Consider the following 124520-nt stretch of genomic DNA (forward strand, 5'->3'; position numbering starts at 1 on the left):
TTATGAAGTAAAGTAAAAGTTTAGATTTTAGAAAAACAGACTTAAGTAAGAAAAAAAAAAAAAACCACCAAAAAAATTGTTTATCGGATCGGATCGGGTAACCATTAATTTTAAAACGATACCCACTAACCATAACCGATAACAAATTATCAGAATGGGTACCCAAACCGTTTAGGTTATCTGATCGAGTACCCTAATTTTCGAAACGGTTACAAAACGGGTTTTCGGGTAGTTTTGCTCAGCCCTAAATGATACTATTGAGCACCCAATGACACTACTAAATTTTGAATATATATTTTCGTGAATGACCCTTATGCCCCTCATTATGCATTTACTCACACCTCACTAACATTCCTTTAAAAGCCCTCATATATCTTCTACTTTTTCACTCAGTAGTAATTTTCATGCACAATATATTTTCTGGATGTTAATTTATTCATATTAGCAACTTGGCATTTGAACATATCATAATTAAACTGATTGATGGTTATCATATTTTGCTCCACATCATTTTATCATGAATGTACATAGATCATAGATGTGGTTGCTGATAGATGTTTATCAAGCTTTGGATTTGTTTGATAAATGTACTCCGTACTCCGTAATCCGTATCTCTTAGTAGTTGTGAAAAAAAAAAAACATAGATAAGCCTACCTTCCGTATTTTATATTTTGCTCATACGTAGAATTTTAGGAGAATGGTAAATTGTATTACCTTTCATTTTTATTAGTTGCAATTTTGAAATATTTTATATCTTACAAATAATACCCCTAAGTTGCAACTAAAATAAAATCGGAGGTAAAAATAGAATATGAAAGAAGTGAGGTTGGTGGAAGAATAAAATATGATATTGGGAGGAGAGAGAATCTAGAAATATTAAACTATACTTCTTCAGTTTTTTAAAAATTACAACACATATTTTTTCATGATATTTTTTCATTCGATTGTAAAAAAAAAGTGAAACAAGTAATAAAATAAGGAGAGAATACTATATTAAGTATATTGTTGATAATTTAAACAGTTGATCATGCTATCTGTCCTATTAAGATTGTTGCACTTAATCACTTTTTATGAAAGTATTTTGTTTTAAATAGGGTGGAATAAAGAGAGTATAAAATAAATCGATGTAGATTTGACAAATGCATAGAGAAATTTGTCTTGATCTTGATTATTCTATTGCTAACTACTAACCATTTTCTCGATCACGAGTCAAAAAAATTGACGGGGTGACTTGGTCGCAGTTGGTTCCTAAGCTTTGTAGAATTGTCTTTTGGCTTTTACCAAATGTCTATAGCTAATTAGACCATTATGAGAAAGTTACGTAGGATAATGATTGCACCATATAGGCTCTAACGGATTATATTTTGATTACACTCCCTTTATTCCTAAATGAATGGGTTAAACTTAGGGGTGTCAATTCGGGTAAACAGTGCGAGTTTGGGTTGGGTTTATCAGTTTCGGATTATAACGGGTCGGTTTATAAAGGGTTGAAATAATAAGTGGGTCGGTTTGGGTCGGTTTTGAAAATTATCGGGTCAATTCGGTTTGGTTTTTTTAATTGCAGTTTCTATTCGGATCGGGTTCTTATCGGGTCGGGTTCTAGTCGGTTCGGGTCATAATCAATTTGGGTTGAACCGGGTCGATTTGAAAACGGGTTTAACCGGTTTAAAGTGGGTTTCAGTTAAAAACAGTTCGGGTCTTAATCAGGGCGGGTCGTAATTGGTTCGGGTCATAATCAGTTTGGGGTAAATTGGGTCGGTTCGAAAATGGGTTTCGGTTCAAAACAGATCGGGTGAAATCGGGTTCAATCATTATCGTTTCAAGTTATAATCGATTTGGATTGAACTTGGTTGGTTTGAAAACGAGTTTACCTAATTTGAAGCTGGTTTAAGTTCAAATCATATCGGGTTAAAATTGAGTCGAGTCGAGTTAGTTAGATAACAGGTAGGAATGGGTCATGTTATAATCAAGTCAAATCATAAATAAGTTGGGTTTATCGAGTAGTGGGTTGAAACGGATCAGATCATAAACATATTGGGTTACAGGTTGTAAATGACTCAGTCATAACGGGTTACGGGTTTTAAACGGTTTGGTCTCAACGGGTTATGGTTCGTAAACGGTTCGGGTTGGAACGATTTAGGTTTATCGGATTTTTGCCGGGTTTAAACGGTTTTCGGTTTAAAATGGGTCGGGTTACTATCGAGTTTAGACGTAATCGGTTTGGGTTGCTTTCGGTTTCGAGTTGTAATGGTTTGGCTTGATAACGGGTCGAGCTAGTAACGGTGCGCACAAATTCGGTTCAGTTTAGTTTTGGGTTGGAAAAAATTGGGTCAGGTCAGTTTTCGGTTTCCAAAAAACGGGTTTTAAACAGTTCAGTTTCTTTTCGAATCGGTTCGAAACAGTCGGGTTTAACGGTTCGGTTTGGAAACTGACAACTCTAGTTAAACCTTAAAACTTTTGACCATAAATTTCCATTAATCAATAAGAGATAATATAATTAAGTGCGATCTTGTTCAATTTGTATTATTATACTATATATTTTATTATAATATTAACAAGTTTTTATAATTTTTTTCTCGTATAAATAAAATTATATACTTTTTGAGACGCGTTTTGAAAATCATAAAAAATTAAATGAAAAAAAAAAAAAGAAAAAATGGAAGGAGTAGCTGTTAAAAGCTTTAACCAACTATTCGTCGACTTCTTGCATTGAAAAAAAGTTGTAAAGCCAGAAGAGACAAAAATAATACAAAAGAGTAGACTGAAAAAATGGAGACGATAAAATAATTTCAGAAGATGAAAAATCTGGAAAGTGGTTATCAATAATGGACCCTTGAATTGAAGATAAGAAAGATATGTTTACAATGCATGTCTACTCGGAGTATTTTTATTTGTATTAAAACAATAACAAAAAGCTTGTCACAATTGGACCCCTTATCTGAAATTCTTAACTGCTTGTCACTTCCTCTTCCTATGCTTGTTTACTTGATGCGATTATTTTATCACGTTTGTCTAAAAATTATAAAATTTATATATTATAATAGTAATTATTTAGATGAATTAAAAAGATTCAACATAAATATATTTTTCGTTACATATTATTCACAAAAAAAAGGTCAAAATAAAGGTAGTAAATAGTGTAAAATTCAAAACGGGTCAAGTAAAAAAGAACGGAGGAAATATTATTTAGTGGAAACTTAACCATTGTTTCAACAAAAAGTCCCCATGCTTGATTGTTTGTTGTTGGCAGAGATGGTGGCCTTGGGTTGATCACTTCTTAACCTTAAGGTCATAAGTTCGGAGTCATTTAGGCAATCGAGCTTATAAAATGTTCAAGCTAATTTTAATTCATTTAATTAGGATGTAGTAGTGTTCATGTATAATTCATGATTGAATCATGTATTAATCAAGTCGAGTTTAAATACAAGCTTTTCTTGTTAATCAACTTTATACTTTTGACCTTTGAAAATCTCAAAATCAAGCATAATTATAATGTAAAGCATTTTATTTAATGATCAAACTAAATTAAAATAAAAATTATGAGTAATTTAATAAATGTTTCTCTACTTGTAGCATGAAATAGATAATCTATTTGATTTCTTAAATAATACACGGAGTAATAATTTTTTTGTTTAAGGAAATATTAATTTCTCAAAATGGGTATATATGTCGCACTATTTGTGAAACAATTTACAAACATATACATAGTAGTATTAAAGTAATGGATGAAAACCTCAAATTGCAATGTTTGGACAATACTATTACTTTTAGTAATTGCCTAGTTAGTATTGAGTGTAATGCATGGTGTTGTGAACTAGCCCTCAATTCGACATTCAACAACTCATCCTTCAACAATATACTCTGTAATAAACACTCTAACTTAAACGTCCCGTTATAACTAGTCAATCTCTTGTGGGATTCCATATCCAAGCCGGCATGTGCATGTCTAGCAAGGATAGATACCATCCAAAATCCGGCCCACAAATGGCAGGACCAAGCGCTTGCACGTATACACAATTGAAACTAAGCTTCGACGTTAAAGCAAAGATCTGGCACGTTTGACTTTGTTAGAGATTGCCTAAATGATCACTAGGACACTAGCATTGCGACTGACGCAATTAGTGAGGTCATAAGACTAACATAAAGACAAATTACTTTATTTGTACAAATGATACTTGTATTACTGCATTGTCTGTGTATATATAAAACATCAATAACTTCATCACATAAAAAAAAAAAAAAAAAAAAAAGTAAAAAGACCAAAATGACAATAAACAACACCCTTAAGAGTAAAGTAGCAGCGGTAATTGTACCACTACCCGCACAAGGCCATCTCAACCAACTTCTCCACCTCTCTCATCTCATTGCCGCCTACGGTATACCGGTCCATTATGCCGGCTCAGCCTCCCACAACCATCAAGTGAAGCTCCGACTCAATGGGTGGGACTCAGAAAGCTTAACAAAAATTCAATTCCATGATTTTGAACTCCCTCCTTATGATTCACCTCCTCCAAATGTCGACCCCTCGGTCCCTTTCCCACAACACTTCTTACCACTTTTCGAGGCTTCCAAGCATCTTCGTCAACCAGTTTCTGATCTCTTGCAACAACTCTCGGGAAAGTTTAACCGAGTAGTAGTCATTCATGACCTTCTTATGGCTTATGTTGTCCAAGATGTAAAGCTCATTCCAAATGGTGAAACATACAACTTTTTTCCTATATCCGCATTTACCAGTTTCATTAATTCATGGATAAGAATACCCGAGAAAGAGAAGCCATTTCAGTTGGATTCAAAAGATATTCTAGAAGGTATCCCCCCTGAAGATGGGTTCACTACACAAGATATGACAGAGTTTGCTTTCAATCAAGTGAAGTTTCTCGGGTTCGAGTCAGGTTGGATTTATAACACCTCGACAGTTATAGAAGGTAGATATGTTCAGCTGTTGGAAAGGTTATCTGCAACTAAATCACAAATAAATCACTTTGCTTTAGGTCCTTTTAACCCGGTAAATATTAAAAGTGAGAGCAGGAAAAATAGACACCAATGCCTTAATTGGTTAGACAAACAAGAGAAGGATTCAGTGATATACGTGTCTTTTGGGTCGCCAACATCATTTACAGATGACCAGATCATAGAGTTGGCAAATGGGTTGGAAAGATGCGGGGAGAAGTTTGTATGGGTGGTTAGAAGAGCGGATCCAAACGACGTTTTTGCAGAAGCTGATAGAGTAAAAAAGCCTCAACTTCATGTAGATTATGAAGAAAGAGTAAAAGATAGAGGAATAATAGTGAGAGATTGGGCACCACAGCTAGAAATCTTGGCTCATCCATCAGTTGGCGGGTTCATGAGTCATTGTGGATGGAATTCTTGTATGGAAAGTATAAGTATGGGTGTGCCAATTCTAGCCTGGCCTATGCATTCTGATCAACCAAAAAATGCGTTTTTGATTAGCAATGTGCTTAGAATTGTTGTGATGGTGAGAGATTGGGAACACCGCGGTGAGATTGTAAAATCAATTACGATAGAGAACGCAGTGAAGACATTAATGGCATCACAAGAAGGAAAAGAGATAAAGACGAGAGCTGCAAATGTAGGAGAAGCTATGAGAGGATCAGTTGCTGAAGGTGGTGCTTCTAGTTTAGAAAGGGATGCTTTCATTTCCCATATCTCTAGATAGTTCTACCTTGTAGTAACCTTGTTTCCATTGCACATTTTCTTTTTTCAATTCAATATTTGTCTTTTTTATTTATTTATTTTTATTTTTTTCCAGTATTGTTACATTTCAAATAAATGGTTTAAACAAATTGTGGGATGTTCCTGGATCTCACAACTAGCTATTCTATGTCTTGTTAAAAAAAAAAAAAAAAAACATGTGACATCTTTAATTATAAGGAATGGGACAATGAGACTATAATTCTGTAAACTTGGAAGGTGCTCAGTTGCTGGCTTGCTCCCGTCTTTCTTACCTTTCTTTTGAAGTTAGCACCCTTTTCTTTTTTTTTTACTTTCTTTATTCAATTATTCAATCTGGGCCAAAAATTAACAAAATAAATAAATTAATTTTTCTTTTTTTTTTAAAAAAAAAGACTTATAATAGTTACTAATTTGATGTGGTTGTCTTTTTTTTTTTTTTTTTTTGGACATAGAGACTCTAAAGAACAGTGATATAAACGAAATTTAATCTCAAGTTTTATTTATCACCTAAAAAAATAAAAAAAAAAAAACTAGTTAGCATTCTTTTAATATTGCAACAAGGTGAAATGCTCAAATTTTTCAAGAGAAAATACAAGTTTATCCCATTAATAAACAAAATATGTTTATCAAATGTCAAAAATATAAATCAATCAATCAACAAATTTTTATTAAAAATAGACCCGACAATAATTTAATTATTTACAATCATACCATGACAACTAGAAATGGATTCCACAATAGTTGATTTATTTACAAAAATGTCATGATGACTAGGCAAAATTATTAATTTATTTACAGTTTTGCCATTTAATTCACGAATTTTGCTTATCAAGGAGATAAACTGGAGATTTCTCTATATTTTTTTTAAAAAAAAGGGCAGAAAGGCAAAATTACCAAATTAATCCAAATTATTGCAAACATTAACAAAAGCAATATAAATAAACAAGGATATATTTGGAATTTGTAGCATAAAACATTTGATTTCTTTAAATGGTTATGATTCAAAATTTTTTAAATCTTCTAAAAACATACGAGTATAAGTTGCAGTATTAAAGTTACATGGGAAAAATAATCTAAAATAGTTCTATAGTTCAAGTAAAATAACTGCAATGTTCAATCCCATTGTTTTAAACAATTTGTATTGAGTGTAACCAAACTTAAGATGCATGGTGACATAGCCTTCTATCTGACATTCAACAACTCATCCTTCAACAATATACTCCGTACTAAACACACTAACTTAAACGTGCCATTACTATTCATCAGAAATAGCCAAGCAATCTCTTCCTCCCAATTATCAAGTCTATCAACTAGTGGTGTAAGACAAAAAATGGGGTTTCATATACAAGCTGGCAATGTCTAACAATGATATACTCCATCCGAATCCGGGCCACAAATGACAGTACTTGCACGTTTACGCAGTTGAAACTTCTACTTTAGAGCAAAATTCTGGCATGTTTAATTTTGTTAGAGATTTGTCTAAATGATCACTAGCATTGCAAATGACACATTTAGTGAGGTCATAAGACTAACATAAAAACGAATTACTTCCTTTGTAAAAAAGATGCTGGTAGACTGTATTGTCTAATATATATTTATATAACATCAATAACTTCATCACAAGAAAAAAAATTAGACCAAAATGACAATAAACCACACCCTTAAGAGTAAAGTAGCAGTGGTAATGGTACCACTACCTGCACAAGGCCACCTCAACCAACTTCTCCACCTTTCTCATCTCATTGCTGCCTATGGTATACCGGTCCATTATGCCGGTTCCGCCTCCCACAACCGTCAAGTGAAGGTCCGATGTAACGGGTGGGAATCAGAAAGCTTAACAAAAGTTCAGTTCCATGATTTTGAACTCCCTCCTTATGACTCACCTCCTCCAAATGTTGACATCTCAGTCCCTTTCCCCCAACATCTCCTACCCCTTTTTGAGGCTTCCAAGCATCTTCGTCAACTGGTATATGATCTCTTGCAGCAACTCTCGGGAAAGTTTAACCAAGTCATAGTCATTCATGACATTCTTATGGCTTATGTTGTCCAAGATGTAAAGCTCATTCCGAATGGTGAAACATATAACTTTATTCCTATCTCTGCGTTTTACAATTTCTTACATTCATGGAGAAGTATACCCGACAAAGAGAAGCCATTTCAGTTGGATTCAAAAGATATCCCAGAAGGTATCCCCCCTGAAGATGGGTGTTTTATACAAGATATGACAAGAGTTTGCTCTCAATCAATTGAAATTTCTCGGGTTTGAATCAGGGTGGATTTATAACACGTCAAGAATTATAGAAGGTGGATATGTTCAGCTATCGGAGAGGCTATCTACAACAAAATCACAAATAAATCACTTTGCCTTGGGACCTTTTAACCCGGTGAAAATCAAAAGTGAAAGCATGAAAAATAGACACCAATGCCTTCATTGGCTAGACAAACAAGAGAAGGATTCGGTGATATACGTGTCTTTTGGGCCGACAACATCTCTGACCGATGATCAGATCACAGAGTTGGCAAACGGATTGGAAAGATGCGGAGAGAAGTATATATGGGTGCTTAGAAGAGCGGATCCAAACGACATTTTGCAGAAGCTGATAAAGTAAAAAAGCCTCAACTTCATGCAGATTATGAAGAAAGAGTAAAAGATAGAGGAATAATAGTAAGAGATTGGGCACCACAGCCAGAAATCTTGGCTCATAAATCAGTTGGCGGGTTCATGAGTCATTGTGGATGGAATTCTTGTATGGAAAGTATAAGTATGGGTGTGCCAATTCTAACTTGGCCTATGCATTCTGATCAACCAAAGAATGTGTTTTTGATTAGCAATGTGCTTAGAATTGGTGTAATGGTGACAGATTGGGAACACCACGGTGAGATTGTAAAATCAATTACGATAGAGAATGCAGTGAAGACATTGATGGCATCACAAGAAGGAAAGGAGATAAAGACGAGCTGCAAAAGTAGGAGAAGCTATGAGAGGATCAGTTGTTGAAGGTGGTGCTTCCAATTCAGAAAGGGATGCTTTCATTTCCTATATCTCTAGATAGTTCTACCTTGTAGTAGCCTTGTTTCCATTGCACATTTTCTTTTTTCAATTCAGTATTGTCCTTTTTTTTTACAGTATTGTTAAATGGTTCAAACAAATTGTTGTAAGGATGTTCCTGGATCTCACAACTAGCTATTCTCTGTCTTGTAAGAAAAAAAATGAACATCTGACATTTTTAATTAATAAGGATGAGACTATTAATTCTACAAAAAGGAACCGTTTTGGAAAACATATACTACCTCCGTTTCTTATTAGAAAAAGTTTCAAAAATTAATACAATATTTGGCCCGTTCTTTTTTAATAATACAGCTTTTGGGTTATATACAGCCTTTAGAAAGTGTTCATTTAAAGACGCAAAAACTGATTGGAAACAAGTTACCATAACACGTGTCGTCATGTAATAGGTTACCATGACACGTATCGTCATAAAACGATGATAACCTGTAAAAGCAGGTTACCAATCGATTTTAGCCTGTTTAAAATAAACACCCCTAAAAGTTGTATTATTAATGTATAATCCAATGGTTATATTATTAAAAAAGAACGGGCTAAAAGTTGTATTCCCTTCGTCCCATAATATAATTCTTGTTTTCCTATTTTGAAGAACCAAAATATTGTTCCTATTTCTATTTATGAATAATATGTAAAGATTATTATATCCTCAATTTAATAACTTTATTCATTCTACTTCCTACATTACTCTTGAATTTTGCACATGCCTTGTACTTTTTTCAACTTTCTCTCTCTAATTTTTGTCTATTATTGTATTTTTCATTTTTATTAATGTATTTCATCCACTTTCTCCTCCTATTTCTTAAATATTGTGAAAAAACACAAACGAAAACTATATTATGGACGGAGAGAGTATTATGTTTTGCGATATTTCGTTCCGAAAATTTTATATCTCATAAATAATACCCTTTGGACACATATGAGGATATACTCGTAGTTTTGAAGACAATCCATGTGATAGAAAAAGAAGCATTTTCAAGTTTTCATCAAATAGAGACAATACCACATAAAATGGCAGGACAGTAAAGTAGGAATGATCGATAACCTCTCGAGGCTCTCGTGGTGTATAATTGGGGGCAAAAATATCTACTAGCTGACAAAGTTACAGGGTTATAAAACATGTCTAATCTTTTTCAACTGTAAAAATCATCATCCTTGCCTAGTCCTACGGGCAAGTCCCAAACCTCCCAATTTCATACCACCAGATGACATTAATCTATAAGAAACGCACAATATTACAGCGTAACATAGTTAACTCAAGTTCAGAAGGCTCTACAGAAAATATGATATATGATACTGCATATATCTTATCATTACTTCATAATTCACCACACTTACCAATTACCAATAGTGTTAATGTGTTATAAGCAGACCTATAATTTTTCAAGGTTCTACGAGTATATTCCTAGTCTTGTATTACTTTGTGTTCAACATGGTTTCTTCCATCTATCAAAACTTACTCGCTTTATATAGCTGATAAACTCTTATAATAATCTAATTCACGAAAGCTGTAACAAAGCCTAACAAGCAATTTTGACTTCTTACAACAATAAACAGGTCTTAAGCTGTACCTGAACACAATTGTGAAATTTTTGTAACAAGATACAGAAAACTTTCTGCAACACATACGAGCAAACTTGGCTACTGGATAAAAACCTATAAGGTGTGAAACAATTGAATGGTACGGAGTATGAGTTAGGATATACTGATATTTTACCTCTTTTCTGGCTGTATGGCAGTGTATGCGGTCTAGCCTTAGCATTCCTTACATCCACAATATTTTGTATTTTCGAGCCAATAACCTATAAGATTGTAAAGGACTATATCAGCAAAATTCTGTAAAAAAATTTACTATCTTAGAGGTCGAGGACTGTTAAGCATGTTGGTCTAGCATCAAACTTACTTGGGTATTCAATTTTAAGAAATCATAGGTGGTAGACATTGTTAGTCAACTAGTAGTGCTCATAAACTTAACATACATGGAGAGATCGCGATATGCTACCTTTGTATGTGCCTTCTTGTTCATCTTGGCATGTTAAAAAAAAAAAATGTAGAAGTCAGAGGCCTAAAATTAAAATGTGTTATACAAAAGCTGAATAATTATGCGAAAAAAATAGTTAAAAAAAAAAAAAAAAAAAAAACAAACAAAAGTGTACAGATTGTAAAAGATTTATGGTCAATATTATGGAGATAATTACGTAATTAGAAAAAGTGAGACACTAATCACAAAAGGGGTGTGAAAATCTTAGCACCTGTTAGTAATAGGAAAACATTTAAGTCCTTCTGGTTTGAATATACGTTTTCTCGTTCGTTTTTAATCACGATGAATTCTTGTTTGAGAAGCTATAGACTTATTGCAACATTAGTTTATTTTGAGCATAATCTATCTCTCTCCTTATCACATACTCCATAGTTGGGTTCAATTCTAACCTAGTTCATGACATAATAAAAACAAATAAAACATAGTTTTGGAAGGAGGAAACAGACAGATTTGAGCAAGCAGGCTTCACTTTATTTTTATTTTTTTTTTTGAAGAAAGCAGGCTTCACTTAGTAAAGATTAGAATTTTTTTTTTTTTTTTTTTTTTTTTTTTTTTTTTTTGAGGTCAGAGGAATATGATATCCCAATCACTTTTTTTTTTGTCCGGTATTTGGAGGTCAGACACTTTAAGAGTGAGGAGGGAAGGGTAAGGGATCTCCACCCTCAAAAACCAGGTACAATCTTTCCCACTAGACAAGCTTAAATTGGTAAATATTATTCTGATCTTTTTTTTTTAGAAAAGGTAAATATTATTCTATCTGAATAGTTCATATTAATATTGACTTGTCAAATATGCAATTTTCATAATTTTTTTAGTTACAAAAATAAAGATATTCAATGAAAATTAAACCTAAATAAGAAAATCTGATATAGTCTAATTTGATCTGAATTAATTTGATACAAACTTAAATAGTAGTTAAATTGATCATAGCCTATAAACACATTTGTAATTATCATAATTTATACTCTGAATCCAAAGTAGCAATAATACATAATAGTAGTTATAAATCAAAAGCAATACTCATCTTCGACAATATAAATCTACATACCTCCCTGCCAAGTTCCCACCCCAACTAACAATGGAAGGCCGGACTTGCTATAAAGAGTCCCAAGTAGCAGTTCTGATGGTGCCATTTCCGGCACAAGGCCACCTTAATCAACTCCTGCATTTCTCAAATCTCATTACTTCTTATGGATTACCTGTACACTATGCTGGATCCTCGGTCCACAATCGTCAAGCCAAACTCCGTCTTCATGGGTGGGACGCGGAAAGTTTGAGTAAAATACATTTCCATGACTTCAATCTCCCTCCTTACAGCTCCCTCCAAAACCAGACCCTACTGTCCATTTCCCCACACACCTTCTACCGCTTTTCGATGCTTCTGAGCATCTCCGTGAACCTATTTCCCTACTCCTACAGCAACTGTCAAGCAAGTTCAGGAGAGTGATCGTGATTCATGACTGCCTAATGGCTTCTGTGGTACAAGATGTGAAAGATATCCCAAATGCTGAACCTTATGCATTTATTCCCATCTCTGCATTTACATCTTTCTTCAATACTTGGGACAAACTGCCACAGAAACCTTTTACATTAGATTCAAATGTACCAAAAGGCATTCAGTCCACGGAAGGGGGTTTAACGCCCAGGGTTACAAGCTTTATAGTCAATCAACGAGATCATTTGGGGTTTGAGTCAGGAAGGCTTTACAACACATCAAGGGTGATAGAGGGTGAATATATTGAGCTACTAATGAAGCTGCCAAGAAAAGCTGATATGAAACACTTAGCAGTTGGACCTTTGAATCCAGTGGAAACAGAAAGCAAAAATGAGAAGCGTAGACATATATGCCTGGAATGGCTAGATGAACAAGAGAAAGATTCAGTGATATATATCTCTTTTGGATCTACAACCTCGATGACAGATGAACAGATCACAGAGTTGGCGTTGGGATTGGAAAGAAGCGGCCAAAAGTTTATATGGGTGCTTAGAAAGGCTGATACTAGAGACATTTTTACATTTGATGAGGTAAGCGAAAGAATGCCTCAGCTGCCTGAAGGGTATGAAGAAAGAATGAAACAAAATGGAATTGTGGTAAGAGACTGGGCACCCCAATTACAGATACTAGCACATCCATCTATAGGTGGGTTCATGAGTCACTGTGGGTGGAACTCATGCATGGAGAGCATCAGCATGGGAGTGCCAATGGCAGCACGGCCTATGCATTCCGACCAACCAAGGAATGCTGTTTTGGTGACAGAGGTTCTAAGAATGGGTACTCAAGTGAGGGATTGGGCACACCACGCTGAGCTGGTGACATCAACTACTGTAGAGAATACTTTAAGAAGATTGATGGCATCAGAAGAAGGGGAGGAGATGCGGAAAAGGGCAGCAGAGCTAGGTGAAGCTATTCGAGCATCAGTTATCAAAGGAGGCACTTCTAGCTTAGAAATGGATTCTTTCATTTCTCATGTAACCAGATAATAAAAATCTGTTAGTGTAATGCAGGGCCAAAATTATTAAACAAAGGAATAGAGATTGACTCGAGTCCAGAAGGCTCTTCAACAAAATTATGCTCTATCTTATCTTAATTACAGAAACTTACCATTTAAACATTACTGTTAGTGAATCTCTTGTTCAAAAAACTCACATGAATATGTGCTTCATAATAAGCAGGCACTAAGCTTGTCTATATCCTACTACTGTAATCTCTGTGTTCGGCATTGTAATTTCCTACTAAAACTTATAAGCATAATCATCTGCCTCTAGGCCTCTAGATCATGACTATACTCTAAGAATAATCAGAAAGCAAACTTGTATTAAGAGTTCTTACAAACAGAAGCAGATTGTAAAAAGAGTTTCACACTTCGAACTTACAAAATTAAACTTTTTTCAAAAACTAAACGAGAAGAATTTATAGATCAAAAAAAAATTAAAAAAATGGATTGCGAATACAAAAAATTCAAGTACACCCTACTAAAAAAAAAAAAAAAAAAAAAAAAAAAAAAAAAAAAACCATACTGCTTGACAAATTCCAACTTAGATGTACAAGAAGCAAAATGGCCCGCAGCTAATACCCCTTTGGTCATGTATGACTTACTTAACATGAATACAAAGATTAGCACATTTTAAAAATAGAAAACTTCAGTCTGCAAACGTAGAAAAACCACATATCAGCAGACAAAGTCACAAATAAAATGTTATAAAATCCAATCTTAACATGAATCTTACTGATAGGGGCCATGACGCAGCCACTGATGTAAGAATTGAGCCAACATAAGCTCCTCCTAAAATAACATTAAACAAATTTTGCTTTGTGTGTACGACAAGTAACCATAATTTAATAGAGTTTTTTTTCTATTTATCAAGAGTAGTATAAAAATCACAATTCTTCCTATATTCTACCCCAAAACTTGACCCCAAATGGAAGACCAAAATTGCAGTAAAATAGGCAACCAAGATGAAGTAAACCACCCTCAACTGGCTGTGGTGATGGTACCATTTCCAGCCCAAGGCCATTTGAACCAGCTCCTCCATCTCTCTCACCTCGTAACCTCCTACGGATTACCAGTTCATTATGCTGGATCTGCCAGCCACAACCACCAAGTGAAGCTCCGACTCCATGGTCGGGACTCTGAAACTTTAAGTAAGATCCACTTCCATGACTTCCAAATCCCTCTTCATAGTTCACCCCCTCCTAATCCCGACCCCTCTATCCTTTTCCCCACTAACCTTGAACCACTATTCGATGCTTCTACACATCTACGTCAACCCATTTCCCAACTCTTACAAGAACTCTCCACAAAGTTCAAGAAAATCATCATCATTTTTGATAGTCTAATGACTTCCGTGATCCAAGATGTAAAATTCATCCCGAATGCTGAATCCTATGTCTTCTTTCCTGTCTCTGCCTTTATCATGTTCCTAAATATCTGGGAAGGAATACCCGAAAAGCCTTTTCAGCTAGATTTTGATGTCCCAGAATGCATTCCCTCAAATGAAGGGTGCTTGACACCAAAGGTTTTTAATTTCATAGTCAGCCAACAGCAACTTTTGGGGTTTGAGGCAGGAATACTATACAACACATCAAGGCTGATAGAAGGTAGATTTGTTCAACTATTGGAGAGGCTGTCAATAAACCCTGAAACAAAGCACTTTTCTGTTGGACCGTTGAATCCAGTCGAAAAGGAAGGTGAAAATGATAGCCATATATGCCTACAATGGCTAAACAAACAAGAGGCAGGTTCAGTAATATATGTCTCTTTCGGATCAACAACCTCGATGACTGATGAGCAAATCACGGAGTTGGCAATAGGATTGGAAAGAAGCGGAAAAAAGTTTATATGGGTACTTAGAAGAGCTGATACAACTGACGTATTTTCCAGCAATGAAGTGAAAACTCCTTTGTTACCGGAAGGGTATGAAGAGAGACTGCAAAATAGGGGTATGGTGGTAAGAGACTGGGCACCTCAAATGCAAATTTTAGCACATCCATCAATAGGTGGTTTCATGAGTCACTGTGGGTGGAACTCATGCATGGAGAGCATCAGCATGGGTGTGCCAATGGCAGCTTGGCCCATGCATTCTGATCAACCCAGGAATGCCACTTTGGTGACAGAAATGCTAAAAATTGGTACACTGGTGAGGGATTGGGCTTACCATGCTGACCTAGTGACGTCAGCTACTATAGAGAATGCGTTGAGAAGATTGATGACATCAGATGAAGGAAAGGAGATGCGAAAAAGGGCTGCAGAACTGGGTGATGCTGTCCGAGCATCTGTTGCTGAGGGTGGTGCTTCTCGTGTAGAAATGGATTCTTTCATTAGTCATATCACCAGATGATGAATGCAGATTTCTCTCTTAAAAAGTGACCCTTTCACCAAGAATCTCAGTTGCTTTAAGTCCAGAAGGATCAACATTCAGTTGTGTAGTGTCTTATACTATTTTCACAAAGTCACGTATTCTGCATATCTATTTTCAAACTATTTGCATCAGTTTATCATAGTAAGCAAGCATTCTTAAGTTTTCCTATGGTTCTTATTCCAATCACAATTGTGCGCAACATTGGGAAATACTGTATGATTCACCATTAATGATACTAATCAACTATTTTCCTTTTCATGAGCACTATTATCCAATTTTCAGAGTTTATTTCCAATTACTGAATCCTAGAGTTTATTTCCCATTTCCAACTTTACACTTTTCTTGACTTTTGTAGCATAGTATACCATTCCTTGACAAATCCCAATTCCGTTTGAGCATGTAAAACTTTACAAGTTAGAACACACGTAAGTTTTAAGGAAGCACAATACTCTCCCCGACTCCCCGTACCTTAGTTTTAACCCCATAAAAATGAAGTTGCTCTTTTAATATTTTGTTGGAAAAAGCTGATGAGGGAAAATGGTAGGACCAAAAATAGTTGGTGTAAAAGTAAAGTGGTCCCATAATAATATGGGGTAATCTTCAATGGACAAACCAAAAAGGAAATTGGGCAAACATTTAGGGACATATGGAACATAAATTACTCCATAGTAAACATAAAGAGTATAAAATTTGATAAATAAATAAAAAGAAAAGGAAAATGAGAATATCAATTTTAATCGTGCTTATACGTTGCAAATAAAAAAAATTTAACTAAACCTAATTTTAACAGAACATACTTCTTGAAACAGGAACAGCTTAGACGTGCAGGAAGAAAAGTGGCCCGCAGCAAATGCCTTTTGATCATCTATGAATTACTATGATAACAAGCATAGAATACAAGGATTGACACTTTCTACAACGAAAAGAGAAGCATAAGACAGCTTCAACCTACAACCCTAGAGAACTCACATATCAGCAGACATTGTAGGGTTCCTTAATCCTACTAATCTAATATCCAATCCAAAAAAATTCAAACAATGCAGAAAAGGGAAGCAGAGCTAGGTGAAGCTATTCGAGCATCAATTATCAAAGGAGGCACAGATAATAAAAACTATGTCAGAGTAACACAGGACAAAAATAAAATGAGATTGATTTGAGTCCAATTTATGCTTTTTCTTATGCTAATTTCACAAATTCACCATTTACATATAACTGTTACTCTGTTAGTCCATACATAAATCCGTGGTTCATAATAACTTAATATGCAAGCGCCTAGCTTCTCTATGGTTCCTTAATCCTACTAATCTACTATTGTGATCTGCTTAGTGTTTGGCATTGTAATCTCCATGAACTAAACCTTATAGGCATAGTCACCTGCCTCTAGATCATGACTAGACTGAGAAAAATCAGAAAATATGTAAAAAGGCTCACACTAGGGGTCCATGGTAGTTGAGAATATGTCAGTCGAGCAACCTTAACGGCTTGACTTAAGAGTTCTTACAAACAGAAAGCAGGTTGTCATAATAGTTACAAACTTTCGAACTTGAAAATATAACTTTTTTAAAAAAACCAAACAAGAAGAAGAAATATTAAAAAAATAATAATAAAAATAAAATAAAATAAAAAATAAAAACTTAGTGTTTATATAAAAATTCAAGTAAACCCTATTTAAACGAAACTAACTACTTGAATAAGTCAAAAAAACTACAGCTTTAGACGTGCAAGAAGCAAAATGACCCTCAACTAATGCCCTTTGGTCACGTATGCATACTATGGCACTAAACATAAATACAGAGTACAAAGATTGACACTTACAAAAAAATAATGAGAAATGTACGACAACTTCAACCTGTAAACATGAAAAAAAAAAAACACACCAGCCTATAAATGTTATAAAATCCAATCATAAAATCCATCTTACTGCAAGGGGCCATGACAAAATCAGTGAGGTAAGAATTGAGGCAGCAGTAAGTTTTTTTTTTATTTTTCTTTTATTGACAATAGCTAAGAGGGAGCAACAAGTTGCCGCTAATTAATATTAAACAAAATTGAGCGTATGACAAGTAACCATAATTTAATAAAGGTTTTTTGTATCTATCATGAGTAGTATAAAATCATAATTCTTCCTATACTCACCCTCAAAACTTAACCCCAAATGGAAGACCAAAATTACAATAAAGTAGGCAAGCAAAATGAAGTACAACACCATCAAGTGGCTGTGGTGATGGTACCCTTTCCAGCCCAAGGCCATTTGAACCAGCTCCTCCATCTCTGTCATCTCATAACCTCCTATGGATTACCAGTTCATTATGCTGGATCTGCCAGCCACAACCACCAAGTTAAGCTCCGACTCCATGGTTGGGACTCTGAAACTTCAAATAAAATCCATTTCCATGACTTCCAAATCCCTCCTCATAGCTTGCCCCTACCCAATCCCAACCCCTCCACCTTTTTCCCTACAAACCTTGAACCACTATTTGATGCTTCTATGCATCTCCGTCAGCCCATTTCCCAACTCTTACAAGAACTCTCTACAAAGTTAAGGAGAATCATCGTCATTTTTGATAATCTAATGACTTCCGTGATCCAAGATGTAAGAGTCATCCCAAATGCTGAATCATATGCCTTCCTTCCCACCTCTGCCTTTACCAAGTTCTTTAATGTGTGGGAAATATTACCTAAAAAACCTTTTCACCTAGAATTTGATGTCCCAAAATGCATTCCTTCAAATGAAGGGTGCTTAACGACAAAGGTTATCAACTTCTTGGTCAAACAACATCAACTTTTGGGGTTTGAGGCTGGAACGCTTTGCAACACATCAAGGCTGATAGAAGGTAGATATGTCCAACTATTGGAGAACCTTTCAATAAACCCTGAGATGAAGTACTTTGCTGTTGGACCTTTGAATCCAGTGGAAATGGAAAGCAAAAATGATAGACATATATGCTTACAATGGCTTAACGAACAAGAGGCAAGTTCGGTGATATATGTCTCTTTTGGATCAACAAACTCAATGACTGATGAGCAAATCATGGAGTTGGCGCTGGGTTTGGAAAGAAGTGGACAAAAGTTCATATGGGTACTTAGAAGAGCCGATAAAGCTGATGTATATTCCAAAAGTGATTTGAGAAATCCTCTGCTACCAGAAGGGTATGAAGAGAGACTGGAAAATAAGGGAATGGTGGTAAGAGACTGGGCACCCCAACTGCAAATTCTAGCACATCCATCCATAGGTGGTTTCATGAGTCACTGCGGGTGGAACTCATGCATGGAGAGCATCAGCATGGGTGTGCCAATGGCAGCTTGGCCCATGCATTCCGATCAACCCAGGAATGCCACTTTGGTGACAGAAGTGCTAAGAATTGGTACACTGGTGAGGGATTGGGCTCACCGTGCTGACCTAGTGACGTCAGCTACTATAGAGAATGCATTGAGAAGATTGATGGCATCAGAGGACGGAAAGGAGATGCAAAAAAAGGCTGCAGAACTGGGTGATGCTGTCCGAACATCAGTTGCTGAAGGTGGTACCTCTTGTGTAGAAATAGATTCTTTCATTATGCACATCACAAGATGATGACCTGCGACCATTTCACGAGAATCTCAATTTGCTTTGAATCCAGAAGGCTCAATATCCCAAGTTGTGTAGTGCTATTTTGATATTTTCACACAGTTCATGTACTGTATTTTTGTCTGTATTCAACATTGTTAAATTCGTGTAATAAAATGCATGTTCAACACTGCTTCTAAACATGTAATGAAACAAAATTGTAGTCATCTTGTTCTAGATCACAAGATTCACAACAATACCAATGGAATTATCTCACTAAGAAAAGTTAACAAGAAATGAAATAGCTCAAGTAGAGGATACATCAAGTGAAATTGAATTCTCACAAACAGAAAGCAGTATTAGTTTAAATCAAAGTTCACTAGCTAGGAGGGATAAACGGTTTTCAATCAACTGAACTCTATTACTTCATAAGCAAGCTAACTGAAGTCTGATGATTCCACTTCATTGTCACAAAATTAACTAACCTTCAAATTAACTTATTTCAGAGAGATGAAAAATAGCAAAACGAAATGTTTCCTAATCTCTGCCTTAAAATTTATCGTTGCAGTCAAGTAAAAAGCTTTATAAGTTATGGCCTTAAAACATAAGTACAATAGAAATACAAGAATATATCTAAACAAAGGGGTATAAAAGATACGGGTTTTTAACATGTTTTTTGACATCCAAGCAACAAAAATAAGTATATTAAGATAACAAACAGATTAGAATATCACAAGCATATAAAAACACACAAAAAACTTCAAAATCGATTTTCAGAGTAGCCAGTAGGTGAAGTTATATTACTTCCAAAGGATTTTAATCTAATTTCAAACCTCAAGCACTTCCTTAAGTTCTTAAGATGTTAAATTGGTATAGAGTTACAGCTAGAGTTTAAATTCATTCGTCAAGAAGTAGGAACTGTAAACAAACTTATAAGAAAGAAGAAGCATACACAGTTTAGGGTTGTTAAACGCCCCGAAGTAGAGACGACCTCGTTGATACTTGGAATCTTCATTATCTTCCCCTCAATTACCAATGCTAAGACCTCAATATAGGTGTAGACACTCGACACTTCATTTTGAACCAAAATCGTAAACTATCCAACTTGACAATTGACACCTGTATGATCAAGTTTATCAAGTATCATGTTAACCTTCCAAGAGACAAGATTCACACTTAGGCTCAAAACACCTTGTGCTCTTAAGAATTACAGTTTAAAACCCTCACAAATATGAGAAAATTAGCTATAATCATTTTAATATGAGTACTTCAAATTAAAGCAAAAATAAACAAAGTCATGCCGAAAATGACAATTTTCTCTCATTTTTATAACCCTAAGTAAAAATAAAAAAAAAATCTCAACTTCTCAAGAACAATGCAATTATGATCAATTCACTACTCCGAGATGCAAACACTCGATTAAACAAGAAAATTGGTCAAAATACTGTGAATATGTGACAGATTTAGTGAAATCAAAGTTAAATTACTCAAATTGAAGACAATATAAATGATGAAAATCAAAATTTAGCGGAAATTCTTCAAATTGGAAAGATAAATAGCAATCGAAATTACCGAAATTTACAAGAATCCACTGAATTAAGCTAAGTGTAGATTGTAGAAGCAGATGTCTGAAATGCAGGTAGCACCGTAGCAGATATCGAAAGGTTAATTGTTGATGAATGATGATGAATACAGATTAACTACAACAGCTTCTTTCCCCTCAAAAACAAAAAACTACTCCGTACAAACGGCTTGTGTAGCATTGAAATGGTGAATTGGAATGGTGAGTATTGTTGCGCCAAAAGTAAACATGAATTGATTAGTTTAAATACTAGTACTTCAAAAACAAAGGAATGGGAAAAGTTTGAGTATATATATACGTAGGGGACTAGGGTGGACTTTGGGGTGGTCAAAACCTGATCCGTGTCGGAAAAATGGATCATTATAGATCGAGTTGAATCTCATTTTTGAGTCGAGAAATTTAATTTACTATGTATGGTGTATTTTTTTAAAATCCTTGGGTTTGGTCCAAAATTCTTTAGAAATTGAGCTTGGCAACTTTCCGTTAGATTAAGGGCTTCATCTTCAACGTTATCATTGTCGTTTGCTGCTATGATTTGTGAGTTAATTATAGCTGTCGGCAAATAAAACTTTGTTCTTGGTGATGTTGTCTCAATTTCTTACGCCGCAGTTAAGCTCTTATGATTGTTGTTGTTGAATAAATTCAGTACCCACTTCTGAGACTTGAAATTGTGTTTATGTAACATTTCTTATTGTGTGTTCTTTACTTGGTTGTTTGTGCTCGTACATTGCTATATGTTGATGTGTTTTTATGTGTTGATATTGCTAGTGTATTGTTGATCTTGAGGAATATATCATATTGCTTGTGTTGGGGTGACAATGAACAAAGTGATAGTGGAACTTGCTTGTGGTTTGTTTTGTCATTTGATTATTCTGCAAGAGGTGTATATTTACCTCACAAATAAACAAAATCTAAAACTAATCTAGTTGAGGTTTTGGATCGGTTTTCAATCTAGTCCTAGCACCACCAGTCTGACGAGTATTTTCATTCGTTCGCCTGTTCGAGTCTTAAAGATTAAACTTTTGAGTAGTCTAAGGGCCTGTTCTGATTGACTGAACTGAGCTAAACCTGAACTGAACTTATTGGAGCTAAACTGAACTAAACTGAATATTTTATAAGAGAAGGAAATTAAGATAAGAACTGAACTGAACTTATTGGAGCTGAACTAAACTGAACTGAAAATAAGTTGAAGAGAACAGGCCCTAATATTCTTTTTGTCCCAGAATAACTAACACAATCAAAATTAGCACACAGGCCGTACACTAGTTGTACTTTATTTTATATATAATTAAACATTAGTAAAAATTATTTAAAAAATAGATATGGAGTATTATAAAATTTATATTGATATCCATTTAACAATACATTTCATGACATATTATGTTTTTATTTAGTTTGTAAAAAATTATAGTCAAAGTAATATATGAATGGTGAAAAAAAGTCCAACGTATAACTAATATTGGGACGAAGGGAGTAGTTCTTTCCACTATTGGACAAGTGAATAACCTAATACTCGTATTCCACAATTCTGGGATGGAGGGAGTATAAAAATGTTTATTAAGTGGTAATTCTACAATTAAATCCAAACAGAGGGAGTATGATATACTACCTCCGTTGCAACACAATATTTTAGTCAAACACTCATACTTAGGTTAACAACCCATACTATGAGCAACTAAACTTTAATTGCTACTAATTAGGAGCTACTCTAAAAATTATCTGCTGTCCAAATACCAAAATCTATCCGCTTTCGCTATTTTTACCAAATAAAGCCTAAATCTAGAAATTAGTCAACCTGCAAAATTTCTTATATAGAATTATTGTTTCCCTAATGTTTATCAATAGTGTTTTACCATATCAATAATTTAATTTTCCACGCACACAATACTATTTTTAGTATTATTATATTTACTAATTCAATGTTATATTTGTTACTCCTTCATTCCTTCCTTTTATTAAGGCCATTTTTTGCATAGATTAATTTGAAGGATATTACAGTATTGTACACACTTCAAAATTCTATCTTCTAACCAACACTATATATTTATATAAAATATATGTAGTATTTATATCCCTAAATAAACCTAACAACCAATAATAGTTGAGATTAGACGCAAAATTTCCTTGCAATTACCACGACAATTGCAATCACGTAACAATAACTACAGATTTGGCCCCACAAAACCTTCACGCAATCTTCTCCACGTCAATTCTTTCTCTATTTCTTAATTTTTTTCCCCAATTTTCTTTAATTTTTAATTTCCTTCATATTTTTTATTATTGACTTTCACAAAAAAAGTTCCATTTTTCGGTCTCGAAATTAGTTCAATTTTGTTTTTATTATTATTTTTATTATCAATCTCTAAATTATTGTTATAATAGTTTTCAAAAAAAAAAATAAGCTCATTTCTGATTCTACTTCCCTTTCACTTGAAATTACCGTACAATTTTCCTGTTTTATTTTTTGATTTTATTATTCAGTGTTTGTTAGTTTATTTTGTTTTCATTTCCAAAAATTTGGGAATTTTATTTCTAGGGTTTATCTTTTTTTTTTTTTCTTGGTTTTGGGAATTCAATCGATTGATTTCTTGCGGAATTTAGCTATTTTACAAGTGAACGCAAGACGGGGAATCGAAGACCGGTGTATTGCTGTGTTTAAGCTGCAGATTTGGTGTGTATAATCATTTGATTTTGATTCTTTATGATTATTATGTCATTTGTAATTGAAATTAATTTAATTTGTTGGATTTGAGCTATAATTATTGCTGTGTTTTGATTTTAAGCTTATGATTATGTTACTTCAGTGAGTGATGATTAATTTTTGTGTTTTGGGATTGAATTCATTTTATATATAATTGAGATTGTTTGTTGTGTGCAATTTCATATTGAATTACACTATTGTTTTTTATTGCTTTAGCCATTGTCTGATTTACGTTTTCGACTACAGTACGAAATCTTTCTTTTTAGTTTGGATTCTGAATTTAGTAAGTGATGTTATGAGAACCTTTTCAGGTAAGGAGATACGGAGTATCCATTTTTAAGTGAAGATATTGTGTCGCTTTTGGCATGACCAACACCTACATTGTGAAAGAGCGATTTGTGCTACGATGATCGTGCTCTATTGTTATTTATTGCGGCATTGTCTACGACATTAGCCTTTGGTGAGTAGCAATGTTTTGCAGGGTCTTTTTTTAGTCGATTCTTGCTTATTATTTAAAATGTATTTTTGAAGTTGGTCTGCTATTGTGTGCATTGTCGTAGTGTTGTAGCAAGCAATGGAAATAAAATCCTTAAGCATTTTCTTTGTGCATTTCTTGATCTAAGCTGTGACAAAGTGGTTAGGTGGGAAATGTCCTATGTTTTTTGGTCTATTAACTTCCAGCATTGAAATCTAGTTGGAATAGTATGGTTTCCTGTTGTAATGGCAGAGCGAGAAGAGGATTTAGGAAACAAACTTCTGCTGTGTCTAATAAAATTGTATGTAGCATGCACAAAATGATCTTAGAATTGGTTTTATAGATGCCTATAATATACAGCTGAACATCTGACCATCTCCTAGAAAGAAAGGGCCTCTTTAAATATTTTATTTTTCTTTAATATAAAATGGGGTTAATGCCAAATTAGAGCAATGGAGGCAAATGTTGGAATCTAAAGGGTTTAAGCTAAGTTAGAGTAAGACCGAATATTTGGTATGCCGCTTTGGTACATAGAGGGAGACAAGTGATGATGTAGTGAGTTTGGACGAAAAGGATTTGTCCATGAGTGAGTGTTTTAAATATTGATCATCTAGAAAAATAGTGACATTGGTGACATTGATCAAGACATGACTCACGGGATTAAGTCGGGGTGTCTTAAATGGAGAGCGGCCACGGGAGTATTATGTGACCGAAGCATTCCTCTATAGTTGAAGGGGAAATTCTATAGAACTGGCATAGGACCAGTGTTGCTATATGGGCTTCTAAGAAAGAGCACATTAAAAAGATGAAGGTTACGAAAATGTGCATGTTAAGATAAATGTGCGGGAACACTCTAAGAGATAGAATTAGAAATGAAGTTATTTGCAAGAAAGTGGGTGTCGCAGGCATTGCAAACAAACTAAGGGAAAATTGCAAGGGTGCACCGGTATGAAGAGTGGGATCATGGAGAGGTCAAACGAGGTAGAGGGATACTGAAAATGACTTGGTTAGAAGGAATTAGGAAGAATAGGAAGTATATGAATTTGCATGAGAATGATGTATTTGATTGTAAGGAATGGTGGAGGAAGATCTTTGTGGATGAGTATACGGAATAATCATTTTTGGTTCATGTACCCGACCCCACTTATGGGATTAAGGCTTTGATTGATTCATTAATTGATTATTTAATAAAAAATGGTTCTTCCACCTCCCCAAATTGAATATATTTTTCCATTTTCTGCCTTCCCTTGGAATTATTATCTGACATATCTATCTATCCTACCTTTTAAGGAACGAACAAAGCTGCAGCAATTACTGTTGACAGAGAAGTTATCTTTATCAAACATGCCTTCCCTCCAACTTTTGCGACTAACAGAGCATGGCAGAGGCTTTCTTGCTTCGAGAAGGTACTGGGATTATCTTCTTTTCTCTTCCAATATGAAATTGAAAGTAGAAACTATCGATCATTTTTTCTCTATGTGTGGTACTACTAGTCTGCAGCTTAATCCAAGTGGGTACTTTTGGCTGTTATTTTGCTCATTTGAGTAGTTTGGCTGTAACCTGTTACAGAAGATTTTTCTTAGCTTTTAGGATTTAATTTTTCATGATCTTTGGATGTGCATTGGAGGTGTTTATTGCTTTGCAACTATGTTTTAGAATTAAGATGACTGATAATATACTTTCATGGCATAGACATAAGAATTGGAAATGCATATTAAAGCTGCTCACTCCATTTAGTTGTACCATATTGACTTATAATGTTGGCCTATGCAATTAGCCAATTTGCAACTTTGACCATTAAATAACTCTACATATCTGTAGGTACATACTATAGAAATTTGGTATTATGAAAAAACATATTGAGATGAATCCAACAAAAACCTACATGACTATGTTTTTCCTTATTTATAAATAACCAAAGATGGGGAATATTGCATAGTGTCTATATGATACAACTAATAAAATGGAGGGAGTAGCTTCATTTTTCATTTACTATTATGCATCCGAGATTCGAGAAAAACCTTTGTAATCTTATTGCCTTGACCATCTCTTTCTACTATTAATGTGTCGTACATGTTCAAATCTGCTCCGATATATTTGAATTGTAATTCTCTTGCAGGAAGTCTTTATTGCTGGCTACTGGTATCTTAGTAGCAGGTGGAACAGCTGCATATATGCATTCAAGATCGAGCCATAGGCGATCTGATTCTTCCGGTCATTGTAATGGGCCTGGTAGTGTGACAGAGGGTTCTGAAAATGACATTTCGAACCCAACTGCATATAAGGGAAAAATACAAAAGAAGAATCCATTAAGATCTCTTCAGATCTTAGCAGCGATTCTTCTGTCACATATGGGTAGAAGGGGTGCACGCGACCTTCTAGCATTGGTGTCTGTAGTGGTAAGCTTCTTCATCAATTTCTCAGACTGTTATTAATCAGGTGTTAATGAACCAAAGAAAACACAATTCTATTAAACAAGGCTCCTTTTGGTTGCAAATATGGAGAGGTTTATTCTGTTCGATACCTGCAGTTGCGCTATGGGTTTCCTTTTTGTGTTCTCATCAATCACTCAATACTCTCTGTTGTCATTGTGATTAATTTTATTTTTCTGTATATGTGCCTTGGCTAGTTGGCTGTTTAAATGGTGAGAGATTGTGAGTAGGGGTAACTTTGTGTAATCCTTCTTAGAGATGCAACGATAATCTACTTTGGATAAGAGATGAATCAATTTTGCCTTAGTTGGTTATAGAAGAAAATTTGGCACAGTATTCCACCTTAAAGAGTGAAATCTGTGAATGGCAAAGGGTGCAATTGAATAAAATACCAGCAAGCATCTGCTAATAGGAAGGTCTTGTGGTCTCTAGTTGTATCTAATTAAGAACCATTTTTTTATTCCAAAATTTTATGGTGTGTGGCTTACTTTTCTTTTTAATTGTTGCAACTATGAGTCTATGACTAGTAGATCTGAGAGCAGCTTTAAAAAAACTTGTAATTTTGTAAACCTCCTGTCTTTAACGTGAACATGAAAATTCCAATGTTTTTGAATGTACCTTAGATAAGATTAGTGTGAAAGAACCAAGTTGAGAAGTAGAGATTAAGGGATGGCTAGAGAAGCTTAAGTCCACGCGAACAATCCTTTTACTGACTTGCTTATAAGTACAAGTGAAAGTAGAATGCACAAAGCCTAAAATCTTGATTGGTAATTGACTTTGCTATTCTATGTTGGAGAAAGTGAGAAACCCATGTGGTATCCTTTTGGCCCAGGACATCCCCATGGTTTCGTTTTAGGCAATGTATTTTACAAGCTAATCATTAAGGAGCTAATTTAAATTTAGATTATATTTTGCACCCGATATCTACTGTATGTAATTTGTAGAAGTGTAGAACACTAGAACGTCAGTGTGAGGTGTGAAGGATCCTTGATTTCTCGGAGCCTATGCGTGTTTTTTTGGGTGTCCCTAGAAGATTGCTCCATTTCCTTAATGCACATGTAGTTTTTTTTCCCCTTTACTCTCTCATCAACAATATTTGGTCCCACTATTTTACCCATTTATAACCTCCAGTCTACCAAATTTAATAACCGTGTAACATGTACTTGGAGCATTCATTGACTAGAGGAAGTACTTTTGGGGGGGGGGGGGGGGGTATGTATACCTCGTTTCGTGTGTTGTAATATTGAGAATGAGGAGCTGTTCTTACACACACGTTGGATCACAAAGAGGTAGGTGCTGTTCACCTAAGTAACCTTTTGGTCAATTTGAAAAATTTTAAATGACCAAAATTTATCAAATGAGCAGAAAAATACCCTTTGGTGCACTAATTTTAGGTGTGCACGGGTAAGAATTTCAGAAAAATTAGAAATATTTGAAGTAATCACCCAAAAATTTTGTTGTAGTCTTGTAGATATATTGAGTAGGATGTATTAACGTCAAGTTGGATGATATTAGTTGCTTCTCTAAAGGAAGATGAGATTTGTTCCTCATTTTGTTTTGTCATTTTGAAAAAGCATTTTCTCATCTAATTAAGATGAGATGTGTTCCAAGAAGCAGGCAAGTAAATGGATACACTCCCTAGGAAGTGTAGAGAATCATTGTTATCAGTGGAATCATTTGGTCTAGAGAATGAGACTAGGGAAAATTATTGATATTTAAGAAAATGGTAGTAGAGGTAACATTTTCATTCTACTGTTATCTGAAATCTCTGCCAATATATTCTCGTTTACGAGTTTTGCCCTTAGCATCTTCAACTTTATTGCTGATCCATTGGACCTTTGATATTTGAGAAAATGGAAGTAGAGGCAACATTTTCATCTCTCTGCCAATATATTCTCTATACCCATATCATCTTGAACTATTACAGATCCATTAGACCTTCACCATTTGCAAATATTGTGTGAAGGTATTTATTAGGAACTGGTTGACAATATAAAGTCCATTGCAGTTTGGATCATTAACATGATCCATAACCGGGGGTCCAATACTCTGTTGCTGACTTCTTGTTTAATTACAAAAGACAACTTTATGATGCAATTACAGAGGTTACTCTCAGCAAATACTTTTGGGATTCCTTTGCTTTCTATCTGTTGTTGGTACATCATTTACAAAATAGGCCTCTTTAATACTGATAAACATTACATAATTTGTCAACTTTGATTTCTTTTGCAGGTGTTGCGGACTGCTGTAAGCAATAGACTGGCCAAAGTGCAAGGCTTTTTGTTTAGAGCAGCTTTTCTACGCCGTGTACCATCCTTTTTGAGATTAATAATTGAAAATGTTCTTTTGTGCTTTCTTCTATCAACCGTACATTCTACATCAAAGTACATAACAGGGACCTTAAGCTTACGGTTTAGAAAAATACTGACAAAGCTTATCCATACACATTATTTTGAGGTATGTTTTGTGTACAATACATGTACCATTTCCTACTATTATGTTATTATTCTTTTTGGCTACATTCTTCTATGCTAGTCCCATTTAGAATATTATATTTTAATAGAGACAAACTTTGACTATGACTGTTCATTGATATTTATAAGTAAAAACATACTCATGGAGGGTCTTAATGGATACTAAGATTTCTATCCGTGTGTAGTTTTGAATAATAATGTTCATAATTTATACATTCATAATTGACGATATTATTCTCAAGATATGCATCGAAAACCGTGAAAAAGTTCAAATGGGACAAACATTACGGAGTGGAGGAAATAGTTGGTAAATATTTGATTTTAGTTATTACTTTAAATCTATTTCTATACTTATATATTAAGGACACACGGGAGAAACATTTAGGCTTTTTTAATTATATATATAAATATATATAGGAAACTCTTGTGAGATTCCTCCTTTATGTGAGAACTCTTTCATATGTGTAAACACTCTCATGTTCTAAATTTGTACTCGTATGTTCTAAATTTTAAATCATGTGTTCTAAATCTTATATGAGTGAAATCAAATGTTTTTAATTATTACTTGCATGTTCTAAATCTTAAATTTTTTGTTCTAAATTTTAACTTTAAATTTTAAATTGTGTACTAAGATTTTTAATCATATGTTCTAAATTATTACTCGTATGTTCCAAACTTTTACTCACATGTTCTAAATTGTGTTCTAAGATTTTTAATCATATGTTCTAAATGTTACTCATATGTTCTAAATTTAAATTTGGTGTTCTTAATTTTAATTATGTTCAAAATCTTAAATTAGATGTTCTAAATTTTATTCAAAATTTCTAAATTTTAAATCAGGTTTTTTAAATTTTTAATCACATGTTATAAATCCAAAATCAGATGTTCTAAATTATTACTCGCATAGATGTTCTAAATTATTACTCACGTGTTCTAAATTTTAAATCATGTGTTCTAAAAAGTTAAATTATGTGTTCTGAATTTTTAATCATATGTTTAAAATTTTCACTATTATGTTCTAAATTTTTACTCACGTGTTCTAAATGTTATACTAGTTCTCATATAAGTATGTTTTCTCACATCACACACACACACATTTGATTTTACAGTTTAAACTTTTAACCTAAATTTAACCAAGGAAACTGCTGATGAATGTGAGTGAAGGAGAGAAAACACTCAGTTATTATACTCATCAATGTCAATTTCATATCCTCTTTTATTGCATCAACAATCAATTTTTCATCAAACTACATAATCATGTGTAATATGTTAAAACTCTTAAAAGTTCTCATAGTGATTATATATTGAGTGTTAGTATTGAATTAAAGACAAGATTGATTAGTAGTATTTCTGTTTTGACTCATTTGAAGCATTATCATATATTGCTGGCACTTATTTTTGCCCAAACTATTATTACACTCAGTCAACACTAGAAATCTAAATTCTTTGCATACTGGTATAATTCACTCCTCCATCCCACAAAGCCTTTCCCATTTTTGTGGGCACATAAATTTAGGAGAGCAAAGCCTTTCCCATTTTTTGTGGGCACATAAATTTAGGAGAGATGTGTATTTATGACCATTTATGAATGTGTGGGATAACGTAAAACAAATTATAGTTGGTGGACCAATCTGAATGGGAAAGTTTATTGGGACACACTTAAATGTAAAATAAAAGGAATGGCTTTGTAGGACTTGGAGAGTATATATATAGTGATGAACTGAGTAATTGAAAAACTAGTGCATTCGGGCCAGCTTTGGGCGGTCCATTTGGATCGACAGAACAGGATCCCTTAATTTTGGGGCCCAATTTTATCTATCTATTTATTTATTTATTTCCACTGGTTAATGCTAAAACCCAAACACAAGTAATAAGGAATGTCTTCTTCCTCGCATTCCCTGCACATTCCATGAGAAATTTAACAATTTATTAATCTCATTAAATTCTTTGACTTATCCTGATTTATTGATATATATCTTCATTCAAACCTTAAATATCTTCTCAATTATTTCTTCATTCAAACCTTAAATATCTTCTCAAGCAATCCACATAAATTAGAGTTTTTAATGGCCAAATTTTCATATATTTATATTTGTATCAAGATCACTAAATTACAATCTTTCACATCCCACAAATTTGTTTTAGTTCTTTACAAAAGGAGAGCTCTTGAATTTCTCTGGGACGATTTTTCAATTAAATTTCCATGTTATTATCTATTTTAATTTTAATATGTTTCTATTATAGATTGCTGCTGTGTTTTTTCAAATAATTTTGTGAGTTTATCAGTTATGCCTCTTAAAATCAAGAAATATGATTTTGGTTGGGAAAACAAAAATTGAAAAAAAAGAATGCTATCTATAATTTCATTGTAAAGTAAACACAAGTTTCTATTGAAAATAACGATGGTGGTGATATGGAGGATGTTGTAATTTCGAATAAAAAATATTCCTAGCTCGATGCTGACGTGATTTCACATTAGATAGTTATCCTTTAAAAAATTACAAGGGCCTCTGAATTCCCGGAGTCTTCCCTAAGTGCACTGCACAGGCCACAGGACTATAATTATTCAAGTAGAAAGTTTTCTGCGGCTGGGTTCTTTTACTGAACGAGCTCCTTTACCTCAACATAATCTGATGGGTACAATTGTAAACCCAAGGCTCTGAATATTTTTGGAGTGTTTGCTTGGCAATGCATAGCTGGTTCAAGTTCTAGCTAGAATATGAAAAGGAATTACTACATTGCTAAAATCAGTTATTGTTTCCTCTGTCTTCTCCTCTCTCTTCTCTTCTATTTTGTGCAAACTTGTATTTTTTTTTCCTTTGCTTTTTCTTTTGTTGGTGTATTGATTCTTCTTCTATCATTCAGAGCCTTTGGGTTGTTTTGGAACTGTCTTCATGTTCATCTGAGAAGAATTGGGTTTTTGGATCGTATCCACAGGCTTGAGCTAGACTTGCTTGTACTTTTTGTTGTGCTCTGTGTCGGGCTTCATTACTTGCAATGCTATTTGTGTTATAGCTGGACTTTATACTACTGTTGAGGATTTTCCCCCTGCTCAATCATTGATCCTTGTTTTTCTTGAAGCTAGAAAGTGACACTGCTTGACCAAACTGTTCTTTATACGTAGTACATGAAAATCGTGTGGATATTAAACTCACAGACATCTATCCTTTTCAGAATATGGCGTACTACAAAATATCCCATGTTGATGGTCGGGTAACTAATCCAGAACAAAGGATTGCTAGCGATGTTCCAAAGTTCTGTTCCGAATTAAGTGATCTTGTACAGGAGGATCTTATTGCAGTTACAGATGGGCTACTCTATACATGGCGCCTCTGTTCTTATGCCAGTCCAAAATATATCTTCTGGATCTTGGTATATCCAATCTAGTCATAGTTGTACATTTAAATTGAATTTTCTGGAGTTTTTAACTAAACTCCGCAGTCTGGAGATATTCATTTCTGATTAGGTCCCTTTGATGTGTTTCAGGCTTATGTACTGGGAGCAGGGACCATGATTAGAAACTTTTCTCCTGCATTTGGTAAGCTAATGTCTAAAGAACAACAACTGGAGGGGGAATATAGACAGCTCCATTCTCGATTGAGAACCCATTCAGAAAGCATAGCATTCTATGGGGGAGAAGCTAGAGAGGAATTTCATATTCAGCAAAAGTTTAAGACACTAGTAAAGCATATGGGTGTTGTTCTTCATGATCATTGGTGGTTTGGTATGATCCAGGATTTCTTGCTGAAGTATCTTGGTGCCACTGTAGCTGTTGTTTTAATAATTGAACCCTTTTTTTCTGGCAATTTGAGGCCTGATTCTTCCACGTTAGGACGAGCTGAAATGCTAAGCAATCTTAGATATCATACTAGTGTTATCATTTCACTTTTTCAATCATTGGGTACTCTGTCAATCAGCTCAAGGCGACTCAATCGTCTCAGGTACTTTTGGACTTGGTTTTTTTAATTAAAATTTGCAACTCTTCTGTCATCTTTTACTGTGCTCTTTTTTTATATTGCGTTTCCTCCTAGATTTTATGTTCTTTTGTTTGTAATGGTCATTCCGTTGGGAGTCCTCTATTTACAATATTAGATGTAGCTTTCTCAGTCATTTAGTTGTCCAGTAACCTATAGTTCTATATTTTTACCATGTTGAAGTATCCATCTTAAATTTTGAATGTGCTAAAGAACCCCTCATTTAAGGATCCAAGTAAGGAAAGAAAAGAAATAAAGAAGAATGTATATGTGCCATTCATCTTCCATCCCGTTGGTTGTGCAACGGATCTCTAGCTTGCATGGGAATTGCGTATTTTGTTATTGTTTTGAGATATATCTTTATCTATAGTACACACTATGCAAAAAGCGAGCATAACATTTGAGGACAAAGCTTGTAAGGATAAAGGAAAAGGTAGAGTTCCAATAAAAAAACATTACATCATTCATTGAATGAACACCCTGTGGTAACCGTAAGAGTAGCAAGCTCAAAGTTAGCACCAAAGGTAATCACTGAATGATTTACCCAAACTTCTTGCTGCAGAAGTTTGGGTCGGTAAAACAACACTTGCATGTTTTCCATGAGCAATATAACCTCTTAACACATGCACGATTTTGCACCATCTAATGCATGACATATTGGCCATTACGTATCAATTTCTCAGCTTACCGAACCAATGTATGCTTCCACAGTGCAAGTCCATGCTCCTGCATAGCTTATGTGTAGACTTAGAATGGCTTGTTGAGAAAACACTTATTTAGCTGTAAGCTTCCTCTATCATGTTGCTGGATCAATTGTATGCTCTTGATTGTGATCAAAGACGTGGATTATTCCTTGCTAATTTCAAGGGAAGACAATATATCTGCAATTTATTTTTCGTTCATTCATTATTTATTGGCTAAATTGCAGTGGTTATGCGGACCGAATTCATGAGTTAATTGCTGTATCTCGAGAGCTTGGTCTTCGTGATAGCTCCTCTTCACAGAGAAATGGAAATAGAAATTGTTTTAGTGAAGCCAAGTACATCGAATTTTCAGACGTGGAGGTGCTCGCTTTCTTGCTATTAGTTCCAATACAGATTTACTTGTGTTTTGATTTTTGGCTGTTACATAACTGTGTTAAATGCAGGTTGTTACCCCATCTAACAATAAGCTGGTGGAAAACTTGACGCTAAAAGTTGAACCAGGATCTAACCTTTTGATTACAGGTATGGTAGGAACTTAGATGCTTGAAATTTTTCGTTGGTTTTTTATTTGGGGCTGAATTTCCATTTCAGAAGTGATTGTTTTCGCATGTTGCTCTAGTTTATTTCTCATGTTTAGTTCCTTGTATTGTGAAACTATGATTGAACTCCGGCCCAGCAATGTGTCAATCTTCTCCATAGGCTGTAGTGTAACTGTGCAGAACCTTATGCAGTTCCCATTTTGTGCTGTGGATTGCTGCACTTCTATGACTTGTGGCGTTTATGAGCTTGTCTTTGAACTGACACCCATCTATTTGAATTTTTCATAGCTAATAGTTAGCTTGAAATCATAGACAACCCCTGGTACTCTAACCTAGAATGTTTGCTACCACACCCTTGTATGGATATGGGTATGTAAGCATATTTCACAGCCAACTACTGTTGGACACACATGTAAAGACAAGGCGGGGCTAAAGTAAAAATGAAGAGGCTTAGGAGAGTAGCCTACATGTAGTTGATCTACTTAAGGTCTTGGGGTGATGTGGTATGTATATGCGAGAAGGTAAAATTGAGATCTCCCCAAGACCTTTAGTAGAGTAAACTGCCTACATGTACGCAGATTACTCTCCTAAGCCAAGAATTGTATTTAAAGTTGGGAGAGGGAAAAAAAAAATTGTGAAAGTGACAATAAAAAAATATTAGTTGTGAGAGTAAAAGTGGTGGGTCCTATTTCCAAAAATATTAAGATGTGACTTGTGAGTAAATAAGAAAAAATCCAAAAAAAGAAAGCGAGTAAATTAAAAGATAACAAAGGGAGTATTGAATTGTTTTACCAGGAAAAGGGAAGGATGTTAAGTAAAATCTGTGTAGCCATTCCATGATTTTTTCATACATATGTAGTGGATTTACATTCTTGTAAGGATAGTGGAGATCTATGGTGTACTTCTGTATGTGATTTGAGGTTTTGCCTTTTGTTTTTCTTTGAAGGCCCAAATGGCAGCGGCAAAAGCTCCCTTTTCAGAGTTCTAGGTGGACTGTGGCCTCTAGTGTCCGGACATATTGCGAAGCCTGGAGTTGGATCTGACCTTAATAAAGAGATATTCTACGTGCCACAGCGACCATATACAGCTGTCGGTACTCTTCGGGATCAGTTGATTTATCCTCTTACTGCTGATCAAGAGGTTGAGCCGCTGACACGTAGTGGAATGATTGATCTGTTGAAAAACGTAGGTTACTTTTCTATTTGCGTCATAGTTTATATTTTTTATTTGCATTATAGTATATATCTGGAAGTTGTGTAGAGCAGCTGCTTTCTCTCTATAAAATCACTGACATTGACCACACAACTCTATTTTTTGTGGATTTTCTTTGTTCCTATTTCTAGGTTGACCTTGAATATCTCCTTGATCGCTATCCTCTGGACACAGAGGTCAATTGGGGTGAGGAGCTTTCTTTGGGGGAACAACAGCGACTAGGAATGGCAAGATTGTTCTATCATAAGCCCAAGTTTGCGATTCTAGATGAGTGCACCAGTGCTGTGACAATTGATATGGAAGAGCGTTTTTGTGCCAAGGTCCGGGCTATGGGAACTTCGTGTATCACAATATCCCATCGCCCTGCATTAGTTGCGTTTCATGATGTAGTGCTATCCTTGGATGGTGAAGGGGGATGGAGCGTTCACTACAAAAGGTAAGAATTTGACTTGGCATTCTGAAATTGTGAAGCATTTGTAAATTATTGATATGAGCTAATGAAACCGAAATTTGCTTTACTAAAAGGTATTTTTTAATTTACAGGGATGAAAATTTGGCAGATGATGAGAATGGTATGGATACTAGTGACCCTTTAGAGTCTAACCGCCAGAATGATGCAATGACTGTGCAACGAGCTTTTGCGACTAATAAGAAGGTTAAATTTATAAATCTTTTTCCATGTATATGTACAAAATGTTTCTCCTTAACACAATTCTGAAAAGCTTGGCACTGAAAATTTCATGTCCTTCCAGAGAGCATCAATTGCTAGATCAAACTCTGAATCATACATCTCAGAGGTATTGAAATCATCACGTACTTTGGACCGAGCTCCAACTTTGCCCCATGTACCACAACTCCAAATATCTCCAACAATTTTGCCATTGAGAATTGCAAACATGTTTAGGATATTGGTAAGTTATGGCTAAAGAATCCTTACATACAATGAATTTTGTTGCTGCAATTTGTGCCACAATTTACCAGCTTGGACTTTTCTGGTTGGCATCAAATATGATTGATAATGTTGATGTGAATTGTTTTCTTTTTCTCCATGATTGAAGATCTAGTTAACTTGGTGAGTGAACTTGCACTCAGTGTATGGGGGCTGTGGGGAGGAAAGCCTTACAGATAATGCCTGTTTAATACTGCTGTTAATATCACAAGGGTGCTATAATTGTGTCTGAACTTAAAAATTGTCATATGGTAAAATGTAAAGCCTGAACATTAATAAGCTTAATATGGAATAAGGCAAAGCTTTGAACATTGATAAGCTTCACCAGATTTTGGAAATGGAGGGAATTACATCTCAGCCTTGTTCTCTTCACCTGATTTTTGCTGTACTGAAATTTAAGTAATTTTGTTGAACTGAAATTATTTACTAAACTGAAATTATTTTTAATTGATTTAAACTTGGTTTTTATATTTGCTCTTTAGAGTTATTGATTTTTACTAATTCAAAATTATTTTACTAAACTGAAATTATATTTATTAAAGTGAATTTATTTTTATTGTACTGAAATTATTTATAATAAACATAATTATTATTACCGAATATTAATTGAGTAAGGTGAAGAGAAAAGGGCCATAAACGAAGATGTTTTATGAGCAATGGTTTTGTTTATTACTTGGCTACTTACGGCAATTATTTAATTGAAAGCATCAACTAGAACTTTAGAAAGTAATGGTGTACTTTGTTGATGTTGTGCTTATAAGGCAGCTTGTAAGAACTGTTGTGACCATGTTGGTCTATTGCTTGTGCTATATATTGTCCTTTGACCATTCTTTGTTATATGGTCTTATCTGCTAATTTTCTTTGTCATTTTGTATGCTATAGTTGTTTTAAGGGTGAACTATGTTCTTGAAAACAATTTTTTCTCAGATATCAGGTGCTTGTAAGTATGCTATAGTTGATCTAACATTATAACATAAAACACTAATGTTTAGTTTATACAGCCATAGCAGTTTCAGTTTTCCATGCTCCTTATTAACTCGTTAATATGCCTTTCCTGCAGAAAATAGATTCATGCTAGTCTCTTTTAGTTGTTGCTTGATTTCAAGGACAAAGTCCTGTGATAGCATTCTTCTTGATTATGTATGTAAAATAGCAAATTGAACACTTAGTCACTGTGTAGAAAGGTACAGCCATTGAACCACAGAAATGAGCTAAGGTGTAGAGTTTAATATTTGTCAATGCCTTTGCTTTTGCAGGTACCTACTGTTCTTGATAAGCAGGGAGCGCAGCTACTCGCAGTTGCATTCTTGGTTGTCTCAAGAACATGGGTCTCTGATCGTATTGCCTCTTTGAATGGTAACTGGCTTGTATAATTTTTTTTATTTATCCTATTCAATTATTTTTAGCCAAATTGTTACTAAATCGCATGTTTTCCCAGGGACAACTGTCAAATTTGTTTTGGAGCAGGACAAGGCAGCCTTTGTCCGTTTGATTGGGGTCAGCGTGCTACAAAGTGGTGCTTCTTCTTTCATTGCTCCATCTATAAGGTTATATTCCCTGGTATCACAAAAACTGGTACCACTTTAGCACAATTCAGGTTTTAAATTCCCTGCTTATTTTAGGTTGCATTATTAGCATTCTTGGATTTAGGAAATTTCATGACAAGTATCTGTAAGTTGCTTCAGGATTTTATGTTGTCACAAATTGAATCAGATCTAACTACCCATATTAAATCAAACAGTTGATATAGTTTCTTACAAGGATGACCCTATTACTATCTAATTTCATTGATGATTCATATGATACTAAGGAATGAAGTAGATTTGTGTAAAACTCAATTTAGGAGTCTTAACTAGAAATTTTTATGATCCTATCATGTAAGGGCATAATCCTATGAAGTATATCAAACACACCCTTACGGCATGCTTGGATTGGGGATAATAAGTTAAGGGGGTAAAAGTCAAACTAGAAAAAACGTAAGTGATTAAGGTATTGTTGTAGGAGATAAGGTGCTTACAAATGGAATAAGGTAGTTGTGACATGAGAAAATGAGAGAGACGGAGGAATCATTACCCTCATTATGAGGGTAATTGTTATCCACCCTCCCCCTAGTGTTACTACAACAATGAGGGTAATAGCTCCCTTTTCTTTACCTCTCATTACACCATCACTACATAATTTCCTTATACTCACACCATCACTCTCTCATTTTTCCTTGTATTCACATTCATTTTCTTAAGTTGACTGTTGTTACTTCTAGTAATACATAACTCTCAATCGAAGCATGCCCTTAGTGAAAGAAAAAGTACAGGATTAAAAGCATATTTTTTTTGTGGGATGCTCTGCATTAGTACAACTACAACAACAAAGCCTTTGTCCCAAAATGATTTGGGGTTGGCTAACATGAATCATCATAGCAAAAGGCTCAGCTGCTCGACAATTACCCATTGAATTTGTGCTCATAAACCAAAGAAGCTGTTAAATTTCTTTTAGCTGCAGATGGTTATGTAAATTGGCAATTATTGCTCATGTTTAGAACATCAAGATGAAAGTCAGTCACTGATGCTGTTGTGTTATTTGATATTATTGAAGCTTGAAGATTTTAGCATAAGAGACATGTTTCTGATCTGGACATTTTGTCTTAATTTAGGCACTTGAGAGCTAGGTTGGCACTTGGATGGAGGATTCGTTTGACTCAACATTTACTCAAGAATTACTTAAGGAAAAATGCTTTCTATAAGGTACGAGTTAGACCAACAATTTTCCAGGACAGATTAGACTATTACCAACTTGTTAGCCGCTTTGACTGTGTTCTGAGCATTTATTTTTTTCCCAAAAACACTTGTTACGTTATGCAGTAGTTATTAAAAACTCTAAATTTTCAGGTTTTCAACATGTCAAGCAAAAGCATAGACGCTGATCAAAGATTAACTCATGATCTAGAAAAGTTAACCTCCGATTTATCAGGGCTTGTCACTGGAATGGTGAAGCCCACTGTAGACATACTGTGGTAAGCACTGATATCAACTGGCAAGAGATGCAACTGGGGGCTTATGATTTAAATTCTAGATGCTATGTGTTCTCTTTCTGTGTATGATCCTTTCTCGATTTCATAATTTCTTTAAGGTTCACTTGGAGAATGAAGCTGTTAACTGGACGTAGAGGTGTTGCTTTCTTATATGCGTATATGTTGCTTGGACTTGGATTTCTGAGGAGTGTTACTCCGGATTTTGGTGACCTTGCAAGTCAAGAGCAACAACTTGAAGGAACTTTCAGGTTTTTTTATATTTAAAACTTTATTTATTATACATACATACATATAAATATATATATATATATATATTCACTATTGTCTGTCTATCTGGCATTATGTTGTGAACTTTGTTGTTTATTACTTTTCTATCTGTTTAGGTTTATGCATGAGAGGTTGCGCACACATGCAGAATCTGTTGCTTTTTTCGGAGGGGGTGCTCGAGAAAAGACGGTGAGTAACTTCAATTTTAGTTTTCTCTTGCTCATCCCAAAGGTAAAAAGGTAGAGGCTCCTCTCTTTGGCTGGGTACTTAAAATGGTATAACTATATCTTTTAATCTGACTTCAGAAATGATAATAGGCCTAATAGTTATGGTAAAATAATTGGCTATTAGTTTTTCTATTATTATCAAGCCCTGATTCTACCTTTTCCTTACATTTTTAAAGTTTACAGGTTAGTGAACTTTTCCTTTTGTTGGTTGTAGGAAAGCGGCACTAAATGGTCATTATCTATCTCTTCAACAGTATTTTAATCTATGCCTTATCTTTTAACTTATTGATTTTGCTAAGTGACCTTTCCAAAAGGAATTTAATCATTTTTCTACTTGCACATGTGTTGTGCACTAAGCTCTTTTGTGCAAGAGGTAGGGAAGAGAGAAATAAAATTAAGCCCTTATGTTGTTCAAAGTCCTAGTGTAGGTCACTTTTGAGTAGTGTATGAATTCTGGCACACTAACTTCTTGTCATTGGCTCATTGCCTGCCTTCATTTTGACAAATGTAGACTCTGGAAACTAACTAGTCGAGTTTTAAGTTCTCAATTTGCTTAACCCAAACCAAAATTGAATTGTACCCAAAACAAGATGTTCAATTCTGACTTGAATTTATATTTTAATTCAAATCAACCCACATAAATGGCGCGACTAGCATTAAGAATTAGATCTATATTTATCTGTGATGCAACACACCCCCCTCCCCCCCCCCCCCCCAGTGGGCAGTAATTAAACAGAGTATTTGTTAAGATTCAGTTGTGATTTAGGTATTAATCTAACTTGTGTGCTGTTTTGTTCACTGTGCAAAATTTTCAATTATGATATGGTTTTGATGAGAGCTATGCTGTGCCTTTGTTATGTTGATTCTTGTTGTGTTAGTAGTTGAGGAATTCTGATACTGGTTTTTGTAAATCTTGCTTATGTTTGCAGATGGTAGATTCAAAATTTGAAAAACTTCTGAACCACTCGTTAATTTTGATGAAGAAAAGATGGCTATATGGCATACTTGATGATTTTGTCACCAAGCAGCTCCCGCATAATGTCACATGGGGACTGAGCTTGTTATATGCCTTGGAACATAAGGGAGATCGCTCATTGACTTCCACACAAGGTGAGAACAAAATAACAAACATGCACACACGTGCCACTTAGTGTCCTTTAATATGTGTCTAATTGTTTTATTATTGGCAATTTTGCATGATAAAAATCATTGTAATAAATTAACCTAATGCTCTACCAGTAGTGATGTTAAAAAAATTCTTTATAATTGTCAGAGTTTGGCAAGCTGTAAGTAACTTGGATTGTCTTGCAACCCTGACTTTATGATAAATTTTCCTTCAGGTGATCTTGCACATGCTTTACGCTTCTTGGCATCTGTTGTCTCTCAAAGCTTTTTAGCTTTTGGTGACATACTTGAGCTGCATAAGAAATTCGTTGAGCTTTCTGGTGGTATCAATCGAATCATTGAGATGAATGAATTCTTAGATGCTGCTCAATCTGGTAAATAGAAGACATGGTTTTGTTTTTTCCTCTCCCCAATTATATATCATAGAGCATCGGAAAATCTATACATTTTGAATTTGTGAAAATGACATCGTTTATATATAATTATCCTGTGCTGCAATTCAGTTCTTATAACGCACATGAAACATGCCTTTATTGTGAACTTTTCTCATTCAGAAGCTCTGTAGCAATTAAGATGAATTCATGTACAGTCCTCAGAAATGAGATTCCAATTTTCTCATCTCTCTAAGAGGCACTAAAGCAATATATACGCTTTTATGTCTGATATACTGTAGAATTATGTGAATTGTCATAATCTAGATGGTCAAAAGAAAGAGTAGTAGTGGAAGAGAGTATGTTTTGACATAATTGCTTAGAATTTTAGGACTCTTTGATGTGTTTGTTGTCAAGGTATCCCATCAAGTCCCTTGAGGTTTGATTTATTTTATATGCATTCAATAGTTGAATTGAATTGAACACAAGTTTTGTATTAGAGTCTTAACTGCATTTCTTCTCTTCTGCTCTCTTTGTTCTGTGACTCAAAAACAGATTAATTATTTTGCCTTGAATATATAGCTGCTCTGTTGTCAATTATGATTCCCTCAGAAAGAAGAAAAAGCCTCCTTATGGAATTGTTTTGTTAAGGAAGATTATCTGATCAGTTAATATGCCCATGCAGAACACTTGACTCAAACTTCATTGGCATCTGAGGGAAATTTTGCTCTCTCTGAAGAAACCATTTCATTTACTGATGTTGACATAATCACACCGTCCCAGAAATTATTGACGAGGCGGCTGACGTGTGACATTGTACCTGGAAAAAGTCTTCTTGTTACTGGTAAGTTTATCAACCTATGTTCTTTCATCTTAACGCTCACTTGTTGATGTCTGACTATTAACCCTTTTTTAGGTCCGAATGGGAGTGGTAAAAGTTCAGTGTTCAGAGTCCTTCGTGGTATCTGGCCCATTGTTAGTGGAAGACTCGTAAAACCAAGCCAACTTTATGAAAAGGGAATTGAATCTGATTGTGGTATATTTGTTATTCCACAACGACCTTATACATGCCTAGGAACCCTGAGGGATCAGGTCATATATCCTCTTTCACGCGAGGAAGCAGAGATAAGAGGACTGCAGAGGGGTATGCACTTGTTTGACTGCTTTTCAACTTTTCGTTTCAAATCAACCTTGATACCGGATGTGACTGTTGATTCTGCATTTCTTGTTTGCCTTGGATATTTCGTTCTTCAGATTGCATATAATTTTAATCCCTTGTTACACTCTTTACCATTCTAATGTTTAGATCTATAGATTCTAATAAAATCCTATGCTTTAGGCACACATCTACAATTTGCTCAAGTTTTTTTTTTTTTTTTTTTTCGGCATCTCTTATGATGCATCATTTCTTCGGTAAAATTAGAAGTATTACGGATTCCAACATAGTTGTTACATCTCTGACCATTAGGAAAGGAGAATATGCTGTTTTGCTTGTTCAGGTTCCATAGAAGTCCCAATTTTAATGATATGTGTGGAAATTTATTGCTCTGAATCAGTGCTGGCTCCCCATTACCGTTACTCTAGTTGTGACTTGTAAGGGCAGGGCCCCTGTGACTGTAGCAAGCTATCCATGTTTTTTTTTTCGGGGTTTTTACCATGCAAATTAATAAAAGAATCCCTGTGTATCCACTGGCCAGGTATCTTATCAGGCTAGGTTAGTGAATGCTAATATTCACATCTAAATGTGGGCCCACCTTTATTTTTGCTGGGGTTACGGAGCAGTGTTTGAAAAGCGCGCCTAGGCGCCGGGCATTAGGGGTCTAGGAGCTTTTGTAATCTAGGAAAAGCGATTTTGATGAGGTGCAGGTGCACCCCCGAGGTGCATCGCATTGTTCATAAGACTTTTTTTATTGTTTATATATGCACCTCACTTCAATAAGGTGCACTGAGGCGCACCTTAGGCGCAGGGAATTCCGTAATGCCTTGGTGCACCTTGGGTTTTTTTATACATTGGTGGGGAGTGGGTGGGATGTGGAGCTAGAAAGCAACCCTCCCCCTCAAGTGATCCCTTGACTTGTCTGTGCCTTAGGATCTAGATTGGAAAGTTATGCTGTTAGTCCACTTCAACCTCAAAAATGTTGACTCAAAATGTAATCATTTGTTCATTTATTGTAAACTTGAAGAATAGAAACTGTTTGAACGCTTGGAATTAGGCACCTTATACAACGTCTAATAAATCAAATAAGTAGTGTATGATTCTCACATTCGATGATTGACATGCTGCAACATGCTTTAGAATGCTTCACGCAACGTTCCTATGTTGATTTCAGGTCATCACACTTGCACCTCCTCAGATGTATTGGATAAGCAGTTACAAGTCATACTAGAAAATGTTAAGCTGACTTATCTATTGGAAAGGGAAGGTGGTCTGGGTGCCACTCTAAATTGGGAAGATGTTCTCTCTCTTGGAGAGCAGCAGAGGTTAGGGATGGTGAGTTTTTCTTGCACACTGCTCAGAAAGTCAGAATATTAGTGCTTTATGTTTTTTGTCCCTTGTGGATATTGTATTCTACTGGTCTAATCTGTCATTTTTTTGTTCGGTGAATGGCTGAAGGCACGCTTATTCTTCCATAAGCCTAAATTTGCTATCCTTGATGAGTGCACCAAGTACGTAATCATGCATTAACTCCTTTTGTTTTCCATTTGCCCTATCCCCATCTTTGAACTAGAAAAATTATTTTCAAACCTCATTGTATATCCATCCACACTGTTGGTGGGCTAATTCACCTTATGACTGACAGTGCCACTAGCGTTGATGTGGAGGAGCACCTGTATACACTTGCTGCTAATCAAGGCATTACAGTTGTCACTTCATCACAGGTATATGGTTTTTCTTCCCATACCTTCTTGGTATTAATGTACATTTAAAGTTTTTTATCTACTTGACCAGTATCTATCATTCTATTGTACCAGTACTGCAGTTCCAAGTATTAATAAAACACTGTGCACCAGGTTTTAAGGAGGATTAAATTTTGTCAAATACTTTGTTGTTGCTAGGCCAAGTTTCTGTTCTTTGTAATGGAGTCAATGAGTTACAGATCAGCAATTGCCTTGAGTTATCTGCTGAAAGGCTGATTACAAATAGCTTCTTTGATTTAAATTAGGAGAGTACTATGTATTTTTGTGAAGTTTATAATACATTGTTATCTACTTTTATTCTTCGAATTCTATTTATAAGAGGGTAGCATTTACATCAGTTATATTTTAGAGAAAAACACAAGCCCCTCTTATTATCGAAGGGATATGGCCTGATTGATGGGGAAATGAATGAGAGCGCCATGATAATGGGAGCATTTGCATCAGTTTTATGTGTGAGAGGCGCAAGTCCCTCTTATCACCAATAAGATATGGCATCAGTTTTATGTATCCTTGATTTCGGAAACTTATGAACAACTAATTTCTAATAATCTCTTAAACTGTGAATTACCTGTGTGCATCCTTTAGCGAATGTACGGTGAGCCAATCATTTAAACTTTGGTACTAATTATTTTTTTTCTTCTTTCAGCGCCCTGCTTTGATTCCATTCCATGCATTGGAATTGCGACTGCTTGATGGGGAGGGCAGCTGGGAGCTTCGCAAAATTAAGCAATGACTGCCGATTTTTGCAAAGAAATGTGAGGTAAATGATATGCTATGTTTGATGCAGGTAGTTAATTTTATGTAGTGATATTAATGGTTGTAATTCAGATTTCAGGGTGTAGCAGTGTCCTGAGCATTATTTTGGCCCAAGAAAGAGCAAACCATTCCCTTAAAACATATGGGTAGAAATTGCTCATGGGCAATCAGAATTAATAAGACTGCACATATAGAAATGTAATTTATGTAATACATAGAATACTTCTGTACAGGCTATCAAGCAATCTAAGTTATGGCATCATTCTTATTGTACAACTTTGGTTTCTTAATCAATTTTGTTTCCCGTTCTTAATAATGCAATTAACAAGATACTCGATTACTACTGCTGTTCAGCGTATTCCAGGCGTCTGTCTTATGCTTTCTGCACTTCAGTTTCCTTGTTGCCATCAATTTCATGATTCAGAGTTTGTAAATTGTGCATGAACATTTCTTTCTGGTACCTACAGTTACGGAGGAGTCTCATACTCCTGGCAATTTGTAGCTCATTGATTTGAATGACCTACCTACGTAATTAATACAATAGTACATTAGCTGAGTAGCCACCATTTTATCAATATACTATAACATGGAATACAAAGCTCTACTTGACAGATTTATATAATTTATGTTTAAAGCAATTGCATTGACGCACCACAGGCTGAGCAAGACCTGACTTTTTATGGTATAGAATTAAGAATTTACCAAGTCACATGTTTAAATCATGAGTTTGTGGAGACTTTCATAGGATCTTCACTCTGCATGGGGCGTGTATTAACTATTTTTCGATTTTAAATTTGGCGAAACCTAGTCATGTAAATACAAGATGAAGGAAAATATGTTGAAGCAAGTATCAATGTTGGTTCTCCTGTCGTTTCTCCTGTAGTTGGTTAAAACCGGAAAGTCAAATCATGAAGAAAAATAAATTCAAAGTAATAAAAAACAGTATAGAAGATAAAAACAATTTAACAGCTAAACTATACAAGTGAGCTAACCCATGCCAGTCCACGCAGTTAGTCTATTCGTGCTTGTTCAAGCTCTCAGGAATCTTGCTAGGCTGATCGATAGCTTTGCAAAACTTGACACAGATATTGGCATACATAGATCTATCAATTTATTACAGATCGCAAAGGGCTGTTTTTCCTGTCTCACACAAATTATCATAGTTAACATTTAGCTATTAAGCTATCATTTTTAGTAAAGTACAATTCTACTAGGGCAGATGCTTCCTGCTAAGATCTTCCAGTCTCCCATGTATTGCAGTTAAGAGTACTGCCAAGTGCCAACCATGAAATTGACTAGTTTGTGCTATAAAATGGCTTCACTGTGATAAACGAAGTATAAAATTGTTATTCATGTTCAAACAAACATGAACTTAAACAACAATTCATAATTCATACTAATACCCCACCTTTCTCAACTCCAACAAACATTATCAGACTACAACAGTACCAGACAACAAATTGTTCACTAAAGTCTCAGCCTAGACAATACCATGATGCTTCCAGGTGCCCTATCACCGTCTAGTTTTGACTTCGAATGATTCCATGTAGGTAACCACCGGTCATTCCAAGTGAAAGAAGAGCAACAACTCCAGCAGGAAATACCTTCCTCGTTTTCTGAAAACGATAACCCATTGATCCAAGCAACATTGTAGAGACCCCAAGCCCAAGTGATGAGGCAAAAGCTGGATTATTTGGGAGTTCTGTGTAAACATAGTACAGTAAAGCAGATGATGCTCCACCAGCACCAAGGGACATAAGGCTAGCTCTCTTCATATAACCCATAACCCCGCCTACTCCAACTAGGGCAGCATAGCCCAGAGTGAGTTTCTGGGATGTTGACAAGTCCATTATCTTCCTTCGTTAATAATAGAGCAATCTGCAATGACCAAGTGGCACAAGTAAATTGATCAGTTCTCCCATGTCAACCTTTGATGATAGGAAAAGGGCTTAAGTTGAGACTTTGTTGTGTTGGAACTATTCGGAGAAATTGTGAACATCATAAAAACACTAACTGAAGCATAGATTTTCTGAGGCTATTTATCACATGATTTTATGTCATAATTAGCATATTATGGCAAAGTGCAACTCTAAGCATGATCACAAAATTACTACGTGTATGATCACAAAAGAGAAAGCAACTCTAAGCATGGACAAAAGTTTGAAGATAGGGACTGCCGAAGCACAGCTAAACTCAAAGGCCAACCCAAAAATGAAATTTAAAAAAAAAAAAAAAAAAAAAAAAAAAAAAAAGAAAAGAAAAGGGTATTGAGTAACAGAAACTATCTCCACTCTTTTCACTCTCTATTTTGTTTTATTTTATTTTTTATAGTCTTCAATCCTCCGTGACACTACATAATTCCATATCCTTGACATCATCATCTGAACAACCTCAATGGTTGAGTCTCAGCAAAATAGGCAATATGCCACTACATAAAGTCTATATATTTGGAAATTGATCTTCAAATTAAGAACCCCGTAAAAATATTAAAATAATACGGAGTAACAAAATAATAGAGTATTACTGTATTAGAATAGAATATCGTTGTTTAAGGCTCACTTTATTTTATTTTTTTATCCTTTTTTTTATTATTTTTCCTTTTAATACGGTAAGATACGGGGTACCCCACCCTATCACAGGAAAGGGGGAATGAGGATCGAACCCCCAACCACTTGGGGGGAGATGGAGAGACTAACCATCCCTCCATTTCCTATGTCCTCTTAAAGCTCACTTTATATGGAGACTATGTCAATCAAAGTTGTGAAAACCTCAAACATGGAACAATATTGGATTCCCTCCAATGGTGAGTCTAATCTGAATGGAGTCTTTTATCCTGAGAACCTCTTTGAGACTACCATTTAAGGTAGTAACATTTTCATTGTACCTGTGAATCAGCCCAGAGACCATAGCACAAAGCCAAAGGGAATTCAGGAAATCAATAATTTGTAAAACGGATTGATATTGATTCATATTGGACAAGGATTAATGATGAGAGGGAGGGTAATCAATAAATAGATGGAAGTTGGCCTACAACTCTAGAGTTGGATATGGATGCTAATTTAAAAGGAGAGTTGTTGTAAATTACTTTTATCTTAAGGATAGGTATGTCTTCCCCTCCTGGATCATGATCCGCATATCACCTCTTAAGAAAGTTCAAATATGCATTAAAAATTGCCACCCATTATCCAAGTAGTTGACTTTGTTTAATACTGATAGGATTAACATAACAAAGTTGAAAGATATCCATTTTTCCTTTGTCTCTTAGGGCAATTAGAACATGGAAGCAATGAATAAGGTTAAAAGGAGATATAATAAAGAGATGGAAACAAAGTAGAGATGCAGGTTGAGGGAGGAGAAAGTGTTGGGAAATTATTACCTTCCGATTGAAGGTAATAGTTCACCACCAATTCCCCCCCCCCCCCCCCCCCAACTCCACTCTTCCCTCCCCTAGTATCAACCCTCAAATGAGGATAATGATTCCACATCCCTCCTTCCACCTCTAACTACCACTACATCAACCAATGATTCTTGGACGCCATCACTCTCTAATTTATGTGCCCCATTCTAAACAAGACCTTACTTTGACCTTTCAATATGAAAATTGTCATTGACTCCCAATTTCGAAAATCTCAGATTAGCCCTCACCTACAAGGCTACAAGTCCTACAACTATAAGTACATTGAACATCAATATGATCTAGGTTCATGTTTCCACACCCAACTCAACTAAAAGTTGGAAATGGTATTAATCTGGGATAAGGGGCTAGGAATATTAGGTTTTTGACAATAAGATCATGATTCAAGCTAAAAGTAAATATTTTTGTGAGAAATTTTGATCTTTTATTCTTTTGGCCTAACCCATAAGGGAAAGTGTAATTTCCAAACACCAAATCCCCAAGATTTAGCACCCTCAATGATAATTAATTACAGATATCTTACAATTCCACTATAATTAGAACTAAATTAACCCCAATGCAAAATAGGGAAATTTTAATTTCAAATTTGCAAGGCCATAATTTTAGTGCCACGACTTTTTCAGAAAGCATACAACAATAAATTCTAATCTAGCAACTAATTGCTTGACGATAAACAAAGATTAAACAAAACGATTCAAACCCAGAAATCCAAATGTTTCAATATTCTGGCATCATTGAAGATATTAAGCAAATTTAATGCAAATTAAATGAAAAAAATGACAAAAACCCAGTTCACCAAATCAGAAAAGGTCAAATTAAATAAGGGAAATCTAAATACGTAGTATCAAATTTGAAAAGGAAAAAAAGAAGGGAGAAATACTTACTTGCTGAAATGGCGTTCGGTAGAGTTGCTGTATTAGTCTATGTAGTGAAAGTGACGAAGGAAAAATTCAAGTTTGCACTTTTTGTGTTTTCGAGGAGAATCTAGTTTCTTGCATTTGCAAATCAAAGTGGCAATTTGGTAATTAATTATTTTTATTTATAAAAATCCCAAAACTATAGCTGAACTATGTAATTTTTTTTTTTTCCAATATTAATTTTAAGTAGGTTTCATCCCAAAAACACATCATAATATCTTAATTTATATAGTGTTATACTCTTTCATATCTCATTTGCATGTATTGTTTGAAAATGATTTAATCTACAATTAGGGATGTAGAATTTTGAACAAGTATAATCTAAAATAAGAGTAAACATAATCCGATGATTAGGGAGTCCAGTGTGCAGTGTCCACCCAATTACTCTTATTATGATATAAGAGTGTTAAACAAACACAATCAAAATTGGTACTCAATTTACCTAACAACAATCATAAAGAGCTAACTTGTGGAGGAAGAAAGAAAAAATATTATCAGGAAAACAAAATTCTGCCCAATATTTCACGACTCACAAGACGTAGCAGTATATGAAAATAAAGTCATTGAAGTTGAAACTTTAATGCCCCTCACAAGCTACCAAAATTTGAGGTAGATTAGATCAAAAAAGACAAATTTGAGATTCAATTAGATGGGTGATTTTTTAGACTACTCACAGAAAAACGTGAATAAGAATTGTTTTCAGTTTCTCTCTTTCTCTCACTATTTTGCTTCCTCTTTCTCACTATATTGTCAACAAATGAGCCACCAAAGGACTTTAGTCGCCCATCCAAATCCACAACAAAAGACACATCAAATGTAAGTAATAGATAAACTTAATAAACTTCTCAAGAAATTGAAGCCTTTATACCTGGGCATAAACTACAACACGCCACAAGATTAATGAGTTAATCACCAATATAAATAAGCTACTTTCTTTTTTTTTTTTTTTTTTTTTTTGAAAACCCATTAAGGTATCATTATATTGATAATTTGTCCATCAATACATACGGAGAAACCTCACAAGGGCTATGGTTCTCCCAAATTTGTTCTATACCAAAAGGTGTTAAACGGGCTAAATTATGAGCAACAACATTACCGTCCCGTTAAACATGACACCAAATAACGAATTAAAAGCACAACAAGAAGCTAAAATATCATCAAGAACATTATCAAGATCAGTGAAGAAAATCGAAGCCTTGGATAGTCTGTTAATGAGCACTTGGTTGTCCCCTTCAATGATGATGTTGGATAGGCAGTGGCTCTTGGCAAGTTTGATGCCCATGGCAGCAGCCTTAGCTTCAGCTAAAATCGGGGGCCAGTGGGCTCTAACTCGGCGGCTGGATGCAAACAGAGCATCCCCTTTCCAATCTCTGGCTATGACATCGAGTCCCACCCACCCTTCAACACTGAGCGATGCATCACAATTAATTTTAATCGTACCTTCAGGTGGGGCTTTCCAAGATTTCGGGCTACGGCCAGAAGGTTTCTTGATGCCTCCATAGATTCTCTTCGCATAAGTGTTACAATCAACTGCCAAGCGGAAGACACGATCGACAATGACGAGGTGGTAAACCTCTTTGCCATTGAACACCATATCATTTCTTCTATTCCACAAATCCACATTAAAATAGTTCCCCTGTAGACCTTCTTTGCGTCAAGTTTGCCCCAAGACTCCATTAAATCAACGAAAGACATGTCATTCGGCCAAAGGGACATCTCCGTACACTCACATTCCACCCAAAGTTCTTGGACTGTGGGACAGTCAAAGAAGACGTGTTGAACTGTTTCGGGAGTGCCAACACACCAAGGGCAATCCGAATACTCCGTCATGTGCCCATGTTTAAGTTAGGCTCTAACAGGGAGGGTTCCCATGCACAGTCGCCACAAGAAGTGACGTACCTTCGGGGTGATGTCCAAATTCCAAATATCCAACCAAAACTTATGAAAAAGATCGAGATTGCATGACTTACCCAACATATAAGCTGATTTGACAGAGTAGCAGCCATCGAAGGAGAATGCCCAAGTGAGTAAGTCAGGTTCGGCCTTCGAGCTCAAGGGAATTGCAAGGATGCTGCGGACATCATTTTCATTGAATATGCTCTCTATGCGGTGCACGTCCCACTCACAAAAGTTATGGTCAATCAAGTCGCTAACAACTTGAACCTCATCGGATACCGGCGTGCTTATGAAGCGGCTTTCCCCATTATCGACCCAAGGCTCCCTCCAAATGTTCACGGACGACCCATTCCCTATTCTCCAAATTAACCCTTCCTTAAACAAAGCCTTTGAGGACCAAATGCTTCACCAAGAGTAGCTTCCCCCAACACCAAGATGAGCCTCAATGAATGTCTTCCCCATATAGTACTTTGCACTAAGTACTTTATTCAAGAGGGAGTCCGAATTACTCGTAAGACGCCAAGCCTGACGACCTAGGAGAGCATCATTGAAAACCTTTAAATCTCTAAAACCCATCCCACCAAGGCACTTTGGAATGCAAAGATCCTTCCAACTCTTCCAATGCACTCTCTTTTTATCATCTTCCTAACCCCACCAGAAACGAGCAATCATAGCATGTATATCATCAATCACCCCTGCCGGAATTTTATATACGCCCATGATGTATGTAGGAATGGCCTGTATCACTGATTTGATGAGAATCTCCTTCCCTGCTCTTGATAAAAATTTCTCCTTCCAACCTGATAATTTTTTCCAAATTCTGTCCTTAAGTGCCGAAAACACCATCTTTTTTTATTGCCGATGATGGTAGGAACTCCAAGGTACTTTTCATGTTTGTCAACTCGCCGCATCGCTAGAATACCCAACAATTCCTCTTGCATTGGAACACTGACGCCTTTGCTAAAAGAGACCTCCGATTTGTCATAATTAATTTTCTGCTCGGAAGCTTGTTCGTATATGTTGAGAATTTCGACAATCTTCGAACACTCCCTATGGTTGGCTCTAGCAAATAGAAGACTGTCATCTGCAAAAAGAAGGTGAGAGATCTCCGACCCTTTACGACTAGCTCTGGCCCCATGAGTAGAGCCATCAATCAAAGCTTTCCGCATCAAACCCGAGAAAGCATCTGCAACAAGAATGAAAAGATACGAGGATAGGGGGTCACCTTGACGTAACCCTCTAGTTGGAGTAACTGAACCACATACGCTCCCGTTGACAATAAAGGAGTATTTAACCATAGTCACACAATCTATAATAGTCCTTACCCATCTGGTAGCAAAACCCATTTTCAAGAGCAAATTTTCAAGGAAATTCCATTTGACCCTATCGTATGCTTTACTCATATCGAGCTTCATAGACACCATGCCTTTCTTACTATTACATCTGTTCTTCATCGTGTGAAACAATTCCAGCGCAATAAGAGCATTGTCAGTGATGAGACGCCCCGACACAAAAGCACTTTGATTCTCCGAGACAATGCTAGGGAGAATCGATTTCAATCTCATCACAATAGCCTTCGAGGTAATCTTGTATAGCACATTGCAGAGAGCAATAGGTCTAAATTCCGAAATCAAAGTAGGAGATTTCACTTTCGGGATGAGAACAATGTTAGTATTATTTATAGGGCCAAAAGACTCATTACCCTGCAAAATACTACTAACAAGCCTAGTAACATCATCACCAATAATATGCCAAAATTTCTGAAAAAATATAGCACGCATACCGTCGGGTCCCGGGGCCTTACAAGGGTGCATCTGGGAAAGAGCAACAAAAATTTCCTCTTTTGAAAAAGGACGCAAAAGGTCAGCATTTATCTCCGAAGTGATCAGCTTTTCCGTTGACTCTAAGACTGTCTCACAAGCCTCCTCCAATGGGGTACCTGCTAAGAATAAATTCTGGTAGAAGCTCTAAACAATCTACTCTATCTCTTCCTCGTCCTCTTGCCAGTTACCTTCATCATCAAAGAGCCCCTTAATTTCATTCCTCGATTTTCTCTGTGAAGCTTTGTGGTGGAAATAAGATGTGTTGCGATCTCCATCTTTGATTTCCGAGGCTCTAGAACGCAGGTACTAGTAAGCTTCCTGTTTATCAAGAAGATCATCTAGTCTCTTCTCAAGCTCTGCACATCTAGCAAAGGAGTCGTTGGTCACTCTTTCTCTTCTCGCCTTTTTCAATTCTTCTTCAATTGTGTCAATTTGTTGTTCTATTTTCCGAAATTTCGACTTGCTCCAAACCTGAAGATCACCGGCCACACTTTTCACTCGGTCCTCCACTCTACCATCACTGCCACTCCAAGCCCCCCTTATAACTTCCTCGCATTCTCCATCAAGCAACCAACAGGTTTCAAAGCGAAACCTTTTTTTCTTTTTTTTCTTTTTTTTCCTCCTATGAGCCTCGAATCTGAGAAAGATAGGTGAGTGGTCTGATTTGCCTCGATCAAGATTTTCCATGGTTTAATTTGGGAACGTGTCAAGCCATTTGCCATTAGCAACATGATATGTCTATTTTATATAGTATTTTACCCCCGTCCCTTGGTCATAATTAGTAGTGTTTTTGGCTCTTTAGAGCCACTTTTATTACTAATATGTGTTTTCTAGTGTTTTCGTAGTTTTGGTTGAGTTTTGTAGGGAGTTGCACCTTTGGAGCATTTTCCCGGGATTTTATGGAGCAACTACGAGCATTGGAGGAGCACGACCATCTTTCATATCCCAAGATCGGTTAGAGTAATCAAGCCGGTGAATAAGGGCTCGACTTGTGTGAAGACGAGGCATTTGGACCGAATGATTTAAGCCCCAAAGAGGATATTTGGTTTGGGCCAAGTTACGAGCCCAAACGAGGAGTCCAAGCGGCCCAAAGGTGTCCGCCCGATGGTCCGCCCGATGATCCGCCCGATAGCGCGCCCGATCGGGCAAAGAAGACTTATATCGCAGCATCCCTTCGTCCGATCAAAAAGGCTCGCCCGATCGGGCGGTGCCTCGCCCGATCGGGCGCGTGTTTCTGGAGGACGTTTTAAGCGTCGTTTAATTTGTTTTAACTTAGGATTTTCTAGCTTAGTATAAATACGCTTTTGTTAAGCGAATTTAGGGGGGAATTCTTTTCTTCCTTCCCTTACTCTCTCTTTTCTCTCTCTAACTTTTCTCTTTCTCTCTTCTCTTAAACTCTTAGTATTATTTTCTCTCTCTACAACTCTTGTTCCTTTTAACTTTGGTAACGATTTCTTCTCTTTTAATCTCAGTTATTTATTTTATTTCTTTACTCTATCATGACTACTTTTCTTGCTTCATTTAGTTTAGATTTAATTATGTCCGAGTAGTTTAATTCTAGGGTTTATGGGGATCCATAATTAATATGAAGGATAATTTGTTATTGTTGATTATTGATATTGTATGATAATTTCTTATTGAATTGTTTTAATTCTTTGCAATTGGATTATGAATCGAGCAGATGTAATTTGATTGTGAATGTTTAGCAATATTGAATTGATGAATCGAGCAGATGTTAATTTGATATTAAAGGCTATTTTCAATAGGAACTTAGATCTAGTAAATTGCGAGATCCTGTTAGATCTATGTTGGTTAATAAATTGCGAGAGCCTGTTAATCATGTTATTTGTGCAATGTTGATTATTGATTGTTATGTTTTATCCCGGAATATTAATTATTGGTGAACCTGTGACCCTAGGCCTTCTTATTTTTGACTTTCTCCCTAAACTCAATCTCCGTAGTATAGTTTCATATTGAAAACAACAAATTGGTTACCTTAATAATTTAGATTATAATTAATTAATTAGGAATAGAAAGACCAGTTTCCCTGTGGATTCGACCCTACTTCCCTATCTACTTTAGTTAGAGGACTTAGGTATTACTTTTGATTAGGGGATACGACTTTACCCTGTCAAATTTTGACGCCGTTGCCGGGGAAACGGTTTTATTTTTGTTTCTAGTTGTCATTAAAGTCTAGATTATTTTTTTTTTTTATCTTTTATTTTATTATTTGTCACTTTTGAATATTCTTCTAGTTGTCACTAATACTTCTAACTGTCTACATGAAAAGTAATTAAAGGCAGGGCAACATGGTAAATCGTACCAAAAACACACAGCCTAATTTGATCTAGCCGCAAGAAATATTCTATATATCGGTAAAAAGAGAGAAATAGGAAGTTCTAGTTTAATAAATGTACAAAATGTGCAAGAGGAATGATAAGCCCTTGACACCAGCACTTGTCAGTAAGCTTGGCAGCGCTGTCCAAGCTGCCAACCTTTCCCTTGTGCTTGATTTCAAAGGCTTCTTGCGACCTTCTCAAACAAATCACGAGGCCAATTTCGATGCAGGTTGTTCGCAAGAAAATTTGCAACCTGTGAAAGTAAAAACTCACATCAGACAAGCAAGTTCATCATACTTTCAATGAATGAGCACTTACTACTTTTCACTAGCGTGTGTCAGAATTATTTATTAAAATAAAAAATAAATAAATAAATAAACCAAGTAAGAAAGCACCAAGACAAACACGAAACTAGTAAAGAGGAGTGTGACGATCTGTATAAGACCAATCAAGATAATCAGAAAATTCAAGGAATTTTAGAGCATTTTGTCCATCAAGAAAGCCAATCAACTAGTATAATAATAACTGAATGTGACATATGCATGTGATGACACATAGCCAATAGCTGAATGTATATGCTCAGGAAAGAAACCAGGCTGCCTGTAATTACCTTTGTTCTTAAAGCACGAAGAGATCCATCAGTATCAGTCACATTGTCCAGACAGCTTAAGGCAACTCTTAGAAGGTCAGGGACACAAGCCTGGACATAAGGGGATAAATTCTGGAATGAATCAATGCTTAACCCTGGTGCACGTGGATCCAGTGGAAGGAATGGAAGTTTCGCAATCTCTCGTAATGCATCCAAATGGCGGCCCTGTCGTGCATGCTCGTGAATTGACAATGTCGCCTCAAGCTGTCTCAAGACAGTTTCTTGTTCTATAACATGCTCTCGATCTTTTACGCTGCACAGAAATTTCAAGTTAGCCTCCAGGAAAGAAATTATGAATGCATCCCAGCTACATGTTAGCACGATATTAACCATTATGGCTCTAACAAAATCTACAAGTGCAAACAGTATAGACAATAACAGGAAAGGAGGAAACAGCAAGTTGATGAAGAGACTATCAAGACTCAGGCCAAATGATAATTTAGTCAAATAACACTCATACCAATTTTGCAAACAAGTAAACTGAATCATGTAACTCCTATTTAACAGTAAAATGATTGCATTTAGTTAAAGAGGGAGGACCAGCAACAAATTCACCTATAAGCTAAAAACAGCAGAATTAGATTTTTTTTTCATATATAAATGACAAATTGCTCCCAGGTAACTTTAAAGTCTTTTTCACCCAGGCTAATTCTGCTGGCATTCTATTTAAAAAGAATAAAGTGCACAGTATTGATTAGTACGTGTAAAAGGCAGAAACACAATACAACTAAGCAACAGAACCACAAATAAAACAGTAAATATGAGATTAAAAGATAAAAATCTAATATTATATTCCTGCGCAAGTTTATCCAGCATTTGGCATAACATTTCCCTTTCTGGAGCATCAGCTTAGAGAAGCTACACTGAAATAAGAATGCAGCTGAATGGAAAATTAAGTATATGCGATCATGATAAATAGACATACCTGATCTCAGGATAATATTTGCACATCTCTAATATCTCATTGCCAGAATGGATGAGCGCGGCTGTCCGACTATCACCATCGAGTTTGCCACGTGATAGTGAGCAGATTGCTTCAGATAAGCACTTATTAATTGTATCTAAAGCCATTCCAAATGCACCAACTCTCTTCTGAATTTCTACAGACTGATTCAATATGAAAAGAGCATTAAGAAAATTGACGATGATCGAATACATGATCATAAGCAAGGAAACACAAGGTACAATAAAATATCCTTTTCATCCCAAAAAGTGGCAACATAGTATTAGCTCCTAATAATAAGCATCTAACATGACTTCACTAAAAGACCTACTATAAAATTTGGATCATATTTACCCTCCTGGGCTAGTCCCTGTCAACCAATCTAAGCATGGACATAATGGGAAACTATAGCAGTTTTCTTTTTCTTTTTTATTTTTTTAAATAAGAAACCATAGCATTTTAATAATAGGAAGGTAACCATTTTTCGGAATAATAAAGTAACATGTGGCTAATATATCCAGAGAGCAGTACTAATTAGCTAGCAAGCACCAAGGAATCAGAGCGTTAGATTATTACTTTGTCAAACAAACCAGCTTCCTGACACTGTCGAGCTGCTTCAAGCAGAAATTGTTGTCTTGAACCAGCATCATTAAAAAACCGTCTCAGTTCGGCTTCTTCTCCAGCACCCCTAGGTCCAAGTAGGAGATAGATTCCATTATCACGTAACAACAACTCTGTAAGGAGCTGATTCAACATTAAGCTTCTCTGCCTTTGCTGATCTAAACTACCTCTTCCTACCCATGACAATTGACCACCCCCAACTGCAGCAGCTGCTTGTGCATAATATTCGAGTGCCATAGAAAGATTTCCAATTCTTAAGTATGCAGACCCATACTGCCTAATCATGCTAGATACTTCAGCAAAAGCATCCATCAATCCTAGCTTCTGTCCTGCAGCAGCACTTTCTGAAAAAACCCCGTGATCCGCAAATGTAATTGCTATGTGGACTGCATCAATGTTAAACCCTTCACCCATTTCTTTTGACAAGTAGATGACAGCTGGTAACAACTGAATGCTCAATAGCAAAACATATGGGTACATGAGAGGGTCCTTCCCACTCTTAGTGTAGTATGATGGCTCAAACTTGTTAAGGTATGTTTGTAAATCCTCTAAGGTGTAAGGCACAGACCCCTCATTCAGTGCAGAGGATGAGGCTCCATGTGAATTCTCCCGTATGGCACACAACTGGAACCATAGAAAGTCCTCTATGGTGTTGAACAGATTTGGTAGCTCTCTAAGAAGGCGGTCAATCTGCCTGCGAGATCCAGAAATCATAGCATAAAGTAATAGTTTCTTTCTGTCATACACTGCTCGAGCCCCGCGATCACCCATTCTGAACATTTTCTCGCATTCTTCAGAAGCTGCAGCAGCAGTATTTGCAGATACCACACCTCCAGTAGATATCCATTCTGAAAGCTACCACAGTAGAAAGTTATGAAATATCATCTTATACCTTAAAGATGCAGGGGATGAACAACTAATACCTGAGGAGCAAATTGAAGAGAACCACGAGATGACTGAGCTACACTCTTTGCTTCATCGTAATATCCACTTCTTAAACAGAAATATATCTGAAACAATAGTATGAAAAGATTCAGTACTTTAGATAAATAAAAGCCGGTATCTTATTCAGGTCCTTTATAGCTTCACACAGATGAAACAGGTATATTAAATGTGAAACAACCAAGTTCAGAAACAATTTCTGAACCCAATCCTGATTTAACAAGAACTAACTTATTACTATCAGGTTTCAAATAATATGATGATCGTGAAAGATAAACTAGGAAAATGTAGGGATATCAATTCTGAGACAATGTTCTGACCTCCTTGTCATTTCACCAATGTATAGCAACTGTTTGCAGAAAAACAAAAGAGGAAGGGTATACTAGATAGGATAGAAAAGAAAATAGTAATATAAAAGATACTATAGGACCTGTTGCCAAGTTGTATCCAAAGGAGGTTGCCTCCTGGCATCAGCCGCATCAAAATCTAGAACCCCGTGATCTCGTAAACGGATCTGTAAAAAGCATGACATTGATGATTATAAAGTCCTAATATACACAAAGTGTAATTCATGATTCAATTAACTGATAAATAATAACTCCAACTAACCCGAAGAAATGCATGAATTCTTTGTAGATTACCGACAGAGCCCCCAAGTGCAGCCTGATTACAAGACCCGAATATGTTAATGCAACAAAAACCATGTCAGATTGTCAGGTATAAGATGCAAGCATACATATGCATTATTGTTTAAGGCTGGACTATTATTGTATTGACAAATTATGAGATCTATTGGCAGAAACTACTACAAGCCAAAAAGTACCAACAAGAGACCAGATTGCACAAGCACTAGTTTTGAGAAACACTTGCTCAGAAAAAGAAACTGGTGGTTACTAACTTGTACAGGATGATTTTGTATTGTTTCAATGACATGCTTCGAATGTCCCCACTCCAAATGCCGCCTGGCACCATTCACCAACATCATTTTCCTTGAAATATTCTGCTGATTATTTATATCCTCACCCACCAATGTCTACAAAGAACCAATACATTAACTTTAAATCAAGGAAAAATTATAAATACCAATATCTTGTTTAGTCATCGAGATGAATCATATAATCTCACAACCAACCTGCACAAGGTGCCATATCTTCTGCATGCCAACAGACTTTCCCCCAGATGCCTCAAGAGCCAAACTTTCAAAAGCAATCTTAAATGCTGAAGCAGGCTTCACAAAAAGGAAAGAAAAGAAAATATAACAAGAAAAGACTAGTCAGTAAAGCACTGATTATAAAGCACAAACTTGGAAAAGACAAGGATGAGAAGAAATCTTTCAGTAAGAGGCATTTGAAAATTGAAACCAACACACTAAAAACCTTCTTGATGATGAACAACATCAAAACAAATCCAGAATTTTAATAAATTAGTATGAACTAGTAAACAGGTAAAAAATACCTTAAGTTTAAGACATCAAACCACCCCATTTCAATCGAGTAACATTGACTCATATAATTTGAGTTGAAAATTTTCAGCACAAACATGCAGTTTTTAACTTTTTGTATCTGGTTTGAGTAGTCTTGTCATATCAAGTCACTTGATTTGCAGTGATCCATATTAAACAATCTCAAATCAAACTTTGAGCAAGTCGATTCTAAATTGTTTGTGATTCGCTTTGATCATGTCACCACAATGAAATTTGAAGCTGTTCGACTTTCTAACTTCACTAACTTACAAATTTGAAAGTTTATTTTAGGACAAGAGTATAATTTTTTTTTTTAAAAAAAAAAACAAAAAAAAAACTGAGACTGCCTACAAAAATCAGTTTAATGGTTTGAAGGCTAGCACAAGTCAACTTCATGTTAGATATCTTAACACCAACTCAATCCATTTAGTTAAACAGTTAAAAATTAAAATAAATAAATAAATAATAATCCAAGACACTGAAACACTTTTTGTGCAATGTGTCATTGGTCTTGTCATAGAGGATTTGAAACACTCAAGTACACTTCCAACTACACAAAAAAGAATGATCAAATCACAAAGTAATGGAGGAAAAAAACAAGTTGAGGGGAAAATATCAAATAAGGCATCAACAGATGAATATAAATCTATAACAAAGAAGTAACTTGGAGGGATCACATCTCTCATTAATGTTGATTAGACATATAATATTCATGCTCAGTCCAATATCATTTTCTAGGGATAGGGGTTTTTTTTTTTTTTTTTTTTTCTCCTCTTCTCAAAATATTTTGCTTATAGCATGGAGCTTTATGAGGAAAGCAAATAATAATATCCAATACATTTCTTGAGTTTGACATCCCAACAAAAATCCTGCCTTCACAACAGTAGCTGGGCAATCATGCATTATGCCATCATCACAAGAGCTAAACAGGAAAATTCATAATATAATTAAAAAAAATTACACACACACCCACAGCACGCACACAGGTAAAATTATAAAGGAAACAGCAAACTATGAACAATTTATAAATCCACAGCCTTACTTTGAATGACAAAGCACGCTCCCTTGCACTATTGAGGCTCCTCACAACCTCAGCATAAGCTGAAGCCTTCTTCTCCTCAGTGGGCCTATTAGTTTGAGGGACGATCTCCATACTGGAGGATCCACTAAAGGCTTGAGGTGTAGAAGACACTGATACTATTTGACCTGAACGAGTAATTGCATTAGTTGCTTCACCAGTATTAGAACGAGGCAATGTTGAAATACGGCTCAAAACTTGAAGATAATCCCTTTTTTCCTTTTGCCAATCGTACTGCAGAAAATCAAACATGCAAAGTTTACTGTTAGAATTCCAGTAATTAACAACTTCTTCCCCTGCAGAACAATCACTCTTTATTAAAATAAAATAAAAAAATAAATAGATAAATAAATAAATAAATAAAAAACAGGAAGCATAGGAAGAATAATCATATAAACAAAAACTTTGAACTCAAGAAAGTCATAATGTATATGAGAATGGTTTCTGACTTTTAAGAGATCAAAACACTTGCAAACCCAGGTTAAGAGACACTCTAAATCTAAACAATAAGAGTTATAACACTAACCCACGAGGTTTGTGCATGAGTCATTTGCACTCCTTTTGCGTAATAATCTCAAACAATCCTTCTCACTTGAGAGAACACCTTGAAATGGACAACTACTAAAGATCAAATCCTTCACTGATTGCAATAAAGGGTCAAAATACAAGCCAGATTAGGCTATGACATTGATGAATTAGGAGTCTTTCAAAACAGGGCTAGGTTATGCTTGACAGTGTGAAGAAGGCAGGGGTTACAAAACTTATAACAACTAAAAACAGGACAATGATTTAACCAATTATCAATCCAAATGATGATTCCTACATTGAAAATGAATAGAACAAATGTCAATAGAAATCAAATCACACTCTGCTCATATAATACATTCTCTATCCTACTCCATTGTCCGCATGGTAATAATACTCTTTGCACAAGTTTTCTAAAGCAATGACTACTCAATGCAAAAAAAAAAAAAAAAAAAAAAGGTAATAGAATAATCTTTGCACCTGCCTCTGTACCACTATCTCACTGCAAAGATATTCCATCTTTAAGGATGTAAAGGAATTGCAACAGATAGAAAGAGCAAGGAAAAAAAAAACAAAAGGCTTCTACACATAACTATGTAAAAAGTATATACATCTGAAGATGAAAAAGTGATTTTCTTAACCACCAAAGTGAATCTTGTTCCTCAACAACTGAAGACTTGTCACCAATCTAACCATTAAACCAACTCCCTCAAGATCAAAATTGTAACTCTCGTACTCCTAAATGAATGACTATCAAATATATTACGAACCAAAATATCTACACATCACAAAAAGATGCAACACATATGCAGCATCAAACTTCAGAAAGGAGAAATTATAACCATAGTTGTGTGGGCCAGGTGATCGTGGGCAGAAACAATAACAAAGACAGTAAGTTCTTTTTTTTTTATAAAGAATATTGAGTAATCATATACTTTAATTCAAACAAAAAATTAGCACGCAAATGGTATATCATACTAACAATAATAATTTTCACTAGAAATACATCACAATAACCAATGCTAATAGCAGGACATAATACAAGAGAGTAGGGCAAAATGTATGAGCACTTGAGCAAAACCAGAGCAACCTGCTTGGCACACTAACCTCCAAAACTTTCATCATATAGTCATCAAAATTTCTCAGATTATCCTTCTGAGCTTCCTGGATGGATGAGACCATTGCCATCTCATGTACCTGCAAGGAGAATTTAAGGAACTAAATGATACAGCCAACAAATCATGCTAAGAAGTATACAGCTATGCACAAAGGTTAGACATAAAACCTATAAACGTAAATTTCTTAACACAAAATGACTGTAGACAAAAATTCATGTTTATATTGAAATGCTAACAAGTAACAACCAAACAATAAATAAAGAATATAACAGAACATAAACCTAATCCTGGAGTTTTCTTAGGAAATGTTCAAACTTTCACTGTAAACCACAAAACAGAGAAGGAAAGTACCTGTTGGAGATACTCTTCGACACTAGTTGCTTCAGCTGGGAAAACATCCTCATAGGTGGTCTTCAAGATAAAGAAAGTAAACTGAGTCAAAATCATTCTACACAACATAAAAGAATTAAAAATAAAAAATAAATAAAAAGAGAGAAGGGGGGGGGGGGGTATTGCAAGAGGACAAAGTGAAACTTCCACATTCTTTAGACAAGTACAGCAACAGTTCCATAATAGTGTAAAGAGCTATACATCAACTAAAAAGGGGGTGAACAGCAAAGATTAGCTCCCATACACCGAAAACAATTCAATAGCATTTACCTTCAGTTCAAAAGACTTTAAATCCCTAGCAAGTTGCTCCGCATTAATCCCCTCACGAGCTAACAACCTATCGACAGGCAGCAAATTAAGTCCACAGCAATAGCCGATAAGCAATTAAGCATATAAGGAAAGAGTAAAAAGGGGTAAATAAGAAACACCATGATATCATTTTCTCAGTTTAGGAGTTTAACAGAGGAGGAGGCATTAAATAAAGGTTGATGCAGCAATATTCAATGAAGGGCGTGTAGGCCTTGGAGTGTTCATCAGATCAGAGATAGGGAAGTTGCTAGCTGTTGGTGTCGAGAAGTATAGTGCAATGTGGACAGTGGAGTGCCGATATGGCTGAAGTGCTAGCAGCAAACTTTGGGCTGATAGTAGCACAGAGGCTGGGGCATACTAACATCGTGCTAAAAAGTGATGTTCTGAGATTCTGAGCACTCTTTCCCCACAGCATTATTACCTTGGAGGAGTTTGTTAACTAATTTATAAAAGCTCCCCCCTCCCGGTTCTCCTCAAAAATAAAAAATTTAAAAACAAAAACTTTTTCTCAAGATCAATGTTGTTTTGAAACTCATATGAAAGCTAATATCTGGTAGAGCTAAAGATCAGATTGCTTGTTCATAGACCTACTATCTTCATCACAGAATTAAAATATATTCAGTTTATTAACTGCAAAATTGACCCTCCTTAGACTCCTTATCCCTCCTAGAATTCCCAAAAAAGGCACCTTTAAAACTATCTTCTCATCCCCCTTTTTAACCCTTAATATCACTACCCCTCCCTCTCTCCAAAACAAGCATACGACAAAGAGGGAAATTTTTGGCATGTATGAGTAAATAAATCCCAGGGAAATCCCATCAAAAATATATACCCTCGGCCAATGATCCTCAGTTAGAGGATTGTAGAATACTAGCAGCCATCTAATTCAACATCTAAATTTAGTAGAGAAATGTGGAATTCAATGACAGATACTATCTTTCCTAGAATTAATCGCCTGGCCCCCGTGTTTTGCTGTCAATTAATCACCTCAAACCAAACCAATTGCCTGTCCTCTATCCCCACAACCCCGCATCCCCAAACCACAAACCTAATTACAGAAATTTGTGGACATTATATCAAAGCATATGGTTGAATTAATTATAATTAACATAATATATAGATATCTACAAATTAAAAATCAAAATGCAAATGAAAAACTAGAAGCAAAATGCAGTTCAATCACAAAAAACATAAAATAAAAAAGAAATGGAAAAAAGGGGAAACCTGGTGGCAGCAATAGACTGAGAAGGAGCTTCATTTCTTAGGGTTTTAGCCTTAAGCTTCTTCGACAAGGCTTCCAATTGATCCAAATTCCTCTAAAATCAATCCAAACATAAATTAAACTTTACATTTCAATCATCAATTTAACCAAATTCAAAAATGCCGAAATACTTGAAAAAACAACGATGAAATTGAAGAGAGAGAAAAAACCTGAAGAGGAGGAAACTGTGCGGAAGGAGCAGCTTGTTCGAGAAGCTTAGTGGAGGAATGAAGAAGGTCGGTCCAACCGCTCATGTCTGCTTCGTTCGCCATTGATTTCTCTCTCCTCGAACTTGGGTTTGAGAAGTAGGAGTAGAAGAAAGTAGTAGTAGTAGTGTACTAGTGTGAGCAGAGAGAGAGTATGAGAGGTTGAAGCGAGCCCTAGTAGGAGGAAGGGGAGTACTAGTTTGTTCGAGGTTTATGTAATTCGGGGTTTTGAAATTTGGTACTCCGTAAAAGAAGCGCTTATGATGTTAATTTCGAATTATGGCTATACTCGGTAGGGGAGGAGTCGGAAGGATCATGTTTTTTGATTCTCTGAAATTAACAATTGGAAAAGAATTGAAATCTAACGACTCACAGCAGATGTCGAATTTGGATTAGTTCAAAGAGTAACTCGGTGGAACATCAAAAAAAAAATATTTATCTAAGGGTATAAATGTTGATTGACGTATTTAGGTATGAATAATTTCGTAATTTCAACTATAAAAGAAGTTAACACTGTTAATCTCATGAACAACGACGTTAATGGGAAAAATTCAGAAGCAAACCATAGAGAACGTTAATGAAAACAATACAGCAAAGAGATTAAAGCTATATGACAGCTTCAATGGAGGACATGGTTGCCCCAACCCCAACCTTTTGGGGTTGACTGTGCCCTTAATCTCACTTTTTCATAGGGTTTTCGTATAATTGTAGCGTTGTAGATGATATCGTTGGTGGAAGGTGGAGTAAAAAAAATGGTGTTGTTGGAAGTTAGAGACAGTTAATATGGTGTCGAAAATAGTGGTGTTGGTGAAAGGTGAGTTAATGCAATGGATTTAGGAGAAAGCTAAAGCACTTAATTGAAAAAAAAATACTCAAATTGCACCATTTTCAACACTAGATAATTAAACAGACCTAGTTTAACAATAAGATTCATTGAGGTGTCGTCATATGGCACTAGGGAGTGGCTTGTGGATTAGGAGTAGGTTGCAATGGTTTATAATTGCGATATATATATTTCATTTTCTCCATAACGGTCCCATTTAAATATGTTTTTTTACTAATACCAAACAAAAGTCTATTGGTACCAAATCTACCCATCAAAGCTTAATTTATAAACGGCTAATGAGAAAATCTATTGAATTATACAAGTTTATAAACAAATATCAGATGTGCATATTTAGTCATCAATATGTTGAATTGAATTATATATGTGAAAATTATAAAATTTATATTAAGGTGAATCTCACTTGAACTTTTTTTCCCCAATAAATATATATACCCTCTTTGTTTTTAAAATTATAATTGCAAGTTGCGACACACCTTAAGGGTTTTCAACGTAAGAAAACCTCTCTCTCACATGGGAAAAAAAAAGTTGATAAAATGAATTTTGTCAATATATTTATTGTTATGAAATATATAGAAATTAGAGGATTAAGAGAAGAAGGTAATAAGAGAAGTACTACTACTTTTATGTATTACTCTTGGTAATATTTTTGTGTCTCATACAAGTGAAATTGCATGGCTATTTATAGTAGTAAGAACCACTATTACATTGTGGGCTATAACATTAGAGGGTGGCAATTAGGGTTGGCTACTACATTAAATGCAATGAAGAAATTGGAGTGTGGACATTCACACCTTGACTAAATTAATTAACTCTTAACACTCCCCCTTGAATATCCATACAAAATAGGGTATATGTTGTCTCGTTAAAACCTTGCTAAGTAAAACCCTTTAGGATAAAAGCCATAGCTAAGGGAAAAGAGTACAACAATATATTACTATATGCTTTAGTGTACTGCCTCATTAAAAACCTTGTCAGGAAAAACCCATTTGGGATAAAAACCTGATCGAAGGGAAAAAGAGTGCAGTGCATATAATGCTCCCCCTGATTTTAACATAGTTTATGAAGACGACGCATCCCAATCTTGTGGACCAACCGCTCAACACTCTTCGAAGGTAGGGACTTTGTAAACAAGTCTGCAAGATTATCAGATGATTGGATCTGTTGGACATTTATCTTCCCTTCCTTCTGCAAATCGTGTGTAAAGAACAGTTTTGGGGGTATGTGTTTAGTCCTATCACCTTTAATATATCCCTCAGTTACTTGTGCGATACATGCAGTATTGTCTTCGTAAATGATGGTTGGACTTTCAGTTACTTCTTTCATCCCACATTCTTCTTGGATATTGCCGATCATTGACCTTAGCCATACACACTCACGTCCTGCTTCATAAAGGGCAATCAACTCAGCATGATTTGATGATGTCGTAGTTAAGGTTTGCTTTGTTGATTTCCAAGAAATTGCAGTTCCACCATAGGTGAACAGATATCCAGTTTGTGACTTGGCGTTTTGTGGGTCTGATAGATATCCAGCATCTGCATATCCGATGAGGGTGGCATCTTGCCTTGATTGATAAAACAAACCAAGATCTTTTGTTCCTCGTAGATATCGTAGTAAGTGTCTTACTCCTTTCCGTTGTCTCTTCGTTGGTGCGTTGCTAAACCTGGCTAACAAATTCACAGAAAAAGCTATGTCTGGTCTAGTATTGTTAGCTAGATACATTAGAGCCCCAATTGCACTTAGATATGGTACTTCAGGACCAAGGACATCCTCGTTTTCCTCTCGAGGTCTAAATGGATCATATTTCATAGTCAAAGACCGAACAATCATCGGGGTGTTTGTTGGGGTCGCTTTGTCCATGAAAAAACGTTTTAACACTCTTTCAGTGTAGTTAGACTGATGGACAAAAATACCATTATTTAAGTGCTCAATTTGCAATCCAAGACAAAATTTAGTTTGTCCAAGGTCTTTCATCTCAAATTCTTTCATCGAGTATTTTGCAGTTCTTTCAAGTTCATTTGGGGTTCCAATGATATTCAAGTCATCAACATAAACTGCAACAATTGCAAACCCTGATTGTGATCTCTTAATGAAAACACAAGGACTGATTTGATTATTCTTGAACCCTTCTTTCATAAGGTATTCACTAAGACGATTATACCACATCCTGACTGTTTCAATCCATAAAGTAACCTTTTTAATTTTATGGAAAGTAAATGTCTAGGCTTGTGGTTTTCTGGTAATTTTAGTCCATCTGGGACTTTCATATAAATATCTGTATCGAGTGACCCATATAAATATGCGGTCACTACATCCATCAATCGCATCTTTAGTCCTTCTGAGACTGTCAAGCTTACCAGAAATCTTAACGTAGTTGCATCAACTACGGGAGAATATGTCTCCTCATAATCAATCCCTGGAATTTGAGAAAAACCTTGGGCTACAAGTCTTGCCTTGTATCTAACAATTTCATTTTTCTCATTTCGTTTTCTCACAAATACCCACTTGTATCCAACTGGCTTTACACCTTCTGGTGTAAGGGTTATTTTTCCAAACACTTCTCGTTTTTCGAGTGACTTTAACTCTGTCTGCATTGCCTCTTTCCATTTTGGCCAATCATGCCTGCAACGACATTCTTCCACTGTTCTTGGTTCACTATCATTTTCGTCAGATGCCATTTCAATTGCAATGGAATATGCAAATATTTCATTTACGATAACATCATTTCTATTCCAATAATTCCTGGTAGAAACAAAGTTTATTGAAGTTTCATTGTTATCGATGTCATGGTCATCTTGTTCATCCCCTTTCGGATTATCATCTTTTTCTCTATTCTCATCTGTACTTTGTCTTTCTTGACCTTCCGTAAGGGGAATGTTGTTGATCTCATCAGGTCTTTTTAATTTTGTTGGTTTAGAGTCTTTTGAACCAAGTGGTCTTCCACGCTTTCGGCGTGCTAGAGATTCATTTTCAATGATCTTATCACCAGATGGAATTTCAATTCGTGCAGGGGCATTTTCAGCTGGTATATGTGATTTTGTCACTTTCTTTGCATCTATAAATGCATCAGGTAGCTGATTTGCAATGCTTTGTAAATGAACAATTTTCTGAACTTCTTGTTCACACATATTTGTTCGTGGATCAAACATTGACAATTGTGTTGCATTCCAAATGATTTCTATTTCTTTCTTTCGTGGGTCCACTTTCTCTCCCCCTAAGGCTGGGAATACTGTTTCATTGAAATGACAGTCGGCAAATCTGGCCGTAAATAAATCACCGGTCATTGGTTCAAGATGTTTAATTATGGAGGGTGATTCAAACCCAACATAAATTCCCAGCCTTCTTTGTGGACCCATCTTTGTTCGTTGGGGTGGAGCAATAGGAACATACACCGCACAACCAAAAATTTTTAGATGTGAGACATTAGGTTCTCGACTAAAAATTTTTAGATCTTTGTTGTGGTGAGAACTTATGATAAGCAGTTGGTCTCAATCTAATTAGAGTTGTCGCATGTATTATGGCATGACCCCAAGCAGATGAAGGCAATTTTGATCTCATCAATAATGGTCTTGCAATCAATTGTAGTCTCTTAATTAATGACTCAGCGAGTCTATTTTGTGTATGAACATGAGCTACTGGATGTTCTACAACAATTCCAATCGACATACAATAATCATTAAATGTTTGGGATGTAAATTCCCCAGCATTGTCAAGCCTTATTCTTTTTATTGTATGGTCTGGAAATTGTGCTCTTAGTTTAATAATTTGAGCAAGGAGTTTTGCAAAAGCAACATTTCTACTGGATAAGAGACTTACATGTGACCATCGAGTTGAGGCATCAATTAATACCATAAAATATCGGAATGGTCCACATGCAGGATTAATTAGTCCACAAATGTCTCCTTGAATCCTCTCTAAAAATGTTGGAGATTCAGTAGCAATTTTGTTCATAGATGGCCTTATTATTAATTTGCCAAGTGAACATGCAGAGCATGTTAATTCATCTGATCGAGGGATTTTAACATTCCTAATTGAATGTCCTACTGAATTTGCTATAATCTTGTGCATCATTCCTGTACCAGGATGACCCAAACGATCATGCCATAAATTTAGCAGATTCTTATTATCTAACTTCTGGTTAGATATTGAATTTATTTCAACTGGTCGTACATCTATATGATATAACCCTGAAGAATATGCTGGCAATTTCTCATACACATGTTTCTTGCCATGTTTTTCCTGCCGTGAGGCATAAATATTCCTTTTGATCCACTATCATTGTTTCTAAATGAAAACCATTTTGACGCACATCTTTAAAACTTATAAGATTTCTTCGAGATTTACTCGAATATAAAGCGTCATTAATGATTAATTTTGTTCCATTTGGGAGTATTATGCAAGCTTTTCCAGAACCTTCTATTAGCTTGGCTGACCCAGAAATGGTATTAACATTTGCTTGAAATAATTTTAACTTTAAAAAATATTTTCTATCCTTCAGAATAGTGTGTGTTGTTCCACTGTCCAAAAGGCATTGAAATTTGGAACCAACTTCGGGCAGATCCATATCTTCATAAAATAATAAGTACAAGATTAGTTTAAGATAATTAAACTGGACTTACTTTATTAATGATGAAAAATTAAGAGTACATAATTTGAACATGAAAAAAAAACATATAAGAAAAGTACATAATGAAAACATAATACATATCATAGTAATTGATGAATTATCTAAACATGATTATTCTCTCCAAAGATAAATTCACCGCCAGCTTCACCATTGTCTATGTGGAAATCAGACACATCAAGGCTAATTCCAGGGACATTTTCTTCATTAACATAATTTGCTTCGGCATGTTTTTCTTTCCCTTTAATGGAAGCCTGGTTAGTTCTACTAGATGTTTGGCCGTACGACAAGTACGTCCCCAATGTCCAGTCATGCCACATCTATAACATGTGTCTTTTCCTTTTGTGGTGGCTTGATTTTTGTTTCCTTGTTGATGCCCCCTTTGAGTGTTGTTTCTAGGGGGAAATTGGCCTCTACCACGGCCATAACCACGTCCACGGCCACGTCCGCGGAAATTTCCACGACCTCTGCCACGGTTATTATATTTTCCACGTCCACCTCTATGAGCAACATTTGTCTCGGGTGGATTTGAGCTTTCTATAGCATTTGTTTCATTGAATGCTTGAGACCCAGTTGGTCTTAGGTTGTGATTCTTCAACAGAAGATCATTATTCTTTTCAGCAACCAATAATGTAGAAATAAGCTCAGAATATTTTGCAAAGCCTCTTTCACGGTATTGCTGTTGCAATACAATGTTGTTAGCATGGAATGTAGAGAGTGTTTTCTCTATCATTTGCACTTCAGTGACTGGTTGATCACAATATCTCAATATTGATACGATTTTATATAGTGATGAATTATAATCACTGACAGATTTAAAGTCCTGAAATCTCAGGTTTGTCCACTCAAACTGTGCTGAAGGAAGGAGTACCCTTTTATGGTGGTCATATCTTCCTTTCAGGCTATCCCATAGTTCTTTGGGATTTTCCACCATTAAATACTCAGTTTTTAAACTGTTATGTAAATGATGCCTTAAAAGAACTATAGCTTTTGCTTTCTCTTGATCAGTTGGAACTTTAACTTGAGTAGGGGCATCTTTTTTCGTTTCCTGGGATGGTAATTTCTTTGATTGTATGTTCCAATCCTTGAGCCTTCAAATTCATTTGGGCATCAACTGTCCATTCAAGATAATTATGTCCGGACAAGTCTAATACGTCAAATTGTCTTTTCATCAAGTCTCCCATTTTAACTACAATCAAATAGGTAATTATTATTAAGCCAATTAAGCAAGTGATAATTAAAGTAATCAAATTATAATCATAATAATAATCCATTTAAAACATATTTGCTTCTCCCCCTTGGGTTATTATTATGATTTACATAAAGTTAAGCTAAAATTAAACATGATAATTACTTTAGTTAAACAACGACAACAACAAATATAACAATAACAATGATAATAATAACAATAACAATAAATACTACTACTATTACTATATCACCGACAACAACAACAGCAAAAATAATAATAATATTAATGACATACATTAATGATAAGACAAAAGGAACATTTATTATAACAAAATGCACTTATAATCTACCTAGAAGACAAAAAAAACTTGAAGTACTACGGAGATTACATGCATGAATTCCCTTTGTCGAAAAACCGAGCACTACTTATGTAAAATGATGAAAATCATCATTGCCATTAATAAAACTACTAGGACCATAATTAAAACTAAGTATAGTTTTAATTTCCTTAAATCTTCTTCAAAGGTAAAGGGGTGTGGTGGTTGTCGGTTGTCGACGGGGAACATGGTGTGTGGCCGGAGTAAATGGAGGAAGAAGAAGAGGAGATAATTTGGGTAAAGTTTAAGGAGGGGATAAGGTTTGTATGGTGAAATAAGGGGGGGTGTAATCCGCCTTTTATAGGGGGTAAATTATCCGTTTCAGCTTTACACAACTGTAAAAATATCATACAATGTTCTAGTAGACTGGTAAAATAATCGTAATCAAACTATTAATATTTACAAACGTAAATAAGTATCACACTGGGATGCAAGCCGTAGTGGTCCGAGAACCCTAATCTATTCATGAGGTCAAAGGTTCGAAAACTGAAAGAAACATAAAAAGTGTGTAATCTAAAAATTAAATAAATATAAAGGCTGCATCATTTTTATTTTTTTTTCATTTTAGTAATTATGCAAAAGTAAGTAAGTATGAACATGATTTGTGTGACCATGAAATTTACTCTATTAACATGCATACAACAAATATTTCCACATGCAAAAGTAATTATATATTACTTTCTATAACCATGCATGAGAGTTACCAAACTAAGTATCATAAATAAGGTATGTATTGATATCCTCATTTTTATCAACATGGCTAATTATGTATAGTAATTTTGTGGAGAAATATATTGTGAGTTTCTGGTATAGAGGATCCCATATGGGCAACTATAGAGCATACTCCTCAAAATATATTTTGTGAAAGAAATTGAATCTTTGTAAAAATTGGATAATCGGTATAAGTATACCTGATTGAAGATGGTGCTGATAACGTGTTATGAAATATATAGAAATTAGAGGATTAAGAGAAGAAGGTAATAAGAGAAGTATTACTACTTTTATGTATTACTCTTGGTAATATTTTTGTGTCTCATACAAGTGAAATTGCATGGCTATTTATAGTAGTAAGAACCACTATTACATTGTGGGCTATAACATTAGAGGGTGGCAATTAGGGTTGGCTACTACATTAAATGCAATGAAGAAATTGGAGTGTGGACATTCACACCTTGACTAAATTAATTAACTCTTAACATTTATATGTTTGTTGTACCATTTTTTCATCTCTTTATTCATCGTCCTTTATCTTTGATCTTCCTCAGATCACCACCCACGACCCACCTCAATTTTTTTCCAACAATCCTAACCACGACCCACCTCCATCATCTTCCTACAATATTCATTTAAACTATTGCTCGGGCTTTCCTCTTCTGAATCACCGCTTTCACACTTTCACCACCATATTTTCCGCAGCTTTTTGCGACTGAATTGAACGAATAATGTAAGGAAAAAAAATGGAAAGATCATGGTTAACACCATAGGGTGAGGGTGTCCTCCCCATCCATTAAAGCCCATTGTTGTGTTCGTTTTCTTTTTTGAAGCTCTTCGTTTCTCCCATAAAGATATTCTGATTTTGCTTGAATACATTGAGTCATTAGACAAAATTTCAATTTTAACCCCAACTGATTAGCTAAATTGACAAATTTGCCCCTTAAGATCTTTAGCATGTTTCTCACTTTAGAAACTTGTATTTTCTCATTAGTTGACATATTATTTTAGGGTGCAAAATAATTAAAATAAGTAGATTGATCGATTAAGCTATACTCCCTCTATTTTTTAAATTATTATGCACAACACTTTCTATCATCCACATATTTATTTCTCTACAACAATTTTGTAAATGGAAATACAAATGTCAATATAAATAAATGAATAAAATTAGAAAAATAAAATAACCAGTTATAGGTCACCTTGGTTCATTAAAAGATAATATTTCTAAAGATTGGATTATTTAAGAACTAGTGTTGTACCCTGTGCGATGCTCGGGTTCTTTTTTTATTTAATTTTAAGATAAAGTTTTAATCTATATGTCAAATTTTAAAATATATCATTGATACAAAATTAGAGCATGTTTACATTTACCGAACTGAGCAGAGCTGAATTGAACTGAACTGATTGGAGCTGAACTAAACTGAACTGATTGGAGCTTAACTGAACTGACTGAGCTGAAATGAATATTTTATGGGAGAAGGAAATTAGGAGCTGAATTGAACTGAACTAATTGGAGTTGAACTGAACTGAAATTAAGTAAATGTGAACAGGCCCTTAGTCATGAATTGATGTGCTTTTGTGACGATTTGCTATCTAGTAGACATGTAATCACTAATAATAATGTTGTTGGAAATGTTCGATTTAATACATTTTTAAAAAAAAAGCAAAAAATAAATTAAATAAAATAAATGTTCAAGGCCTGTTGGGTTGACCCAAACCCAAAACTTTGGGCAAAGGTTGAACATTTCTTGAGTCGTAACTTGAAGTCACCCAATTCGAGATGACTCATGACCCGACTATAATTGACAGGTCTACATAGTAATAAAATTCTATTAGATTGTGAAGTATGTTGTTTTGACCGATTAGTATATATTATAAATGGATGTTTTACGCTTTCAACTACTTCAAATTTATATGATAATTTTTGAGAATTATAATCTAATAATTTTTTTGAATAAAATTATACACAAAGTTTCATATGTGGCTGGCCGCACCGTACGGTCAACCACAATATAATTTTATTTTTTTATTTTTTAATTCTTCTTCTCTCTCCTCTTTTAATTTCTTCTTCTCCAGTTAGCTACCCATATCACCCCTTCACCAAGCTATCTCTTCTTTCTCTCCTCTTTCTCTCTCCTCCTTTCTCCAAAAAAGGGCAGCATACTTGCAAAACAAACCACCTGCAATTACAAAGGAAGAACGCATGTCCTCCACCAACCCGTCGTCGTGCTCCGTGAGCTCCTCGTGCTCCGTGAGCTCCTCGTACTCCGTCATCGGAAAACAACTTAAAGGTTTTTAAGGCCAAATTCGGCCATAAAAACTCTAGATCTAGAGTTTTCATGTTCGAGTTTGGCTTTTTTAGCAATATTTAAAGTGAAATTCGAAGCCATTGTTAATTTTAAAGGTATTTGTTCGATTTAATTTTTTTTTAAACGATTTGGTTGTGGGTTCTGTTGGATCTACGTTTGTTTGTGGGTTTGGTGTATGGTGGTGGTGGTGGCATGGCATATTGGGGGTGGGGCTAGTGGCGTTTTGGGGGTGGTGGTGGGTCAAGGGTTATTAGGTCGGGGGTTACTAGATGGGTAGGTCGGGGGTTACTTAAGGGGTTACTAGATAGGTTACTTAAGTGGGGTTACTAAAAGGGGTTACTAGGGATTACTTAGAGGGTTACTTGGGAGGTTACTTAAGTGAGGTTACTTGAGGGGTTACTTGAGGAGTTACTGGGTTACTTGAGGAGTTACTGGAGGGGTTACTAAGTCGGAGGGGTTACTAAGTCGGGGGGGGGGGGTTACTTAAAGGGTTATTAGAGGGGTTACTTGAGGGGTTACTTGGTCTGGTCCGGAGTTACTAGAGGGGTTACTTGGTCCGGTCAGGGGTTACTAGGTCCAGTCAGGGATTACTTGGTTGGAGGGGTTACTTGGCTGGTGGGGTTACTTTGTCATTTGCTGATTAGGCACCTTGCCGCATGGTGCGGCCAGCCGAACCAGAAACGCACTGATTACTGTAAATCTTAAATATTGGTATTTTATTGAAAATAAAACTCTAAACTAATAATTTCATCCTAAAATTCTATCCAAATAAAATTCTAAACTAACGTTTCTTATCTTATGAAATCTATTTGAATCTATTCAATGTGGCGTGATACTTGACGAAAAGTTGGAACGCCAAGTATAGCTGCTTGTCTATTTATTTATTTAATTATCAAAGTTGAAAAATAATTTAAATAAGCAAAACAAATGCCCTTGAGCCTCAACTCCTTGAGCTGAGTTCTGGAAGAATCTGGAGTAGTACTGGTAGTCATAGCAGTAGTCGAGAATGCGGAACGTAAGAGCAATGCAAACAGTACTCAAGAATCGGGAAGCTGCCAAAGCCTTCGATTTACTCAAAATCTTGCAGTCTGAAATCACTCACGAACTCTCTTCTCCCTGCTTTCAAGTATTTCTTCCTCTCTCTTTCCTCAATTTTTCTTGATTTTTCTTTTTAAATTATGCAATTTCTGTAATGTGCCTCTTTCATTGGAAATTTGTGAACTGAAATTAACTGATTTTAGGGTTGTTAGTCATTGATGTACACCATACTTGAATTCTGATTGTTTCTTTTAAGTAATTTATGGGTTTTCTGCCAATATGTGATTGGAATTGTGTTAAAGTTTCGAAAATTTGAAACCCTGTTATTTATTTCGAGTATTTTTCATTTTTTCCGTATTCTTTGTAGCAAGGCAATGACCATTAACTTAGCATTAAAGCCAATGCTTCGTTAAGTTGTTGAGGAGTCTAAAACATTGAAAATCGGAAAGTTGTTTGGTTGGCAAAAACACGGTGCGAAGCTGCTTATGTAGCCACTTTTGAAATGCAATTTTTTGGGAAGTCTTAACTTTGTTAATCTGGCAAAACAACCCCTCTATGTAGACGTTACTTTTAAGGATGAATTACGAGTACGAGTGAATCATATATCATATTCCATATACTCTCTTCGTGTTGGAATAATAAGCTACATGTGAGTATTTGATTAATGGTTGATGTATAAGAAATTGTGATATAATACCAGAACTACAATAAAAAGTACTCAGTAATTAGTAGTTAAGGTATCAATCGGTGTAATTTGAGAAGTTCGTGAGTTAAATTACTGAAATTAGAGAGTAACCTATCTTGTTTTGAGACAACTGAATATAGAGACATGGTCTCTTATTGAGGACAGGGGAGTATTCGTTATGAAATGTTGGACTTACAAGATTATACAAGGTACAAGTACAAAGATGAGAAATCATGCCAAGATGGAAGCTGTTTGTTGTTGCCCTTTATGATTTGGTTGTCAACTCAGGTTAGAAAAACATACCAAGATGGGTCCATTGTGGCACCGTCCAGTCATCCACCCACCAATTTAGGAGTGATGATTGCTGAAGTTATAGAACCCTCGAGAGGGATAGCATGAAAAAGATGTAACATCAAAGTCAAACGCCTTTGAGACTGCTTGATTTGCACTCTAACTCGAGGAAACTATTGTCTATCTGTATCTAATCAGGAATGTGAATTTGATACAGCCGCTTAATTGCTAGAATCATGGCTTTAGTACCATTTAAGGGAAGAACTTTAATGGGGTTTTAAAATGTACTTCCCAGCTGTGTGTTTTGCTACTTGCAGAGTTTATCGTGAGAAGCTTACTACAAGTTACTTATGCATAGAATGCTTGAATTTTTTTGATAGATAATATCTACAGAAGCAAATAGCCGAATATTATTCACGGTACAACAGGATAAATATCAGTTAGTTCCAACCTTTTATTTTTTGGACATGGTCATCTTTCAGTGTTATATCTGTTGAGGAAAAGGGATCTTGTAGATAACTTGATATGAGCAAAGCAATTTCAGACTTTAGTTTTTGAGACAAAAAGAGAAAAGAGAAGGGGGGGGGGGGGGGATTCTAAATGCTTTGAGAATTCTGCTTAGCTGTGGGCCTAATCGATCTGCACCCTTTGTTTCAGTAGCAATGCATTGTGGCCTTGCCTACCTAAGTCCTAGACTCCTAGTTAATGTTTGTGCTAAGAGGTAAGTAGTGCGTGTTAAGTCTTTGTTTGTGCACATAATCTTGGTTGTGCAATGAAAACCCCAGCCTACCACCATTGGTTTGAAAGGGGAAGTCCAGATGTGATTTATTGTTATAGTTGAAATTTACGAGGAAATTTGAATATAAAATGTCTCTTACTAGAAGAGAGAAAGGAGAGTGGGAGAAGGGTATTATATCTTGTATAAATATTGTTTAGTAATCCTTATATGGTTTGTGCCTTGGATTGCAAACCTGTGGAGAAGAAGTGAAGTAAATGGTTTCTGTATTGGGTTGCTTATAGTAAGCTATATATACAGAGTTCGTTTTTGCTGAATGAACTAGTCTTTTGCTTCTCTGGAGTACATGTTATCATTAAGAATTTTCTCTGGCTTCTATTTGACATGCTTATTCTAGTACACACAGATTATATTTATATGCAACTCACATGGGGCTATCTTTCAGCAATTCATCAAAAAGTCAATTAATTTCTGGAAGTTCCAGGGACCAAAGCTCGGCTTAAAGAGCTTGCTCTTTCCTGTCTTTCTTTCTTTCTTCTTTTCTATTTTCCTAGACTCCTATTGCTTTAGTTGATAACTTGATACCATGCTGCTTTGATACCTGATCTTATATCTTATTCCTGGCACAGAATTATCAAGCTGGTTCCCCAGGAGATTTCACAGTGGAATGGGATACTCCAAATTCTAATGATGTAGTATTGCGAAAGAAATGTGATACTGGCGAAGATGTTGCTGTTTCGGCTTTACTTGGTCCACCAGATTATGCAAGAGATGGTACATACCCAAGGGGTGTTCTTATGAAAGTGTGCATAAAAAAGCCTGGCTTAAGTTCACTTCTCCACTTCAAGTGCGAAGTTACCAATACAGGTCATTATGGCCCAGAATTTAATATCCATTCTGCAGATTATCTAAGATCAACAAGCTCTACAGGTCCTAAAAATTACAAGGCCCCCTCCTTTAGGTAAATATATGTTGTCATTGTGATTAACAAGCTCTTTTAGTTAGTTTATATGAAAATGTAGGATTGTATGTTAATTATTACTCCTTAGTCCCTAATTCCCTATGTCGAAACTTAACTTCACACTTTTCATTTAAAAGGGTCCAAGAAAAAACTTTATATTTGTATCCCATCAATCATTTTATCTATCCGCATTCTCTCTTATTTTCCGTTCACCTTCATTCATTCTTTATTCAACATCTAACTACTATCCAATCTCCATGTCAATCCCAATTAAGTTAAATATTTAACAAAGGGAATAATAATCTGCTAACAACCTTTCTTATATCCTTGTATCCGCCCTACTTCTTTGCCATTTTGAATTCGTCACTTTTTGACCTTCAATTCATCATGCTTGATTTTCAATGACCTAATGTAATGGTCATCAATTCATCATGCTTGGTTTTCAATGTGCAACAGTCTTCTACTCCATATTATACTTCGTATCTGCTAGTTATATTCCTTTTTCTTTCCCTAGTTTAAATTTCGTATTCTTTAATATTGCAGCACTAGATCCTTCTTATTGTATTAATCTGAATTGTTGAATATTGCAGCTCCAAGCTTTGTTCATTCCCTTCTTTAAAATCATTTTTCAGCACTCCTAGACTTTGAACTCCATGCCTTTGAGGATGAACATCGACACATGCTATTATAGGGCCTAGATAGGGATGTAAGCAAATAGATGCAACTGTTTCTAATTTTGAAATTCTAGGGTAGGATTTTGTTGACCGGATCATCATAAAACTGTATTATTTGATCTAATAAATATTCTTCTTATTGAGTACTTTTACAGTGACTTGGACCCTCATCTTCTAGATCCATGAGAATATTTCCTTATTCAATTGATATTCTGATATTCATTTATGGTTCTATTTCTTCAGTGAATTAGACTCTGATCTTCAAGATGCATTCAGAGACTATTTACAGACGAAGGGTATTGGAGAGAGCTTGATGAACTTCCTTTTAGTACACATGCACAAAAAGGAGGAAAATCAATACGTTAACTGGCTGCAGAAACTTCAAGGAATGGTATCTCAGGGTGATTGAACGTGACGTGCAGAGAGAATGATCTTTGGACTTTGCTCTTGTCTCAGATGTAAGCATGAAATTTCATGTATATAAACACAGCAGGGTTATTTTTGGCGACCTGGTTAGACATTGTGGTCTAGTCATAGCATTGTTGTTAGATAGCATGAATTAGCTGTTATGTTATGCTTATGAAGCTTCAACGAAAACTCTGACTTACCGAGAGACATGTTCAATTCTGAGCACGTTGTTTTCATTCAGGAGGAAATTGTCCTGCAAATATTTATGGTAGTTGTTCACATTATTTTTTGAATTGGCACATTGTAGACCTTCCACACCCGAGCTGGCACAAGGCGGTCTTATGAGATTTATATAATACAGAAGCTATACACATACACATACACGATTACACATTGACTGAATTACAATAATAATACCATACAGTTAGGGTGTGCCGAAAAAAAAAAGAGGTTACTCTTACAATTTTAAGAGAATTGTTAACTGACAGTTGACAATTATGGAATATTTTTTTATACATTTTTTTAGGTTAGTTAAGTTGCAATCTTTCAATAGATAATCAACAAAACATTACTTGGATTTTATACTACGGAGCAGTTCAAAGTTCTTATAATAGGGTTTGAATTAAGAGACTGAAACTTGAATTAGAACTTTAGAGTAGTACTCATCATAACTCATAAGCAAGCATGAAATTAAAGTTAAAATTTATGATTTAAAAAGAATGATGGAAGTTTAGCTTGTGCATCAACCAAATTTGAAAGATACTTAACCATGTTAACAGTAAAAGACCTCATTCAACAATATTCCATCTTTTGCATTATTTACCTACACCACTTTTACCTTCGTTGGTACTTTATACATAAAGATTAAACATATTCGCTTTAAGGTAGACTTCTCCAATACTAACTTTCATAATTTTATACTTCTAGATACTCTAATTAAGAATATTTTGAATCAGAAAGAGTATTTAGTATATGAATATAAAGTTAATTAGGTAAATCAATTAAGAATGTCTTTTTTGTGGCATAACAATTAAGGCCCTGTTCTTTTGAGCTTCTGGGCAGAGCAGAGCAGATTTCAGCAGAGCAGAGCAGAGCAGATTGAAGCAGAGCAGAGCAAAGCAGAGCAGATTTCATTAATATTAATATTATTATTATTACTAATATTATTATAATTACTAATATTATTATTACTATTATTATTATTATTATTATTATTTTTACTATTATTATTATTATTACTATTATTATTATTATTATTATTATTATTATTATTATTATTATTATTATTATTATTACTACAATTATTATTATTACTACTGCTGCTACTACTACTACTACTATTATAATCATTAAATTTTATTATTAAATATTAATTATAATTAATAATATTTATATTATTAAATATTAATTATATTATTATTAATAATATTATTATTATCAAATATTAATTATGTTATTATTAATATTATTATTATTAAATATTAAGTATATTATTATTAATATTATTATTATTAAATATTAATTATTATTATTATTAAATATTAATTATTATTATTATTAAATATTAATTATTATTATTATTAAATATTAATATTTAATAATATTATTATTATTAAATATTATATATTATTATTATTAAATATTAATTATATATTATTATTATTAAATATTAATTATATATTATTATTATTAAATATTAATTATATATTATTATTATTAAATATTAATTATATATTATTATTATTAAATATTAATTATATATTATTATTATTAAATATTAATTATATAGTATTATTATTAAATATTTATTATTATTATTAAATATTAATTATATATTATTATTATTAAATATTAATTATATATTATTATTATTAAATATTTATTATTATTATTAAATATTATTTATTTATTATTATTATTAAATATTAATTATTATTATCATTAAGTATTAATTATTTATTATTATTATTATTAAATATACATTATTATTATAATAATTCAATATTAAGTATTGATTTTAAGCAGAACAGAGCAGAGCAGAGCAAAGCAGAACAGATTTCAGCAGAGCAAAGCAGAGCAGAGCAGCTCTAAAGAACGGGGCCTAAGAATATCAAAGGGAAGAATAACTTAATGTAAAATGAGTACCTCTTGTCTTGCGAAATATTCGCAATTTCGCATATAGAAGTGCAAACTTCAAAAAATACAAAGTCATCAAAGTTCAAAAAAAAGACTTTCAAATAAACGTGTAGTGCACTAAATGGACCTTTTACTCTGTATAAAAAGTACAGCCCATTTTTTTTGCCATTATTTATCTCTATTCATAGTCTCCAAAACACAACCTTTCTTTCGGGGCTGTTGTACTACTAGTATTACTTCCCGCTATTCTTTTTCTTAATTCGTTTCATATAATAAGATTTCATAGAAAAAACAAACAAATTCCGAAACTGAATTTGATCGACTATTAATGGAAAGCTTGCTTAAGGACTTTAATTTGCCACCGGATGCGCCCGAAGACGCTCGTATTCGGTGGCGAAAAGCCGTCGGATTGCTCATTCGTAATCGTCGTCGTCGTTTTCGATATGTTGCTAATCTTAAACAACGCTCTCAAGCTGCTAAAACTCTTCAGGTTCGATTTTTTTTTTTTTTATTTTTTTTTTTTAATGGCGTAATAATGTACTATTAATGTTGCTGAAAATATCTGTTTAACTGTCAAGATTTAGTTGACCTTTTGTATTTCCTTACAATTAATCTCTTTCAAATTGCTAAAAAATGTTTGATAATAAAAGACTTTATTAACGGCTGTTCATGTTATTTTAGTCAAAGTAGGTTGATAAAATGGGAGTAACTTTTTTTTGTTATGTTGACTAATTTAAAGTTTGAGATATAAAGGTAATCTTTCATAGATTATATATATGTCCTCAAATGTCATTTCATATAAAATAGATGAGTGAGGCTACAGTTTTATTTTTTATGAAACAGGATGGTACACAACTAATAAGAAAAATAATAGTCAAGCTAAGGGGACTAGTCTACGCTAATATTTGATTGTCAAACAAGACCATGGACTTTTTAATGGTGTACATGTGCTATATGCATTTTACCATATAAACACTTATGATATTAATTAATTGGCTAGTGATTTTATCATATAGTTTTAATGTATTGCTACATTTGATAGAATAAATATAAAATGCTTTAATTAAATCTTAAAGACATTTGGTATGAACTTTTGGTATGAAATAAGGATAGAGATAGAGTTATAGAAATGATCCCGTCAAAAAAAAAAAAAAAAGAGTTATAGAAATGATAACTGGAATAAAAAAAGGATAAAGGTTAGAGATAAAAAAGAAGAAGTGAGTGAGATAAGAAAAAAATAATTAATGTTTATCCCATGTCTAGTAATCTGGTATAGACAGTTAGACACTGGACAGGAAATAAGATTGAGATAAATAGCAACTTAATTATGACTCTCTTTATTTTTAAATACTTACTTCACTTTGTTTTTCCAGCCGTATTTAAATACTTGCTTCATTTTCTTATTTGAAAAGCTTTTACAATAATCTACCCCACTTCCTTCACATTTTATTGTTTTCTCAAATTTCTCCCATATGAAAAAATGGAGCAAATATATAAAAATGGAGGACGGAGGGAGTACTATGTAATAATTATCTCACCAAAAAAACCTTCTAACAACAATTAAATTTCATTGATTCATGTTCACTAAGCTAGGTCGTACAGACTACAGAGTAGTTTGCATAGTATACACGACATTATGTCGGTTGGTTAGTTACTTAATTCACATTAGGGAAAAAAATATAAAAATAGTGGAAGGTCATATACTTCGTACAAAGCTATAATCATGGATTTTTTAATTGCTTATTTATTTCCTACTTTTACTTCGTATAATACCATTAAAAAACTTCTAACTCTTATACTAGGAATGCTACTAAAAAGAAATCGTACTCACTTAAACAACTTAAATCAAACTAATCAAATCTCGTTTATATCATTATCCTAATGTTTCATCATTGCACCGGAGAAACAACTAAACTTAGCGGTACACGTTACACGATATCGCCAATTTCCAGATAGTCGGTACTTATTCTGCCGTATACAGTATACTTGTTGTCAAATTGTAGTTGAATCATCCAATAAATTATTGTGCTTTAGGGCTTGTTTTTTTCGGCTTATTTTCAGTTCAGTTCACCTCCAATCAATTCAATTCAGTTCCTAATTTCCTTTTCTCATAAAATTTTCACTTCACTTCACTTCAGTTCCTAATTTCCTTCTCTTATAAAATATTCAGTTCAGTTCAGCTCCAATCAGTTCAATTCAGCTCAGCTCAGTTTAGTAAATCAGAAGAGGTTCTTTGTAGTACGAAGTATCTAATAAGATTCCACTTGTTAAGGTTAGTGTGATAATCACATGAAAATCTCTACTTTGTTGAAGACCCACTTATATTTATTTATTTATTATTTATCTCAAATATCAAAATTCTGTACTCTAGTGTTGGTAGCAAGTGGGTGCACCTATTAATAGCATTATAAATAATGAACCTTGACTTCTTCTCAGCCACTGTAAATGGGCAAAGGAGATTTATAGCCGCAAATTTTTAACTCATTTTCAACATCTATACAAAATTATCAATAAGTACATATCACAGGAAATTTCCTTGAACTCTCATTAAAAAATGTAGGTTAGTTTTGGCTGATCAAAATGAAGATATGGGCATCTTGTATTGTTATAAGTTATTTTTGGCTATCTTTTGTGAAAGTGATGTTATGGGTTATCCAGTTATCCTTTATCTTTTTGATGTGCTACATGCTCCAGTTAAAATCTTTGTACGTGCAATTTGGTACCACTGTCATATATCACGAGAATAAGTCCTTGCTAGGATTATGACCAATTACCTTACATAAGAAAACTCGAAACTCCTAACAATTTAGGTACCTGTTACCTAACGCGCTATGAATTATAAAGCCGTTATGGATAAAGTACAGATTGAAGTGTGGCCTGCTAAGAGTTAAAAAGTTGCCTTATGGCTTGTGGAGAACTTTGAATACGTAACTTGCTATTCCATAATAAGGATTTAGCACACTAAGGTTTTGTTTGGTCATTAGCGCGTAGCTAGTTTCTAAGAGTTGGTTGTGTTGAATGATTTGACTAACTGATTGAACTGGATCTATTGACCAGCGAAGCTAATAATTTGTAGCTATTACTCCATAAGTACTTAGCACATTAAAGCTCACAACGTAGTAAAACATTGTGTTTATGCACATAATGGGGGCGTAAAGCCATATAATTCTACCTCCGTTTCATATTATTTGCAACGATTTGAGCGTTTCAATGACAATGTTAACCTTTGTAACTTGTGAGGATTCTGAGGAATATGTTACAGGCTGAATTAAGAGATAAATGGTTTCATCTAGATTTAACATTGTGTTTATGCACACAATGGGGGCATAAATCCATATAATATATAGATATATGAGCGTTTCAATGAGAATTTTAATCTTTGTGACTTGTAAGGATTTGAGGAACGTGTTACAAGGCTGAATCAAGAAAATGGTTTCATTTAGATTTTTGTAGACGTAAAGTTCCAACATGACCAATGAATTTAGCACTTTATATGCAGATGTTGTCACAAAATTTGGGTGTTCAACTAAATTAAATCCATGTTGCTGTAATTCAACATCATATATGACTCCTTTTTTCTAGTCCATGCACCATCTTTCCTTGTCTGTGCGAGGTGCTAGATGCTCAATAGAGTAGGTTTATGTTTCATTCTTGTTGGTAAATTCAATTGCACATGTTCACCTGAGTTTGGATTGCTTTCGCATGATGGCATGGTACCTTTGACTTCATTTATGAATCTTGTAACTTGCACTTAATGCTGTCTTGTATGAGGTCTGTGCATTGACATCAGCTGAAAGTGATTGGTTTTGAACATGTCTTTCAATTTCCTGGTTAGAGGTTGTGGATAATGTCCTGCAATAAGAAGTATAATAAAAATGATCCAATATAATTCCTTCCTTTGGGAGGGTTATAAGAAGCCCATATGATGCTTCTTAGCCCCTTAGTCTACAAAACAGTCAAGACTAGGAGAGGTTGCTTGCAACGAAACCTATAACAAAAACCTTTTTATAAGAACTGTGGATTGTGCTCTGTTACTTGAAAGTTAACTACTAAAATACTAGGAAAAATTGTAAGAAATCACCTTTTATAACACTCTTTTGTGAAAAAACACTTTATAAAAATTTCTTGTAAAAGCACATCTAAAACCAGATTTTTTTTGCAAGATAACACCTTAGGCCGGTTTTAGGGCATTGACCTTGTTTTCCGGCGTTGACCCTCACGTGAGGGTCGCGTGCTCAACCCTTCCCTCCACAAAACCACTAAAACTATACCATAGTCAACCCCAACCGCCGACACCACCACCTAGACACCACTAGAACCACCTCTCAGCCGCCGACATGACCACCCATCAACCTAGCTGCCATCACCACCCACCCAAATCACTTTAAACCCGCCCACAAAAATCCTCACCCACCCCCACAACCACCCACGTCCCACCCAAAACCACGTAAATTCACCCAGAAAAGTATACCCTCCCCTAAAAAAACTAATAGAGAGGAGAGAAGGGGGTAGCTAGTAGCCCCCCCCCCCCCCCCCCCCTTTTCCCCAATCAGAAACCCTAGATCTAAGGTGGAAACCCTAGATCTAAGGTAAATAAAAAATAAACGAAATTAACAACAACGAATCAATTTTATTAACATTAACAACTTACCTACCTCAAAATTAGATTAATTGAGATTGTTCTTTGCAGCAATTCGAGTAAAACAATGGAGTTTTTCCCTTCAATTGAAAAAAATTCAAGGGTTGCTAGGAAAAAAAGGATAGTGAGAAAGTTTAATTGGAGGGGGAAAGGGTAAAAAAGAAAGAAAAGGGATTTTTTCGAAGGCTATGTTGATGGGTGGTATTGTCGGCGGCGGCTGAGAGGTGGTTCTAGTGGCAGCTAGGTGGTAGTGTCGGCAGTTGGGGTTGGTTAGGCTGTTGTTTTGGTGGTTTTGAGGAGGGAGGGGTTGAGCACTTGACCCTCACGTGAGGGTCAACGCAGGAAAACAAGGTCAAAGCCTTTCGGGTTAAGGTGTTATTTCGCAAAAAAAATCTTGTTTTAGGTGTGTTTTTACAAGAAAATTTTTATAAGGTGTTTTTTCACAACATTTTTCCAAAATACTAAGACCTGCATTTTATGACGTGGAGAGGAGAAGAATAGTTAAGAATTGAATCTGTAAATTCGTTCTTTTTTCTCCTTTGATCAGATGGAACAAAAGAATCCTGTTTATCCTTGGCCTACGTTATGACTAGCTATGACACTATAGGACCTCACACCTCAAGAGAGAATGTAACTTTAAGAGAAAATGGGAATTTTGGCTGAAAAGTCCAGCTAACACTAGGGATATTATTCCTCAGCATCACTTGTAGTTCCAGCATTGCACTATACACATCAATGTCTCTTGTATAGTTGACACTTCACAAGGGAATCTTGAGGCAGCTGCTTGTAGCTTGGACTGTTAGCCATACCCATTGATGTCTTGTGTACTCTTGACACTTAGGCTACTCGAACTATAGCATATGACAAATATTATTGTATGAACTTGCTATGCTCTGCAGGTAATGGTAATCTTGATATATTGTTTCTGGGAATAAGGAGATATATATGCTGCATGGTTTGATTCGTCTTTGGCTGCATCATCCTATATTCCGTGAGTTAGTTTTATCTAGACCTGCGTACTTAGCTTTTTATTTTTTGACAGGAATTACGTGTTGCGCTCATGGTACATAAAGCAGCAATTCGTTTTAGTGATGGTATGGAGCTTCGAAATATTCTATGATATTATTTGCTATCTATTTCCCCAGTTATTCTGTGTTTAATATGTTAAATCATTTTTGCAGCTGGTAGAACTGAATATACGCTATCAAAGGAAACCCAAGAGGAGGGCTTTCGAATTGATTCCGATGAATTGGCATCAATTGTTCGTGGTCATGATACAAAGGGCTTTAATACCCATGGGGGCGTAGAAGGACTAGCCATGAAAGTATCCTCATCACTCAAAGACGGAATCTCATCAAGTGACATACCTTGTAGGCAAAAAATCTATGGACAAAACAAATACACTGAAAAACCTCCTAGAGGATTTTGGACATTTGTATGGGAGGCATTACATGACTTGACATTAATAATTCTGATGGTTTGCGCGGTGGTTTCAATAGGGGTAGGAATTAGTACTGAAGGGCTTCCTAAAGGAATGTATGATGGGGTAGGAATTCTACTCAGTATATTTTTGGTTGTCACTGTGACTGCTGTCAGTGACTACAAACAGTCATTGCAATTCATAGATCTGGACAAAGAGAAGAAGAAGATATATGTTCAGGTTACAAGAGATGGACGTAGGCAGAAGGTACTGATCTTTGATTTGGTTGTTGGAGATATAGTAAACTTGTCTACTGGAGATATAGTTCCTGCTGATGGAATCTTTATTTCTGGCTACAACTTGCTGATTGATGAGTCAAGCTTAACAGGAGAGAGCGAGCCAATTAACATAACTCAAGATAAACCGTTTCTTTTATGTGGAACGAAAGTACAAGATGGATCAGCTACAATGCTGGTGACTGCTGTTGGTATGAAGACTGAATGGGGAAAGTTGATGGAGACTCTAAGTGAGGGGGGTCAAGATGAGACGCCTTTGCAGGTGAAACTAAATGGAGTTGCTACTATAATTGGAAAAATTGGATTATTATTTGCAGTACTGACATTTTTAGTATTGACTATTAGATTTATTATTGAAAAAGTTGTTCATGATGAGATCTCACACTGGTCTTCAGAAGATGCATTGAAGCTCCTAGACTACTTTGCTATTGCAGTAACAATTATTGTCGTTGCTGTTCCTGAAGGGCTTCCATTAGCAGTGACTCTCAGCCTTGCCTTTGCAATGAAGAAATTGATGAATGACAAGGCACTGGTTAGGCATCTTACTGCTTGTGAAACAATGGGTTCTGCCACATCTATCTGCACTGATAAGACTGGGACACTCACGACAAACCATATGGTAGTTGAAAAGATTTGGTTAGCTGGGAAAAAAAGAGAATTGAAAGGAAAAGATTTGAAACCAGATGTATCTGAGAGTACCTTGACCACTTTTTTACAAGTTATTTTCTTAAATACTGGTGCAGAAGTAGTAAAGGACCATGATGGAAAGACTTCCATTCTAGGGCAGTCAACAGAATCAGCATTGCTTGGATTCGGAATGCTTCTAGGGGGGAATTTTGAGGAGCTGCGCCAAAAGTACCAGATAAAGAATGTAGAGCCTTTTAATTCTGTTAGAAAGAAGATGTCTGTCCTTGTGGCTTTGCCAGAAGGTGGAACTCGAGCCTTCTGCAAGGGGGCATCAGAAATAGTTTTAGGCTTGTGCCACAAAATGATTGATTGCAATGGCAATTCTGTAGACATTTCTGAAGAGCACTTCAAGAGTATAACTAATGTCATAAATGGTTTTGCTGATCAAGCTTTGAGGACTCTGTGCTTGGCTTTCAGAGACATGGATGTTGGATATGATGAAAACAGCATTCCTGAAGATGGATATACTTTAGTAGCCGTTGTTGGAATCAAGGATCCAGTTCGTCCTGGGGTAACAGAAGCTGTTCAGACTTGTTTAGCTGCTGGAATCACTGTGCGTATGGTCACTGGTGATAACATTAATACAGCCAAGGCCATAGCAAGAGAATGCGGTATACTAACAGAAGGTGGCCTTGCCGTAGAAGGATCTGAATTCCGTAGTAAGACTCATGAAGAGATGAAAGAGATCTCACAAAGAATCCAGGTGTGTTTTCCAATTCTTGCAGAAACTCTCTGTAGTTGCAGGCATTTATAGTTGGAAAGTACTGAAGTTTGCACGATTTTTTTTATCAATAATATCAGGTAATGGCAAGGTCTCTGCCGTTAGACAAACACAAATTGGTGAGTAACCTCAGAATACTCCGGGAGGTGGTTTCTGTGACTGGTGACGGAACCAATGATGCACCTGCCTTGCATGAGTCTGATATAGGACTTGCTATGGGAATTGCAGGAACAGAGGTTTGTTAATAATTTCATTGTCTAAGTCAATTATGATGCGCCTTTTACTCATGATTCCACATGGTGGATTGGCATTAATTTTAATGCCTGTGAAAATGACTGTTGCAGTGTAACTACCGAACAGTTTCTTTCTTTCCTGGCACTTCCCTTGGTCCTTGCCAAATTCTGGGGACTGTTGTTGATACCTTTTTATATTATTTCAGTATTATATTGTCTTGACAATAAAGACTTTGCAACACCTTTAGTCTCTAAAATCCAAATTTCTTTACAAAGAGCTTCTATATGGATAGATAGATAGACAGATATTACCTGTTATCCAAAAGACTAGAATTAAAACTTTGTAGAAATTGTTTATTGAGATTCATCATTTACCACCTTAAGTCTGAAATTTTGTGAACTGAAGAGTTGCATGTAGAATGCTAGCTGCTATTCTGCCTTTTGACTCCACAAGTTATTGTCTACAGGTTGCAAAGGAAAGCGCCGATGTCATTATTTTAGATGACAATTTCAGCACCATTGTAAATGTAGTCAAATGGGGGAGAGCTGTCTACATAAACATCCAAAAATTTGTGCAATTCCAGTTGACAGTAAACATAGTTGCCCTAATGCTAAATTTTGTAGCTGCATGTATCACTGGTTAGTTCCGAATTTATTGAACTTTCTTACATTGCACAATATCTTTGTACATTTTACTGATATAATTTGGGACTCCTAGGTTCTGCTCCATTGACAGCTGTGCAGCTACTGTGGGTCAACATGATTATGGATACACTTGGCGCGCTGGCCCTGGCTACAGAACCACCTACTGATGAGCTCATGAAAAGACCTCCTATTGGAAGAAATGCTAGTTTTATTACCAAGACTATGTGGAGAAATATCCTTGGCCAGAGTGTATATCAGTTCGCTGTCCTTGCTGTTCTGAGCTTTGATGGAGAGCGGCTACTTAGACTTGGCGGCCCAGATTCTCACGTTATCCTGAATACAGTCATATTTAACTCTTTTGTGTTCTGCCAGGTTTCCTCTTACTTTTCTCTACCTTTCTCTTTTTTCCTTTCTTCCATTGCTCCCCTCTCCCTCAGATTGAATTTGAAAATCCAGTATTAAACAGCACTTGTCATTGAGCCTTTAGTCATGTTATTATTTTTGCTGCTTTATATTCATCTGTTTAACATGTGTGTTTTCTGCTCCATTCTTTATCAGGTGTTCAACGAAATCAATAGTCGTGATATAGAGAAAATAAATGTCTTCCGTGGAATATTCAGAAGCTGGATTTTCATTGTTGTTATGGTTTCCACTGTTGCATTTCAAGCAATCATAGTTGAGTTTCTGGGAACTTTTGCAAGCACTGTGCACTTGAACTGGCAGCTTTGGTTAATCAGCATTTTAATCGGAGCAGTTAGCATGCCTTTAGCTGTCATTCTAAAGTGCATTCCTGTTGAGAGAAATGCTGCTCCACAACACCATGATGGGTATGAAGCCCTACCTAGCGGTCCAGAACAGGTCTAATAATACAGAGGCTGCACCAACTTTGATCAGACAAAAACGGTGCAGAACTCAATTTTACAAAAAACGCATGAACCAGAGAACTAACTGGTTGAAGAAGTATCCTCAGATGTTGCTTCAGCATCACATTTTTCCTCATACCAGCGGCTTGCAACTCATTTTGTTTGCACCAATATCCCAAGTGTAGATATTTTGGATTAACTTTATGTTAGGAATTTGAGATTAGGCTGAATTTTACCAAAATGATTCATGGAAGTGGTTTCATTTTAGGTACCTCCACCCATACGGAATTTACTCTTCTGTTATGTTGTTTACATAAACGTATGGTTTGGTTAGAACGGGTTAACTTTAAATGTTTTGAAAACGACGATAATTTTCATCTAATGGCTTTGTGTCAATTGAAAGTTTACCTTGCAATTGAACTGTTTGCAATTAGCTTGGTCAAAGTATCATCCAATAATAATTAAATAGAAGTGGTAACTCCGGTTGGGTGGAGGTATTTAGAATGAAAAATACTTGACGATTTTTGAATATTCGAAGGATGTAAGTTTTTCGAAATATCAACTCAAAAGCCTCTGGTATGAAAAAATGTGAAGTTGAAGCAACTTCTGATGATACATCTTCGGGCCATGCTTATCTTCAACAGATTAAGCCATGCACAATTTTATTTTTCGTCAAAAGTTGGTGCTCATGCAAATATTGGTTCATATGGAGAAGCCGTGAAGGGAACTGAGACAAGGTGCCATTGTGAGTACCCTGAGACCTCTACTCTTTTCAAGTTTCAGTTATTCTGTTCGGAGCACTGTAAGAGAAAATGTTATTGGTTTTTACAAAATGTGAGGTAAATTATTAGATATATTTCATCCATGTTTTCTTGCCATATTACCTGAATATCTGAGATTGCATGCTTGTAGAGAAGAAAAAATTGTCTTGTTTTTCTGGTGTTATATCAGCTTATTTCAGCAAGGTATTGATTTATGCTCCAAGAATATGCAAACTTTCAATTCTATTCATTTTTGTTTGTAGTTGTAAATTTGCAATCTATTACAGTACTTGTATTACTCAAGGCAAATTTACTGCATGAAAAACCTAATTGAACCGCGTTCAGATTTTCATACTACCAATTTCACAGCAGTCATTAAATTCATCTGATCATACTGTTAAATAGCAATAACGACAACAATATATTCTCTCCGATAATTTTCTTAAGCTGATTTTCCTGGTGAGCTGAATAAGTACAAAAAATAGAATTATAACCTCTGTTTTGACCTCTCTGTGAACAATACTGCTCCACTCTACTCAAGATATGCTACTAAAATACAAGGGGTTAAACCCGAACAATTGACAAAATATAGTTACGTGTAATTACCTAGCTAACCAATCTTCCTATTTAAGATGAAAAATAATAAATAAAGAATGTATTACTTGAATCTCCGCTTTGTCTCTCCATAAGCAATCACTCCAAGAACAGTCATTGTATAACCACCAATACCAACCACGGTAACTGGGTTCTGGAAAATAAGTATTGAGATAACGACAGCCACTGCACCCTTTGCATTGCCTAATACCTGAAGAAAAATTTAACATATACTGAGTAAAGATACTAATAGCTGGGAGTCACAGGGATCCCTAGGAAACAGAATAAGAGAAAATAAAACGTACGGAGTGTAAACTTTACCTAAATATGCTATATAAGAAAATGAGATGTCATACTTGCAAAAAAAAAAAAATAACACTACACAAGGCATAAAAAGTCTTCCCTAACTAACCAGAATTACTTTCCTAGATAAAGCAGACATTCCGAACCCTAGTATTGTTGCTTTGAGAGATTAATGATAGCAAACAGATTAGCCATCGACTCACAACACATACAATTAACTAAACCATTTAAAGCATTAGAGGTACAAGGATATCAAACCTGGAGAGTTAGGGCACTTGTGTACTTGGTCACCAAGAAGTTGGACAAATTGGCTGCATAAGCCATGGTTGAGTTCAGTATAAGAATTATCAACATGAACTTATGCAAATCTCCCACAGAAGCAAAGACTTCTAGTACAGTGGGTTCCATTATAAACAAAGCAGGAACTAAGGCGACAACTGCAATTGGGGCCATATACAGCAACAAGTTCATCGAGTCCATCTTTTCCCTGAAACAAGTAACATATCATGAAATTAAACTGAAAGTCCATCAGGAATGCATCCGAACAGAAATTAAAATTTCACCCCAGTTTGCACTTTGCAACTTGTTTAAGTACGAGTCAATAGGGAAGGAAACTAACACGCAGTAATATCCTTTCAGAAAAGTGTGGGTTCTTTTGTCGTATATCTAGTTTTAACAATTTATAGATAAGACTCTAGAACCAATGAATGATGTCTGAAATAAGCATTCTATTGTTTAATCCATGATGTGCCATGTATTACATTCTTTTGAACTTTTAGCCATAAATGTGATATACTCCAGAGAATGCTTCTAATCTTGCTTTTAAACACCATACCCATGATCCTTCATGTACTATTTTCTTCTAAAATGTCAAATTTGATATAAGATAAATGAATTATTGCTATTTATTCGCTATCAGCATCATGGTCAAGTACAGCCCACTTCTAAAAACTTGATGCACAATGTGATATGACCATGATTCTCACCTGTGCTCATGCCTAGGTCTCACTTAACAAGATATGGACTGAAAATTAGATATGAAGAAGGAAAAGTGCGCGTAGATTTGTGATTTTGAACATAGTACCACAAAAGCTCACAACTTCCTTTATTTCTGTTCTGATTCTTTCTTTGCAAATTGTTTCATAAAGTAGCGGAAACTCACCCTTCATCAGAGAGTAGGATGCCCTGGAGAACAGATTTGAAAGCCCTTGCTGCAGTGGCACTTATACACATAATAAATCCAAACAAATGAAAACTTGGTTCCCCCTGTCAAAATCCACAAGAATTCCATCAAGTTTCTTACTTTCAAGTTCAAATACATCAAAAACACGAATTATTTTCCAAACAAAGATGGACAAAGTAAAAGGTGGTTGTTTGCTTTAGTGTATGTTCTCAAAAGAAGCAAAATTATGACTGAATCACTCTCTACAAAAATGCTATGCTATATTCTATTTATAATCTTCTCTTTGTTCAATAATTGATCTGGAAGGACCACATTCAAATAAACTTGGTCCGATTTCAATATAACCAAATAAGAAAATAGATTAGTACAATCAACTAAGTACAACAAGTGGGGTTTATAACAAATCAAATCAACAAACAAGCAATGCAGTTTCATCAAATCCTGCAATTAACCAAATTTGACAATATTACTATTTACCACCAATCCCCAACAAATCGAACAACAGTATTCCCAAAACTATCTTCATTAATCATACTATAACTTCTCTTAGTAAATCAATTTGATTACACCAAGCAATGCTCTACTTTGAAAGATCCATCAAATTCAAAGCTGACTAAATTGAAGCATATAATAATCAAACATCTACTATTGTACAATATTTAGCTCACTATCATTATAACAACAAATCACACAATCAAAGACATAAAATTTAAACATCAACAACCATTTCCAGATCTTAAGTTTCATACTTAAAGTTCCAAATTAGATCAAAACATACCAAACAATGATCCAAACTAAAGAGGAAAACAAAACTATCAACAATTCATATAAATTTAAAATTCCACAAACAATCCAACAAGATAACATTGCCAAAGCCACAAACCTTTTGGGATTACGAGGTAATCCCAAAAGAACAAGGTCGACTAAATGAACCAAGATTTTATCTCACGTGATCATCAACAACGAATAAAATATAATAATTCGAAATACCAAGTTGAAGAAATATACCCCACTAGCAATAATAACACCAGTAACAACAGGAACAAGGCAAGCATAAGTAACCCAAGCTTCTCTCTTGAAAGTGATCAAATAAGCAAACAAAGCAGTGAAAAACGGCGTCGTAGCACCAACAGCTTGATTGAAGGAAACAGGAAGAAATCTCAAAGATACATTACCACCAACAACTGACCCACAAAAAACAATACTCAAAGTCACAATTTTAACAAATTGTGATCTTGATTTTACTCTTTGTAATGGAACTATTTTCAGTACAACAATGGAAATGTAACTCAGAAAAGCACAAGCTGACATGTGGCACATTGTTAGAAAAATTGGAAATCCGAATTTATAATTTGAGAGAAGTAATTTGTTTAATAATAATACCCCAATATTTGATGAATACCATAGTATTATTAATGATCCTATAAAAATCATGTCTTTTTTTATTGACATGTTTTTTTCTTTTTTTTTTTTTTTTTTGGGATCTGGGGATTTGGGTTGAAGCTCTTTCTGGAGCTTTAATGGAGATTGAATCAGGGTTTTTTTTTTCCCCTTTTTTGGGAAGATGGGTTAAATTAATTTGAAATAATTAAATAATTAATGTATTAAAAAAATTTCAAAAAAAAGAAAAGCAATCTTTGAGTTTAGAGGAGAGAGAAAGGGATGTATTGAGTTTTCAGGAGTTGTCACAGGTTGTGGGGTAGAAGATGAACATAGAAAGCGTAATATTTGTGTTTCTAAAATTACGAGCTTTAATTTTTTTTTTTTTTAAAGAATATTTTTTGTGTAATTTTTTTTGTTGGGGAGAATGTTACACTTTGAAAGTTTGAATAGGGTATTTGTACAGATCACATCTAATTGGTGCAGAATATAATACGTTTAAGCCCGTTAATTGGATGAGCTAAATGCACAAGTTTGTTATGGGTATGTTTTGTATCTTAAATAAGGAAATTAATTAAAATTACGATATGAAATAATAAATCATACCCATATATCGCACACAAATTAAATATTTTTATTAGATTATGTAAATAATTAGTGTGTTTATTATGTTCACACTTGTAACCCTAGTTAAGTGATTTGTATCCTCTGTATTTATACTACTTTGAGAATAATGAGAAGGCCAAGGAACAAGAGTGATAACAAGACGATGATTTGAAACCTTAGCCCCAACATTGGCAAGTTGATCCGCAAGCATCTTGATGTGTTGACAATAGGCAGAGACATTGGGGAAGTTGTTCAAATCGATTTGAGAAAATTCGGATGCAAGTTGGACGACACGATTAATCTGATTATCTTGGAAGATGTCTTTCAATCTTCCCCACGCGGCCTCGGCGGTAGAATCGGGTTCGATGATGGTGTTGAGAAGATCGTTAGGTATAGTGCCGTATATCCATTGAAGCACGATAGCATCGAGGCGGCTCCATAGTTCAGGGTCAGTTGTGGACTGAGAAGTTGAAGGGTCGGCTTTGTCAGAAGGAAGAATGTGATCAAGCACTTGATATGCCCTGGCATGAATCTTAAATAACTCGGCCCAAGAAGAGTATTGAGCGTTTTTATCTCCAAAGTAATTGGAATTAAGTTCTTGATGTTGGGAGCAGCTAGAGCGGGATGGAAAGCGGAAGGTTTTGGTGAGTTTCCCATGGTGAAGAAGAAGAAGAAGAAGAAGAAGACAGACAGTATGAAGCTAGAGAGAGAAAAAGAGGGGAGAGAGAAAGACCTAACCTGATATCATATAGGAAATAATCCTGATTCAATCTCGTTAGGCTACCCAAGCTTCTAACGAAGCTAATACTGTTGGTTCCGCCCTCATTGCTGCGGGGAACTCTCTTTCCAGCCTCGAGTCTCACGCCACCTCCATTCCTCGACACCAACAAAAACAGAACAGTCGCGGTGGTGGCCATAGCAGGGGCCGCAACAATGGTGGTCGTAATAACAAAGGTCGTGGGGGTCGTGGTCACGGACATCAACAACAACAACAAGCCTCACAACCTTGGCAATGGAATGGTTCTCAAGCTTGGCAATACCCACCATGGGCTGCTTGGGCTTCTCCTCCTTAGGTCGTACCACCCTGCCCGTATCCCACCTCATCATGGACTCTCCCACGAGGACTCCACAAGGGGGAATCTAAGGCCCTAGGCCTCAACAACAACAGCAAGCGTTTAGTGCTCAAGCCCCATCTTCCCTGGGCTATGCTCCCACCAATGTTGAAGCTGCTTTGCACACCCTCTCCTTACATCAACCCGATGAAAATTGGTATATGGATACAGGAGCTACTTCTCACATGGCTTCACATCAAGATACTCTCTAGTCTTATTTTAATTTGAGCAATCCTCGTAATATTATTGTCGGAAATGGTATTGGCATTCCAATTCGTGGCTATGGTCAAGCTTCTCTCCCTCCCTTCACTTTAAATATTATTGTCGATCTCGATGACCGTTTAGGTTTCAGAATAACTATTTAGAAGTGACGCCATTAGTAGAGAGGAGAGAGAAAGGGATGTATTGAGTTTGCAGGAGATGTCACAGGTGGTGGGGAAGAAGGTGAAGATAGATAATCCGTTAATTGGATGAGTTGCACAAGTTAGTTTTGGATTAGTTTTATATCTTTAAATAAGGAAATTAATTAAAATCACGATATGAAACTCTTAGTCATACCGGCCTATATATTGCACATAAATTAAGTATCTTAGCTTTCAAATAAAAGCTTCTCTTGACCCCTTGGCCCTTGCATAAGTTGATTTTAGTTTGAAACGCATATGAAATAATTAAGTTTTTGGATTATAAGTAGGAAAATTTGTCAATTGCAGCCATTAAAAAAAAAATTGGAAATTGCAACCCAAAAGTTCTTATAAATTGTAAATTGCAGCCCGATTCAACTTTTTCATCGGTTTACATGTTGAAAAATATTCGGTTAAGGTTTAAGGGGCCATTGTAGTCCTTAAGGATCCGAATTGAGCTCGGAATTAGCAAAAAAATAATGTAAGTGCCTCGTTTTGCGTAACAAAAATGTATCTTGTGGGCAACATTTAATTCCTCTTGCTGATTTCTTTTTGTACACTACAACCTTTGGGTCACTAAACAAGCTTGGTAACATAAACTTGTAAACAAATACACTGAACGACATTATTGCTTTTAGTCACTACGCTAGTGTCATCACTTTGACATTATCTTACATCTAAATGAGAAAATTGCTACTCCCTTCGTCTCTTAATTAGATTCCTTTCTCTCTATTATGTAAAGAATAAATGATAGAAGTAGGAATTTGAAATAAATTACTCTATAATGAAGAGAAGTGGAGTTTGAGGAGAAGAGAATCATGTGATATTGACCCACATACTAAGTGGAAGCCAAACGAGTTTTTTTTTTCCCTCTTCTTTTCAAATATGAGTTTCAAAAAAATCTTTGCAGCTTAATAGTAGAGTTGATCTAAAGTAGCCCGACTTGCTTGCCCAGGTTTGGACAACTTTTGGGCCTGGCCCATTCTAACCCAACTTGACTTTTTAATTTGTTTTGGGCCACCTAAAATATCATTTTAGTAAAAAGTTTTTTTTTTTTTTTTTTGGGGAGGGGGTCGACGGTTTTATGGGGAGGGGTTCTAGGGTTTTGCGGGGTTGGGAAAAGTTTTTCACATGAATGGAGAGCTTTGCAGGGGGAGGGGAGGGGCAGCGAGTAGAGCTGTCAATTCGGGTAAATGGGTCGGGTTTGAGTCGGGTTTGTGTGGGTCGGGTCATCTCGGGTCGGGTCAATATGGGTTAATGTCAAGACCTATGTGGGTCGGGTTTGGGTTGGGTCATGCTTGAGTCGGGTCACGTCGGGTCATACATCTTTTCGGGTTCGGGTCGGGTTTAGGTCGGGTCAATAAAAGGTCGGGTTACATTCGGGTCGGGTGAAAAACAAGTCGGGTTAAATTCGGGTTTTTACGGGTTTAAATGAGTTAGGGTCATGTTCGGGTTCGAGTCGGGTTCGGTTCAAGTCAATTATTTTCGGGTTATAATCAGGTCGGGTCATTATCGGGTTTGAGTCGGGGTCGGTTCAAGTCAATAATTTGCGGGTCATAATCAAGTCGGGTCATTCTCGGGTTCGGGTCGGGTTCGGTTCAACTCAAAAACTTGCGGGTTATAATCGGGTCATTTCCAAGTCGGGTCATTCTTGGGTTCAAGTCGGGTTTAGTTAATAATTTGCGGGTTACAATCAAGTTGGGTCATTTAAACTTATCTGGTCATTCTCGAGTTCAAATTGGCAAGTCAATAATTTGCAGGTTATAATCACGTCGGGTCATTTCCAAGTCGGTCTCGGGTGTGGTTCAAGTCAAAAATTTGAATTCCCTTAAAAAAATAATAATAAAAAAAGATAAGTCAAGTAAGATGAGAAACACTTGCTATTGTCTGGGTCCCGTGTATTTTTTATTTTTTTGTTTAATTTTTTTTTTTTTTTTTTTTGCTGCTATCCAGTTCAGTTTTTCTTTGACGAGGATTATGTAAGAGATAAGTCAAGTAAGATGAGAAAGGCCACTTTTGTTTTATAATTGGAATCCATGTTAATAAATTGAAAAAAAGCCTGAAACTCAATAGTCAATACGGAGTACTCTTTTTATCCTAAAAATTCCTAAATCCTAAAATTCGGGTTAGTAATAGGTCGAGTTTAAATTCGGGTCGGGTCAATAACAAGTCGGATTGAATTTGGGTCGAGTCAATAACAAGTCGGGTTTATTTCGGGTCGGGTTTAAAATCGAGTCGGGTTAGGAACGGGTCGGGTTGAACTCGGGTCGGGTTAGTAACAGGTCGGGTTGAATTCGGGTTTTGACGAGTTAAATCGAGTTTGGGTCATTCTCGGGTTCGAGTCGGGTTCGGTTCAGGTCAATAATTTACGGGTCACATTTGGGTCGGGTCCTCTCTAGGTCAGTTCATGGTCGGGTTCGGGTCTCAAATACTCGGGTCAACTCGGGTCTAGGGTTGGTTTCAGGTCGGGTTAGGTAGGGTTCGGGTCACCATTTTTTTCGGGTTCAGACGGGTTAGGGTTAGGGTCGGTATTTCGGGTCGGGTCAGCTTTTGACAGCTCTAGCAGCGAGGGGTGGGGAAGGAAAGGTGGTGCGGTGGATGGGTTTTATGGTGGTGTAGGTAGGTATGAGGGTGGTGGTATGGTGGTGGCGGCCAAGGAATGAGAATGGAAATACCTATGGGGGGAATTAGCTTGGAAGGATTTGGGGGAATGGAGAGAGTGAAGGGAACGAGATAAAGACCTAACAAAGGAAATAAGGGCAGTTAATTCCCTTTCCTTTGATTAATACCCCAACCAAACAGTCCCTAAAAATGTACGAAGTAAGGACATGTTTTCTTCGACTAGTTTCAGCTACTTATTCCTTATTCATTAATAAATTCAAATTAAGTTAGATCAGACCAGAAACATTCAGGTCAAATTAAATCATACAGAGTAACTTTTAATTATTATTTACTTATTGCTAAATATCGTTAATTGCGTATTAAAAAAAAATGAGAATTATCTATTTGAAAAGTTCCTAGTGAGACGAATATAACAAGATCCATCTTGATAATGTATATTTTTTTAAATTTTTTTTATTATAAATTAATATTAAAATGCGATTAAAATTTAGTGAAATTATAGAATCAGATCAGATAAGATAATAAAAATTCAATTAGACCTTAAAAAAATCGGACTAATCTCTTTGTTTCAAGCAAATAGAAACAAGTTCTAAAAAGGGGAAAAAGAAAACAATTATCAATAGTTTTGTTTTCTACTTTTCTGTAATAATATTTCTACCCTCCCTCATTTTATTTTGGCCCAAACTAATATTCGACTAATCTTGACGGAGTTTTGTTTCTGTAATAAAAAAACTAAAGAGGAAAAAAAAAACTGTTATAAATACTGTATTGTTTTCTGTAATTTTCCACATTTAAATCAAACAAAGCATCTCTTACACTCTCACTGTAGTGTTGCCGCCAAAACCATCATGATTTCCTCTCTCCGCCATAATCGCCGCCGCAAAAATCAAACCCCCATACCCACTCCATGTCTTCTCCGCCGCATAAGAAGCTGAAAAGCACCGCCGAAGACGCCGACGAAGAAACTCCAATGCACATCATATCGAGCGAAACCCAGAACAGAGAAACCCAGAATTCTGAAACCCAGAACAATGAAACCCAGAGAAACCCAGAACAATGAAACCCAGAACAGAGAAACCCAGAATTCTGAAACCCAGAACAGAGAAACCCAGAATTCTGAAACCCAGAACAATGAAACCCAGAACAGAGAAACCCAGAACAATGAAACCCAGAACAGAGAAACCCAGAATTCTGAAACCCAGAACAGAGAAACCCAGAATTCTGAAAACCAGAACAATGAAACCCAGAACAATGAAACCCAGAACAGAGAAACCCAGAACAGAGAAACCCAGAACAATGAAACCCAGAACAAGATATTCCGGATCACGTCATATCGACTGAAATCCTTCCAAGACTTCCCGCCAATTCACTTCTCCGATTCAAACGCGTCTGTAAAGAATGGGATTTGTTAATCTCGAGTTCCGATTTCATCAATGATCATGCGTTCCGCCCAAATCCTCTCTCCTCGAGGTCTGTTCTTTCAATTGCCAATGATTCTTCATTAACTGCTATTGATTACGGAGATCTTGATTTCACCTATTTTGGCCAGTATTCCTCTGTAAATCCCATTTTCTTGATTGGTTCTTCTCATGGCTTAGTTTTGTTGATTTCTGCTCATGCGACAAAGGGTGAACTGCGATTTCCTTGTTTACTTCTTTATTTTAAATTTGATTTTAGGGTTTTTAATCCTGTTCTTGGCGGTCTTGGTAATACTATTTCCCCTCCTCCAAATTTTCTTCAGAGTACTGATTTTGCTGCAAAGGATTATAGTTTTGGGTTTGGTTATTCTTCAACTCATGAGGAATTCTACATTGTTGCTATTAATTTTCTAGTGTCCTTGAATCGTCCTGTGGTAGTTGTCTTTCTATACAACTGTAGTACCCAACAATGGATTGTAAAGCACAAGGCAATAGCAGAGCCAAGGAATGAGGAACAAAGGCTGTCAATTGTACTTGAAGATGTTTGGTATAAACATAGTGGAACACTTGTGAATGAAGCTTTACATTGGGGTGCTATTATAATAGGGATGAATCACCAATGCATTGTTGGATTAGATTTGGGTAGTAAGAAGTTGACATTTATGAATTTGCCGTCTGCCAATTTTGGGGAACCTGCAGTAATCATTCGTTCTGCTTTTAGTCTGTGTTGTTTGAATGATTTCTTGTGTGCTTGGGCTTATTCTAAGGGTGGAAGAGGAGTTGAGATGTGGATGATGAAAGAACATGGTGTGCGGAAATCATGGACCAAGTTGTTTTGTGCTGATATGAAATCTACATATTGGTATTTTTTTGGAAAGCCTAGACAGATAATGATTTTCAATTTTGATGGGCTACGGTATGTTGACTTCAGCTGCATTACACCAATATGGAGCAAAGTTTATTTTCCAGACCAAGTGAAAGCGGTGAATTATGTTCAAAGCCTGTTATCACCTGATGCAATAATCAAATATCCGACCTCTGGAGAAGAGAATGAATGACATACATTGGGAGAATTAAATGCTCGTGTTGGCACATACATACATTGTGAAACTTAGCTGCTCGTGTTGGTACATACATTGTGAAACTTAGTTGCTCCTGTTGATAGATACATTGTGTAGTTAGTTGCTCGTGTTGGTACATACTGCTGCCTGAAAATTAGTTGCTAGTGTGGTTGAGACAAGCATTGTCAAAAATAAGCTGTCTGTGTTGGTACAAACATTTGTTATTGTTGTGAAAATTAGTTTCTTGTGTTGATACAAACATTTGTTATTGTTGTATTCCATTGTAAACCTTACCAGAAATGACAATGCAAATCTGCAGATAAGACTTAGCTACTTGTCTTGAATGATAAGTCAGTTTGCCTGAATATTGCTATCATAAGCTACAATGAATATGAGTTGTTTTCTTGGTTTGATTTATGTCATGTGTTTCTCCTATCTATTTTACTGTCGACATGATCACCAAATGGTTCAACTAGCACTTACTAATTTGCTATTACAGCAAAATCAGAGAATATATTATCAGGTTGGATTTGTTTTAAAAAATTTCTTGTTTAAATGTTATCTTGAAGCAGGTATGTTACTAAGGTAACAAATGTTAAATGTGTATTGTTTTTCAATTGATGTAATTACTTAGTTCCTACATCAATTTTTGGCTGCATGAAGCGTAGCAGACTGTAGGTGTCATGGATGAAGAATATGATCAGTACTCATCAGGAAAGAAACCAGGTAAGTAGTAATAGGTCATTTACTGCATTAAGTTAAGCTATGTGAGTATGTTGTTAGAATCCTAGTTCTGAATTCAGTTTGGTATCAGTTTCCATTTGACATTTTTAGAATGAATGAATTAATGTGTCTAATTCTTTTGAGTAAAAGAGTATCAGTGGGTGCCATCACTGGCAAACATTCTGACTTTCAGACATACTCTCTATGAACAAAAAGAGGGGGGGGGGGGGGGGGGGGCGATTTTAGAAATGCACTCATCCAACTCTCCCGACCTTTAGCTAATGGTTTCATTTGATCTTGTACACAGTTTAAAATGTGAGAAGTTGTTTCCAATTAGTTATATTGAGCTTATTTTATCCTGTCACTCTTTAATAATAATCAGGTCATTTGCATGTCCACAACAATCTTTCAGCACGCAGATACCTCTCAATGTAGACTGATCTTGTCCATGAACCACCATCTATATATATAAGAGGCAACTATGACACTTTGTCACTTTGTTTTGCTGTTTGTTATACATGATGTCCTGTCTTAAATCCTTGTATGATCACATGTTTAGCCTCTAAGCTCGTTTAAGCTTTGTTTCCATTTTTTTTTACTCTTCCTCCATATCCCGTGACCCTCTAACCAGGAAGCTTTCCCACAGTATGCTCATCTGTGAAACTTGTATTGTGATGCATTACGTTCTTGATCGATTCATGCTCAACTATAGGTCTGTTAAGTCTTAAGTGTATGACTTGCATTTTTCAATCCTTGCACTGATCTGAATCACCAGTTTCTGATTTTAAAAAGAAAACTTTAGAGGCTGCCTTCTATTTGGATTTGGGTATGTGTCAAATTTGTACTACTACAAACTTGGTTCTAGGTATTGATGAATAAAAGGCTTGATTTATGTGAATTATGTCTATTCCTTGTAGCAGTAAATGATCGCTTGTCAATTTAATTACTAATAGATCGATTTTCTGTAGTTGTCAGAAGCTAATGAAATGTTAGTCTCTGAAACAGATGATAGCAGATAATATGTTAAGTTATCGAAATGTTAGTCCTTGAAACACTTTGAATATATTATTAGATTATTGTTGGATCACGTCTAATTGGTACACATAATATGTTAAGTTACTCCTGTTCATTGGATGAGCTGCAAAAGTTTAATACTTTGATATGGTGAAAATTATAATATAGTCATAAGAGTTTGATTTACTTTTAATTACTACCAAATTGGCTTTTATCTATGCCTTTACTGATGAGCTAATGCTAGCTGACTTCGGCCTTGATCCTCCGAAATATCTGCATATTTGTTCCAATGGCCATTTTAATGTAGTGAATTATGTTCAAATCCTTGTATCACGGCTCTTGCCTTAAGCTCGGACTAAAGAGAATAGATGATTGTTTGTACTATAGACTGTGAAAGTTAGTTGCTTCCTAAAATGACAGTAACTTAGCTACTTGTCTCACAAACTTTAAGATAGTTTCCCTGATTTTGCTAGTGATCGAAATGATACAACATGTCTAGTTGTATCGCCTCTTATCCTAAACTCGGATCAATGAGAATAGATGGTTATACAATAGTTATTTTCTCTGTAAATAAACTTGGTTACTTGTCAAAAAAAAAAAAAAAGTTAGTTACTTGTCTACTTACTGCAATGAATACTATGAGTTGCTTTTTGCGTTTGATAAAATATCATGTGTAAATACTTTCATCTCTCTTTTTTATTGCAGATTTGATTACAAAGTGGTTCAACTACCTTAACATTTGCTATTATATATAGCAAAATCTTCAGATCAAAAAAAAATATATATATAGCAAAACCAAAGAATAATAATAAATCTTTTTACTTGGTTGGAAATAGATTGGATTCGCTTTAGCAAATTTCTTTACAAGTATTCATCAAATTGTTATCCTGAATTTGCATATTCTAATGTTTAGTCTGTTTACACAAGTTTAGTCTTCTTAGCCGGAAATATAACTATCAAACAAACAAACATTTAAGGGGACTTTTTTTTTTTTTTTTTTTGGCATATAAAGCTAAACTTGTGTAAACAGACTAAACATTAGAATATGCAAATTAAAAAAAAAAATTCAATTAAAATAAAATAATTAAACCCTAAAAACTTCTTTATTCTCTCTCTTCAAACCTAGTCACTATAGTAAAACTTAGGGGCTGCCATCAATTTTATCAGAGGTAAGCCCTAAATTCTTCTTCAATTTAATGTTTTTAGCCAAAAACGATCACCAATATGGTGATTATATTTTGTCCCTCCATATAGGGTTTAATCAGTCCCTCCATGTAGGGTTTAGTATTGTTTGTTTGTTTGTTTTTCGTACGTGTAAGGATACAAATTTGGAAAATTCGTTTAGCAAATTTGGGGAATTGTGGGTCTGTTGGTATAAGGGTGCAGATTTAGAAGATTCATTTTGCAAATTTGCAGATCTTGATGGCCAATCAAGTTTTATCACTTTTACGACTATACATCAATGGAGCTTTGTCAAGAACGATGCAAAGACATCTAAAATTATTCAGGAGCAGTTCGGAAGCGATGCCATTAGTTTAGGGGTGTTTAATTCTTGTATTGAGAATTTAAATCTCTTTAGGGATGATTGTAAGTGCCCTTAATGATATCACCACTCCTTATTCCATTCAATAAAAAAAAAAGAAAAAAAAAGAAAAAAAAAGTCAAGTCAAAATCATATAAGAACTTGTGTTACTCACTTTGTATTTTGTTATTTGCTCCATTTTTCATATTCGGAGTTTTAGGGGAAATACTAGAAAATTATTTTATAATGAAAGAAGGGTTGGTTGAAAAATAAAAAAAATGTGAAAACCTAAAGTAGGTATAAGAAGAAAGGAGAGTAAGGGCATGTTCTGATTTACTGAGCTGGACTTAATTGAACTGAAATTAGTCCCTCTTACCTATAACCTGTGATACCAGTTAAGTTTTTTTTTTTTTTTTTAATTTAAATATTATTACTCATCATTCACCTACAACCTCAGCCACTTCCATAGCCATAACCACCACTACCCCTATCTCTCTCTTCCTTCAAACCACCATGGACCCAACAACTCCTCACTGCCATACCACCACCACGACACCACCTCCGTCCTCATACTGCCACACCACCTCATCAGCCCACCTCCTCTCCCAATTGCGGTACCCTACCACTCGCCTACTCTCTCTCCTATCCCCGTTTTGCGGTCATTGGTCAGTGTGGCTTTTGCAGGGGATCGAAAATTGTGGTTGATGGTCATTATATTGTTGTTAGGGGCGAGGCAAAGAATTTCGGAGCCCTGTGCGATTTTTAAACTTGAGCCCCTTTTTCATAATTCAAATTTCCGCTAAATGATACTTGAATACTTTGTTAATATTAATTTTAATTATCACATTACATAATAAATTATAAGAAATAAAACTCTAATATTTTTACGAGTACTTGTAAGGCCAATTATCTCAATAATTCAAAATTTTGGCAAAATATATTATCATAAAAAAAAATTCAGTAAGTTGTATTATAAAACAATGTTAATTAAATTTACAAGATTTTTAAGTCATGGGAATCGATCCCCCTAACTTCCCCTACATAGCTCATTCAACCTTACCAGCAAGCCAAGAAAATCTTTAGCAAATATTGATTTCATAATTACATTTTATAAGATTTTGGGGCCCCAATATTTTGAGGGCCTGTGCAGTCGCCCAGGTTGCACCGTGCCAGCGCCGCCCATGATTGTTGTTGGTGGTTGATAGTGATTGATGGATGGAGTAGCAAAAAAGATACTTCCTTCGTTCTTTTATTATTGCACCACTTGCCTTTTTAGGAAGTTTTACAAATATTGCACCATTTCCTGTATAGGAAAAAAATTATTTGTGTTCACACTACAAATACCCAACATACCCTTGTTTTTTCACACTTACTTTTTAATTTATCAATATGTCACATGGGCAATTTTGTATCTTTACCTTTCTCTCTCTTACTTTTTTTCACTACCAAAATATTTGTACCCACCTCCTATGGTGCAATAATAAAAAAACAGAGGAAGTAGTTTCGATGGATGGGCTTGGCTGAAGATACTTTTGGTTGCTAGGGGTGGATGTAAAGGTGGTTTTAGTGGATGAAATTTATAGTTGTGAGAGGGTGGTGGTGAGAGTTTGGGTTTAAAAGCAGGTAGTATTTTTTTGGTATATATGTATGTATATTTTTTTTTTTATAATAATGTTAAATAATCTAACCAATAAGTTGTTGACATGTTGCTCATTTTACCTGATTAACTAGTTAACAAAAGTCTGATACTAATTTGAGAAGGGACTCCTTATAGTTGATATTATTCTTATTTAAAACATATTTGGGATTAAAATGAGAAGGGAGCCAATTGTTTGAATTATTTTTGTTAATTTTTACAAAAGGATATAAAGCGAGTAGTAAAATATGGCTATAAAATAAAATTAGAGCAAGTAATTAAATACAAAAGGAGTACTTGTTGTTAGTCACCAATTTAAAATCTTACCTCTTATAGGAGTCTCTTCAACATAAGGGGTTGGGAATGGAAAGTTTTGCTAGAAGATTTCAACATATCTTCATTGAGATTTTGTTAGAAATCTCTTTTGGGAAGTCACAAGAAGTGACTCAGTTTTCATCCATCACTAGAGTCTGAATGGTTCTCAATTACTCAAGTCCTCGAGAATCCCTAAAACACGAGAGATTGCATTCGCCCCTCTTGGTGCTACAATCCACCTAGGATGATTGTTTGAGTGCCCTACACCTACAATCAAAGCTCATTGGTTACATCTCTATGAAGTCATGTCAAGTATGCAAGTAGGGATGACAATAAGTAGGGTCTAATGGTGGGCATCGTGTCGTGCCGGGCCATCGCGGGCCGTGCCTTGCCGTGTCTAGTGGTGGCTCGTGCCGTGTCGTGCCACCATTTTGCATACCCAGCCCACGACATAGCACGACCCATGTGTCTGGCGTGCCGCCCATGTTTCTTCTTATTTTGAAAAAAATCGATATATTTTTGGAAAAATTGCTCGGAATAATCCGACTTTTGGCTCATACACTCAAAATAATTCCACCTATTCATTATTTTTAAATAATCCGACCTTTAATGCGAATTCTCTATAAATGGTCCCAAGTGACCTGTAACCGGTTAGGTTAGTAATTTTTTTTATTAAATTTAATACACACGTGGCATCACCCGATTGGTCAAAAAAATAAGTTTTAATTTTAATTTTGTTTTGAAAATTGATTATTACTAATTAACTTTAATTAACTAAAAACGAAAAATTTATACCATATCCAGCCCCATAGCAACCCCAGCAACCTCCCCGCTGCCCCTACCATCGGCCTCAACCAGGCCTAGAGCCGTCAGTCCCACCGCCACCACATAGTTACTCTGCGCCGTTCGCCAACCATTCCTTACCCCGTTCCTTCGCAACTTACCTATTATAGAATTCAAGGTGTGGGAAGAGGAGGGGAAGAAATCGGCGAGTTGTGGGAAGGGGATTGGGGTCAAAATTAGGGTGTGGGGAAGGTGAGGGGGCCAGAAAAGGTACATGGGAAGAGAGAGGGCCGGAAAAGGTACAAGGGTGGTGGAGGGAGATCGAGATCGGGACGGGGAAGGAGATTTTTGCGATGGTTTGTGGGTTAGGGGAAGGGGAGTCGATGGTTCAGGGGGAGGGGGAAGGGGAGAGTGGTCGGCGTAGGGAGCGACGCTCCGGCGTTGGTTGGCAGGCAGGGGGTCAGGCAGGTAGTTGGTGGACTAGTGGGCAGCCGTGGAAGGTGGTTGGGCTGGTGGGGGTGGCTTTTTAATTATTTAGTAATTATTTTTTTTAACTTTAAAAAATAATTTTATTTTTATTTTTTTGACCAATCAGATGTCGACACGTGTCATGTAACTTGCTATAGCAAGTTAAATGACCGATTAGGACCATTTATAGCGGATTGGCATTAACAGTTAGATTATTTAAAAATAATCAAAAGGTGGGATTATTTTGAGCGGATGAGCCAAAGGTCGGATTATTCCGAGAAATTTTTCCAAAAATATATCAATTTTTTAAAATGGATACACTATTCAAATAATTTTATTAATTTATGTGTATGCTATTTTATTATTATATTAATATTGTTCTTTATATTATTCTTATTTTTATTATTATATTTTCTCATTATTTATGTTACTTTTATTATTAATTTATTTGAAGCAGTGAATGAGTAGTCATTTTGCACGAGCCGTGCCTGGCGTGCCGCATGTCGTGCTTGGCCGTGTCATGTGTCGTGCTCGCAGGCCGTGCTTGCGGGCCAAAGTACCGTGTCGCCTGCGGGTGCGTGCTGTGTCCGTGCCGAATTTTCTAAATCGTGTTCACGGCCCAGTCATCGTGTTGTGCCGTGCCATTGGCGTGCTCTTGTCGTGTCGTGCCATTTTCATGCTGGGCCTGTGCCGCTCGCGAGTTGACCCGGCCCATGCCCAGCTCTAGTAGGGTCTAGTAATACCCGGACTAGTACCCCGATTTTTCTCCATACCTATACATCTATACTCTACCCGAACCCTATGGTTATAAAATTTTTAGACCCTTACTCGCAACCTATGGGTATAGCAGGGTCTATCTAGGGTTCAATCAGGGTTCTTTACCTTCCCCTCCCCCCTCCCCTCCCCTCCCCTACCCTAATTATTAATCATATATTTTTAGTGCACAACGCTACGTGCCGGTATTGGTAGGGGCTGCCACCTTCTTGGTAGGGGTTAGGGTTTGGGCTTATTATTATTTTTTTTAAAATTTTTTGGACCAATCACGTGCTAACACGTGTATGGTAACTTGCTATATCAAATTGGATGACCGGTAGGGAGCAATGAGAGCGGATTGTATATAAAGTTGGGATTAATAAAAAAAATAAACGAAATTTGGATTAATTTGGACACACAGAGCAAAGTTCGGATTAAGCCCATCAATTTTTCGGAGTATTGTTTCAAAAATGTAAAAAGGTATAATCCATATTCAATTTGCAAAACTAATTGTTGGGAGAGGTTTTTTTTTTTTTTTTTTTTTTTTTTTTTTTTTTTTTTTTTTTTTTTCCTCTGAAACATGGTACAGGTGTATTTAAAACAAACTACGATTAAATTACAACAGGTATCAATAGTTTTGTTTTCTGTAATATTTCAGGGCTCCCTCGTTTTGGCCCAAACTTGTATTCTGTAATCATAAAACTACAGAGGGATTAAAAAAGGGTGCTGATATTGCCAAGGAAAAAGAGTCACTTCCAAGGCTAAATTATCTACTACTGTCCGTAATCTATGAGAATCGATCTATAAATGTCAAACTCATTAATTTTGTAATCTTTTAATAATCTTATATTCCCAATAATGTTTTGTAATATTTTGTTACTATAATTTAGTAGCTAAATATTTCAATTTAAATCTTTCTCATTCTAAAGGCGATAAACATTAATAGGCAAACCAGCCAGTCATCATTCTTCGAAGAAATATATCATATGCCTAAGGAGTTGTACATCATACGATCAATATCCATAGCCAAATACATAGTTTTAGTTTTTTTTTTTTTTTTTTTTTTTTTTTTTTTTTTTTTTTTTGTGAACAAATACGGAGTAGTAGTTTCTCAATGTTAGAGTAAACTTTTGTTTTTTAAAGCTTAATTTGTATATCATTAAAAAGGTTAAAACTTATACGAAGTGCTACATAACAAAAAGAGTATTATAGCCACTTACATGATATCCGTAAGAAACTAAAAACAATCAATCTAACCAACACATGAGGTGCATTATTATGATCAATTGAAGTTTTATTTATTTATTTATTTATTTGACAGGATGATCAATTGAAGTTGGTGCACTATCACCATGGGCTAGATAAAAATTAAGAAGTATATAAATTCGGTACAAGGACTAGTAAATTGTGAGAGTATTGACTTAATGGAGGATTTTGAAGAAAATAATCAGTTGTTGGAGTTTGAAAAATTTTTAATCGGAATATTCAGCTACTAAAAATTATAGGTAACACAAGATTATTAGCAATAAAAGACTATTAAAAGATTAAAAAATATTTTATTGAATAAACAAGCTTGATATTTATAGATTCTTTTAGATTACAGCCAACCTAATATATATAAATAAAGTAGGCATTTTTAGAGAGCATTCAACGCGCCACATAAGTAAAGGTATATTTTTGACCAATTAAAAGTTAGATTTCTATTTTATTTTAGAATTAAAAAATTCACTTGCCACCTAAACAAAAGTGACGAATGATATTTAAGAATTTTGCCACGTAGTTAAAAATAACGAATAGTGATTTATAAGGATTTAACTTATTTAAAAAACTAAAAATTGTCTTTTAAGAAAACAATTATCTTTAGATATAGGATTTATATATCTAAGATAATCTTGAAGGTGTTTATGATAAGAAATAAAAATTATTCCTTAATAATAATTAAATTAAAAATTTTGATGCCTACCACTATAAATTAACACATCCTACAACACCAATAAAATTTCATATCAATACAAAACCAAATCAAGCGAATTTTGTGTCACAAATTTGTGTCAGTTTTAGGTCATCAGTGGCTGCGTAATTTTTAGTTTTATTTTTTAAAATCCATGTTTAAATGTATATTTGTGATTATTGCTTGCATTGTGTTTATTTGGAATGCTTAATGATTATATGTTTATGTTTTGTTTACTGAATTTTGTTTTTATATGCAGATCTAATTTAATTAATCAACGAATTAAATTCAAGCAAAAATGATTGGAAAAACAAAGTATGATAAGGTATTATATCTATATAAATCGTTTACATCTATTAAATTTTTTAATAAACCTTTTTAGTTTTTATTAATTAATTTTATGATTAAAACAATTCTTTTGTGATTTAGGTAGCTTAATCAAGTCATCAAATTAACTTAATTGAACAAATTAACGTTCATGCCTCAATTAAAGCCAACTTTGTACAGTTTCGTCCAAAGTTAATTGAAAGAAAAGTTTACTCCATTAGTTACTTTTCAATCGTTACAAATAAGAAGCGGCGACAAGGGACGATTAAAATATTCCAATGCATAGATTTGATTTTGTACAATTACAATTGTTAGATCGATTTTACAAAAATTTTATTGATTTATTTTATAAGACTATAAAGATTAAGTTTATATGAATTTTATTTTTGCTAACATGTTTTATTTATCCAGTTTTATTAGATGAAGAAATAGAAGATAAATAGTATACATGTTTTTATTATTTTTTAATATTTTTATTTTAAAAAAATCAACGAATAATGATTTAGGATTTGAATATGTAAAAAATAAAAAAAAATCTTTTCACATTAAAGATTTTATCCTTATGTAACCGATAAATTATCATATTTACAATTATTTTTTGAAAGATATCATATTTACAATTTATTTATATTTTTAAATTCAATTGTCATATAACTAACAGCCACAAATAAAATACATAACAACAATAAATAAAGTCGCGTTATAAATTACATTAGAAAAAAAAAATAATACTTTTGTAATAGGCAATAACACTTTCATTAAATTATTATGTTTTTTTTTTCTGAAATTATTAAATAGAAAAAAAAAAATCAAATACGAAAATATCTTTTCTTGAGATTAATAAATGGAAAACCATGCATCGCACGGACTTTCATCTAGTAATAGATAATTTAGGCTTGAAAGTGATTTTTTTGCCTTGACAATATCAACACCTTTAAAAAAAAGCTATAAATAGTGTTGTCTTATTTTCTCAGTTTTCTGTAATTTTCCACATTTAAATCAAACAGAGCATCTGTTACCCTCTTACTGTAGTGTTGCCGCCAAAACCACCACCATTTTCTCTCTCCACCTTAATCGCCGCCGCAAATCAAACCCCAAAACCCACTCAATGTCATCTCCGCCGCATAAGAAGCTGAAAAACACCGCCGAAAACGCCGACGAAAAAACCCAGAACAGAGAAATTCCTTCGGACATCATATTGACTAATATCTTCCAAGACTCCCCGCCACTTCACTTCACCGATTCAAACGCGTCTGTAAAGATTGGCGGTCGTTAATCTCGAGTCCCAACTTCATCAATGCTCATACGTTCCACCCAATATCTCCCCCCTCGAGGTCTGTCCTTTCCATTGCCAAAGATTCTTCATTAACTGCCATTGATTACGGTGATCTTCATTCCACCAATTTTGGCCAGTATTCCACTGTTAAAAGCATTTTCTTGATTGGTTCTTCTCATGGCTTAGTTTTGTTGATTTCTGTTCATGCGAAAAAGGGTGATTTGCGAATTCCTTTGGAACTTCTTGATTACTTTTTTGAGTTTCAGGTTCATAATCCTGTTCTTGGTATTAGTATTGAGATTTCCCCTCCTTGGAGTAATCATTTTATGACAAAGGGTTATAATTTTGGGTTTGGTTATTCTTCAACTCATAAGGAATTCTACATTGTTGCCATTAATTTTCCAGAATTAATATCTATGTATTCTACATATGTTAACATCTTTGTATTCTTAGGTAATTCCGGAAAATGGGTTGTAAAGAAAATACCGCAAACGAATTATCAAGATAGACAGCCAATTGTATTTGAAGATGCTTGGTATATACATAGTGGAACACTGGTGAATGAAGCTTTGCATTGGGGTGTTACTGTAGCATGGATTCACAAATACATTGCTGTCTTTGATTTGGATAGTAAGAATTTGACACTTATGAATTTGCCGTATTTTTTGTTTGGGATAGGTGAAGAAAATGTTCGTTCTGCTTTTAGTTTGTGCTGTTTGAATGATTGCTTGTGTGCTTTGGCTTATTATAATGATGCAAAAGTTGTTGAGATGTGGATGATGAAAGAATATGGTGTGCCCGAATCATGGACCTGGTTGTTTTGTGTTGATATGAAAGCTACTGCTACATATTCGAATTTTTTTGGACTTACCAAGCCTACAGAGGTTATGATTTCCAAGTTTGATTGGCTACTATATCTTGACTTCAGCTGTGTTCCGCCAATATGGAGGCATGTTTATTTTCCAGACCAAGTCAATGCGGTGAACTATGTTCCAAGCCTTCTATCACCTCATGCAAAAATCAAATCTCCGACCTCCTGTTAAGAGAATGAATCACATACATTGGGAGAATTAGTTGCTCGTGTTGGTAGATGCATACATTGTGAAACTCAGTTGCTCGTGTTGGTAGATACATTGTGAGAATTAGCTAGTTGCTTGTGTTGGTACATACATTTTGAAAATTAGTTGCTCGTGTTGGTAGATACATTGTGTAGTTCGTTGCTCTTGTTGGTACATATATACTGCTGCCTGAAAATTAGTTGCTAGTGTGGTTGAGACAAGCATTGTCAAGAATAAGCTGTTTGTGATAAATACATTTGTTATTGTTGTTATCCCATTGTAAACCTTATCAGAAGTAAGACTTAGCTACTTGTCTCGAATGATAAGTCAGTTTGCCTGAATATCGCTATCATGAGCTGCAATGAATATGAGTTGTTTTCTTGCTTTGATTAATATCATGTGGTTTCTCCTATCTATTTTATTGGAGATATGATCACAAAGTGGTTCAACTAGCACTTGCTAATTTGATATTACAGCAAAATCAGAGAATAATATGAGTTGGATTTGTTTTAGCAAATTTCTTGTTTTAATGTTATCTTGAAGCAGGTATGTTACTATATACATACCTCTTGCCTTAAGCCTTGTTATCGCCTCTTGCCTTAAGCTCGGACCAAAGAGAATAGATGATTATTGTTTGTATATACATTGTGAAAGTTAATTGCTTCCTAAAATGACAGTAACTTAGCTACTTGTCTCACAAACTTTAAGATAGTTTATAAAGTGTGTGTAAACACAAATTTTGAGTCTGCAAAATAATCAAAATAAATGCAACAAATGTAATTTTATTAAATATAATAATTTTTTGAGTACAATCTCTAATATAATCCACTGATTCGATCTCCACGCTATGTTGTTTGATGACTCGATTTGTTGTTGTCGAAACTCTAACTTGAACTCCTTGATAGAGGGCCGAAAAGGCTTAATCCCAATCAAGATTTGTCTTCTAGAATGAAACGACACTCCTAATACGGTGCTTGTTTTTCTTCTTCTAGGTTTGAATGTTTTTATAGAGAAGTTTAGAGAGGGTTTTGAGTTTAGAGAGGTTTTTCTATAAAGAGGCTTTTCTCTTAAATTTTCATGTTTGTGAAATAAGGGAGGAGAGTTCTCCCAAGTTTCAAGATGACCACTAAATGGGCCTCATATCCATTTCCACCTCATTTCATAAATGACCCATTTAAATTAAATCAAATCCATTTTGTTGGACTTTATTATTAAGGCAAAAGCTAATGAGCGTCTCAGGACGTTAGATAAGAGAATTAAAGTGAAAATATTAGAGTAAAATTAACATTAATTACACCGAATGACGCGTGATTTTGTCATGCATTCCTAATTTAATATCATTTCAACCAATATAATTATTCTTTATCTAACGCCCTAGAGCGCTCGTTAGCAAGATCCTATTATTAATTAAATGAGTTTAACTAAAATAAATAATACGGGCTAAAGTAACCCAGATTAATTATTTAGTCAATATACACGAGTCAACAGTTTGACTTTGACCCAAACAATATATAACGACACTTGATAAAAATTTTGTGCCTACAGTGTGCTTGTCAGGATTCCGTTTGACATTTTTAGAATGAATGAACGCTATAGTGTGTGTAATGCTTTTGAATAGAAGAGTATCAGTGGGTGCCATCACTGGCAAACATTCTTTCAGACATAATCTCTATGAACAGAGGGGGACGATTTTAGAAATGCACTCATCCAACTCTCCGGCTCTTTAGCTATTGATTTTATTTTGGCTGATCTTGTACACACTTTTGCAAGCTTGATTTATGTCTATTCCTTGTAGCAGTAAAAGATCGCTTGTCAATTTGATTACCAATTAAAAGCTTTATGTTTTTTTTCTTTTTCTAAGAACCACTAACGATAATAGTGGTTTAGTTTTATTGTAAAACAAAACTTCCACATATCTTACGTGGACAATTTGGTGAGAATAAGTTTTCATACCAATGCAATTGGTGAATTATTTTATATTTAAGCAATATTTAGGGAAATCATTCATTAATATTAGGGAAATTCTCATTGGTCATGTAAAATTGCATATTGTCAGGTAACAAAATTTTTTACAAATTTTTGATAATTTTCTCTAACATGACAATGTATTTGTAATTAACAACTAATTTACTTAATAATTAAACAAGAATTGAGTTTTTAATCAACAAAAATTAAAAAAAAAAAAAAAACAAAGAACGAACCAGCCACCTTGCCCCAACCCCCGCCACCCTGCTCTCCACCCCGGGCGATTATGGAGTCTAGAGCAGCGATCTCCATGGTGTAGTACGGGATGTCACAGGTGTCGCGCGCGGTTTCAGGGGTAGTACGGCGCTGGAGGGGGCGACCGGGGTGGGGAGCAGGGTGACGCGTGTAGCGGCAGGGGTGGCTGGTTTCTTTTATTATTTATAATTATTGACTTTTTTTTTTTTGAAAGGTTATAATTATTAACTTAACTAGATAACATGGTCTTAAATTAATATTAACTTAACTAGATAACATGGTCAACCACAAATAAATAAATAAATAAATAAATAAATAAATAATGAAGTTTATAAATAAATTAATGATTTTGAAAAAAAAAAGTAATATTGTTTTGGAGGGAAGAATCCCACAAAAAATTATCTCACTTTAGTATGTATTATATTAGTCCCGTGCGATGCACAATTTGAACAAATAAATTTTCTATATTTGTTTATTTTTTTTTATATCAAAATTAAAAGCGAAAAAATCTCAAAACAAATAATACATCAAATATTACAAGAAAAAAAAAATAAAGCTCATATAAAAATTGAATGATGAAAGCAATATTTGAGGAAGAAAAATTAAATTATTATTGTTAGAGAGAATAGATTGTTTTTCATAAATTGATATTAATAATAATATAGTTTACCAAAATTTTAATAAAAAAATTATAAAAAAATGACATCATTTATAGTTTTGGAGGGAAGATTTTTAATGACAGCATGACATGTGTAAATTTTTGAATAAGATGATGTCAGCGGTTGCTATTTTAGTATTAGTTATAGATTCTTGTTTAATTAAACTAATTAGTTGTTAATTACAGTTACATTGTCATATTAGATAATCTTATCAAAAGTAATGCTATTTTTGAGAATTTGTAAAAAATTTTGATACCATTGAGAATGTACAATTTTACATAGCTTCAATGAGAATTTCCGTTAATAATATTATCATATGATATCATCAATAATTGTAATTGTCACTATATCTAAATCTAAATTCCCGGCTTTTTTTTCTTTCCAAATTCTTCTTCTAATTATAATTGTCACTATATCTAAATCTAAATATATCTTAATTTACTATTTTAATGGATGAATCTCATAAATTTTTCTTTATCAATAACAATATAATAAAAGCGAATAAAAAATAACACGTGTTAAAAAATCTGGTTAGATGATTTTCCGCCAATTTTTTATTTAATTTTTTGCCAAATTATCTTAGAAAATTTTTAATTCACTATTATAATTTTGTTTCTTACTTTACCAATATATATATACATTCAAGTTAATTACTATTCTAAATCTTCCATATATTTTATATAACGTAACATTTTCCTTCCAAATTCAATAATAAAACATTTTTGCAACAACTTATAGAAAAATTAAGCAAAATATTATTATTAAAATGATATGAATTATTTTTAATATAAATTTGTGCAGAGTTTATATATACCATACGGGTTTATATACAACCTAAAATTTATTACGAAGTATTTTTTTTTTTAATTTTTAAAGTATTGACCTTTGTCATGCTTTTTATAAAGAGTATGAATTCATAAAAAAAAATTGTTGAAAAGCTTCAAATAATATTGTCTTATAAAATTTGGTAAATCCGTGCATTGCGCGGGACCATAAGCTAGTTTTTCTTATTATAAAATCCTTATATTTTAACTACGAGTAATATTTTTGTTAATTTTTTGTATTAATTTTCAATTTACATAAAATTATTTTTGGGAAAAAAATGGTTAAGATAGTTTTTTATTTTTTATTTTGTATTTTTTTATTTTTATTTTTATTTCTTAATGACTCCTTTGTTATGACTTGTGATGTAAGATTAACTATCTTATATATATATATATATATATATATATATATATATATATATATATATATATATATATATATATATATATAGCAATATCCTTTTTGATTGAGCAAGTGTCACTTTAATTGTGATTTTGACTTGCCAAATTTTTGTTTCTAATATATTCAAAATATATAAATGTGATTATTTTTTTCTTGGTGAACATATAAATATGATGATTAATTTATTATTATTATGTACATGTTAATGGATGAGTCGGTGTATATTTTCATAATAATAATTTTTATGTTATTTACTTATAAATTTAAAGATATTGATGGCAGACTGTGTATTGACATATGTGGTGGTCAAAGTGATCTAATGCACTTGTGTTGTTATATGTTACTTTAAACTAATTAAAAATCGATACTCACCACCTGTCCTCGTGACTCTCTAAAGATTAAAAAAAACTAATTAAAATAGCTTTAATCTAAAAATAACCGCGCTTGATACGAGAGCTAAACTAATTTAATACTCCATAAAATCACACCGCAAATTTAAAAAAAAAAGAAAAATAATACTCCGTAATCAACCCATCCACTAGGTGTTCAGGGCTCAAGTTAATACTGAGAGTACTAAAGTTTGCAAAAAGTTATACTGAACTTATAAAGGTTTCAAATAGAATACTCAACAATAAGTGACCTACTATAACAGGTAAATATCTGGAAAAAAAATAAAATAAAAGGAAAATAAAAATGATGACATAAATGTAGAAGGTACTAATGTTTGGTGTTCTTCAATAATTCTAGTAGATAATTAAGGGTATGTTGGAGAGAGAAAGTGAATTTAATTAATAAATTGAACACCACCACTCCGGCACCACCAATAGCAGCCACCCTGCAACCGTCGCCCAACATCATCCACACCAAAATCGCCCAACGGCTTCCTGAAACCACCCCCTCTCAGCTTGAACCACCCAGAAACCACCCACACGCACCTTGAACAACCCTAAAACCACCCCTCTTAGCCCGAACAACCCCAAAATCACCCCTTCTCAATCCCAACGACACCGAAACCACCTCCTCTGAACTCGAACCAAACCCCTCTCAGCTCAACCACCAAAACTACTGACATTCACCGTAAACCAACCTAAAACTACTCGTACTCACCTTGAACCACACCGAAACCACCCCAAATTAGCACATTCACCCCTCAAACCATCATATCTAAACAGTTTATTTTTTTTTTATTTTTTTTAAAGGAGAGAGAGAGAGAGAGAGAGAGAGAGAGGAACACTCAGGTGACGACATTTAATATGGTGATGAGCAGCGACGGCGTTGACGGTGGTGGTAGATGCAGCGGCAGCATTGATGGTGGTGGTTAGATGCGGTGGTGAAAGCGACGGTAACAATGTGGTGTTCGTGTCTTCGTGGGAGTTATATCCAGTTGATTGAATTTGTTTTAGTTTATCTTTTTAGATATGAATTAAATTAGGTGAAAATAAATGTTATAAGTTAGATTAGGAGTTTATGTCAGCATTTTTATTTATTTATTTTTTCAAATGTTAACCTGTTGTAGTAGGTCATTTATGGTTGAGTACTCTATTTGAAACTTGTATCACAGTGTGCAGTTATAAAACCACATATTGCTGTTATAAAACCAATTAACCAAGTTTCTGTAATAATAAACTCATTTTGTTTTGACTTTTGAGTAATTTTCCAGATTAAATCAAACAAAGCATCTCTTACACTCATACTGTAGTGTTGCCGCCAAAACCACCACCATTTTCTCTCTCCGCCGCAAATCAAACCTTCAAAAACCAACTCCATGTCTTCTCCGCCGGAAAACGCCGACGAAGAAACCCAGAACAAAGAAATTCCGACGCACATCATATCGAGAGAAACCCAGAACAGTGAAACCCAAAACACTGAAACCCAGAACAGAGAAACCCAGAACACTGAAACCCAGAACAGTGAAACCCAGAACAATGAAACCCAGAACAGAGAAATTCCGTCGGACATCATATTGACTAATATCCTTCCAAGACTTCCCGCCACTTCACTTCACCGATTCAAATTGGTCTGTAAAGAATGGAAGTTGTTAATCTCGAGTTCCGAGTTCATCATTAAGCATATTCGCCACCCAAATTATCTTTCCTCGAGGTCTGTTCTTTCCATTTCCCCTAATTCTTCATTAACTGCTTTCGATTATGGAGATTCTCAAAATGTTCAAATCATCAATTTTGGCCGATATTCCACTACAAATCCCATTTTCTTGATTGGTTCTTGTAACGGTTTAGTTTTGTCGATTTGTTCTCATGCTCTTAATTTTGGCCAATTTCTTAATTTTGGATTTGATTATAGGGTTTATAATCCTGTTCTTAAGCTTGATATTGTGATTCCCCAACCTCAAGGATTTGTTCTTCGGAGTGACCATTTTGCAGCAAAGGATTATAGTTTTGGGTTTGGTTATTCTTCAACTCTTAAGACTTACTACATTGTTGCCATTAATTTCCGAATGGGAAAGCTACTTGTCTTTGAATCTTCCACGAGAAAATGGGATATAAAGCAAATATTGCCAAGTAATCTGCCAATTTTATTTGAAGATGCTTGGTATAAACATAGTGGAACACTGGTGAATGAAGCTTTACATTGGGGTGTTAGTTTTACTATGTTAGGAAATACTATCAAACGCATTGCTGCCTTTAATTTGGTTAGTCAGCCTGAGATCAGATATATGAAATTGCCGTGTGCCAATTTCGGGGAATATGATATCATTCGTTCTGCTTTTAGTTTGTGTTGTATCAATGATCGCTTGTGTGCTTGGGCTTATTATTATGGTGGAAATGTGGTTGATATGTGGATGATGAAAGAATATGGTGTGCGGGAATCATGGACCAGGTTGTTTTGTGGTGATATGAAATATGTATATGATTTTTTTGGACTTACCAAGGCTAGAGAGGTTATGATGTTCCGTTTTAATTGGCTACTACTTATTGACTTGAGCCAAGTTCCACTTGAAGGGAGGTTTGTTCATTTTGGACACCAAATGACAGCGGTGAGCTATGTTCAAAGCCTTGTATCACCTCGTGCAGTTTTTCTTTTCGGTGAACAGAATGGATGACATACATTGGGAGAATTAGTTGCTCGTGTTGGTTCATACATTGTGAAAATTAGTTGCTTGCATTGAGTCATTGAGACAAACATTGTCAAAAATAAGCTGTTTGTGTTTATACTTATGCTGTGGAAATTAGTTGCTTGTGTTGATAAATACATTTGTTAATGTTGTTATCCCATTGTAAACCTTATCAGAAATGATACTGCAAATCTGCAAATAAGACTTAGCTACTTGTCTCAAATTATAAGACAATTTACCTGAATATTGCTATCATGAGCTGCAATGAATATGAGTTGTTTTCTTGGTTTAATTTATATCATGTGTTTCTCATATATATTTTACTGGAGACATGATCACAAAATGGTGCAACTAGCAGTTGCTAATTTGCTATTACAGCAAAATCGGAGAATAATATGAGTTGGATTTGTTTTAGCAAATTTCTTGTTTTTATGTTATCTTGAAGCAGGCATATTACTAAGATAACAATTGTCAAATCTGCATTGTTTTGCAATTATTGTTGTAATCACATCAATTTTTGGCATCATGAAGTGTGGCAGACTGTATGTGACTATGTGTCATGGTTGAAGAATATGATCAGTACTCATTAGGAAAGAAACTCATTAGCATGAAGTAGTAATGTGAGTATATGTTAGAATCCTACATCTGAATTCTCATCAGTTTGGTATCAGCTTTTAAAGTGTGCTTGTCAGGATTCCGTTTGACATTTTTTAGAATGAATAAATGGTTTAATGGTGTAATGCTTTTGAATAGAAGAGTATCAGTGGGTGCCATCACTGGCTAACATTCTGACTTTCAGACATATTCTCTATGAATAGAGGGGGACGATTTTAGAAATGCACTCATCCAACTCTCCCGCCTTTAGCTATTGATTTTATTTTGGCTAATCTTGTACACACTTGCAAGCTCGGTTTGTGACCTTAATTATGTGTGTTTTGCTAAGTATTAACTCCTATATGTAACACTTTACTACTCAAAGAACCCGTGTACAGAAAAATAATTGCAAATAAGAGAATTTGACGGAAGAAAGGTAACTGCTTTAATTTCCGTCAAAAGTTTCTTACAAATATTAGCTCTTACCCTTGATGTCACTAGTCTCCAATCATTCATACACAAAAATCTGCTAACTAGCCCTCTATATATAAATATATACAATCACCCCTTGTCCTGTACTCACTAATTTGGCTGCGCTGTTGCTGAGATATGTGGCTGCTCTGTTGATGCTGCAATAGCTGTTGCTCCGGTACCCATCCCGTCCAAGGCCCTTCTTGTCCTTCTGGCGTAAGTAAGCAGAGTGCATGGGGGTCGATCATTGGTCTGATCATATGAGTTCGTTACACAATATCGTGTACTGCTATTGGTTGATTTGTATGTTATTATCTTCTCAATAGACAATAGACATGGTCGTTTTCATTTTTTTTTTTTTTTTTTTGGTTAGTTACTTAGTTAACAACAATCTTTCACCCGCATATACCCCTCAACATAGTTTGATCTTGTATTCTTGTCCATAAACCACCATCTATATATATAAAAGGCAACTATGACACTTAGTCACTTTGTTTTGCTAATTGTTACACATGAAGAAGTGTCGACAAATAATCATTTACGACACACAATATGTCCTCCAACCCCTAAGCCTTCCCCCATAGCTTATCCTGTCTTAAATCCTCGTATGATTACTTGTTCAGTCTCTAAGCCCGTGAGTTGTCATGCTATTCCATGATTTCAAGCTTTGTTTTTTCCAAATTGCATCATATCAAACAAGGAAGCTTTCCCACAGTATGCTTTCATCATCACTTCCAAAGTGTTCCTCATACTCAACTATGAAGCTTGTTAGAAAGTTACTATAGGAAATGACGGTACAAAAACATTTGGTTAAAACTTGTATTGTGCTGCGTTACGTTCTTGATTGATTCATGCTCAACTATAGGTCTGTTAAGTGTATGACTTTTGCAATTTCAATCCTTGCACCGATCTGAATCACCAAGGTATTGAAATGTTAGTCCCTGAAACACTTTGAATAGATAACATGTTGACAGTGATCTTTGATGAGCATATAACTTGACCTAGCTAGTCCATCTCCATCATATGCATTAATCAATAATCACAATGAAATTTTAGCGTAAATACATTTATGATAAATTATTTGATAATATTGTCTTATTTTACTTCAGTTGGAGAATTTTATTGCTCCCAATAAATATTTACACTTTGAAATACATACTCCATGTGTATGAATATTATATATATATATATATATATATATATATATATATATATATATATATATATATATATATATGGAGTAGATAAACACGAGCCAATTCAATCGAACTTGTAACATGATAATTATCTTAAATTTCGTAGTATGGAGTATATTTAATTTTTCCTTAAAAAGGCACATCTATGCTTTATCCATCTTTGTTGTATCTTGTATGGTAGATTGGTAGTGTCCAAATCCAATAGTTTTAGACTTCATTTCAATGGTTCACAATCAACAAATTATTGATTGTTATACGATCACGTCTAATAGGTGTAAATAACATGTTAAGTTAAGTTTGTTCATTAAATGAGCTGCACAAGTTTGTTATGGAGTAATTTCATATCTGTAGTAAGGAAATAAAACTACCATATGAATTCTAAATCATCTCTATATATTGTACACAAATATTGTACACAAATTAATATAAACGGTTGAATTAAAAGCTCTCCTTGACCCCTTGTATAAGTTGACTAAAATTTAAAGG

General features: G+C 35.0%; 9 protein-coding genes and 3 pseudogenes across 15 annotated transcripts; 9 read left to right on the forward strand and 3 right to left on the reverse strand.

The window, feature by feature from the left end:
* The first annotated feature begins 4256 nt into the window (after positions 1-4256).
* Positions 4257-5749, forward strand: LOC145582402 (zeatin O-glucosyltransferase-like). The gene has a single exon (XM_081639400.1). It carries the CDS (start codon positions 4265-4267, stop codon positions 5675-5677), a length of 1413 nt encoding a protein of 470 aa, XP_081495526.1. The 5' UTR covers positions 4257-4264; the 3' UTR covers positions 5678-5749.
* A 1550-nt stretch (positions 5750-7299) lies between these two features.
* Positions 7300-8829, forward strand: LOC145582403 (zeatin O-glucosyltransferase-like; annotated as a pseudogene).
* Positions 8830-11877: 3048 nt separating this feature from the next.
* LOC145582404 (zeatin O-glucosyltransferase-like) lies at positions 11878-13280 on the forward strand (annotated as a pseudogene).
* Positions 13281-14190: 910 nt separating this feature from the next.
* LOC145582405 (zeatin O-xylosyltransferase-like) lies at positions 14191-15732 on the forward strand. Its single transcript, XM_081639401.1, has one exon. The coding sequence runs from the start codon at positions 14220-14222 to the stop codon at positions 15636-15638; it is 1419 nt and encodes a 472-aa protein (XP_081495527.1). The 5' UTR covers positions 14191-14219; the 3' UTR covers positions 15639-15732.
* Positions 15733-17717: 1985 nt separating this feature from the next.
* LOC145582406 (zeatin O-glucosyltransferase-like) lies at positions 17718-19305 on the forward strand. The gene has a single exon (XM_081639402.1). The coding sequence runs from the start codon at positions 17815-17817 to the stop codon at positions 19231-19233; it is 1419 nt and encodes a 472-aa protein (XP_081495528.1). The 5' UTR covers positions 17718-17814; the 3' UTR covers positions 19234-19305.
* A 3744-nt stretch (positions 19306-23049) lies between these two features.
* LOC145583253 (ABC transporter D family member 1-like) lies at positions 23050-45296 on the forward strand. 5 transcript variants are annotated; one of them, XM_081640450.1, is made up of 28 exons: positions 23050-23459; positions 23801-23949; positions 25255-25370; positions 26084-26363; positions 28629-28853; positions 32045-32242; positions 32357-32811; positions 33773-33908; positions 33992-34070; positions 35034-35272; positions 35431-35735; positions 35843-35954; positions 36052-36210; positions 37505-37604; positions 37687-37795; positions 38899-38989; positions 39134-39258; positions 39375-39524; positions 39660-39732; positions 40700-40880; positions 41111-41269; positions 41952-42110; positions 42183-42410; positions 43597-43757; positions 43881-43933; positions 44068-44146; positions 44832-44945; positions 45021-45296. In XM_081640450.1, the coding sequence occupies exons 3-27, from the start codon at positions 25309-25311 to the stop codon at positions 44916-44918; spliced, it is 4005 nt and encodes a 1334-aa protein (XP_081496576.1). In that variant the 5' UTR covers positions 23050-23459; positions 23801-23949; positions 25255-25308; the 3' UTR covers positions 44919-44945; positions 45021-45296. The 5 variants fall into 5 exon arrangements, with proteins under 5 accessions (XP_081496576.1, XP_081496575.1, XP_081496577.1 ...); XM_081640449.1 differs by having other exon boundaries at positions 44832-44940; positions 45014-45296; XM_081640451.1 differs by having other exon boundaries at positions 44832-44940.
* Positions 45297-46461: 1165 nt separating this feature from the next.
* On the reverse strand, positions 46462-46791 carry LOC145581332 (protein FATTY ACID EXPORT 7 pseudogene; annotated as a pseudogene).
* An 8447-nt stretch (positions 46792-55238) lies between these two features.
* Positions 55239-65049, reverse strand: LOC145582407 (nuclear pore complex protein NUP93A-like). Its single transcript, XM_081639403.1, has 15 exons — positions 64800-65049; positions 64593-64684; positions 63330-63396; positions 63021-63080; positions 62659-62748; positions 60991-61260; positions 59619-59714; positions 59385-59519; positions 59096-59149; positions 58917-59000; positions 58468-58554; positions 57500-58399; positions 56906-57087; positions 55942-56233; positions 55239-55584 (listed from the first exon to the last, which is right to left on the reverse strand). Exons 1-15 carry the CDS (start codon positions 64899-64901, stop codon positions 55507-55509), a joined length of 2589 nt encoding a protein of 862 aa, XP_081495529.1. The 5' UTR covers positions 64902-65049; the 3' UTR covers positions 55239-55506.
* Positions 65050-75801: 10752 nt separating this feature from the next.
* Positions 75802-79918, forward strand: LOC145582409 (uncharacterized protein At2g39795, mitochondrial-like). Its single transcript, XM_081639404.1, has 3 exons — positions 75802-76020; positions 78274-78605; positions 79523-79918. Exons 1-3 carry the CDS (start codon positions 75901-75903, stop codon positions 79686-79688), a joined length of 618 nt encoding a protein of 205 aa, XP_081495530.1. The 5' UTR covers positions 75802-75900; the 3' UTR covers positions 79689-79918.
* Positions 79919-81919: 2001 nt separating this feature from the next.
* On the forward strand, positions 81920-92303 carry LOC145583254 (calcium-transporting ATPase 4, plasma membrane-type-like). Of its 3 annotated transcripts, none has more exons than XM_081640452.1 (7): positions 81920-82313; positions 87505-87556; positions 87644-89568; positions 89667-89822; positions 90287-90458; positions 90538-90836; positions 91023-92303. In XM_081640452.1, exons 1-7 carry the CDS (start codon positions 82152-82154, stop codon positions 91326-91328), a joined length of 3072 nt encoding a protein of 1023 aa, XP_081496578.1. In that variant the 5' UTR covers positions 81920-82151; the 3' UTR covers positions 91329-92303. The 3 variants fall into 3 exon arrangements, with proteins under 3 accessions (XP_081496578.1, XP_081496579.1, XP_081496580.1); XM_081640453.1 differs by lacking the exon at positions 81920-82313 and adding an exon at positions 84015-84095; XM_081640454.1 differs by lacking the exon at positions 81920-82313 and adding an exon at positions 87281-87361.
* Positions 92304-92512: 209 nt separating this feature from the next.
* On the reverse strand, positions 92513-95847 carry LOC145583255 (UDP-URONIC ACID TRANSPORTER 1-like). Its single transcript, XM_081640455.1, has 4 exons — positions 95177-95847; positions 94148-94251; positions 93244-93472; positions 92513-92893 (listed from the first exon to the last, which is right to left on the reverse strand). Exons 1-4 carry the CDS (start codon positions 95618-95620, stop codon positions 92747-92749), a joined length of 924 nt encoding a protein of 307 aa, XP_081496581.1. The 5' UTR covers positions 95621-95847; the 3' UTR covers positions 92513-92746.
* A 24618-nt stretch (positions 95848-120465) lies between these two features.
* On the forward strand, positions 120466-121761 carry LOC145581333 (F-box/kelch-repeat protein At3g23880-like). The gene has a single exon (XM_081638353.1). The coding sequence runs from the start codon at positions 120466-120468 to the stop codon at positions 121759-121761; it is 1296 nt and encodes a 431-aa protein (XP_081494479.1).
* Positions 121762-124520: the final 2759 nt, after the last annotated feature.

The sequence above is a fragment of the Chenopodium album genome, chromosome 15, assembly GCF_948465745.1.
Source record: "Chenopodium album chromosome 15, dcCheAlbu1.1, whole genome shotgun sequence".
In the NCBI taxonomy this organism is placed as follows: Eukaryota; Viridiplantae; Streptophyta; class Magnoliopsida; order Caryophyllales; family Amaranthaceae; genus Chenopodium; species Chenopodium album.

Excerpts from the sequence above, each read along its gene's own strand:
- LOC145583254 (XM_081640452.1), top strand. The coding sequence starts at position 82,152 with ATGGAAAGCTTGCTTAAGGACTTTAATTTGCCACCGGATGCGCCCGAA. Across the intron at positions 89,823-90,286 it reads TGGGAATTGCAGGAACAGAG|GTTGCAAAGGAAAGCGCCGA; the intron begins GTTTGTTAATAA and ends TATTGTCTACAG. Across the intron at positions 90,837-91,022 it reads ACTCTTTTGTGTTCTGCCAG|GTGTTCAACGAAATCAATAG; the intron begins GTTTCCTCTTAC and ends ATTCTTTATCAG.
- LOC145583255 (XM_081640455.1), bottom strand. The coding sequence starts at position 95,620 with ATGTCAATAAAAAAAGACATGATTTTTATAGGATCATTAATAATACTA. Across the intron at positions 94,252-95,176 it reads GTGTTATTATTGCTAGTGGG|GGGGAACCAAGTTTTCATTT; the intron begins GTATATTTCTTC and ends GGATTTTGACAG. Across the intron at positions 93,473-94,147 it reads ATCCTACTCTCTGATGAAGG|GGAAAAGATGGACTCGATGA; the intron begins GTGAGTTTCCGC and ends TACTTGTTTCAG.
- LOC145582407 (XM_081639403.1), bottom strand. The coding sequence starts at position 64,901 with ATGGCGAACGAAGCAGACATGAGCGGTTGGACCGACCTTCTTCATTCC. Across the intron at positions 59,715-60,990 it reads AGCGTGCTTTGTCATTCAAA|CCTGCTTCAGCATTTAAGAT; the intron begins GTAAGGCTGTGG and ends CTTTTTGTGAAG. Across the intron at positions 58,555-58,916 it reads TGGATACAACTTGGCAACAG|ATATATTTCTGTTTAAGAAG; the intron begins GTCCTATAGTAT and ends CTATTGTTTCAG.
- LOC145582409 (XM_081639404.1), top strand. The coding sequence starts at position 75,901 with ATGCGGAACGTAAGAGCAATGCAAACAGTACTCAAGAATCGGGAAGCT. Across the intron at positions 76,021-78,273 it reads TCTCTTCTCCCTGCTTTCAA|AATTATCAAGCTGGTTCCCC; the intron begins GTATTTCTTCCT and ends TTCCTGGCACAG. Across the intron at positions 78,606-79,522 it reads TACAAGGCCCCCTCCTTTAG|TGAATTAGACTCTGATCTTC; the intron begins GTAAATATATGT and ends CTATTTCTTCAG.
- LOC145583253 (XM_081640447.1), top strand. The coding sequence starts at position 25,309 with ATGCCTTCCCTCCAACTTTTGCGACTAACAGAGCATGGCAGAGGCTTT. Across the intron at positions 36,211-37,504 it reads CAAACATGTTTAGGATATTG|GTACCTACTGTTCTTGATAA; the intron begins GTAAGTTATGGC and ends TTGCTTTTGCAG. Across the intron at positions 44,147-44,831 it reads CAGTTGTCACTTCATCACAG|CGCCCTGCTTTGATTCCATT; the intron begins GTATATGGTTTT and ends TTCTTCTTTCAG.
- LOC145582406 (XM_081639402.1), top strand. The coding sequence starts at position 17,815 with ATGGAAGACCAAAATTACAATAAAGTAGGCAAGCAAAATGAAGTACAA.
- LOC145582405 (XM_081639401.1), top strand. The coding sequence starts at position 14,220 with ATGGAAGACCAAAATTGCAGTAAAATAGGCAACCAAGATGAAGTAAAC.
- LOC145582402 (XM_081639400.1), top strand. The coding sequence starts at position 4,265 with ATGACAATAAACAACACCCTTAAGAGTAAAGTAGCAGCGGTAATTGTA.
- LOC145581333 (XM_081638353.1), top strand. The coding sequence starts at position 120,466 with ATGTCTTCTCCGCCGGAAAACGCCGACGAAGAAACCCAGAACAAAGAA.